Source organism: Hyperoodon ampullatus (genome assembly GCF_949752795.1).
Source record: "Hyperoodon ampullatus genome assembly, chromosome: 3".
NCBI classification, from domain to species: Eukaryota; Metazoa; Chordata; class Mammalia; order Artiodactyla; family Ziphiidae; genus Hyperoodon; species Hyperoodon ampullatus.
This window is the reverse complement of record NC_136916.1, coordinates 49299365-49422083: the sequence shown is the minus strand read 5'-3', so window position 1 is coordinate 49422083 and position 122719 is coordinate 49299365. Positions and strand designations below refer to the sequence as shown.

At 37.3% G+C, this 122719-nt stretch overlaps 1 protein-coding gene and 1 pseudogene across 3 annotated transcripts; one reads left to right on the top strand and one right to left on the bottom strand.

Moving 5' to 3' along the window:
* Positions 1 to 39845: 39845 nt before the first annotated feature.
* On the bottom strand, positions 39846 to 122314 carry MINDY2 (MINDY lysine 48 deubiquitinase 2; the record flags this gene model as incomplete). 2 transcript variants are annotated; one of them, XM_079699893.1, is made up of 9 exons in its annotated part: positions 39846 to 40792; positions 42065 to 42259; positions 44613 to 44786; positions 64365 to 64507; positions 70854 to 70956; positions 85136 to 85294; positions 95194 to 95258; positions 108249 to 108306; positions 121469 to 122314. In XM_079699893.1, 9 exons carry the CDS (start codon positions 122312 to 122314, stop codon positions 40664 to 40666), a joined length of 1872 nt encoding a protein of 623 aa, XP_079556019.1. In that variant the 3' UTR covers positions 39846 to 40663. The 2 variants fall into 2 exon arrangements, with proteins under 2 accessions (XP_079556019.1, XP_079556020.1); XM_079699894.1 differs by having other exon boundaries at positions 39846 to 40783.
* On the top strand, positions 50060 to 50610 carry LOC307050521 (RING finger protein 11-like; annotated as a pseudogene). Its single transcript has one exon. The product of its transcript is annotated as an RING finger protein 11-like (transcript).
* Positions 122315 to 122719: the final 405 nt, after the last annotated feature.

Here is a 122719-nt window from a genome sequence, read left to right as displayed (position 1 = left end):
GTGCATTGCTTGCCTAATACTCAAAAGAATCCTACTAACTGTAAGTAACAATTATTGTCCTACCCGTTTTTCAGATGGGGATCTGAGAAGTAATCTCTTAAAGTATTAGATCTTTGATTTGTTATAATCTCTTCTACACCTACACTGAATGGTACAACAGTCTACAGACTGGTAGGTAGTTATTTTTTCCTCAGTTTGCCATAGTATAGCATTTTCAAGTTGAAAAAAAACAACAAAACCACCTTCTGAAATTTTGGCATTGAATTTGGGAGTAGCCCTTAGGGTTCAGGGGCACCAGTTAGTAGAGATCTGGCTGGCTAAGGATCAGTAGTGAAAACCAGTTTTAGAGATTTTGTAAAGGAAGATGGGTTCCTCAAAACCAAGGAAAAGGAGAAAATTTTGTTACTCTCCTTATACTTGTTGAGCAATCCAAAAATGTTTCAGCAATCCAATAATATAGAAGGTTTCAGTGATTTAGGGAGTAACGGCTTACAGTGGTTCAAGAAAAAGCCAGCACTGAAGTCAGAAACTACACATACCCAAAATAGTTGTAAAAGAAAAAAAAAAAACCTTCAGAGTTGCATAGAAAAATTTAGAAACCCTTCTGCCTATGTTTGTATCCCTTGCTAGATTGTCACTTAACTCAGTTCCTCCATACTTAAGCCTGTTCCAACAGTTAAACATTTACTGAATCCTTACTGTGAAAATGTCAAATGACTTGCATTTTTTCCAACTTCGTCTAATCCAGCTCCTTACCTAAAGATGAATCTTTTCCAGTACCTCCAGGGCTTGATTAGCTTTCCTCTCAGGGCCTCTGATCTAACATGTTCACCTACCACCCCCCCCCCCCACAAACTAGCTAATCCTCACAAACATTTAGTCACTATCTTCAAAGTCCGTAAGGCTGCCATACATAAAATTCTCTTTCCTACATCACTTAAACTGCCTCAGTCAACAAATACTGCCTATTTTTACCTGCAACGAATTGTTTTCTGAAATCCTTAAGTGCTTCCTGCAAAATAAGCTATCTTTCCTTTCTCTGTTATACTTAGCCCTTCTAACCAGGCTTAACGGTCAGGTTCCAAACAGTTAATTTTCACCTATGTATTCTGTGCTAATTACCTTTGTCTTATGTCCACACCACCAAACGGCATATATTTTTCTCTTCTCTGTTTTAAACCTTCAAATTATCACCTCATCTCCCTTGGAATAAATCTAAAGTCTTTGGAGTTGTACTACTTCTCTCACCTCATTTCCTGCTACTCTCCTTGCTCACTTTGTTTCCATCACATTGGCCTCTTATTGTTTCTTGAATACAGCATCCCGTCTCTGGCCTTTTGCATTGATTCCTTGATCTGGAATGCACTTCCCCCACATATCCACATATCTCACTTCAAGTCTTCATGAAAATGTCATGTTCTCAGTGATGCCTTCCCTGGTATTATATTCAAAACTGCCACACTCTTAGCCCACCCTCAGTATTCTCCCTCCCCCTTCCCATCTGACATTTATCATTTGTTTCTTCCAACTGGGCTGTAAGCTCCAGGAGGGCAGCAATTTTTGTTGGTTTTTTGTTTTGTTTTCACTGCCATATTGTGAGCACCTGGCACTTAGTAGCTTCTCAATATAATTGTCAAATATATGGAGAATTCAGAATTTGTATAGAAGGGGCTTAGGGGCTGTAGTCTGGTAGGAATGGGGGTTGGGGTGGGGATCTGGGCTTTATCTTGAAATTGCATTGGTGTAACCAACACACTTTTCTAAGAAACCTTGAGAGTATCTGGTGAAAATTGAGGTAAGGGCTTGAGGACGGCCAAAAGCCTCTCCAAGCCACCCTTCAGAGAAGCCACCAGTAAGAAATGGGACCATTTAGAGACAGGCTGCCCAAACCATCAGATGTAAGCCACAGAGATGCCTGCCTTAGGCATGAATATTAGCCATTAGATCATCTTTGCTCCAGCTCCAAGCTCACCAAATCATATATTTGCTTCCCACTTGGATTTGCCAATGGGGTTAGGAAGCAAGAATATGAAATCTGCTCAATAGTTAAATTTTTATTGGTTTATTAGAGACTGCCTAAGTACATCAAAAGCTCGAGCAGTAACCAGTCATTAGGATAAAGACAGTTTTCCTTCTCTAAAATTTCTAATGACATCCATCAACATATATTAACTCATTAATTTACTCATCATATGCTGCCAGGCATTTGGGAGATGGAGTGGAGCGGAGACAGATCAGATGCCATGACAAGTAAGATATATGGTGCATTCCTTAAGTATACGATAATAAAACAAAATTCTAAAATATTATTCTGTAAAATAAGGAACAATTGAGGTTGAGAATCACTATGGAGATATAGCTCAGAGTAAGAAGGACCAAACGCTCTTTGAAGAGCAGCTGAGAATTTTATGAGTAGTAGAGTTTTCCTCATCACTGCTCCAACACGTCATTTTAGTTTCAGAAACGCTGTCTTTTGCCAGTGGGATGAGATGCTGTGATTAATGTAATTTTCTAGTTAATTGATGATTAATAACTTCATATAGTTGAATCACTTGGGGTAGGGGAAGGGGAACTTCGGCATCAGCTTTAGAAACTTGTGTCCAGGGCTTTTAGAACTGTCTTGGTTGAGCTCTGAAATATTAATACTATGTATTATTTAGATAAGAAGTACTTTGTTTTTATTCTATTAACTGGAGAATCACCTTTAAAAAGGATTATAGATAGATACCAAGATTAAGAGACTAGATCCAGAGTTAGAAGTCTTGGAGTCTGGTTCTGATCCTACTAACTGGAGCATATAATCTAACCTTTATGGTCCCCAATTTCTTTATGCACAGATTTATGGCTTTTATGATTCCTGTCTAACTTAAATTCAAATATAGGCAACTCTGGTCATTCTAACTAATCACAGGAGCCTAAAGGGGAAAAAAGTCTCGTCACATAATAAGGTAACTAATACTTAAAGATTAATGTTTGTCAGGCATGGTAAATATATTATGAGCTTGACTTTCATCACAGAAGTTAGTATTTATTGAGCACTTACCATGTGCTAGGCGTTGTACTAGGTAACTTACATGCATTAACTCATTTAATTTCCACAACAGGCTTATGATTTAGGTATACGTACTGCTATTATTCCCATTTTAATGTGTGAAAATGAAGGAACAATTTGCTGAAGATCATAGAGATAGCAAGTGGTGGAACCAAGATTCAAACATAGGCATGTACTTAGAAGAAGATAACTTCAAGTCATTTCATCCAGTGTAGGGGAGATATGACCAGTGACTTATATGTGATATATTTGACACCACAAAGCAAATAATTTCTAAACATCTCCTCTATATGACAAAATTATTTTCCATAATAAGCATTTCCTGTATTCTTTAGTTTTAAATTAGTGATTAAAAAAGAATTTTCAGTTTAAAAGATATTACTACAGTTCAGTAAAGTATTTTTTGCATTAACTAAAATTTGTACTTACGAAGCAAAAATATTACAGTTTATAATTCTCACTCTTTAACTATTTTAAAAAATGTAAACATAAAATCTCAAGGTGGAAATGGTGAATGACAAATGAGGTAACTCGAGGTCTAGTTTTCAGTGTATAGGTCTCGCACATATTTTGATAAATTTATATTTAGTATGTTTGATGCTATTATAAATAGAATTTTAAATTTCAATTTTCCATGATTTGTTGCTAGTATGTAGAAATACAGTTTTTAAATTTTTGAAGTAAAATTTACAAATAAAATTATGCATACATTTCAAGTGTACAGTTTAATGAGGTTTGATAAGTGTATACACCCAAGTAACCACTACCATGTTCAAGATGCAGAATACTTTCATCACTAAAGGTTTTCCTCGTGCCCTTTCCTGGTTATTACAATTCACATGTTCAGCCCTAGGCAACAATTCATCTGCTTTCTATTACTAGAGATTCTGTTTCCTAGAGTTTCATATAAACAATGATAAAATAATCTCTACTTTTGTATCTGGCTCCTTTTGTTCAGTGTAACATTTTTGCAATTCATCCGTGTTGCTTTGTATATCAGTAGTTCCTTTTTGTTGCTGTATAGTATTGCACTGTATGGGTGTACTACAATTTTTTATGCATTCACCTATTGATTAAAATTTGAGTTGACAGTTTTTGGCCATTATGAATAAAACTGGTATGAATATTTGTGTACAACTCTGTGCACATGTTTTCATTTCTCTTGAGTAAATATGTAGGAGTGGAATTGCTGGGAATATGTGTGTGTGTATATATATATACTATTTATATTTTTTATTATGTAAGGCATACCTCATTTTATCATGCTTCACAGATACTGCTTTTTTACAACTTGAAGGTTTGTGGCAACCCTGCATTGAACAAGGTTATTGGCACCATTTTTCCAACAATATTTGCTCACTTCATGTCTCTGTGTCACATTTTGATAATTCAATATTTCAAACATTTTCATTATTATTATATTTCTTATGGTGGTCTGTGATGAGTGATCCTTGATGTTACTACTACAAACTCGCTGAAGACTCAGATGGTGGTTAGGACTTTTTAACTGTAAAATATTTTAATATTTATTTATTTATTTTATTATTTATTTTTAAAAAGATCAATAGGGATTTAATCATTAAGGAAAAGTTGATATTTACCATGATATAAGGCTTTGAAAAATATGGACTTTGTTTTTTTAGTACATAAGAGGATAAAGTAACGTTTGTTTTTTTTAAATTTATCATTTTATTTTTAACTTTTTATTTTATATTGGGGTATAGTTGATTAATAATGTTGTGAGAGTTTCAGGTGTACAGCAAAGTGATTCAGTTACACATATACATATATCTATTCTTTTTCAAATTCTTTTCCCATTTAGGTTGTAACATAATATTGAGCAGAGTTCCCTGTGTTACAGAGTAGGTCCTTGTTGGTTATCCATTTTAAATATAACAGTGTATACATGTCAATCCCACACTCCCTAACTGTCCCCTTCCCCCCTGGTAACCATTAGTTCGTTCTGTAAGTCTGTGAGTCTGTTTCTGTTTTGTAAATAAGTTCATTTGTTTCATTTCTTTTTAGATTCCACATATACGCGGTATTGTATATTTTTCTTCCTCTAACATACTTCACTCAGTATGACAAATCTCTAGGTCCATCCATGATGCTGCAAATGGCATTAATTTTTTTTTATTTTACTAATCTTTTTATCACAGAATCTAATCCAATATTTGGCATAGAGTAGACGCTCAGAAAATGTTGCTTTGAAATGTTAATTACTTTGACGCCAAAAGAAAAATTAATAAGCCCCTGTCTCATTGCTCCTTTTTTTTTTCTTTATTGGAGTATAATTGCTTAACAATGGTGTGTTAGTTTCTGCTTTATAACAAAATGAATCAGTTATACATATACATATGTTGCCATATCCCCTCCCTCTTGCGTCTCCCTCCCATCCTCCCTATCCCACCCCTCCAGGCGGTCACAAAGCACCGAGCTGATCTCCCTGTGCTATGCGGCTGCTTCCCACTAGCTAGCTACCTTACATTTGGTAGTGTATATATGTCCATGCCTCTCTTTCGCTTTGTCACAGCTTACCCTTCCCCCTCCCCATATCCTCAAGTCCATTCTCTAGTAGGTCTGTGTCTTTATTCCTGTCTTACCCCTAGGTTCTTCATGACATTTTTTTTCTTCTTAAATTCCATATATATGTGTTAGCATACGGTATTTGTCTTTCTCTTTCTGACTTCTTCACTCTGTATGACAGACTCTAGGTCTATCCACCTCATTACAAATAGCTCAATTTCGTTTCTTTTTATGGCTGAGTAATATTCCGTTGTATATATGTGCCACATCTTCTTTATCCATTCATCCGATGATGGACACTTAGGTTGTTTCCATCTCCGGGCTATTGTAAATAGGGCCGCTATGAACATTTTGGTACATGACTCATTTTGAATTATGGTTTTCTCAGGGTATATGCCCAGTAGTGGGATTGCTGGGTCATATGGTAGTTCTATTTGTAGTTTTTTAAGGAACCTCCATACCATTCTCAATAGTGGCTGTACCAATTCACATTTCCACCAGCAGTGCAAGAGTGCTCCCTTTTTTCCACACCCTCTCCAGCATTTATTGTTTCTAGATTTTTTGATTATGGCCATTCTGACTGGTGTGAGATGATATCTCATTGTAGTTTTGACTTGCATTTCTCTAATGATTAAAGATGTTGAGCATCCTTTCATGTGTTTGTTGGCAGTCTGTATATCTTCTGTGGAGAAATGTCTATTTAGGTCTTCTGCCCATTTTTGGATTGGGTTGTTTGTTTTTTTGTTATTGAGCTGCATGAGCTGCTTATAAATTTTGGAGATTAATCCTTTGTCAGTTAATTCATTTGCAAATATTTTCTCCCATTCTGAGGGTTGTCTTTTGGTCTTCTTAATGGTTTCCTTTGCCGTGCAAAAGCTTTTGAGTTTCATTAGGTCCCATGTGTTTATTTTTGTCTTTATTTCCATTTCTCTAGGAGGTGGGTCAAAAAGGATCTTGCTGTGATTTATGTCATAGACTGTTCTGCCTATGTTTTCCTCTAAGAGTTTGATCGTTTCTGGCCTTACATTTAGGTCTTTAATCCATTTTGAGCTTATTTTTGTGTATGGTGTTAGGGAGTGATCTAATCTCATACTTTTACATGTCCCTGTCCAGTTTTCCCAGCACCACTTATTGAAGAGGCTGTCCTTTTTCCACTGTACATTCCTGCCTCCTTTATCAAAGATAAGGTGACCATATGTGCGTGGGTTTATCTCTGGGCTTTCTATCCTGTTCCATTGATCTATCTTTCTGTTTATGTGCCAGTACCATACTGTCTTGATTACTGTAGGTTTGTAGTATAGTCTGAAGTCAGGGAGCCTGATTCCTCCAGCTCCATTTTTTGTTCTCAAGATTGCTCTGGCTATTCGGGGTCTTTTGTGTTTCCATACAAATTGTGAAATTTTTTGTTCTAGTTCTGTGAAAAATGCCAGTGGTAGTTTGATAGGGATTGCATTGAATCTGTAGATTGCTTTGGGTAGTAGAGTCATTTTCACAACGTTGATTCTTCCAATCCAAGAACATGGTACATCTCTCCATCTATTTGTATGATCTTTAATTTCTTTCATCAGTGTCTTATAATTTTCTGCATACAGGTCTTTTGTCTCCTTAGGTAGGTTTATTCCTAGATATTTTATTCTTTTTGTTGCAATGGTAAATGGGAGTGTTTTCTTGATTTCACTTTCAGATTTTTCATCATTAGTATATAGGAATGCCAGAGATTTCTGTGCATTAATTTTGTATCCTGCTACTTTACCAGATTCATTGATCAGCTCTAGTAGTTTTCTGGTAGCATCTTTAGGATTCTCTATGTATAGTATCATGTCATCTGCAAACAGTGACAGCTTTACTTCTTCTTTTCTGATTTGGATTCCTTTTATTTCCTTTTCTTCTCTGATTGCTGTGGCTAAAACTTCCAAAACTATGTTGAATAAGAGTGGTGAGAGTGGGCAACCTTGTCTTGTTCCTGATCTTAGTGGAAATGATTTCAGTTTTTCACCATTGAGGATGATGTTGGCTGTGGGTTTGTCATATATGGCCTTTATTTTGTTAAGGAAAGTTCCTCTGTGCCTACTTTCTGCAGGTTTTTTATCATAAATGGGTGTTGAATTTTGTCGAAAGCTTTCTCTGAATCTATTGAGATGATCATATGGTTTTTCTCCTTCAGTTTGTTAATATGGTGTATCACGTTGATTGATTTGCATATATTGAAGAATCCTTGCATTCCTGGAATAAACCCCACTTGATCATGGTGTATGATCCTTTTAATGTGCTGTTGGATTCTGTTTGCTAGTATTTTGTTGAGGATTTTTGCATCTATGTTCATCTATCACTGATAGATCTATCAGTGATATTGGCCTGTAGTTTTCTTTCTTTGTGACATCCTTGTCTGGTTTTGGTATCAAGGTGATGGTGGCCTCGTAGAATGAGCCTGGGAGTGTTCCTCCCTCTGCTGTATTTTGGAAGAGTTTGAGGATAGGTGTTAGCTCTTCTCTAAATGTTTGATAGAATTTGCCTGTGAAGCCATCTGGTCCTGGGCTTTTGTTTGTTGGAAGATTTTTTTTATCACAGTTTCAATTTCAGTGCTTGTGATTGGTCTGTTCATATTTTCTATTTCTTCCTGATTCAGTCTTGGCGGGTTGTGCATTTCTAAGAATTTGTCCATTTCTTCCAGGTTGTCCATTTTATTGGCATAGAGTTGCTTGTAATAATCTCTCATGATCTTTTGTATTTCTGCAGTGTCAGTTGTTACTTCTCCTTTTTCATTTCTAATTCTATTGATTTGAGTCTTCTCCCTTTTTTTCTTGATGAGTCTGGCTAATGGTTTATCAATTTTGTTTATCTTCTCAAAGAACCAGCTTTTAGTTTTATTGATCTTTGCTATCGTTTCCTTCATTTCTTTTTCATTTATTTCTGATCTGATTTTTATGATTTCTTTCCTTCTGCTAACTTTGAGGTGTTTTTGTTCTTCTTTCTCTAATTGCTTTAGGTGCAAGGTTAGGTTGTTTATTCGAGATATTTCCTGTTTCTTAAGGTAGGATTGTATTGCAATAAACTTCCCTCTTAGAACTGCTTTTGCTGCATCCCATAGGTTTTGGGTCGTCGTGTCTCCATTGTCATTTGTTTCTAGGTATTTTTTAATTTCCTCTTTGATTTCTTCAGTGATCACTTCGTTATTAAGTAGTGTATTGTTTAGCCTCCATGTGTTTGTATTTTTTACAGCTCTTTTCCTGTAATTGATATCTAGTCTCATAGCATTGTGGTCGGAAAAGATACTTGATACAATTTCAATTTTCTTAAATTTACCAAGGCTTGATTTGTGACCCAAGATATGATCTATCCTGGAGAATGTTCCATGAGCACTTGAGAAAAATGTGTATTCTGTTGTTTTTGGATGGAATGTCCTATAAATATCAACTAAGTCCATCTTGTTTAATGTATCATTTAAAGCTTGTGTTTCCTTATTTATTTTCATTTTGGATGATCTGTCCATTGGTGAAAGTGGGGTGTTAAAGTCCCCTACTATGAGTGTGTTACTGTCGATTTCTCCTTTTCTGGCTGTTAGTATTTGCCTTATGTATTGAGGTGCTCCTATGTTGGGTGCATAAATATTTACAATTGTTATATCTTCTTCTTGGATCGATCCCTTGATCATTATGTAGTGTCCTTCTTTGTCTCTTCTAGTAGTCTTTCTTTTAAAGTCTATTTTGTCTGATATGAGAATTGCTACTCCAGCTTTCTTTTGGTTTCCATTTGCATGGAATATCTTTTTCCATCCCCTTACTTTCAGTCTGTATGTGTCTCTAGGTCTGAAGTGGGTCTCTTGTAGACAGCATATATATGGGTCTTGTTTTTGTATCCATTCAGCCAATCTGTGTCTTTTGGTGGGAGCATTTAGTCCATTTACATTTAAGGTAATTATCGATATGTATGTTCCTATTCCCATTTTCTTAATTGTTTTGGGTTCGTTATTGTAGGTCTTTTCACAGGGCTTTTTTCACTTAGCATAATGTTTTTAAGGTTCATTCCTGTTGTGGCGTGTATCAGTAGTTCATTCCTTTTTATGCCTGAAAAATGTTACATGTATGGTTATATCACACATTGTTTATTCATTCAGAGTTGGTTGATGGACATTTCTCTCTTTTTGTTAACTTTTTATTTGGTATTGGAGTATAGTTGATTAACAATGTTGTGATAGTTTCAGGTGTACAGCAATGTGATTCACTTATACATATACATGTATCTGATGCACATTTGGTTTGTTTTCATGTTTTAGGTATTGTGAATAATGCTATTATGAACATTCCTGAACATGTTTTATGTGGGCATATGTTTCCATTTCTCTTGGGTATACACCTAGTAGTGGAATTGCTGGGCCATATGGTAACTCTATGTTGAGGAACTGTCATGCTGTTTTCCAAATTGGCTGCACAATTTTAATTCCCATGAACAGTATATGCAAGTTCTGATTTTTCCTTTTTCTTACAATATTTACTCTCTTTTTATTCTAGCCAATCTAGTGGGTGTGAAATGGTATCTCGTTGTGGTTTTGGTTCGTATTCCTCTGAGTTATAAAACCGAGCGTCTTTTCCAGTGCTTATAGGCTATTTGTACATCTTCCTTGGAGAAATGTCTCTTCAGACCTTTTGTTCATTTTTTATTGTTATTTGCCTTTTTTTTTATTGAGTTGTAAGAATTCTTTATATATTCTAGGTAGAAGTCCTTTATCAGATATATGATTTGTAAATATTTCCTCCATGCTGTGGGTGGTTGTTTCACTTTATTATGGTATCCTTTGAAACACAAAAGTTTTAAATTTTGATGAAGTACAATCTACTTTTTCTTGATGCTTGTGCTTCTGGTGTCATTTCTATGGATTCATTGCCAAACCAGAAGTCATGAAGACTTACCAGTATGTTTTCTCCTAAGAGTTTTACAGTTTTAGCTCTTACATTTAGGTGTATGATCAATTTGGGGTAATGTTTTTTTTCTTCCGGTATGCAGTCCTCTCACTGTTGTGGCCTCTCCCGTTGCGGAGCCCAGGCTCCAGACACACAGGCTCAGCGGCCATGGGTCACTGGCCTAGCCACTCAGCGGCACGTGGGATCTTCCCGGACCCGGGCACGAACCCGTGTCCCCTGCATCGGCAGGCAGACTCCCAACCACTGCGCCACCAGGGAAGCCCTGGGGTTATTTTTTTTAATATGGTATGAGGTAAGGGTCAAATTTCATTCTTTTGCATGTGTATCATCAGTTGTTTCAGCACCATTTGTTGAAAAGATAATCCTTTCCCCGGTGAGTAGTCTTGGCACCTTGTCAAATTCAGCTGACCATAGACATATGGTTCTATTTCTGAACTCTGAATTCTATTTCATTGATCAATATGTCTATCCTTATGACAGTAACATTTATTTTTGTTGCTTTGTAGCAAGGTTTGAAATCAGAAAGTTTGAGTCTTCATTCTTTGTTCATTTGTTGTTATTGTTGCTGTTAAAGATTTTTGTATTGTTTCCATGAGGAATATTAGCCTGTAGTTCTCTTTTCTTGTGATGCTTATGAAGGTAATACTGGCCTCATAAATGTAATAGAGAAATGTTCCCTCCTTTGCCTTTTTCTGAAGGAGTTTGTGTAAGATTGGTATTATTTTGTTCTTAAATGTTTGATAGAATTTACCAGTGATGACATTTGGGCATGGAATTTTCTTTTGAGGAGGTATTAAGTGTACAGACTCAATTTTCTAAATAGACATAAGGCTACTAAGATTTTCTATTTCATCTTGAAACTGATTTTGGTAACTTGTGTCTTTCAAGGAATTTATCCAGTTTATGTAAGTGATCACACTTATTGGGCAGAAAATTAATACATTCCCTATTGTCCTTTTAATGGCTGTAGGATTTCTAGTGATGTCACCTCTTTCATTCTTGGTATTTGTGTCTTTTCTCTTTTTCTCTATGTCAGCCTGGCTAAAGTAATTAAAAATTTTTTCTACCCTCAAGGAACCAGCTTTTTGTTTCATTATTTTCTTTATCATTTGTCTATTTTCTATCCAATTTTTCCTTCTCTTATTCATTATTTCTGTCTGCTTACTTGGGTTTGATTTGCTCTTTCTCTCCTCTTAAGGTGGAAGGTTAGATCATTTTTTATAGGCTGCTTTCTAATTGTTTATAACATTTAAAGATTCTTTTGATGGTGGGATACAGTGATACTGTATTTACAGTATCTGAACAAGAAAAAGCTACCATGCAGTACCACGAGAGATTGCACCCAGGGACAGGGTAACAACAAATTAGAGCTGTAGGGGGCAGCCTATATATGGTAAATGAGGTGTGGTCAGTTAGGTTTCATGACTCTTCTGTGGATTGGCTAATTTGAATGATTTAACTAGGGGCATAGGGACTGTCTTACTTGTCTGGTACCTTGTCCCAGGGCAGTTAGGTTGGGTGCATAGTGGCCTGGAGTGTGAGAGCCCAGTAAGGGAAGTTGTTGGGTGTGGATTTAGCCACTCAAGAAGGGAAACTGACTTGCTACTAGCCAGGGGCTTAAAATTGATCAAGATAGTGTTTTTAACTTCTCGATATATATTTTAAAGAAATGAAGCCCGGATCTTGAGGAGATATCTGCACTCCTATGTTTATTGTAGCTTGGAAACAACCTAAATGTTCACTGATGGGTGAATGGATAAAGAAGACGTGTGTGTGTGTGTGTGTGTGTGTGTGTGTGTGTGTGTACACATATATACAATAAAATAGTATTCAGCCTTATAAAAGGATATCCTGCCATTTGGTACAACATGGATGAGCCTGAAAGACATTATGCTAAGTGAAATAAGCCAGACACTTAAAGACAAATATTGTATGATCTTACTTATATATGGAATCTAAAATAGTCAACTTCATAGAAGCAGAGAATATGATGGTTGCCAGGGACAGAAGGAAGGGGAAAATAGGGAAATGTTGATCAAAGGGGACAAAGTTTCATTTATACACGATGAATGAGTTCTGGAGGTCTCATGTACAGCATGGTGACTATAGTTAACAATACTGTATTGTGTACTTGAAATTTCCTGAGAGAGATGTTAAGTGTTTTCACTACAAAGGAAGGAAAAGAAAAGAAAAATGGTAGCTATGTGAGGTGATGGATATGTTAATTAGTTGGTTGTGGTGATCATTTCACATTGTCAAAACATCAAGCTGTACACCTTAAGTATGTATAGTTCCTATCTGTCAATTGTACCTCAATAAAAAATATCTTAAGATAGCATTTTAAAAAATATTACAATTGACCCCTAATGTCTTATCATCAGTTTCGAGTTCAGTTATTTGGGGTATTTGAGTGGCCTGAATACTAGAGGAGAATTTTAGAGAGTAGAGCATAAGTTGCCCTGAATGGCATAGAAAATATTTTATTATGAGCGTGAAAAGGAAGAAAACAGAAGTACAAGGAGTCCTAATGGGCTGGCCATAACTAAGTTCCCCATTTACATGGCATTAGCCATGAAAACAGATCTGAAATTTCTGAGGTCTCTAACAATATCTTGGAGTTGTCAGGTATGTTAAAAGTCTAAGTTATATTTTTCATGACAATATCTTGGTGTATTTCTTGGGTTATGGTGGTGGGTTCTGCAGTTACATTGTTGGAGAGAATGAACTGAGAGTTCAATAAGGTATATACAAATGTCAGTAGTATTTGTAACCAAGGGGCAAAGGTAGTGTGGTAGCCATGGTCGGACATGCAAGGTGAGAAGTGGCAAGCCAGAGGGGGTAATAGGAGAATGCAGAGGTGAGTGGGCTCATATGAGGTAGTTGCTTCCTGGGGAAAGCAATAATTTTCATTAATTTTTAGAATGACACAGATCGTAGTGCTATCTGGGAAACAGGGTTTCCCATTAGACATGGGAGTATAAAGGTATATATTTTGGCAGAGAGCAAGGAGTATACTAGGATCATGGGCCACATAAACAGCAAGCATAATAGGAAACATAATAGGACCCCTCATAGCAAAAGAGGAAAAGCAATAAGTGACCTGTGTCTAATTTGTCAGTGGCTTAGGAGAGGCCACCCATGGGCGTAGCTTGGGCAGTGGTCTCAGCGTTTGATGTGCAGATCTTGGACAGGAGAGATGGTGTCTGAGGTGATGTCTTCTTGTGGTGAACTCCTGGACCACAGCAATGGCATCTGGGATGTGGGACTGGTGCGTCCTTTGTAAGGTATCCACTCAGATTATAGGGCTCACGTTTTTCTGACTTTATGGTATAAGAAGAATAAGCCGCTTGTGGAATTTGAAGGCAATGTTGGGCCTGGGAGCTTTACTTGCAAGCTTAAGTCAAGAAGCTTTGTGGGTACACAGCTAGCAAAAGGGATGCTGGCATCCATGATACTGCCATAATTGGGCCAAAGTACCAGAACCCAATTGGCACATTTAAACACCCATATAGGGCTGGCCAAATCTAAAAACTCCCAATAGTCCAAGGTTTTCCCCAGATGGGGGATGAAGGGAATTCTGCAACAAATAGGTTTTAAATCTTATGGCCTGATTTAGGTGCATGTTATTAACAGTCAGGTTGTTTGTTATTTAAATATCCATGGCTGAGGTGGTTAGAGATCTAGAATTAAACTGCAGGCAGGTCCTCCAATTAAGCCAATTATTATGGGCCTTTTGCTTTATGAGTTGGTTTGATTGTTGGCAGGCAAGCTGGCAGGACCTTTGGGCTGCAGAGCTTGCATTAGTCACACTTGATGGTATGCAGGCCTCAACATTTGCTGTGTTTGGTTGAAACAGTGACTTACTTGGAGGGTTTGGGCCTCCAGACTGCAAACCAACAAAAGCACACAGACCAAAAGTAACAAAACAAATAGCCAATGGAATGGTGTGCAGCTGCACTTGGCAGGCTTTTGTTGCCTGATATTGATTTTGATTTCATCATTATGGGATATGGTGTTGATTTTATTATTATCTCTGAATGTAATTTTCATTCACTAAGTGGGATTTTCTATTTCCCTTCTTGGTAGTCCACACTGTCTATGGAAATGACCCTGGACAACTAATTTTTATTTCCTTGAGGGGATTGGAGTGAGAGCTCAGAAGAATTACCCACCCCTTTATTATCTGGATATTGAAGATTTCAGGTAATGGAAGTTCGAGCTCAAAAGGGTCCCCTATCCGATGGGCAGGTGCCTAGCCTGACAGATAACCCATAGTTAATGGGTCCAAAAGGACTATGCATCCTTGATCTAGCTTCCTACCCTTACAGAGTGGGGGGCAGGATTGAAAATCCATAAAGATACAGGGAGACATTATTAAAAGGGCCTCATATATAACGAGTCTTCATATACATAGAGGAAAGACATAGCCTCTAAAGATAGGAAAAAGCATTGGAAAGTTGTTTTAAGTTGCTATAAGGTGTAAGTTATCCAAGGAGACTTAAATTAAGAGAGATTAAGCCCTGGGGCAAGATAGAGACCCATTTAGGCGTCTATTTGCAGACAAGTAAAATTACGTTATTTGAAGAGACAATTATGTCTCTTATTAAACTGGCTGTCCAGGACCTTTGGGAAGATAAAAGTGCAGTTGAGGGCCTTTTCCCAGAGCCCAGAAGTATGTATTTTGAGAAGTGAAATGTGTGTCTTGGTGACTATCAGTAATGTCTGGAACTTTGAAGGGGATGACTGTCTGGTGAGGCTCTGTATTATGACCTTAATATATGTAGAGGCATGTGTGACTTTGATTTATATCTTGGATATCTGTAAGGCAAGAGGTTCTGAGTTCTTCACCTCGACAGGAGGGGGCAACTCTTAGGCAATGGCCCAAACGTTTATAAAAATGTGCAGATGGGGCAATTTGCTGACTAGGGCATTTGGTGCTAAGATGACTACCTGCAATTTGGCCAGTTTTGCTGACCCTTGTGTCTCATCCTTCATCGGGACATCTCAGTTAAGAGCTGAAGCAGCAACACTGCACTGAGCTCCCTCACTTATGATGGTGGCAATGCTGTACACTCTGTGAGCTCACCATTGCTGTTCACTCAGTTAATCCCAAGTGGCTCCCCAGGGGGCCAAGCGGTCTGGAGGGGGAGTGACATCTGGTAAGGGACTGAGAGCAAAATGCCATTTCTCTTTCAGGTGGAATATGCCAGGAATAAACCAGTGGGCCCAGGTTTGGCTCCATTCTGCATCACGGAGGCCTCAGTAGCAGTGCCAAGCTTGTGGGGTGCTGCTTCCATGACCCAAGGCATAATGGGCAGTTGGGTACTGAAGGTCACAGGCTCAGGGTCTGACAGCCTGTATTTCCAGGATATCCCAGTATGTGACCAGCAATTTCTGCTCTAATGGTATATATAGCGTGAGGCTGAGAAGGGTAGTTTCTTGCATTAGAAGCCTATGGACAATTTATGGCCGTGATAGGTGGTCCAGAGACTCCAGGAGGAATGTGGGGAGTTGTGAAAGCCTCTACAGCAAAGGAATCTCTAAAGGCACTGAAGGAAGTGCCTGTTGACTTTAGTTTGGACAGATTCTAGAGCCTTTTGTTAAAGGGAACCCCATTTAAAATGGGCTGATTTATAAGTAGTGGCGTCAGTGAGATTAAGTAAAACTTGTAATTGAGTAATATGTTGCCTTCAGAATTCAAAAAGGACTAAAAGATGTTGGACTTGTGTGTCCTTAATAAATATGTCAAATGAATCGCCTGAGAGGAGGATGATTACTTTAACTAGGAGCCTGTGGGGTCTCATTTTGTCATGCCAGTTTGTAAGTGCCAAAGACTTAAAGTGAGTGTCTATGCTCACTTTGGAATATTTTAGGGCAATGCGTGTGCTGGCTATGGGAAATTTAAGCAAGGCTATAGTTTAAGTAAGGCATAACTATTTTCCCTTTTTTATATTTAGTTGTTCTCCTATGATTATTGGGGTACCATGTTCAAATTTAGTGAGATCCCCAGGTATAACTAATTTGAACCCCAGTGCTAAGTCCATGAAGCTGTGAGAATTGGTACGTTTTAGTAAATGTTAAATTCAGAACCTGCACGTTGTAGAGGCACAGGAGCCAATCAGCTCTGTTTTTATCTTTTTGTTATATAAGTTCTTTTAGCAAATTTTGGATTTCCAATTGGCTCAAACTGTGAATCTTTGTTTCAGTTTAATAATGTGTGTGTTTGTGTGTGTTCGTTTATTAGCTTCTCCTGTATCCAGGCTCCTTTCCTTTCCTTTCTCCTTTTCTTTCTTCTTTTTCTTTTCATTTCCTTCCCTCTTTCTTTCTCCCTTTTTCTCTCCCTCCCTCCCCCCTTTCCTCTTCTCTTTCCTTGACTTCCCCTCCCTCCCTCTCTTTCTCCTTTTCACCTCCTTCCCTCCCTTTTCCCCTCCCTTCCTCCCTCCTCTCCTTTCCTTCCTTCCTTTGACACTGGATATACTGGGGGGAGGTCCTTTATTCTCATATTTTTTTCCTCCAGAGAGCCTTAAATCAGTATTGTTAGGGTTAGGGACCTCTCTCGTGGCAATGGTTGTCTGGTTTAAGGACGCTTGGCTTAAGTTAGGTTTGAACTAATCCCTTTGCTGTGCTGCAGAAATACCATGGTATTTCTGAAAGATGGAAACTACTGTGCTACAGATCTGCCTTTTGCTTCATGGGGGAAGCCACAGCTTTCACTTTGTATCTCTGCCTGATGACTCATAGTGCCAACCTTTTAGGTGGTTATGGGAAAAGGAAGGGAAGGGGCATGGTCTACTCCTAGGTGGCTGTCTTTCCTTTCCAAAGGATCTGGGTTGGGACTTAGCACCAAAGGAATCTCTCTCCTTGGTACAACGCAGTGAGCCCTTTGTCCAAAGTATCAGTCCCTTGGCATGTGTTATATGGTGACAGCTACTAAGGCACCAGCACACTGTCTAGGGGTCTTGCATTATTGGATAACTTTAACAAGTATTCTGGGTGGAGAGGTGCAAAGATGAGATATTCCTCCCTCTCTCCTCTCCTGATTGCTTTAAGATTTTCTATTTATCACTGTTTTTTAGCAATTTGATTATGATGTGTGTTGGTGTATTTCCTATTTGTGATTTGTTGAGCTTTGTGGCTCTGTAACTTTTTTTTAAAATCAAATTGGAAAATTTTGGCCATCTTTGTTTTTTCTACACTCCGTACTGTTATTCTAAGACTTCATTTACATGTATTTTCTAAGATGATGTTGCTTCAAGGGTCACTGAACTTCTGTTTATTTTTTTATTCATTTAATCTTTTTGCTTTTCTGTTTACCAGTCTTTTCATCTGCAATGTCTAATCCACTGTTAATGTTATCCTGTGAAAATTTTATTTCACATATTTTTTTAAATCTCTAAATGCTTTATTTGGTTTTTAAAAAATATTTTTGATTTCTCTATTATGTTCATGTTTGCCTTTAAATACATAAATATACAATAGTATTTAAGGTCCTTGTCTGCTAATTTAACATCTCTTACAATCCCTTTCATTTGAGGTTTCTTCCTGGTTAGGGATCACATTTTCTTGGTTTCTGGTAAGTCTAATAATTTTTGACTGGATGCTGAATATTATGAATGCTGTATTGTTGAATGTATGGATTTTGTTGTCTTCCCTCAAGGAATATAAGGCATTTAAGTTATTTGTTGATCAGTTTGATAAATATGAGCTTTGTTTTCAGGATTTGTTCATTCAAGGGATAGTTTAATCATAATATTGTGGGATGGTTTCTTTGTGGTCAACAATGTATGCCCTAGTTGATCACTTAGAACTCTGCTTTGGCTGGTTGAAGCTTGTACTTATTGCCCTGCATACCTCTGGGAACTGTTCAGTTTAAAACTATGTTTGTTTGTTTTTTAACCCAACCTAATGAGTTTCAGTTTTTTACTCAGCCTAATGTCCATTTAGGTCTTCTGCCCATTTTTTGATTGGGTTGTTTTTTTGATATTGAGCTGCATGAGCTGCTTGTATATTTTGGAGATTAATCCTTTGTCAGTTGCTTCATTTGCAAGTATTTTCTCCCATTCTGAGGGTTGTCTTTTCATCTTGTTTGTGGTTTCTTTTGCTGTGAAAAAGCATTTAATTAGGGCCCAATTGTTTATTTTTGTTAATATATCATTATTAGTGCATAGAAACACAACAGATTTCTGTATATTAATCTTGTATCCTGCTACCTTGCTGAAATTATTTATTCTAATAGTTTTTGTGTGGAGACTTCAGGGTTTTCTACATAAAGTATCATGTCATCAGCAAATAGTAATGGTTTTACTTCTTTCCTTCCAATTTGGATACTTCTTATTTCTTTTTATTGTCTGATTTTTGTAGCTAGGACTTCCAATACTATGTTGAATAGAAGTGGTGACAGTGGGCATCCTTGTCTTGTTCCTGAATTTAGTAGGAAGGCTTTCAGCTTTTCACTGTTGAGTATTATGTTGGCTGTGGGTTTGTTGTACGTGGCCTTTATTATGTTGAGATATGTTCCCTCTATACACACTTTGGTGAGAGTTTTTGATCATAAATGGATGTTGAATTTTGTCAAATGCTTTTTCTGCATCTATTGAGATGATCATGCAGATTTGTCTATCTTTTTGTTAATGTGGTGTTAACATTAATGTCAATGAACATTTGTTGATTAATTTACGTATCTTGAACCATTCTTGCGACCCTGGAATGAATCCAACTTGATCATGGGGTATTATCCTTTTTATGTATTGTTGGATTTGGTTTGCTAATATTTCATTGAGAATTTTTGCAACTATATTCATGACAGATATTGGCCTGTAATTTTTTTTGTGGTGTCTTTGTCTGGTTTTGTTATCAGAGTAATGGTGGCCTTGCAGAATGAATTTGGTAGTGTTTCCTCCTCTTCAGGTTTTTGGAATTGTCTGAGAACGACAGGTGTAAGTTCTTCTTTATATGTTTGGTAGAATTCCCCAGGAAAGCCATCTGGTCCTAGACTTTTGTTTGCAGGGAGTTTTAAAATTACAGATTCTATTTCTGTTTTAATTTTTTTTTTTTTTTTTTTGGCTGCATGCGGGCTTTCTCTAGTTGCAGCGAGAGGGGGCTGCTCTGTTGCAGTGCACGGGCTCTAGGCATGTGGGCTTCAGTAGTTGTGGCACACGGGCTCAGTAGTTGTGGCACACGGGCTCAGTAGTTGTGGTGCACGGGCTTAGTTGCTCCGCAGCATGTGGGATCTTCCCGGACCAGGGCTAAACCCATGTCCCCCTGCACTGGCAGGTGGATTCTTAACCACTGTGCCACCAGGGAAGTCCTCGTTTCAGCTTTATAGACACACATAGGGTCAAAGTGAAGGGATGGATGATGATATTCAAGCAAATTGAAATGAAAAGAGGCGGGTTTAGTCATAGTTATATCAGACAAAAGAAGACTGCAAGTCATAAAGGGTAAGAAAAGACAAAGTAATTAAATAATGATAAAGGGGGCCTCCCTGGTGGCGCAGTGGTTGAGAGTCCTCCTGCCAATGCAGGGGACACGGGTTCGTGCCCTGGTCCAGGAAGATCCCACATGCCGCAGAGCGGCTAGGCCCATGAGCCATGGCCGCTGAGCCTGCGTGTCCAGAGCCTGTGCTCCCCAATGGGAGAGGCCACAACAGTGAGAGGCCCGCGTATTGCAAAAAAAATAAATAAAGGGGTCAGTACATTAAGGAGATACAACAACTGTAAATATATACACTCCCAATACCCTAGCACCAAACTATATTAAGCAATTAATAATAGATTTAAGGGAGAAATAGACAACAATACAGTAATTGTTAGGGACTTCAAAACCACACTATCAGCAAGGGATACATTTTCCAGACAGAAAATCCACAAGGAAACATTGGAATTGAACCACATGTTAGAACAAATGAGCTTAACAGACAGAACATTCCACCAAACAGGAGCAGAATACATTCTTCTCAAGTGCACAATGGAACATTCTCCAGGAGAGGTCACATGATTAGCCACAAATCTTAGTAAATTTAAGGAGATTGAAATCATACCAACTATCTTCTCTGAACACTGGTAAAAAAATAGAAATCAACAATAAGAGGAAAGTGAGAAGATGTACAAATATGTAGAAACTAAACAACACACTTCATTTGATCAAAGAAGAAAAAGGGAAGTTAAAATTTATCTCAAAACAAATGAAAATGAAAACAACATATCAAATATTGTGGAATGCAGCAAAAGCAGTTCTGAGAGGAAAGTTTATAGCAATAAACACATTTGTTAAGAAATTAGAAAGATCTCAAATAATATAACTTTACACCTCAAGGAACTAGAAAAAAGAACAAATTAACGGAGGAAGATGGCGGAAGAGTAAGACGCGGAGATCACCTTCCTCCCCACAGATACATCAGAAATTCATCTACACGTGGAACAACTCCAACAGAACACCTACTGAACGCAGACAGAAGACCTCAGACCCCCCAAAAGGCAAGAAACTCCCCACATACCTGGGTAGGTCAAAAGAAAAAAAGAATAAACAGAGACAATAGGATATGGACGGGACCTGCACCAGTGGGAGGGAGCCGTGAAGGAGGGAAGGTTTCTACACACTACAAGCCCCTTCGAGGGCGGAGACTGCAGGTGGCGGAGGGGGAAAGCTTCGGAGTAGCGGAGGAGAGCACAGCAACAGGGGTGTGGAGGGCAAAGCAGAGAGATTTTGGCACAGAGGATCGGTGCCCTCAGGCACACACCAGCCCGAGAGACTTGTCTGCTCGGCCGCCAGGGCGGGCGGGGCTGGGAGCTGAGGCTCGGGTATCGGCTTTCAGTCGGAGCGCAGGGAGAGGACTGGGGCTGGCGGCAGGAAGAGAGCCTGAAGGGGTTAGTGCTAGCCCGGAGGGAGTCCGGGGAAAGGGTCTGGAGCTACCGGAGAGGCAAGAGACTTTTTTCCCTTTTGTTGCCTGGTGCGCGAGGAGAGGGCATTCCCCTCCCTCCCCTCTGCCTGAGTGAGCCAGAGCCCCCGAATCAGCGGCTCCTTTAAACCCGTCCTGTCTGAGCGAAGAACGGACGCCCTCCGGCGACCTACGCGCAGAGGCGGGGCCAGGTCCAAGGCTGAGACCCGGGAGCTGTGAGAGCAGAGACAGGGAAATCTCTCTGTGCAGCCTCCGAGGCAGTGGATTAAAGCTCCACGGTCCATTTGATGTGCCCTGCGTCTGTGGAGTGCATGAATGGACAGCGAATCATCCCAAATTGAGGAAGTGGACCTTGAGGACAAGATTTAAGACTTCCCCCCCTTTTTTTCCCTCTTTTTACAACGAATTATCTCAAATTAAGGAGGTGGACTTAGCAAGATTTCAGACTTTTCGCCCTTTTCCTCTTTTTACAACGAATTATCCCAAATCGAGGAGGTGGACTTGGAGAGCAAGATTTTTGATTTTTCCCCCTGCTCTCTTTTTGTGAATGTGTATGTGTAATCTTCTGTGTAAGATTCTCTCTGTATAGCTTTGCTTCCACCATATGTCCCAGGGTTCTTTCGGTCCGTGTTTTTTTTCAATAATTACTTTTTAATTTTAATAACGCTACTATATTTCATACTTTATTCTATTTTACTTTACCTGCTCTTTCTTTTTTTCCTCCCTTCCCTTCCTCCCTCCCTCCCTCCGCTCCTCCTTTCCTTCTTTCTTTTTCTTTCCTCCATCCCTCCCTCCCACCCTTCTTCTTTCCACTTTCTTTTTCTTTCCTTCCTCCCTCCCTCCCTCCCTCCTGTCTTTCTTTCTTTCTTTCCTTCCTCCCTCCCTCCCTCTCTTCTTCCATTCACTCTTCCTTTTGCTTTCATTCCTCCCTCCCTCCCTCCTTTCTTTCCTTTCTTTCCATCCTTCCTCCCTCCCTCCTTTCTTTCTTTCTTCCTTCCTTCCTTCCTTACTTCCCTTCTTCCTTTCTTTCAATCTCTCTTTCTTTCTTCTACTAATTATTTCTTTCTACTTTTTCTCACTGTTATTCTGAGCCGGGTGGATGAAAGGCTCTTGGTGCTGCAGCCAGGAGTTAGTGCTGTGCCTCTGAAGTGGGAGAGCCAACTTCAGGACACGGGTCCACAAGAGACCTCCCAGCTCCACATAATATCAAGCAGCGAAAATCTCCCAGGGATCTCCATCTCAACACCAGCACCCAGCTTCAGTCAACGACCAGCAAGCTACAGTGCTGGTCACCCTTTGCCAAGCAACTAGCAAGGCAGGAACACAACCCCACCCATTAGCAGAGAGGATACCTAAAAACATAATAAGGCCACAGGCACCCCAAAACACACCACCAGACGTGGACCTGTCCACCAGAAAGACAAGATCGAGCTTCAACCACCAGAACACAGGCATTAGTCCCCCCCACCAGGAAGCCTACACAACCTACTGAAACAACCTTAGCCACGGGGGACAGACACCAAAAACAACGGGAACTACGAATCTGCAGCCTGCAAAAAGGAGACCCCAAACACAGTAACATAAGCAAAATGAGAAAGCAGAAAAACACACAGCAGGTGAAGGAGCAAGATAAAAACCTACCAGACCTAACAAATGAAGAGGTAATAGGCAGTCTACCTGAAAAAGAATTCAGAATAATGATAGTAAAGCTGATCCAAGATTCTATTTCCCAGATCCATAATCTTGGAAATAGAATAGACAATATGCAAGAAACAGTTAACAAGGACCTAGAAGAACTAAAGATGAATCAAGCATCGATTAAAAACACAATAAATGAAATGAAAAATACTCTAGATGGGATCAATAGCAGAATAACTGAGGCAGAAGAACGGATAAGTGAGGTGGAAGATAAAATAGTGGAAATAACTGATGCAGAGAAAAATAAAGAAAAAAGAATGAAAAGAACAGAGGACAGTCTCAGAGACCTCTGGGACAACATTAAACGCACCAACATTCGAATTATAGGGGTTCCAGAAGAAGAAGAGAAAAAGAAAGGGACTGAGAAAATATTTGAAGAGATTATAGTTGAAAACTTCCCTAATATGGGAAAGGAAATAGTTAACCAAGTCCAGGAGGCACAGAGAGTCCCATACAGAATAAATCCAAGGAGAAATACGCCAAGACACATATTAATCAAACTGTCAAAAATTAAACACAAAGAAATCATATTAAAAGCAGCAAGGGAAAAACAACAAATAACACACAAGGGAATCCCCATCAGGTTAACAGCTGATCTCTCAGCAGAAACTCTACAAGCCAGAAGGGAGTGGCAGGACATAATTAAAGTGATGAAGGAGAGAAACCTGCAACCAAGATTACTCTACCCAGCAAGGATCTCATTCAGATTTGATGGAGAAATTAAAACGTTTACAGACAAGCAAAAGCTGAGAGAGTTCAGCACCACCAAACCAGCTTTACAACAAATGCTAAAGGAACTTCTCTAGGCAAGAAACACAACAGAAGGACTATACCTACAATAACGAACCCAAAGCCATTAAGGAAATGGGAATAGGAACATACATATCAATAATTACCTTAAATGTAAATGGACTAAATGCTCCCACCAAAAGACACAGAGTGGCTGAATGGATACAAAAACAAGACCCATATATATGCTGTCTACAAGAGACCCACTTCAGACCTAGAGACACATACAGACTGAAAGTAAGGGGATGGAAAAAGATATTCCATGCAAATGGAAACCAAAAGAAAGCTGGAGTAGCAATTCTCATATCAGACAAAATAGACTTTAAAAGAAAGACTACTAGAAGAGACAAAGAAGGACACTACATAATGATCAAGGGATCGATCCAAGAAGAAGATATAACAATTGTAAATATTTATGCACCCAACATAGGAGCACCTCAATACATAAGGCAAATACTAACAGCCATAAAAGGGGAAATCGACAGTAACACAATCATAGTAGGGGACTTTAACACCCCACTTTCACCAATGGACAGATCATCCAAAATGAAAATAAATAAGGAAACACAAGCTTTAAATGATACATTAAACAAGATGGACTTAATTGATATTTATAGGACATTCCACCCAAAAACAACAGAATACACATTTTTCTCAAGTGCTCATGGAACATTCTCCAGGATAGATCATATCTTGGGTCACATATCAAGCCTTGGTAAATTTAAGAAAATTGAAATTGTATCAAGTATCTTTTCCGACCACAATGCTATGAGACTAGACATCAATTACAGGAAAAGATCTGTAAAAAATACAAACACATGGAGGCTAAACAATACACTACTAAATAATGAAGTGATCACTGAAGAAATCAAAGAGGAAATTAAGAAATACTTAGAAACAAATGACAATGGAGACACGACGACCCAAAACCTATGGGACGCAGCAAAAGCAGTTCTAAGGGGGAAGTTTATAGCAATACAATCCCACCTTAAGAAACAGGAAACATTTCGAGTAAACAACCTGACCCTGCACCTAAAGCAATTAGAGAAAGAAGAACAAAAAACCCCCAAAGTTAGCAGAAGGAAAGAAATCATAAAGATCAGATCAGAAATAAATGAAAAAGAAATGAAGGAAACGATAGCAAAGATCAGCCAAACTAAAAGCTGGTTCTTTGAGAAGATAAACAAAATTGACAAACCATTAGCCAGACTCATCAAGAAAAGAAGGGAGAAGACTCAAATCAGTAGAATTAGAAATGAAAAAGGAGAAGTAACAACTGACACTGCAGAAATACAAAAGATCATGAGAGATTACTATAAGCAACTCTATGCCAATAAAATGGACAACCTGGAAGAAATGGACAAATTCTTAGAAATACACAACCTACCAAGACTGACTCAGGAAGAAATAGAAAATATGAATAGACCAATCACAAGCACTGAAATTGAAACTGTGATTAAAAATCTTCCATCAAACAAAAGCCCAGGACCAGATGGCTTCACAGGCGAATTCTATCAAACATTTAGAGAAGAGCTAACACCCATCCTTCTCAAACTCTTCCAAACAATATCAGAGGAAGGAACACTCCCAAACTCATTCTACGAGGCCACCATCACCTTGATACCAAAACCAGGCAAGGATGTCACAAAGAAAGAAAACTACAGGCCAATATCACTGATGAACATAGATGCAAAAATCCTCAACAAAATACTAGCAAACAGAATCCAAGAGCACATTAAAAGGATCATACACCATGATCAAGTGGGGTTTATTCCAGGAATGCAAGGATTCTTCAATATACGCAAATCAATCAATGTGATACACCATATTAACAAGTTGAAGGAGAAAAACCATATGATCATCTCAATAGATGCAGAGAAAGCTTTCGACAAAATTCAACACCCATTTATGATAAAAACCCTGCAGAAAGTAGGCATAGAGGGAACTTTCCTCAACATAATAAAGGCCATATATGACAAACCCACAGCCAACATTGTCCTCAATGGTGAAAAACTGAAACCATTTCCACTAAGATCAGGAACAAGACAAGGCTGCCCACTCTCACCACTCTTATTCAACATAGTTTTGGAAGTTTTAGCCACAGCAATCAGAGAAGAAAAGGAAATAAAAGGAATCCAAATTGGAAAAGAAGAAGTAAAGCTGTCACTGTTTGCAGATGACATGATACTATACATAGAGAATCCTAAAGATGCTACCGAAAAACTACTAGAGCTAATCAATGAATTTGGTAAAGTAGCAGGATACAAAATTAATGCACAGAAATCTCTGGCATTCCTGTACACTAATGATGAAAAATCAGAAAATGAAATCAAGAAAACACTCCCATTTACCATTGCAACAAAAAGAATAAAATATCTAGGAATAAACCTACCTAAGGAGACAAAAGACCTGTATGCAGAAAATTATAAGACACTGATGAAAGAAATTAAAGATGATATAAATAGATGGAGAGATATACCATGCTCCTGGATTGGAAGAATCAACATTGTGAAAATGACTCTACTACCCAAAGCAATCTACAGATTCAATGCAATACCTATCAAACTACCACTGGCATTTTTCACAGAAGTAGAACAAAAAATTTCAAAATTTGTTTGGAAAAACAAAAGACCCCGAATAGCCAAAGCAATCTTGAGAACGAAAAACGGAGCTGGAGGAATCAGGCTGCCTGACTTCAGACTATACTACAAAGCTACAGTAATTAAGACAGTGTGGTACTGGCATAAAAACAGAAAGATAGATCAGTGGATCAGGATAGAAAGCCCAGAGATAAACCCACGCACATATGGCCAACTTATCTTTGATAAAGGAGGCAGGAATGTACAGTGGAGAAAGGACAGCCTCTTCAATAAGTGGTGCTGGGAAAACTGGACAGGGACATGTAAAAGTATGAGATTAGATCATTCCCTAACACCATACACAAAAATAAGCTCAAAATGGATTAAAGACCTAAATGTAAGGCCAGAAACTATCAAACTCTTAGAGGAAAACATAGGTAGAACACTCTATGACATAAATCACAGCAAGATCCTTTTGGACCCACCTCCTAGAGAAATGGAAATAAAAACAAAGATAAACAAATGGGACCTAATGAAACTTCAAAGCTTTTGCACGGCAAAGGAAACCATAAACAAGACCAAAAGACAACCCTCAGAATGGGAGAAAATATTTGCAAATGAAGCAACTGACAAAGGATTAATCTCCAAAATTTATAAACAGCTCATGCAGCTCAATAACAAAAAAACAAACAACCCAATCCAAAAATGGGCAGAAGACTTAAATAGGCATTTCTCCAAAGAAGATATACAGACTGCCAACAAACACATGAAAGAATGCTCAACATCATTAATCATTAGAGAAATGCAAATCAAAACTACAATGAGATATCATCTCACACCAGTCAGAATGGCCATCATCAAGAAATCTAGAAACAATAAATGCTGGAGAGGGTGTGGAGAAAAGGGAACACTCTTGCACTGCTGGTGGGAATGTGAATTGGTACAGCCACTATGGAGAACAGTATGGAGGTTCCTTAAAAAACTAAAAATAGAACTACCATATGACCCAGCAATCCCACTACTAGGCATATACCCTGAGAAAACCATAATTCAAAAAGAGACATGTACCAAAATGTTCATTGCAGCTCTATTCACAATAGCCCGGAGCTGGAAACAACCTAAGTGTCCATCATCGGATGAATGGATAAAGAAGATGTGGCACATATATACAATGGAATATTACTCAGCCATAAAAAGAAACGAAACTGAGCTATTTGTAATGAGGTGGATAGACCTAGAGTCTGTCATACAGAGTGAAGTAAGTCAGAAAGAGAAAGACAAATACCGTATGCTAACACATATATATGGAATTTAAAAAAAAAAAAAAAAAAGTCATGAAGAACCTAGGGGTAAAACGGGAATAAAGACACAGACCTACTTGAGAATGGACTTGAGGATATGGGGAAGGGGAAGGGGAAGCTGTGACAAAGGGAAAGAGAGGCATGGACATATATACACTACCAAATGTAAGGTAGATAGATAGTGGGAAGCAGCTGCAGAGCACAGGGAGATTAGCTCGGTGCTTTGTGACCGCCTGGAGGGGTGGGATGGGGAGGGTGGGAGGGAGGGAGATGCATGAGGGAGGGGATGTGGGAACAGATGTATATGTATGACTGATTCACTTTGTTATAAAGCAGAAACTAATAAAAAAAAAAAAAAAAGGAAAAAAAAAAAAAAAAGAACAAATTAAGCTCAAAGTCAGCAGAAGGAAGGAAATAGTAAGGGTCAGAGGAGACATAAATGAAATAGAGAACATAAAAACAATAGAAAAATCAACAAAACTAAGAGCTGGTTCTTTGAAAAGGTAAACAAGATTGATGAACATTTACCTAGGCTAAGAAGAAAAGAGATGACTCAAATAAAATTAGAAATGAAATGGTGAGAAATTGAAAATGTTTCTCTTAAGGTCAGGAATAAGGCAAAGATGCCCAGTCTCACCACACCTATTAAATATAGCTCTGGAAGTCCTAGCTAGAGCAATTAGTCAAAGAAATAAAAGGCATCCAAATCAGAAAGAAAGAAGTGAAACTGTCATTATTTGCTGATGATATGATGCTATATATAGAAAATCCCAAAGAATTGGTCAAAAAACTTGGAATTAGTCAACAATTTCAGTAAAGTGGCAGGATACAAAATCAACAGACAGTGTAGCATTGGTGGTACAGTGGTGAGCATAGCTGCCTTCCAAAATCAACATACGAAATCACTGAAGTATCTGAAAAAGAAATGAAACCATCCCATTCACATAGCATCAAAAATAATAAAATACTGAGGAATAAATTTAAGTAAATGAAAGATCTGTATAATGAAAACTACAAAACTTTACTGAAAGAAATTGAAGAATACACAAACAAATGGAATGATATCCCATACTTATGGATTGGAAGAATTAATATTGTTAAAATGGACATACTACCCAAAGCCATTCACAGATTCAATGCATTACCCATCAATATGCTAAAGACATTCTTCACAGAAATAGACGAAACAGGGCTTCCCTGGTGGCGCAGTGGTTGAGAGTCCGCCTGCCGAGGCAGGGGACACGGGTTCGTGCCCCGGTCCGGGAAGATCCCGCATGCCGCGGAGCGGCTGGGCCCGTGAGCCATGGCCGCTGAGCCTGCGCGTCCGGAGTCTGTGCTCCGCAACGGGAGAGGCCACAACAGTGAGAGGCCCGCGTACCGCAAAAAAAAAAAAAAAAGAAATAGACGAAACAATCCTAAATTTGTGTTGAACCATAAAAGACCCTGAATAGTCAAAGCAATCCAGAGACAAAAGAACAAAGTTGGACGTATTACACTTCCAGATTTCAAACTATACTACAAAGCCATAGTAATCAAAACAGTATGGTACTGGCACAAAAATAGACACATCGACCAATGGAACAGAACAGAGAGTCCAGAATTAATCCCCAACATATACAATCAACTAATATCCAACAAGGGAGCCAAGAATACTCAAAGGGAAAGGACAGTCTCTTCCACAAATGGTGCTGGGAAAACTGGAAAAATGCATGCAGAAAAATGAAACTGGACCCCTATATTTCACTCCACTCAGAAAAATTCACTCAAAATGAATTTTTTGAATTTTTAAAACCTGATACCATAAAACTCCTAGAAGAAAACATGTGGAAGAATCTCATCGATATTGATCTTGGCAATAATTTTGGGGGTATGACGCCAAAGCACAAACAAAAAGAGAAAAAAATCAACAAATGGGACTACATCAAACTCAAAAGCTTCTGCACAGCAAAAGAAACAATTAACAAAATGAAAAGACAATGTAAAGAATGGGAGAAAATTTTTGCAAACCATGTATTGGATAAGGGGTTAACATCCAATATATACAAAGAACTTGGTCACTCAGTAACAAGAAAAACAAGCAATCCAAATAAAAAATGGGCTGAACTAGTCATTTATCAAAGAGGACATCAAAATGGCCAACAGACACATGAAGAGGTGTTCAACATCACTAATCATCAGGGAAGTGCAAATCAAAACCACAATGAGATATCATCACACACCTGTTAGAATGGCTATCACCAACAAGACAAGAGACAACAGGTGCTTGTAAGGACGTGATGTAAAGGGTACCCTTATACCTGGGAATGTAAACTGGTCCAACCAATATGGAGGTTCCTAAAAAATTAAGAATAGATCTACCATAGGATCCAGCAATTCTATTTTTGGGTATATACCCCCCAAAAGTGAAAACAGGATTCAGACAAAATATATGTACTCCCAAGTTTATCGTGGCTTTATTCACAATAGCCAAGATATGGAAACGGCCCTAATACCCATCAACCGATAAATGGATAAAAAAGATATGTACATATTAACAACAGAATATAATTCAGCCATGAGAAAGGAAGATATTCTCTCATTTGCAATAACATGGATGGACCTTGAGCAAATTATGCTGAGATAAGTCAGACAGAGAAAGATAAGAACTGTAAAATATCACATGTGGAAGCTAAAAAAGTTAAAACTGTAAAAAACGGTAAAATGGTGGTTACTAGGGGACGGTGATGGGTGGGGAATAAGAGTGATGGTGCTTAATGGTATAAACTTGTAACAAGTAGTAAATAAGCCATAGAGATCTAATGCACAGTGTAATTAATATAGACAATAATATTGCACTATAATTATGTAATATAAGCATATTATGAGCAATCAGCAATCATATTAAATATATAAATGTATCAAAGTAACATGCTGTGCACCATAAACTTACAGTGTTACACATCAAATTTATTCAATTAAAAAGAAAAAAATTAACTTGAAATGGATCATAGACCTAACTGTAAGGACTAAAACAATGACACATCTAGAAGAGGAGCAAACCTTTAGTGATCCCAGGCTTAAAATTTTGATTGGATACCAGGAATGTAGATGAAAAATATCAGAAATATAAGAAGTGGTTTAAAAAGGAAGGAGGTCATTGGAACATATTAGGTATGCAAATTTGTGAATGCTTCCATAATTGTGAAGTAAAGAGAATGGACTATAGAATATTAGACAGGTTCAGTTTTAAATTTCAAGTTGCCACTAAGCACTGACTTTTTGCAAGTTGCTTAATCTTTCAAGTTTCTGTTTCCTTAGCTGTGATAGTATCAATCTCTTAAAATTTTTGTGAGGATTAAGTAAGAATAATATAAACAGTTCAATGTCTGATAAATGATAATATTCCAATAAATAGGGAGTACTGCTGATATAACACTTATTAGTAACCAGTTAGTTCCATATTTTAAGGACTAGGACATTCAGTGGAATGCCAGGGTTCAGAGGCTACTATATTTTATTTAAAGTATCACCACTTCTTTATAGTGATTTATTTAGTAAAGTTGGCAGCCCGAAGAAAAGTCCTCAAAAGGATGAAGAATCCTTTAAATGCTATCACCTTCTGCCTGAGTTGATTGAAGGGTAGCAGAATATGCCACCCCAAAATATGCCTCTTTGCAATAAGAATTATTTGGAGAAATAGCAGATACAGAAGAAGTTCTGAAAACAAAGTTGCTTTTTTGTAATGGAAATTTATACTTATAAAGGAAATCTTCCTTTACCAGAAAGAGGACTAAATCACAAGAGAATCTAATCAATGGAGAAGGCACCAATTTAAAGACTTTAATCTGCATAACAAACCTTGCTCTTGTTTACTGTACTTTTCATGGTTACTTCTGCATAACTGGTCTCCCACACACACTTTCTTTTGTCTTTAACTGAAATGGTATTTAAGCCAGAATTCTAAGCTACCTCTGTGAGTTACTAATTTTTCCCTATCTCCCATGTAAACGTATTATAAATTTGTTTTTCTTTTATTAATCTGTCTTCTGTACAAGGCCCCAGCCAAGAACTTAGAAGGGTAGTAGAAGGAAAATTATTCTTTACTCCCCTACATGACCCTGACATTGTTGAAGGTGCTGACTTCAGCCTGGCTGACTTTCTTGGTCCTATGCTCTTGACTTCTACTGCACTTAATTTTAAAATTTAATGCCATAGCTTTAAATATAGATCATTGACTGTCCAAATATGGTCCTTCCTATTAAGTCTAACTTCCTGAATCTTCCTTGATAAATGAGTAAACTAATGAATCTCCAGGGAGAACATGTCACAATTTCCAAAGTCTTATCTGGAATTTATGATTATATTATTTTATGTATTCTGAAGTTTTGTTTGTTCCATGTTTTTCACTCTGGGCCATTCTGAGTCCAGGTTGATCTCAGTTCTTATGGTAGGATCAGCATTATAAGTGGGAGAGAATCAAAAAATGTTTACTTTTATAAGGATTAAGGGGCCTTCCTAATTTAAAGAGGTGTTTTTTCATGTTTAAAGTTCTTGGCTGGTAAGAAAAAAGTTATCCCTAGTCTGTTATCCACAATCTGTTATAATTTATTGAGTGTTTATTATGTATTTGACAATTTAAGCACATTAATCTTTATAAAAATTTTGCGAGAGAGAAATTGTTTTACAGTTGAGAAAAGAGGCTATGCAGAATTAACTGGCTTTAAGACTAGTGAGTACAAAGGAGGCTAATAGACCTGATTTTGAAGATTTCTGCAGGGTTTGAAACAGATGTGTCTTAAAAAGTCAAGAGTCAGAATTTGAACACAGACCTGACCTAGATTTATCTGTCCCCTTCCAGATATATTTGTGAGCACAGTCTCTGGAGTCAGACTGCTTGGCTTCAAATCTCAGCTCCAACAAATTAATAGGTATGTACTTCATAGGATAATATAAAGTGAGGAAAGAGACCCTGTAAAAAGGGTATGAAATGGGGAAAGAACAAGGCTGCTTACTTTAGTTTTGTTGAGGCTGCTGTTCCCCAAGCAGCCTAGGAGGATACAGGATGATACCCACAGAAAATCAGGGGAGTCAGGTAGTAGGGGGAAACAGATTAAGGATTTTGGTTCCTTCTATCTATATAACTTTTATGCTAAAGGGGAAAACTGATTAAATAACTCAACTTACTTATCTTACTTATTTAAAGGACAGGCAAGCAATATAACTTACCACATAATATAGGTATTTAAAAAAATTCCTCTAAGTAGATATTAGGTTCATTTAAAGTGCCAGTGATCATGTAATATTGCCAAGAAAATCAAGATGAATAAAACATGATCCCTGTTCTTAAAAGGCTCATAGTCTAGCTTAAGTGCTATAAATGAGGAGAAGTCGTCAAAACACTGTGTGGAATGATTAATTCTGCCTAGAAGGCTGGAGAGTCTAAGAAAGCTTTCACAGGCACTTCCCTGGTGGTCCAGTGGGCAGGACTCTGCACTCCCAATGCAGGGGGTCCAGGTTCGATCCCTGGTCGGGGAACTAGATCCCACATGCACGCCGCAACTAAGAAGTCCGCATGCTGCAACTAAGACCTGGTGCAGCCTAAATAATTAATTAATTAATTTAAAAAGAAAGAAAGAAAGAAAGCTTTCACAGAGAAATGCCAGACATCAGCTGACAAAAACTTTGTTGGACAAAAAACTTTATATTAGGATTGGCATGGTGTAAAGAGAAAATATTCCTTCCTCAGTTCTTGCTAACTTAGTCCTCCAAGAGAATAGAAGTATCAGATATAACAAATCTACCATTGGGATCAGGTAGTTAACTATTATATAATTTAGAGTTAATTGTTTCCTTGTTCACTGTCTCTTGAGGGAAAAGCACTGTCTTTATCAAGAGTTGGTCCAAGTATGTTAAGAGTTAATCCTAAGTAAATATGAATTAATGTCAATTCCCCATTTCCCCACTCTTAACATTTGTAAGAAGTAGCTTAATGAGATTAATATATATAGCAGAAAGACTTTTTGGTCTAAATATCAAAGTTTATTGAAATAAAATATAATCTATAATAAAAAATACTAAGGGTGTTACCACTGGTTACAGATTTAAGTATATTAACAAAAATCCAACATTTTAATCCAAGAATGACACTATCCTTGTGGTACAATAACAAACATGAAATTAAACGTTGAATAATACTGAATAATTCTTTCAGAAATATCTTATATTTTCCCATCTGTGTTCAATATGCCTTTTTTAGGAGTATCCTCCAAAAATGAAACTTCTGAAACTTAAGACTTACTTTTTAAAATCAAATGGTTTTAGCATAGTTAGCATATAAAACAATAACTTTCTTTCATAGAAATTCAATTCAACCCTAAGCTGGGTAGATGCTTTTAGGTGTCTTTATTCAAAAAATGTATTTCAGGGCTTCCCTGGTGGCGCAGTGGTTGAGAGTCCGCCTGCCGATGCAGGGGACACGGGTTCGTGCCCCGGTCTGGGAGGATCCCACATGCCGTGGAGCGGCTGGGCCCGTGAGCCATGGCCGCTGGGCCTGTGCGTCCGGAGCCTGTGCTCCTCAACGGGAGAGGCCACAACAGTGAGAGGCCCACGTACCACAAAAAAAAAAAAAAAAAATGTATTTCAATGCTCTTTTCCATCAATCTCTAGGGTTGCTATTATTCTACAACTAGAATTAAAGCTGGTCATAAAGCAAAACAGATGAATTATTTCAGAAGTAGAAAGGGCATTAAGATAGTAAAGGAAAGGAGGAGAAAAAAAAAAAAAGGCACTCGTACACAATCTATATATTTAAACTCTTTGAGAACTCTTATTTCAATTGGCCATTCTTGGCCTGGCATAGAGATCTATCACAGCAACCTCCTGACCCAAATAGCTGGGCAATAAAGTGGAAGAAGAAAATTTGTTTTTTCTTGTTGTATTTCAAGATCACTTTCTCTGCAGCCATTATACCATTTCACTTGCTACTCCTCCAAATATGTGCCACAAGCCAGTTATTCTGCACAATTCAAGGAAAAAAGACTCACATGCACTAACTTTAGGAAATGACTTTCAGGGTACCTCTGAAGTTTCACAAGTGAAGATTATCCCTTTTGCTGATTGTTAGGTAGCAATCATACATCAATCTCTGATCATATTGTCCTACTTGTGATATGTGGATGTGTGAAAACAATAGTTGTCATTTTACTGAGAAGATAGCATTTTAACAAAAACTACTGGAAGCTTTTCAAATCCTCATCTTTAAAAATCTGTAAAGCTTTAGGATATCCTATATACCCTGGAAAAAAATGGTTACTTCATACAACCACGATGTAAAAAACAACAAAAACTGACAAAATTCAGAGACATACAGGACAGATTAAATGCCAATCTTAGTCTTAAAACACATTTCATTAGTTAGAACTGCTCTGCAGGGTATTTCAGTTATAATGCTCATTTGGACAGGTCACTGATTTGGGAACTTAAATGGGTATTTCAGTTTACTGAATTCCTATTAAAGCTGTGACTACTAGAGCCAAATAAGCCAGGATCACCTTCAGAAGAATTTTGCTTTGTCCACGCTCTAATCTAGGAGGCACCCCTGCCTCTCAAGATAGGATATTACAGTGAGGATAGATATAAGGTTTGTAAAGTTAATGGTGACAAATTATTAAGTGATTTGAAGGAATTCTTAGAATTAATATCAGATGAAGTAGAGACATTATAGAATAATACTACAACTTTTTGTTCTTTAAATCTACTGTGGTTTAAAGCTTAGATTTTATATGTTTCTGCCACGGTATTTCAACACCTTATCTGGGATAGTACCATGCCCTAAAAAATATCTTTTATAAGCAGACAAATGTAAATCTTGTCCTTTCTCAGCTCAACAGGATAAAGCTAAACTTGAGGCAATAGCTGAAGACTTTTACCGTTTTTTTTGTTTGTTTTTTTTTTTTTGTGGTACGCGGGCCTCTCACTGTTGTGGCCTCTCCCATTGCGGAGCACAGGCTCCGGACGCGCAGGCTCAGCGGCCATGGCTCATGGGCCCAGCCGCTCTGCGGCATGTGGGATCTTCCCAGACCGGGGCACGAACCCGTGTCCCCTGCATCGGCAGGCGGACTCTCAACCACTGCGCCACCAGGGAAGCCCTAACCTGTTTTTTGAGTTGATTTTTTTTGAGATCAGAAAAGTGAAATTAGAATCCTTCATGGAAAAATATATATGTGTATCGCAATTTATTAAACTCTAATTTCTAATGGCAGAAACAATGGGATTAAGTAAGACATGCGTGAGTTAAAATTTAGACAGATCTTCAAAATTAGTTAAACTTATCAGGGTCCTGCAATTTGTCCCTTAGACTGCATTATCTCTATATTGCAGTATATTTTGTTCAAGAAGACTTCAGTTATAATTTTAGTTTTAAAGTGTCACTAGAGAAGAGTAACCACAATTTTTTATGTTTTCCCAAGAGCTTTAGAAGTGTTGGACATCAGTAAAAAAGGACACTCAATTACTAGAGGACCTAAGAACTCTGGTTCTGGTTAGTTATTTTACTATTTTTGGTCACTTTCTAAAAGAAATTTAATTGTATATTATCAAATAACATTTTACATTTAAAAAACAGAAATAATTTAAATAGCCCTAAAAAGGACAGTACTTAAGAGATCTAAATGAATTCCATCCATGCAAAAATGTTTACATATATGTATTAGTAACCTGATCCCATTGTACTTTGTTCCATGAAGAGGCAAAGAGAATCTAAATATTTAGAAATATGAAAGATATCAGAAAAAATAGATTTTTAATGCTTTTATACTCCCAAAATACTCTTGGTTTTGATCCTATAGCCCACAGAACACAAAAGCAACTGTAAAATACTACATTTGGGGAAGAGGGAATTCCCTGGCAGGGGGCACGGGTTTGATCCCTGGAGAGGGAACTAAGATCCCACATGCTGTGCAGTGTAGCAAAAAAAAAAAAAAAAAAAAAAATTGGGAGAAGAGATGATGCCATGCTCAAAGACAAGATAATTCTACAAACTTTGACAGCATTAAAAAAAAAAAAAAAACTGGCTTTAGAAATATTGTCATTGGGGAAAAAAATCTACACATTCAAGAACAAAAGATGTGTGTAATATTTATGATTATTTCAATAATACCCTGTGCTTATACTATGCCCTTTATTCCAAGGTGCAAAGCACTAAAAATGAGCATCCTTTAGATATTTAGAGTAAATTGAGGCATGGTAAATTTGCCGAAGGCAAGATAAAAGCCAGGTTTTTAGACAAAATGATTCAGAATTTCACATTTCCCATACCTTAAAATACAAATTATATGCCATCTTTAATGCCCCCATCTTATTTTATCAAACATTAGTAAATTTATTATTATAGTTTAAGTTGTATGCCCAAATATTCTGTGATAGGTAAAAGCCATAAGCTTTCCATCATGTTTTACAATATCTCCATTGAAATAGGAAAGTTAAGTGAAATACAATCAATTTGCTTTTTGTTTTTAAAAAAATTTTTAAATAAATGAGATTGTTTTAGGACAGTTCTAGAAATTCTTGCCTTGATTTTTCTCCAGCAGAATTTTACAAATATCTGCTTTATATGCCAACATTAATATGATAGTTCTTTCCTTAAATATATATTTTACTTCTAGTCCTCTTTCCTCTCAAGATCTTCTGTCTCTTAGTGAACTGAGTTGGTGATTCATTAAAAACAAAATGTTAAGGTTTTGTGAAAGTACAAAATGGTTAATGTTGGGTTCAGTCAACTAATCTCTGACAGTAACTTGCTTAAGCTAAGATCAAGAAGTATGAGGAAGAATTCAAAACATAAGTAGTCAAATACTAGAAATTTTAGACAAAAAATATATACATATATTCCAAAGACTAATCCTAACCTTAAATCTATGTCTCAACTACTAACTTGACATCTTGAAACATGAAATAAGTTACTTTAACTATGCACATTGAAACAGCATATTATAGGAAGCAGCCAATTGCAATTTTAGCTGCCTCAAACAGCTTGGTGATGATGATTCTTAAATCTGAGACTCCTTTGAGAATCTATTAGAAGTCATGGATCCTTGCTTCAGAAACACACACACACACACACACACACACACACACGATGTATTTTTTAGTGTTGATAATGTATTATAAATCACAGCGTTGTTGATTCAATGGGATTAACATGAAGAAAATTTTCATACTGTTAACAAAGACTGGTCACTAACCTTAAGGAAAAGTCTTTGAAGTATGAGACAGTTCAATGACCATATCCATTCATTCATCTGCTTCTTTTGCTAGCTCTGGTTGCAGAAGAGGTGACTGGTTGATGCAAATGTGTCTCTAATCTAGCCTATAAATCTTAAAAACAAAAATGTTTAAGTTCTAATTTCTACTAGCAGTGCACATTTAACAGTTTTCAAGCATTACAAAATACTGTGAAGGAAAGACTTTAATATACCACTATCAAATTCCAGTGTACCTAAACCAACAATGAAATGTCTGAATATGTAATTTGTTGACTTGAGCAAAATAAAGACATAATAGCTCTAAATTCTTTATAACTTGCAAGGATGGGAAACCAGTATCTCTCAGAAGTTTTTTTTTTTTTAAATAGAATTGAACATTTAATTTTCCCCCACAGTATTCAAAGTAAACATTTTATCATTATTACTCTTGGTATATCAAACTGAATTCCAGGAATGTAAGAAAGCCTGACTGGGAAATGTTACATAGAAAAAGGTTGAATTAACAAACACATTACATTTCTTAGTTATTTCTTATAAGTATACATTGACATTTACTTATCTGATAGCAGCACTGCTGGTTTTGAGTGAATTTTTTTTTCTTCTAATGGGACTGCAGAATGGCAGTGTTATCTTTGGAACAAATTAAGACAGTAACAATTAACAGAAGAATAGCTTCTACACATATATTTTGCAAGGGCAATAAATAGTTAAGTATATAATTATGGAAAAATATGCCTCAAATATGTTTTTTAAAATTTCTCAGGATTTATTGTTTTGCTTCTTAATAAAATATAATGCACTGTCACTACTATCTGTTCTGGGAAAAACAAACCCTGAGGTTTGAGTTTCCTCCTTTAACCAATAGAGTGATATCAAGAATAAACTTGGCCTAAAAATCAACTTGTTTGAGCCAATAGAGAATTCTGTAGTACATTTGATTACTTTAGCAATATACACATATTCTGGGTTATTATCAAGAGACTAACCAAATATTTTGTATGAAAGTTTTATACCCCAAACAGGTTCTCTGATGACTTATCATGCTAGCATATGAAACTTGAAGGAATAACAAATGGTATAACATAAACAGACATGCAATATAGAAGGATGTAAAAGATACAGCTTGACCCTGGATATTTCCCTTAGAATAATTTCTTCCATAAATAAGACTTTACTTTTTACATATAGATTTATCTTATATCTGGTCCTGGATCACGGAGAATGTTAAGGACATAGCTTAAGAAATCAAGACCACATTTTTTTTGTAGTCTTTTGTCACCCCAGACCACAAAAAGCATTCTCCAAGTGGATGCTCAGGTTAGATTAAGATGCTCTTGAACAAACAAATTTACTGAGGCTTAGAATGTAAATCACGTAACTACTTGCAGCAGCAATAGTCTTTTCAAAAATAACTAAAACAAACTTTTAAATATAAAGCATATAAAAAGGACTATTAAGGATAGTTTTCCAAACTATAGAAATACAGGAAAATATGTGTTGCCTCATAATAAAGTTCAATAAATATTCTTTCTGAATCCTAGAAACACTATAAGATGCTATAGGTTTATTTGGTTCTCATAAGTTAGAATAATCTGATTGCTTCTACATAAATTCCTCCAGATTCTTATCCTCAAACAGATTTTTACTAATGCTTTTCCACTAGACTGAGAGATTATCTAACATCCTTTCAAAAATGTGCTTTTTTGTTGGTTTTAATAAGTATACTTAATTTTCTAGAAAATAAACATGATTTAAAATTTAAGGTTCAAGGTAATTCTAGAAAAAGGTAGACACTGAACTATCTCCTTTTCTATTTCTACATCTCCATATTTACAAGGCCTAGCATCCACATGGTTTCCTCTTTATACTCACTTATCACACTATCAATAAATAGTAACTGTGGTCCAAGTAACCTTTATTAAAGATTTCAAAATTCCTCAAATTTTATAACACTACAAAGTTATTAAGATTTGATTTTGGTGAGTATTGGTGTTATGTAATTTTTTTTAATTGGAAAAGAAATACAAATCTTTTTTTTTTCTATCTAAATTAAATCCAAGCTCCATTATCAGTTCTCAAGATATATCTAAAATGTACATTCCTAAAGAAAGGTAAAGCTGTTCAAGGGCTGAACTAGTCCAATATACAATTGAGGGTTATTTATTCTTGTTATTTTTGTCTTTTCTTTTCTTTTTAAATCTATATTAAACCCCTGGTTTCTCATGGATTAGATCATAATTTAACATTGTAAAAATTAATTTCAGAAATTATTGTGCTAATATTTAGATTTGAGGAAGGAAACAATGAATACTATTCATTGTTAGAACAGAAGATGAAATAGCTTACTAACTGATATGAGTTATGAATGTCACTATGACACAAATTTGCTGTGATTTGCTTATTTGGCTACAAGTGTATTATTTTTCATGAATGACAACACACAGCATTTTCAACTTGTAACATGAAACTCCAGCTCATAAAGAGTGCACTGTGTGACTTGAAAAAGTCTGATTGTAACTAAGTAACAACCTTTCCCCTGAAAAACATGAACAAAATCCATTGGGAAATCAGGCACAGACGGTATTTATCGGTTTTTCTTCCTTTCCTCCTATGGTTTTGTTTCTGAAGACATACAGATGGTTCCAACAAGATCCACACTTGTTACAAAATGACACAGCTATTTTTTTCCTTTTCTTTTTCTTTATCTTTTTCTCGAGGTTCCTTTCGTTTACGTTCACTATTCCCAGATTGTCTGCCACTCGATGGAGAGGCTTGTGCTGGCTGGCTTTGCTTTAAGAAAAATAAACAGGAAAAAATTACCACAATTTTTCCAAGATGCTTAAGCATAATTATCTAGAAAGAAAAACTACAGGAGTGAAAGGAATTATTAATGGAAAAAGGCTATTGGTGTATAGACTTGTTATGTGATATGGTATCTGAATAACTGCCTCTATCATTCAGAATAGATATAATTAATGTATCCATTATTCTAAGTAAATGGAACTTCAAACAATAAATAACATATAGCATTATATTGCCTGAAGACTCAAATTCAAGATAACTTATGTTAAAGTTTAGGAAATGTTAAAGAAAGTGACACCTTTTGGCAAGCTACAATAGTTTTCCAAGATCTCATTAAATACTATAATAAACAGATTTTAAAAGGAGGGGGAAAAAATCCCTGAGGACTCAGAGTGTGAAATGTGTATTCTGTGCAATGAGAGAACTGTTTTAGTGAAAAGCTAATCATAACATGGTAGGTTTTAAATTTTAAGCTTGGAGTAGTCAATATTTCTAGAAATAGAAATGTTATACCTATTTTAATAGAGACCTCTATATTTAAAGTTTCATCAGACCTTAAAGGGCATCAAGTTTTCTTGAATACCCAAATCAAAGGAATAGTTCTAGCATGGTACAAACATAAAAGAAGGGGAATATTTTTTTCATTTAATGAAATGAGATTTAAGAAATAGAAACCCCCTTAGTTACATTTTCAGTGCTTAAAACATTTAGCTGGGGAAAGTGGAAAGGTGCTAACCTTTGTTGAATACTTAGCACATGTCAAACATTGGATTAAATGCTAACATTATTTACTCTTAACCACAAACCTAAGGTTTAAGTATTATCTTCTTTTTTCCAGATAGGGAAAATGAAGCTAAGAGACGTAGAGGACTTTGTCCATGTTGCACCTAGTAAGGGGAGACAGAAGCAGAAAATGCAAATCCACATTTATCTGGCTCCAAAGTCTACATTCTTTCCAGCAGTACCTCATACTGCCTTCTAATTGATAGGAAAGATTTGTTCAAATTGGTTTATATTGTTTGAAGCTATTAAGAACTTAATAAATTTGGAAAATCTTCCCATCAGAACCTCAGAAAAAGTAAATTTAACTAAATTAGAAATATATTAAGATAATCACAAACTTAGGACAATGTCATAAAATCCATGGATGCTAAAAATGCTAACAGAGTCAATACCTAACTTAAAAGTTTTTATCTCAGCACAAATTTCTTTATTGCTAAAGTGATCATTATATTTAAGAATCAGAACACTAGTTTTTACCTGGGCCTGTGTAGAAGCAGAAGCAGCAGCTGCTGCCGCTTGTTCCTGTTCCTGGTAATACTGAGAAGCTCGTCTATCCTCTTCTTCTTGGAGTTTCTTTGCTAGTTCCAAATCACTGATTCCTTCAGGTATTTGTTCCCAATTGATCTCTTGGCTCTGCTGTTCTTGTTGTAGAGATAATGCCATAAGATAGTCCTAAGAAATTAAATGATAACCATTTTTAGCTATGAGATTTTATCCAAGAACTAACGTGTGTGAATATAGGCGTTATATCTACAAACCTATGAGAGTGGCTTTTAAAAAACATACCAGAGGGTAAATGTAAAAATAGAAGTTTTCTATTTATTTCTGTTTGGGAGGTATGAAATTATTTCAGTGATGTTGCCATTGTTATAAGTATTTTAGATATTCATTTGAAATTCTTTCTAGAAGCAGTATATAAGGCATTCAGAAATGCTTAAAAAAAAAAGAAATACATGTCTGTAGAAAATTGTTACAAAGGAAAAAAGCATAAATAAGAAAGTTAAGATTACCATAATATCATTACACAGAGCCAACTACTGTTAACAATTAATATATAATTGTTATATATTAATCATTTTTTTCTATATGCACATACAAACACAAACACATCTCCCAACCCCTGAAACTATCATAATCTGCTTTCTTTTCCATTTAATGTCATAAAAGTCTTCTGTTTAAAAAAAAGTCATAAGAACTTCCCAAGATTATTTATTAATTATTCTTCCAAAAGATGATTTTTAAAGCCAACATAGCTGTCCATCATACAATCATATTCAGTTACTTAACTATGCCTTTCTCTTCCCACACACACACCCAGATTATTTCCTAAGAGATAAAGTGATGCATCTTTGGTCAAAAGTTATATTATCTAACAACATCCACTTTTATTAAGAATTAGTGCTGAATGAAACTTGACTACTCTTGTGCACCTCCCCCAATCTACCCTCAAAATAAGAGAATTTTAAATAACCACAGAGGATATGTAAAAGGTTGTTCCCTGTGAAGCCCTTGTACTATCTAGCATGATTATCTTACTGACATCAATAATTTGTCCTTCAAATTTTTCTCCTCAATTCTTCAAACTCTGCTCTTTGCCAAGTCCCTTCCTTGCTACTTTTAAAGACAGTATCATACATATATTCTCAACACCTTACGACTAGATTACTGTGGCAATCTATTGCTTTACTTCATTCCTGTGCCAATATTTTTTACATACAGTGGTTAGAAAAATCCTGTATATTTCTCTTAAGTAACACTTAAAAAACCATGCCCCTGTATATCTTCTGAAGGAAAATGAGTATGTTGATTATTATGGCTGTTTGTCAAAGGAAAGCCAAGAGTCCTAGAAAGATCAGTATTTGTTTGAATCAAGTATTCTTTCGTCCATTCATAGCTTGCTATTCAAATTACCATTATAGAACTTAACATATAATATTAGTTGGTCAAATACCTGCCTCCCCATCTAGACTGCAGAATCTTTGAGGACAGGACTGAATGATTTATCTTTGTGTCCCCAGGACGTAGTTATAGTGCTCAATACAACTGCTCAATGAATAATGGTTAAATGAACACAGTCTCTATGCACTTAAATTATCAGCGAAACATGTGCCAACTGTTTAACATAAACATATTTCTGCCTCAGTTGAGGAAAATGTCACATCACTGTTATACTTCTAGTAATAGACACACCTGTGGCTCTAAGCCTACCAACCAATAGCAGGCAAAAATCTCATGTCTCAGTTCCAAATAAGAATTCTGCTTAGTAGTGCAGCTCCTGCTGTAAGTGTCTGTTCCTCCTTACCTTGGACTCTAAGGCTTAGAACACCCCCCTACTCTTTATCCAGTGTATGCTATCTTCAAGATTCCCTCTCTTCTACTTTTTCTGACTAACCAAAATAGATCTCAAATATGTACTTGTCTCTTCATCTCTACCACCAAGGCTAAGCCATCATCACCTCTTGCTTGGACTGCTAGTCTGCTTACAACCGTGTCCTTCCTATGCATTTGCCACATAGCAGGTTTTTAAAAAGGTAAAGTAGTGCTCGCTTCAGCAGCATAAATACGAAAATTGGAACAATACAGAGAAGATTAGCACGGCTCCTATGCAAGGATGACACGCGAATTTGTGAAGCATTCCATATTTTTTTACAGAAGTAGAAATATACTGTTATACATATGAAACATATAATGTTATAAACTAATGATTACCTCAATTTAAAAAAAAGGTAAAGTAGATCATGTCACTTCCATGTTTAATACTTGGCATACCTTCCCTACTACAATTAGAATAAAATTTAAACTCTTTACCATGACCTTCACAGTTCAATATAATCTGGCCTTCTGAACCAAAGTGTACAATTAATGTACATGTAGAATAATCACTTACCTATTTAGGAAGTGTCAGGAAAATTTCACAAGTATATTAATGAACAAATCTTTAGTTCAAAAATTTGGATAACTAAATTCACATTTGAAAGGAATGAGCACTTTAAACAATATGAAGAAGATAAAACAACAAATTTACCTGATCTATCTGATCTTGTTGTCCTCTGTATACAGTTTCAGGATCAGAAGGTGGCCGCAGATGAAATTCTGAGTCACAGAAATTTCCATCACCATCGACATTGTGTAGGCTTTCCCAAACAACTTTTTCTTCAGTGAGAAACCCCTGGTCTGTTACCAGCAAATACAGTAGACCCTTAATAAGAAATAAGAAAAAGGACTGTTAAATTGATCAAAGCTAGTTAATATTTAAGAGAAATTGTATAATCTTTTTAAAACATATAATTATTCCTACTAGTTAGACCTGCACAACATACTAAATAGTTGACCAAGTAGATATCTTATTTGCTCACTGAATTATATCCACTTGGCTTTGAATATAATATAAAAGGTACACTACAGTATGATGAGAAATAGGAGTTCTTGGCATGTTCAACTAATTCATAACTTATAAATAGCCCTTGGGGTTTGTTTTTTTTGTGGTACGCGGGCCTCTCACTATTGTGGCCTCTCCCATTGCGGAGCACAGGCTCCGGAAGCGCAGGCTCAGCGGCCATGGCTTACGAGCCCAGCCGCTCCGAGGCATGTGGGATCTTCCCGGACCGGGGCACGAACCCGTGTCCCTTGCATCGGCAGGTGGATTCTCAACCACTGCGCCACCAGGGAAGCCTCCTTGGGGTTTTTTAATCTCATTTCACAAAATAGAAAAATACTATACAAGTTCCTAAAAAATACATCAGATAACAAATAAGACATAGTCACAATAAAATTATATTGCCTGGTTTTTAAAAAAATTAAGCACATATGACTAATCCATTTCATACCAATTTTTCCTTCTCTGCACCATTAGCTGCTCTTAATTTGTAGACCAACAGTACTTTGTACTTTTTCTATAGTAGCATTAAATCACACTGTACAATGATTATGTTTTCTTCCTTGTTCCCCAGACTGTATTTTTTAATCTATCTCTGAGCCTAGTGTAGGCTGTATCATAAAGTTGAAGCCTAATATTTATTGAATTAATCAATGAAGTCATAATGCATTTACAGTCATTACACAGAATTTAGCATTGATCTCTAATTGCTCATATACATTAGTTTTAACTCCAATCATATGTAAAGTGTCCCTAGTATACCATATAACATTTGTAAGCCATTTTTATTTCACATTTGCCAAGGACAAGACTTTCATTTACTTGTTCAGAGTTCCCACTGGTTAATATAGTGTTTATTATTGCACAAGAATCATACTTTTCAAGTTCTCACTTATACACAATCTTAATAATTAATAATAAGAAATTCCTTTAAAGAATTTGGTGGTGAGAGTAGAGAATTACTGAATAAATTCTGAAGCTTTAAAAAAAACTAAGTAGTTGTTATTTTTGAACATTTACTATGTGTCCAGCACTATGGGACACAGCTCCTCCTAAAGTACAAAGTTTTTCCTGTTGTCTAGTAGCAGTTACATTCAAGAATCAGCTGTAGGTACTAATTAATTTACAAGATCACTGAAATTACTATTGCAACATGAAAAGGATTCATAAAGAAACACATTTTGGTATGAAGTTTAAAGACATTGTTTTAAGAAAAAATCAAGTCCAGGCTCATGTTTTGTTTTGTTTTTTAAATCAGGTATGTTCCAATTTATCAAATATTGAATGCCTACCATATGCTTAGCACTACGCTAAGTGCGTGAGGATTCATATCATGGGTAGTAATGATCCCATCTTTCTCTGGTATTAGTGCCCCTTTTATGTGACTTCATAGAATCCTGGACTTAACAGTATTATAGCACTTTATACATTGAATTGCAGTTGTCTGTTTACTTAATCATTTCTCTTAATACATTTTAAGCTCCTTGAGGACCAGAGCCATGTTTTATTCACCCATGCAGTCTCATTACCTAACATATTTTTAATACCCGGTTAGGGTCTACCTTGTTCTGGGATGATTTAAGAGAAAAACTAATTTTCCACTGAATAGATCTGACCCTTCTCTTTATACTTATCACAATGCATTTCAACATATTATATAATATATAAGTTTTACAGTTTATTTTGTATAGATCATATATTAGATTGGCTGTTTGTTGGGAAGGAACTATAATCTTTTCAATAATTTTCCTCCAAATGACACTTTAGGATAGGTAAATTCTGGGAGCATTTCTATTGAAAGCTACTATCACCCATAGCACATGAATATTTAAAAGTTTTAACTAGAAGTATCCATTTCTTGGTATAGGTGACCTGTCTTCTCATGGGCCATCAGCCTCAATTCCTTCCTCTTTTAGATCTTGACATTTATCAAAAAAAGTGTGTAACTGGTCCACTGTCAACAATGCTGGTTATTACTTAAAATAACAAAGCATGTGTCAGTATAGTACTGAATACTTTAGGCCCATTTGTTCCTGAGAGTCTACAATTAAATCACCATCAAGAATATTTCTTGGGGATTCCCTGGAGGTCCAGTGTTCAGGACCTGGCGCTTTCACTGCTGTGGCCCGGGTTCAATCCCTGGTTGGGGAACTAAGATCCCACAAGCCACATGGCGCGGCTAAAAAGGAAAAAAGAAAAGAATATTTCTTGCTTTTGTATCCCAGCACTTCTGTTAATATTATCTAGCCAAAGGTTTCTTTTCTAAGCCTTAAATCTTCTGCCTAATCTCACTCACCAGTCTCTAAAATATTAATTTCACAATACAGAATGCATATATTAAATTAAATTGTTTATTAATGTAAAAAATGTATGTTTATTATTACATAAAAACAAATGACATTAGATAATTTTTATAATTTTTTTTAAAATGAGCAATTAAATCACAAAAGAAGACTGAACGAAAACCTGTTCTATCTAAAATACTCTGATAATTCTATATAGAGTATATACGTTACTTTTATTAACAATATACATAATACTATCACATTTTGTAAATTGGTAAAATAGAAGAAAACCTGATAATGTAATACAAAAATTAAGTAATTCCAGCCTTTAAAATACAGAGGAAAGCACTGCCTGAATATTTCTGGTTAACTAGCTTGGATTTGAATTATTTAAAGTCTTTGGACCTTAGTTTTCTTTTCTTATAAAGTGATATAGAATCAGTGAGACGAGACGATTTCTAAGGAATTTTATAAATTGAAAGATGAACTTTACTTCTACTTAAAAAACATCAATCTCACCTACAAGTAACTTTCTTACCCACCCAGAAAGGCAGAGCTGTTCAGAGTGTGAAGTTAAAAGTCAGACTGGAGCTGTTTACAAGCTGTGTGGTCTTGAGCAAGTTACTCAGGGCTTTAAGCCTGTTCTCGCAGATGTAAAGTGGGAAGTTGTGAAAATTAAATGAGATAATGAACGTAAAATGCTTAGTATAATGCAGGGCACATGAACAGCCCCTAAATCTATCTCGGTTTCTGTATCTATCTCCTTTCCCTGCCTCTTATTTAAAAGGAAAAGATGTATCTCTCTGCCTGTACTGTGGAATCACTTTTCTTACTCTGTTACCACATTTCTTTCCCCTTCCCACTTCTAAAAAAATTTTTTTAAAGAAAGTGACAATTTGGAAATTCCCTGGCGGTCCATTGGTTAGGACTCCACGCTTCCATTGCAAGGGGCACGGGTTTGATCCCTGGTTGGGGAGCTAAGATCCTACAAGGCGCGTGGCACAGCCCCCCCTCACAAAAAGTGACAATTTTTTATGTATCAACTACCTTTTAAAAATATCTAAATTAGGGCTTCCCTGGTGGCGCAGTGGTTGAGAGTCCACATGCCGATGCAAGGGACACGGGTTCGTGTCCCGGTCCGGGAAGATCCCACATGCCGCGGAGCGGCTGGGCCCGTGAGCCATGGCTGCTGAGCCTGCGCGTCTGGAGCCTGTGCTCCACAACAGTGAGAGGCCCGTGTACCGCAAAAAAAAAAAAAAATCTAAATTAGGTAATTTTTACTTAAGTGTAGCCTTCTGTGGAAAAAAAAATTCCCACCATACTCTTAGTTGAAGAGAAAAGTGAATGGACAAACTTACTCTCACTTCTAATCCTTAAATGTAAAGTAAAAAAGCAAACTAATAAAAGCCAACCTTAAAAAACACCTTGGTTTCGAATATACTCCAGAGAGTTGTCAATAATTTAAAACCAAGAGGTAGAGGAAACAGTCAAGACATGGATATAAAAGTTGATATGGGAAAGGGATGATCAGGGGGAGTCACGATGGGGAAAGAACTAGGCAGATGTCGTTATTTAACCAAAGATCTAGAAGCTAGGTGATCTAGACAGAGGCCAAGGAATCAGTAGTTTATTTTACTCAAGAGCAAGCAGGGGGGCTTCCCTGGTGGCGCGGTGGTTGGAAGTCTGCCTGCCAGTGCAGAGAATGAGGGTTCGATCCCTGGTCTGGGAGGATCCCACATGCCATGAAGCGACTGGACTGGACCCGTGTGACACAACTGCTGGGCCTGTGCTCTAGAGCCCTTAGGCCACAATTGCTGAGCCTGTGGGCTACGGCTACTGAGGCTCGCATGCCTGAAGCCTGTGCTCTGCGGTGGGAGAGGCCACCGTGGTGAGGGGCCTGCGTGCCGCAGCAAGGACTGGCCCCCGCTTGCCGCGGCTGTAAAGTGCCCGTGTGCAGCAGCGGGGACCCAACTCAGCCAAAAATAAACAAAAATTTTAAAATTTATTTTAAAAAAAAAGAGCAAGCAGGAAGTATTAGAGAAGTGGAGGAGGATCATTAAAATAAAAAGGAATAACTAGATCTTGGATATAGAGTTATATATATAAGAATCCCGAAGCAGAACAGACCAAAATGGGTCTGTTTCTAGGAAAGTGGGGATTTATTTACAGCCCATTTTTATACTTTCAAATTTCCTGTCTGGTTAAAAAGTCATCTTACTATTTAGAACCACAAGAATGGCCCTGAAAGCATGTGCACTCTCACTAGCATCTCCTCCTGCTACTTTCAGATCCTAATCTTAGTTATGCTGATGAAAAGCACAGGTCTTCGTAGGATCATGTACTCGATGTGGATTTGCCAAAATGATCTGCCCAGTTTAACTGTACGAGATTAGATGGAATTACATGGAGCAAGGTAACATACGAGAAAGAAATTAGGGGTATATGTATTTTTGCCAATGGACAGGTGAGGGAAGAATAGTTTAATCAAGGGTTCATGGAGAGTGCTATTACAACTAATAACTAACAAGAGCTGGACTTGATTGCTTTGCTAGTAATAGAAGAGGTACTTGTCCAGAGTTTAGGAATGGTAAACCACAAAACTAGAAATAAGAGGAGTTTCCAAAAACAGTAAGTCAACTAGTATCTGCTGTCAGAGAAAATGTCATAAGAGGCTGTGCAATCAAAACCATAGATCCATACACAGTTGAGAAGTGTGAAGTTGACTGGCAAATTATTATAAAAATCAAGAATAGGAAAAAAGTATAATAGGGAAAAAATCAATTTAATTCACACATCCTCTGTGACTCTGCGATGACAGAAGGCCTAATTAAAAAGTCTATGGAGGGGAGAAGACTGTCAAAACAGCGCACAGATCACACACCCCAGCCCTGGAAGATGGGGAACTGCCTCAAGTCCCCCACTTTGGATGACATCTCCCTGCTTCACGAGTCTCAGTCCGACCGGGCTAGCTTTCGCGAGGGGACGGAGCAGGATCAGGAGCCACCGCCGCCATACCAGGAACAAGTTCCAGTTCCGGTCTATCATCCAACACCTAGCCAGACTCGCCTAGCAACTCAGCTGACTGAAGAGGAACAAATTAGGATAGCTCAAAGAATAGGCCTTATACAGCATCTGCTGTATAAGGAGTTTATGAACCTGGAAGAGATGGATCAGAAAAAAAGATCTGGGAGTGTGTGATCTGTATGATGGACTTTGTTCATGGGGACCCAATTCGATTTCTCCCGTGCATGCACATCTATCATCTGGACTGTACAGACGACTGGTTGATGAGATCCTTCACATGCCCCTCCTGCATGGAGCCAGTTGATGCAGCACTGCTTTCGTCCTACGAGACTGATTGAGCCAGGGTCTCTCATCTGACTTCAAGTGAACCATCATTTTTGGTGGTTTTGATCTTTTGTCACTGAGCCCAAAGAGCCAGGGATTAGGGATTAAGATCATGCACAAAAGTTTCCTAAATATTCCTGAATGGCTGCAGATGTTGGGGAAAAGTATGTGATATTTTAGAAACTTAGGGGGGAAAGTAGGAAGGTATTTTTATATAAAGCCTTGACCCAGTGTTCAAAAATATAATTGTATTTAGATCTTGTTATTGTTCCAGTACATAGGAATTGTGTAAAGTGTTAAAGCAGCTGTATAAGTTTAAATTGTGTATGTCGAAGATTAGGAAAAAGATAGTGGTTGTTTTTCCTAAATGAAATAACTTTCTTCTTCCCCCCACCCAAATTCTTTTCTCAAGTTGCTGGCATTTGGGTCAAGGTTTTATTAAAAGCTACATTTTACAACACTGGCACAAAAAAAGTAGTTTTAAGCTTGTTTGTACAGTTCTTTTTTTCCATTGGAAATGGAATTCATTGCCTTAGGTCTTTATAAATAGTGTATTATTATCATTGGGGCTGGCTCTATGCTTGAAAACCAGTTTATTTATAACCTGTTATAAGTGCTATATCTGTTTGCAGTTAGGAGATGCAGAATTCAAAGTGATCTCCTAGTGTGTAAGCAAGCTGAGATGCACTATCCCTTTTCTATAAAAAAATGAGTTAATGTGTCAAGAAACCAACTCTAGTATAAAGTGGGATTTAATATTACCCTTTCTTATGTGTTTCACCTAATTATTTTGGTTAATATGGTGATAACTAAAAGTCAAGGTAAATTTTAAACATTAAGAATTCTGATTTATTGAGCTTGAATTATGCCACCATGCTTATGTAAAAATGAAAGTGGCACCATGATTAAACTGAGAAAAGTTTCTCAGTTGTAACAGTTTTGATTTATTCTTTCCTGTGACCTCCTTCCCTGTATTGTAGTGCTGAGGTTACTGAAGTCATGTAAAACACATCTCTGTTTCTGTTTCTTGGAAGAACAGTCCTACTAGTTGACTGACAATTCTAAGCAGGGAGAATTAAGATAAATGTGTTTCATGTTTTGCACACAAATGTAGAATTTGTATAACCACATGACTTCATAGTTGTGATCTCAAAAAAGAAGGAATTTCTCTTTTATCTTTTTCTTGCAGTTAATATAAGAACACTGAATCTCTAAGCTTCTGAAGTGTTAGAAGTAGAGATGGTCTAGATGTAGTTGTAATGCTTTATCCATTTAGCATGCGTTTATTTTTCTTAATGTACTCAAAGGTGACATATTTGTTCAACTCAGTGATATTACAGCTAAAAAAATCATTCATTAGGGCTTCCCTGGTGGCGCAGTGGTTGAGAGTCCGCCTGCCGATGCAGGGGGCGCGGGTTCGTGCCCCGGTCTGGGAGGATCCCATGTGCCGCGGAGCGGCTGGGCCTGTGGGCCATGGCTGCTGGGCCTGCGCGTCCGGAGCCTGTGCTCTGCAGCGGGAGAGGCCACAGCAGTGAGAGGCCCGCATACCGCCAAAAAAAAAAAAAAAAAAAAAATCATTCATTAGCAAAAGGAGAAGCAATCTCAACCCAACAAATCAGAAATGTTTCTTATTTTATATTGAGTTGAATATTTGACTTTAACACTTTTCTACATACAAAACACAAGTCTCTTGAAGGGTTCTTCATAATTGCATTATAGAAGAATTTAGTATGTCATAAGCACTTAAAGATTTGACATTCAACTGTAGCAGTATCTATGTTGGTTAATTTTCTTATAAGCCCCACGATGAGTTTCAGAAAAATTGAAAGAAATTAGATTATCAGGTTCTGTTAAATTGTTACATGTAACTTGCTTAAGTTTTTGTTCATTAATTTATATCCAATTACATAAAGCAAATTTGGAGGAAACACCTGAAGTTGTGCAATATTTTCATAGATATTACTTTTTTTATCTTTGTGTTTTCTACTTAAACATGATGTCTGTCATCAAGTATTATAGTCACTTTCTTTTTTCTAGATTGTTAAATTGATAAATGAACTTTTTAAAAAAAAATCATCTTCTATGTTGCTGTTAGTCTTTATTACAAGGCTTCTTTCACAGAAGTTTGGCAGTAATATTGAAGGAACCAGGATTGAGCTGACTGCTTTTTTTTTAAGGTATTTTATATTCTTTAATTTTGATCTCTACATACCATGTTAAGAACCATCAATTCTGGCTTTTACCAAGTTAAATAAAGTTATAATACAGTTGCAAAAAAAAAAAAAAAAAAAAAAAAGTCGTTGGAGGGCTTCCCTGGTGGCGCAGTGGTTAAGAATCTGCCTGCCAATGCAGGGGACACGGGTTCAAGGCCTTGTCCGGGAAGATCCCACAGGCTGCGAAGCAACTAAGCCCGTGCGCCACAACTACTGAGCCTGTGCTCTACAGCCCACGAGCCACAATCACTGAGCCCGCGTGCCACAACTACTGAAGCCCGTGCACCTAGAGCCCATGCTCCGCAACAAGAGAAGCCACCACAATGAGAAACCCTCACACAGCAAGGAAGAGTAGCTTCTGCTCACCACAACTAGAGAAAGCCTGTGCACAGCAACGATGACTCAACACAAGCAAAAATAAATAAAAATAAAATTAATTTTTAAAAAAGTCTATGGAAATGGAATCATAAAGCTAGTAAACAGAGAATACTTTGTCCAGTTTTAGAAATATGGTTTGAGAGAGTCACCAAAAAGTTTAACTGAACAAGAGAATTTGCCCCTGCCTCTATCCAAAGTCTGGAGACAGGAGTTAGAACAGAGATACAGTACTAAAGAATATTAAAGGAGACACATACCTTCTTCCCTTTGGTCAAACAAAAGTCCATGGCTCATACATCTCTAGAGTTCCAAAAGACTTTAGATGACAAAAATATTTTACACACAAGGTAGAATTTAGTAAATTGCTAAGGAAATTGGTACAACCTATAAAGAAACTAGAGATTCCCTTTCCTAGGTAATCCTTTTTGTCCCAACACAGACTTCTTCCTTGTTGGTCTTGGTCCTGAGATAATAATGGCATATAATACAATATGGGTACCAAAAAGTATAAAGATCCTTTCTGCAAATCACAGTAAAAATAAGCCCCACTAATAGAATAATACACTTATAGATACTTTTGACTGATTGCCAACTTATTATAGATTGGCAGTTTATTATTATTATAGGTCCCTAGTTATAGACACCATTTATCTGTAGTAGAAAATATTCTATCCAGATATTAAATTTATTTTTTGTTGAAAGTATATCTAGAGGGACTTCCCTGGTAGTCCAGTCATAAAGAATCCGCATTCCAATGCAGGGGACGCAGGTTCAATCCCTGGTCAGGGAACTAAGATCTCACGTGCTGCAGGGCAACTAAAGCCCATGCGCCTCAACTAGAGAGCCCACGTACTGAAACTACAGAGCCCACGTGCTCTGGAGCCCGTGCGCCACAACAAAGAGCCCATGTGCTCTAGAGCCTGCGCGCCACTAGAGAAGAGAAAACCCACATGCTACAACTAGAGAGAAGCCCATGCGCCGCAATGAACAGCCCACACGCCACAACTAAAGATCCCGCGGGACTTTGCTGGTGGCACAGTGGTTAAGAATTCGCCTGCCAATGCAAGGCACATGGGTTCAGTCCCTGGTCCAGGAAGATCCCACATGCCTCAGAGCAACTAAGCCTGCGTGCCACAACTACTGAGCCTGCACTCTAGAGCCCGCAAGCCACAACTACTGAGCTCGCATGCCACACTGAAGCCTGTGTACCTAGAGCCCATGCTCCACAACTAGAGAAGCCACCACAATGAGGAGTCCACACACCACAACGAAGAGTAGCCCCCGCTCGCCACAGCTAGAGAAAACCCGAGCACAGCAATGAAGACCCAACACAGCCAAAAATAAATAAATAAATTTATTTTTTAAAAAAAGATCCTGCATGCCTCATCAAAGAGTCCACGTGCCACAAGACCTGACACAGCCATAAAAATAAATAAATAAAATAAATATTTTTTTTAAAAAAGAAAGTATATCTAGAATTCCATGGAATAAACTGTGTTTGTACTCTAGTTGTTCCAAGGAGTTCACAGGGGCAGGAAGATGCAAAATAAAGTGATCATTAAATATGAATGCATAAAATGGCCCTAAAAATCTCAAGGTCCTTCAAAAGTGAAATGTTAGAAGTCCTTATGAAGATCTAATGCAGCAGTAAAAGTAGGCAAAACTTGTTGGAAAAAGCAGCTTTCTAGTTTTTCCTTACTTATATCCTTATAGATTCCCTAGGGCTCAAGTTTATAAAGAACTACAGAAACTCTAACAACCCAGCAATTAGTGGTACAGAATAATAGTTTTAATGCTGAACAGGTTTAATAGAACAAGGGCAAAATCTTCCATCTTATTTCCTTATCAAGCAAATGGAGGAACCCCTTCCTTAAATTTTAGTAAGTATTCCTAAATTTAGGGCTTCTAGTTTTACACCAACAACTGAAGAAGTGCTATAGATTTTGTGGTAAGTCGGTTATCAGTCACTGGGTCAATTAGGAGGGAAAGTGTCTCTGACTCTTACAAAGAATGTACTCATTGGGTACTTTGCCAGAGTAAAGCAGTGTCTAATTTAAAGACCCTCAGAACTGGAAAGAAAGTTCAACAGGAATATAGGAAATAGAACTGAGAGGATTATAATGAGGCAGATACAAATAGCCCAAAGACCCAAAAGATTCCTGGAAAACACAGGATTTATGTCTAAAAAGGACTTACTTCACCAAATGTAACACAAGGTCCTTGATTAGATCCTGGTTTGAACAAACCATCCATAAAACCATTTGGGGGACAAATGGGAAATTTGAATATGGACTGGGTATGAGATGATATTAAAAATTATAGATAACTTTGTTAGATGCAATAATGGTACTTTGAAAGGGTGATTTGAAAGGGAAATGTTCTTGTTTAGAGATACGTACTTAAGTATTAGCAAAAATATAAAAATAGATAAAAAATAATACGTCAAAATTGTTAAAAGTAGGTGATGAGTATAATAGGAACACATTAAATTAGTCTCATCATTTTTCTGTAAGTTTCCAATTTTTCATAATAAAAAGTAAAAAACAGTGCTACTGTTTCAGTTTGGTGGTCACTATAGAAAATAATACCATTTCCCCCTAGTGACTGGCCACCAGGATAGTTGTTTCCATTTATCCCTTCTATAAAAATAGTACTACCAGGAATTCCCTGGCGATCCAGTGGTTAGGACTCATTGATTTCACTACCAAGGGCCCAGGTTCGATCCCTGATTGGGATACTAAGATCCTACAAGCCACGTGGCACGGACAAAAAAACAAACAAACAAAAAAAAACAGGACTACCTTGTAAAGAATGGTGTGTTTTTTTTTTCTAGGAAAATATTTGTAAGTTTGGACAATATCATCTTGTACATAATAACATCACGCCCCTAAATTCCTTTGCTCTTCTATTCTTTGATGCACCCACTTAACGAAGTCCCAAATCTAGGATAACTAACTACCTTCACCAGGCCTACACTCTGATGAATACTCCCGCAGAAAAATGACACAAGTGGTATATTCATGTAATAATTACCATCCTTAACACTGCCTAGTGATTCTTAATTTCTCTAGTTAGTCCTTTCTCCCACATGCTGTAAAGACTACTTCAAATTTTCTTTCTTCAAATCTGGAACCAAACCAAGATCTTACTCCTCCTCAGTCTCAGTAAATGATCTTGCCTTCCACATTACAGAAAATAGAAACATTGAAACAATAACTTTCTCAATTTCCTGCCATCAAATCTATAAACTTACCTGTAGCTCTACTCATAGTCTATTCTTTCCCTCCTTTACAATGGAGAGGTCTCTTTTTAAACCAAAGGTCAATCCCTTTTACCTGTGAAAATGTCTATCCTTTCTCACCTTCTTGGAGGCTTCTAACATTATCTCCTCTCCTGAATTTTCAACATTTCTCTCTATTGAGTCCTTCAATATTTTAACATTGTCAAGTTTCTCATATTAAACAGAAACAACCTTCCCTTGATTCCACACTCTACTATAGCTATGAGCCATTATGTCTGTGCCTCCTCACAGACAAACTGTTGTTTGTCAAAAGTTGCCTATAATCTGTTTCTAGTATCTGAGACCCCAATCATTTCCTAACCAATTCAATGAGGTTTTTTTTTCTGCTTCCACCATTCTCTAAAAGATATCAATGAAATCCATATCCCTAATGAACACTTTCCCCCCGAGTGTTCTTATCTTACTCATTTTTCAATAGCATTTAACAATTGAGATCTCCATTCTTCTTGAAACACTCTCTCCTTGTTGGTTTACATGATACCATATTCTTTAGATTTTCCTTTTGTTCTTTTCTTTCTGTCTTCTTTGCCAGTTTATACTCCACTAGTTGATCCTTAAATGTTGGCACTCCTCAAACCTCTGTCCTAGGCCTTCTCTTTTCTTCCAATTCCACATTTTTCTTGTAAATCTCATATTCTCCCTCTCCCTATTTGTACACAAAACTTATTCCAATCCTGAACCATTTAACCAACATTTCCACTTGGAGGGATGCCTGAGAAGCAGCTCTAACAGTTCTAAAAGTTCACATCTTTTTTCTGTTCCAGTGTTCTGCATTTTGATACAGAGCATCATCATTCATCCAGTTGTCCATGCTTAGAACCCAGATCATTCTTTCTTTTTTTAAATTAAAGAATAATATATTTACAATACTGTATTATTTTCAGGTGTACAGCAAAGTGACTCAGTTACACATATTTTTAAGATTCTTTTCCATTATAGGCTATGATAAGATATTGAATATAGTTCCCTGCTATACAGTAAATCCTTGTTGTTTTTCTATTTTACATATAGTACTGTGTATCTGTTAATCCCATACTCCTAATTTATCCCTCCTCCCCGCTTTCCCCTTTGGTGACCATAAGTTTGTTTTCTATGTCTGTGAGGCTGTTTCTGTTTTGTAAATAAACTCATTTGTGTTATTTTTTAGATTCCACATATAAGTGACATACAGTATTTGTCTTTCTCTGTCTGACTTATTTCACTCAGCATGATAATCTCTAGGTCCATCCATGTTGCTTCAAATGGCAATATTTCATTCTTTTTTATGGTTAACATTCCATTGTTTATATACACCACATCTTCCTTATCCATTCATCTGTTGATGGACACTTAGGCTGCTTCCATGTCTTGGCTATTGTAAACAGTGCTGCTATGAACATAGGGATGCATGGACCTTTTTGAATTAGAGTTTTTGTTTTTTCTGGATATACGCCCAGGAGAGGAATGGCTGGATCATATGGTAGTTCTATTTTTAGTTTTTTAAGGAACCTCCATACTGTTTTCCATAGTGGCTAAACCAATTAACATTCCCACCAACAGTGGGAATATTAATATTCCCACATATTAATATTTCTCCACACCCTCTCCAGCATTTATTATTTGTAGATGTTTTGATGATGATCATTCTGACCAGTGTGAGGTGATATCTCATTGTGGTTTTCATTTGCATTTCTCTAATAATTAGCAGTGTTGAGCATCTTTTCATGTGCCTGCTGGCCAGCTGTATGTCTTTTTGGAGAAATGTTTATTTAGGTCTTCTGTCCATTTTTTGACTCGGTTGTTTGTTTTTTTGATATTAAGTTGTATGAGCTCTTTGTATATTTTGGAAATTAACCCTTTATTCATCGCATCATTTGCAAATATTTTCTTCCATTCGTGGGTTGCCTTTTTGTTGATGATTTCCTACGCTGTGCAAAAGCTTTTAAATTTGTTTAGGTTCCATTTGTTTATTTTTACTTTTATTTATTTTGCCCTGGGAGACTGATCTAAGAAAATATTGCTGTGATTTATGTCAAAGAATGTTTCCCCCTTTGTTTTATTCTATGTAATGGTGGCCTCGTAGAATGAATTTGCTAGTGTTCCCTCCTCTTCAATCTTCTGGAATAGTTTGAGAAGGATGAGTTCTTCTTTGTATGTTTGGTAGAATTCCCCAGTAAAGCCATCTGGTCCTGGACTTTTGTTTTCAGGGAGGTTTTTTTTTGGGGGGGGGTGTTTTTTGTTTTGTTTTGTTTTTCTGTATTTTTTTTTTCTGTATTTTGTGTGTGTGTGTGTGTGGTACGCAGGCCTCTCACTGTTGTGGCCTCTCCCGTTGCGGAGCACAGGCTCCGGACGCACAGGCCCAGTGGCCATGGCTCACGGGCCCAGCCGCTCCGCGGCATGTGGGATCTTCCCGGACCGGGGCACGAACCCGTGTCCCCTGCATCGGCAGGCGGACTCTCAACCACTGCGCCACCAGGGAAGCCCTGTTTTGTTTTTTACAGATTCTATTTCATTTCTAGTGATCAGTCTGTTCAAATTATCTGTTTCTTCTTGATTCAGTTTTGGCAAGCTGTATGTTTATAGAAACTATCCATTTTTTGTAGGTTGTTCCAATTCGTTGGCATAGGAGTTTTATGGTATCATGTCTAATATTAAGTCTTTAAGGCATTTTGAGTTTATTTTTGTGCATGGTGTGAGGGAATGTTCTGACTTCATTGATTTACATGCAGCTGTCCAGCTTTCCCAACACCACTTGCTAAAGAGACTGTCTTTTCTCCACTGTATATTCTTGCCTCCTTTGTCAAAGAGTAATTGACCATAGGTGTGTGGGTTTACTCCAGGGTTCTTTATTCTGGTCCCTTGATCCATATGTGTTTTTGCGCCAATACCATGCTGTTTTGATTACTGTAGCTTTGCAGTATTGTCTGAAGTCTGGGAAGATTATGCCTACAGCTTTGTTCTTTTTCCTCAGGATTGCTTTGGCAATTCGGAGTCTCTTGTGGTTCCTTATAAATTTTAGGATTATTCTAATTCTGTGTAAAATGTCACAGGTAATTTGAAAGGGACTGAATTAAATCTGTAGATTGCTTTGGGTAGTATGGCCATTTTAACAATATTAATTCTTCCAATCCAAGACCACAGGATATCTTTCCATTTCTTTGAATCTTCTTCAGTTTCCCTTATCAATGTTTTATAGTTCTCAGTGTATAGGTCTATCACCTTCTTGGTTAGGTTTATTTCTAGGATTTTTTTTTTTTGGATGCAATTTTAAAGACTTTTTTTTTTTTTTTTTTTTTACTTTCCTTTTCTGATATTTGTTAGTATAAAGAAATGCAACAGGACTTCCCTGGTGGAGCAGTGGTTAAGAATCTCCCTGCCGGTGCAGGGGACATGGGTTCGAGCCCTGGTCCGGGAGGATTCCACATGCTGTGGAGTAACTAGGCCCGTGCACCACAGCTGCTGAGCCTGCGCTCTAGAGCCCGTGCTCCGCAGCAAAAGCCACCGCAATGAGAAGCCCACGCACTGCAACAAAGACCCAATGCAGCCAGAAATTTAAAATACAATAAATTTATTTAAAAAAAAAAAAAAAGAAATGCAACAGATTTTGGTATACTAATCCTGCTATCTTACTGAATTAATTTATTAGTTCTAACAGTTTTTGTGCGGAGGCTTTAGGGTTTTCTGTATAGAGTCTTGCATAGAAAGACAATTTTACCTCTTCCCTTCCAATCTGGACACATTTTATTTATTTTTCTTGTCTGATTACTGTGGCTAGAAATTTCAATACTATGTTGAATAGAAGTGGTGAGAGTGGGCATCCTTGTCTTGTTGCTGAATTTAGCAAGAAGGCTTTCAGCTTTTCACCATTGAGTATTATATTGGCTATGGGTTTGCCATAAATGGCTTTTATTATTTTAAAAAATTATTTATTTATTTATTTGGCTGTGTTGGGTTTTGGTTGTGGCATGTGGGATCTTCGTTGCGGCATGCAGGATCTTTCATTGCAGTGCATGGGCTTCTCTCTAGTTGTGGCATGCGGGCTCTAGAGCACAGGGGCTCAGTAGTTGTGGTGCGCAGGCTTAGTTGCCCTGCAGCATGTGGGATCTTAGTTCCCCGATCAGGGATTGAACCCTGGTTCATCCCCTGCATTGGAAGGCAGATTCTTAACCACTGGACCACCAGGGAAGTCCCATAAATGGCTTTTATTGTTGAGATGTGTTCCCTCTGTACCCATTTTGGTGAGAGTTTTTACCATGAATCGATGTTGAATTTTATCAAATGCTTTTTCTGAATCTATTGAGAAGAGCATTTGGTTTTTGTCTTTTCTTTTGTTGATTTGGTGCATCACATTAATTGATTTGCATGTGTTTGAAACATCCTTGAAACCCTGAAATGAATACAACTTGATCATGGTGTATGATCCTTTTTATGTATTGTTGGATTCAGTTTGCTAATACTTCGTTGAGCATTTTTGCAACTATATTCATCAAAGATATAGGTCTGTAATTCTTGTGGTGTCTTTGTGTGATTTTTGGTATCAGGGTGATGGTGGCTTCATAGAATGACTTCGGTAGTGTTCCCTCCTCTTCAATCTTTTGGAATAGTTGGAGAAGGATAAGTTCTTTGTGTGTTTGGTAGAATTCCCCAGTAAAGCCATCTGGTTCTGGACTTTTGTTTGCAGGGGGTTTTTTGGGTTTTGTTTCTTCAGTTTTTTTTTTTTTTTTTACAGATTCTGTTTCACTTCTAGTGATCAGTCTGTTCAAATTATCTTTTTTTTTAAAATTAATTTATTTTTGGCTGCCTTGGGTCTTCATTGCTATACGCAGGCCTTCTTTAGTTGCGTCAAGCAGGGGCTACTCTTTGTTGTGGTGCATGGGCCTCTCATCGCGGTAGCTTCTCTTGTTGTGGAGCATGGGCTCTAGGCGCATGGGCTTCAGTAGTTGTGGCACACAGGCTATAGAGTGCAGGCTCCTCAGTTGTGGCACACAGGCTTAGTTGCTCTGCGGCATGTGGGATCTTCCCAGACCAGGGCTCGAACCTGTGTCCCCTATATTGGCAGGCAGATTCTTAACCACTGTACCACCAGGGAAGCCCCAAATTATTTTGACTCAGCTTTGGCAAGCTGTATGTTTATACAACTTGGCCATTTTTTTCTAGGTTGTCCCAGTTTGTTGGCATATAACTATTCATAGTATTTCTTATGATTTTTTTGTATTTCTGCAGTATTGGCTATTAATTCTCCTCTTTCATTTCTTATTTTGTTTACTTGGGTCTTCTCTCTTTTCTTCTTGGAGAGCCTGGCTAGAAGTTTGTTGATTTTGTTTATCCTTTCAAAAAACTTGCTCTTGGGGCTTGCCCTGAAGTCCAAAGCACCTTAATGTTATACAAGGGGCAGGGAGACACACACCACTAGTGATACACTGTTTAGCTATAGAATAAGGTTTACTGAGAAAAACTTAGAAGTGAGAAATAGCAGAATGCACACATGCTCTCGGCTATCATCATCTCATGGAAATGCATACTCAGTCCAGAAACAGACCCAATGCAGAAAGTGCTCCAGGAGAGGCGCACACTTCCCAACCACACAGGAAGATTGCGAATACCTAGGTGACTAGTAAAGGACTTCCAGGTCAGGGATATGGCCTTGATAAAAAAAAAAAAAAAAAGGGAACGTCTAAAGCTCAATTTTGGGAAGTTGTAGAACAACCACTCGTGACAGCCAGAGATGTTGTTTTCTCAATTGAACTATCTTACCCCTATGGAGAAAAAAAAAAAGAGAGAGAGAGAGAGAACAAAAAGAACGACTAGGCCATCAGGAGACCAAAGTCTATTTCTCTCATTCATTCATTTATTTAATTTTTGGCCACACAGCATGGCTCGTGGGATCTTAGTTCCCTGACCAGGGACTGAACCCGGGCCCTGGCAGTGAAAGTGCCAAGTCCTAACCACTGGACTGCCAAAGCATTCCCTATTTCTCCTTTTAACTTAGGACTCTACAAGATCTGATATCTATCTCTTGAGCCTTACATCATGCCTCTTGAGCCTTACGTCATGCTTCTTATTTTCTATGCTTCAGTCACATAGCCCTTCTTCGAATTCCTTAAAAAGTTAGGTTATTTCCCTCCTCAGGGCTTTTGCACACATGTTCCATCTGCTTAGTTAACCGCACCACCCCCCTTTTTTTCCTGACATCTTCAAATAGGTTATAAGTCCTAATAAAAGTACTCACAGCATGTTTTATGTACCCTTCACAGAGTGTATCTCAATAGAAATGATACCTACTTGTGTAGTTATTTAACATCTGTACCTTGTCAAACTAGGAGGTCCTTAAATGGCAGGAACTATAGCTGCCTTGCTCAGGCTGCAGTCCTAATACTTAGCTAAGTACCCAGTCATAATCATGCTCAATAAATATCTGTTGAATGAATGAATAAAGGGTGGACTTGAAGAGATCAGGTAAAGCGAGATGACTTAGCAGTATTTATTATGTAGCAATAATTCTGATTTTGTGGTTCTTTGGCCTTAGATTTTTGAGGAGTATGGATAAATCTGGGCCCATACCTAGCACACATCTAGCTTAAATAAGGGAACAATACAAACAAACCCTTGCTATAACTAACAGGGGAGCAGGAGAGCTAGGGCTATAGAGTATTCTTAAATAAGCAAACAAATCATTATTTTACACTACTTTGTGCAATTCACTGATTAAAGTGTTGAAGGAAATACAAAGTCAGATTCCTGACTTCAATAAGCTTAGTTTCATTTAGAAAAATGAGACACATTTACATGGAAAGAAAACTGTTAACTAGGTACTCATCAATAAGGGCAAAGCAAGGACAATGTGGCCCATAACAAGTAAAGGAGGAAGGGTAGAGTAGTGATCCAGAGCCTTAGCTGCATATTTAAGTCACCTGGAAAACATTTTAAAAATACTGTTGCTCAGGTCCCACCTCTACAGATTCTGATTTAATTGAGTTGCTGTTGGGTTCTGCACATTGGTATTTTTTTAATAGCTCTGTAGGCAGCTCTAGCGTACAATCTGGGTTGAGAACCACTGATTTAAGGAGAGAAGAAGTAGCTTTACTGAAGAGTTAGTATTGAAAATGTTTCTTAAAAGATAGGTGAAATTTGGATAGGCAAAAAGGAGTGAGAATATTCACATAGGAGTAAGAAACAAAATGGGAAAGCATAAAGTGTATATGGGGATGGAGGACTATTAATGAGTAGACAGATCATTATGGCTGAAGCAAAGTGTTGACACAAGGGGATAGCAGAAAATACCTTGCATTTTTATCCTCTAGGCACTGGGTGCTACTAACATTTTTGCAATATTATTGACCTGATTAGAGCAGTATTCTGCCACAGAAATCTAGAGATAAACTGATAAACTCCTGTATTAGGTGGCAGCTGTAAAAATGGAAGCACTGAAGAGATAACAAGAGGGATGAATCAGTAAGATTTTTTTGGCAAAGTCATAAATGACATGATAAAAAGAATTTAAAGTCACACTGATAACTTAATAATAGAAACACTATCATAAAGACAAATCTTGATTCTTTCTCTAAACTCCTTTAGCCCTCAAATGTAAACATCCATCATTAGCAGTCATCCTAGTTCTAACTCTAGGGTTTATCTTTTTTTTTCTTAGAAAGAAAATAATAAATACATTTTAATGCAGTAACCTGTGAAAATGGAGTTGAGACCTAAATAAAAACAAAAAAATGATTTTAAGTAACAAATTGCTAATCCATTCCACCCTAAAGAATTAATTATTACCTTTATAATTTGATGGTTAAAGAATATTATGCTAAAATTTTTTATTTGGAAGCAGATCATAAGACATCTCTAAATCAAGCTCCTTTAGTTTAGAATAACAGTAGCTATTTCTATATCATACCTTGTATTTGGTCATGGTGCTAAAATGATTATTCCGAAAGAACACACAAAGTTCTCCTTCCTGAACCGTTGAAGTTAGTTCACATAATCCATGGTATGTCAGTTGAGTGGCTGTGTTATTTAGAAACTGCTCAGCTACAAAGCCTAGGAACCAATGCATAATATTAGATGGAAGAATAATTTCAAAATTTTAAAGTTTTCCTATTTATATTGTGTTCCAAGTATGAAGAAAAGCAAATCAAAATAAAACTCTTCCTACTATAACATGATGGCCCTAAATTGGAGATTTTTTTTCTAATTCTGCGATGGAAGATGTGTCTATAGACATTTCCAGGCTAAAGAAACAGTTACCTGAAATTCTTTTTATCAATAAATGTATTTACTTATACCACACCTGCTTCCACAAAGGATTTCATGCTCCTTGCAATAAAAGAAACACACACAATAAAACTAAAACCCAATAAAACAATAAGAAGGTAAGGGTTAGCAATTTAAAAAGTGGATAGGAGCAAAAGTTAACAACTACTTCCCCAATGGATAGGTGTTTAGAAATTAAAAGTAGCCTCAAGAAATTGAGTTACTTAAGATTTTGACAAAGATCCCAGATAATTTTCAATTCACAAACTGCTCAATTCTTGCCTTAAAACTAAAAGCAGGCATAAGACTGAACAGAAAACAGTGGGGTAACTGATGATATTTTTATCCTAATCTCCTCCAACATATGCTACTCATTATGTAGATATATCAAGTTCAGAAATAGAAATCATCTCTTCTGTTTTCAAACATAATGAAATATAAAGAAACCTTCTGGGGTTTAATTTAAAAGCCATATATACAGTTGATCCTCATTATTCACACGGGTTCGTATATGCTAATTTGCCTACTATCTAAAATTTATAACTCCAAAAATCAATACTTGTTGCACGTTCAAGGTCATTCCTGAATATGTGCAAAGCAGCAAAAAACTTGAGTCACCCAACACACACATTCCCCACTGAAGTCAAAATAGGCAACAGTGTGTCACCTTCTTGTTTCAGCTCTCATACTGTGAACAAATGTCATTTTCACATTCTATTTAATGCCACATTTATCACATTTTGTGAAATCTTTGTGCTTCTTTGGAGTGATTTTTACTGTGTAAAATGGCCCCCAAGCATAATACTGAAGCTAGTGTTCCTAAGCACACAAAGGTTGTGATGTGCCTTATAGAGACAATGCATATTTTTGCAGCTTCAGCCGGGCATGAGTTACAGAGCTGTTGGATAGGAGTTTAATGTTACTGAATCAATATATATTAAACAAGGTGTCTCTAAGTGGCATGGACTTATATATACTACCAAATGTAAAACAGATAGCTAGTGGGAAGCAGCCGCATAGCACAGGGAGATCAACTCCGTGCTTTGTGACCACCTAGAGGGGTGGGACAGGGAGGGTAGGAGGAGATATGTGGATATATGTATATGTATAGCTGACTCATTTTGTTATAAAGCAGAAACTAACACACCATTGTAAAGCAATTATACTCCAATAAAGATGTTAAAAAAAAAAGTGTCTCTCAACAGAAACACACAAAAAACAAAGTTATGTATTGATAAGTTGATGAAAATCTTGTGACCAGAGGCTCACAGGAACCTAATGTTGTGTTTCCCCTATGAGCAGTGGTTTGGTATTCACTAATTCAGTGTTCACAGCAACTTTATGGAACATAACTATCAGTAATAATGAGAATCAGTTGTATAAATATTTTAAAAGCCTATATTTCTCTCTTTCCTTCTTTCTCTTCCTTTACTCTTTTTGCTCCCTTTCTTTAAAAAGGAATAGGGGGGAGGAGAATGCTCTAAAAAGTTTTGTAAGTGAGCAGGGAGGTGCAGATATAGGGAGTAAAGATGAAACTGTGTTAAGAAACTGATGACTCAACGAAAAATTGAAAATAAACTTGGTAGAAACTTGGTTGGGCCAGAGGCAGCTACATAGTATAGATTTATTCCACTTCCTCACTTTTAGTGTCAAGCCATAGCACTTCAAGCTGCAAAGTGGTTGTAAAAAGTTACCAATATATCACACTATTCCATGGAATTGGTAATGTAGGACGGGAAGTACAAAAAGTTATACAGGGGCTTCCCTGGTGGCACAGTGGTTGAGAGTCCGCCTGCCAATGCAAGCAACACAGGTTCGTGCCCCGGTCTGGGAAGATCCCACATGCCGCAGAGCGGCTGGGCCCATGAGCCATGGCTGCTGAGCCTGCGCGTCCGGAGCCTGTGCTCCGCAATGGGAGAGCCACAATAGTGTGAGGCCCACGTACCACAAAAAACAACAACAACAAAAAAAAGTTATACAGAAGGCCACAGCCGAAGGAAATGTATAGCTCATTTGCAACTTCCTGGTTTTATACATTTAGAAATAAGACCCCTCCTCAATTATTATCATTACTTTGCTAAATGCTAAATTATTGAGTAGAATGTATTAGTTATATACTAAAGCATTTTCTATTATATAGCATTTAAAAAGTAAGCATTATGCCTGTGCTGAGAAGTACCACTGCTGTCTATAATATCCATGTAACTAAACACTTCCTTCAGAAAGATGTTTCTAAATGTCCCTCCCACACCTCATTCATACAACATACTCTCTACAAAACCCTTTCAAAAAGATACAAAAATTCAGTGGAGATATAGCACAATGTTACTTTCATGTATGAAATTCAAAAATGTAACACTAGAAAAGTCTTTCTCAGCTGCTTGTTTCTACAGAACATGACATGTATTCAGAGACAACAAGTGACTTGCTCAAGGACAAAAAACTAGTATGGCAAAGTGAAGACTGGAACTTAACTGGTATTAATTTATAAAATGTAGTGCTGATTATTATAAATGCAAACTGAACTTTATTTCTCCCCAAACCATAGAGTGTAGACTAATTTAGACTTAGAGAGAAAAATGTTTCCTAATTCTTCTACCAACTTGTAAACAGTGACACCTGTGTGATTTTAGTGGAATATTCAAAAGCCTAATGTAGTTTCAACTTTTCATAACTAAACAAATTATGGAGTTTCAAAACATAATATCAGAGATTACTTATTAATTACAAATGGCAAAGGGCATCTTTCCAACAACAAAACATCTGGTAAATATCACCTTAATCCTATTTGAACATCACCAACAATGGGATAATCAGACATCGTGTGCCACCTGATTTGATGCACCAGAAAAGACACAGTGTCGCCTATGTAGTATTCCCACGGAAAATATATAACCCAAATCTACTAATGAGGAAACAGTCAGATGAATCCAGATTGAGGACTATTCTATAAAACAACTAGCCTGGACTATAAAGAAAAGTAAATACCACAAAAGACCAAAAAGAAAAAAAAAGAAAAGAAAAAAGGATAGGGATCTTCTGTTCTAGATTACAGGAGACTAAATTGATATGATAATTAAATGATACTTGATTGAAACTTACACTGAAAAAACTTAAAAGCTATAAGGGGCATTACTGGGACAACTGGGGAATTCTGAATATAAACAGTATATTAGGTAATAGTATTGTATCAATGTTAAATTTCCTGAGATAACTGCATTGTGATTACATAGGAAAATTCTTTGTTCTTAGGAGACAAATATTGGAGAGTTAATGGATAAAGTGCTATAATATTTGCAATTAATTGTCACATGATTTAGGAAAAAAATTGTGTGTGTGTGTGAATACAGAAAGTAAAAATTCAATATGCTAATAATTGGTGAATTTAGATGAAACATATATATGTACAAATATGTATATAGGTACATATATTCATTGTGCTATTCCAATTTTATGGGTTTGAGTTTTTCCAAAATAAAGAGAAAAAGGAAATCAATATTATTTAATCAAAAATAATATGAACTCAAACTATAATCTTCAGTGTTTATGGCACATAATAAAAGCTCAATAAGTGAGCTTGAATAAGTGAATATGCTGGAATAATTTCCTTAAGCATATTTTTTTTTTTTACCTAGAAACAATTGTTAAAGAGAAATTATTCCTGAGAGATCTTCTGGAATTAAATGACCAGTTATCGTGAAGTCTGGAAACTGGTACTGTGCTATTTTTTTCCTTGTTGATTTTTGCTGCCATGCCACAACCCATCATTATAACTTGATTCAAAAAAGTATTAATATCCAAAAGAGGTAGCAAGTAATAAATATTCTATGTACATATAAAAGTTCTGTACTTTTATTTACAAGGTATTGCCACCAGAAAAAAAAAATGTTCTCTGAAAGAAGTTGAAAGAATATCTAATTCTATTTGACTATTAACTAAATAATATTTCTTTTTCATCAAAAAAGAATGATAGTAAACATATTTCTTGTATTCTGCACCTTATGGAGATGAAATATTTGAATTTTTAAAAAATCATCTAAGACCAAAGTTTAATAATTTTTAATAAAGAAGGATTAGAAATAAACCACTTTGGGATATTTTATGATTCAGAAGGAAAGTTACAGTTGTAGGCTAAACAGAAAAAGAAAGCAGACTACTTTGGTTGAACAATATACCCAAGAAAATATGATGAAGAAAATGGGAAAAAAGCTAATTGCTATATTATATAAGAAAAAATGTCCATTGTGGCCTTTCATTTCCTTAATGATTTCAAAGTGCCTTATACAAGTAGCCACTGGGATTGAATACTTATTTCAAACAGACTACATATTTGTAATTTCTTATAAACAAAAAACTAGTTTAGCTTTTTAATTGTACTGAATTTCATATATAATTTTTCCTTGACTATGTATGGAAATATGATAAGCAGAATTTCACCATTATGAAATTTATATATCAAGGAATTAATCAGCTCTGATATATATTACCTGAAAGTTCTATACCACTAAAGAGGAAGATTCCTACTTGCTTTTACCAAGATGTTCTTCTCAAGTTATCAATTCTATACAAATTAGCTACAGTTTTTTATTATCCCAGGGATTCAATACCAGAGAAATAATAATAATAGTTGTAAAACCACGCTGAGAAAAAGGAGAAGTGATGAAGGGACTGTTTTTTGGTTGTTGTTCATTCTGCTAGTGTAATAAGTCCTACCCCTGTAACATTGCAGCCTAGCTTGGTGAAAATGCTGTTAACATTAGTGTTTCCCATAGCTTCTTACCTTATAAATATATTCATCCAAATATCACTTATTGGCTATCATTCTATCTGTTAACACTTTCTGGACCCTACTGTTCTCTCAATTACTATTGAATAGCATACTGAAAGTTACTGAGAAAGCAGGAATCCACAGATGGATACTTTCTTTATAGCCTACTTTCTAAGAATATTTACAGTAATGAGAGCTTGGATAAAGAATGGAAAGTTCTAGTGAGTGGAATTTTGTTAACTGAGGGAAAATATTTTTTGTAACAACTTTTGTTGCTCCTCTCTCCCCTAAAATTTAAACTTTGCTGCCTTAGGTTGTAGTGAAAGAGGCGTCACACAAATCAATGATCAATATTGCTGAATATCTGTGTGTTTATTGCAAGCAAAAGACTAGATGAGCCTCAACTAACACACTGTGTATTTTCCTGCTACTGGCCTCTTGCATAAACATGTTAAACTTCTGGATAATTGAGTAGTGTAATTAGTTGGGTTCTTATTAATCAATATAGTGTGAGATTCATGCACACATCTTCTTTTATATGTTCTTAGGTACTCTTGTAGTCATTTGGTTTTAATTTTTTAAAATGTAGTGATGATGATAAATTTTTATTATACCTCATGTGAAAGAACTGTGTGTCTGCTTCTCACGATTTCTCTTTCTTTTGTTAACCCTTCAAACTGAGGAGAATAGCAGTCTTAGTATTTGTGTATATTTATGAAAAAGTGAAGTGGGTGACGGTGAAGTTATACCCAAATGCTATGGTTCCTGACAGCACTCTGGTTTCAAATCTCCTCTTCCCTTCACTGACTGGAACACAGCTTAAAAAACAAACAAACACAAAAAAAATACTTCTATGCTGATGAATTTAGCAATTTTTAATTTTAGCTAAGGATTAGGGAAACTGATGATCAAAGGTGTACTCTGATCCAGAATAGAGCTTTAATATACTATTGTACTGAAATATAAGGTAGAGCTCTACTAAAATGAACACTTGAGTACCATAATACACATCTTAGTCAACAGAAGTGTTCAGGATGAATTATAAAGTTCCCTCAGTACTCCCAAATAGTAGCTCTTTTTTAAAAGAGTAATTATCAGTAACCCCTGAGTAACTGATTATATCAAAGGTAGCAAGTGATTCCAAAGACTTTTATTAGAATCCAGGAGTGATTTTACAAAACAAGTAAAAAGGTTTCTAGGAAAAACCTTTCACTGGTACCTTTATGAATAATTACTTCCTTTAATTCTCATAGGTAGAATCACTTTTATTTTTTAGAAGTTGTATTTAAGACATTTAAAAGACATTAAATTTTAAGACAAGTTACTTTGCCAAGAATAAGTCAGATAATAGCAACACTCACCCACCTTCACTAACCAGCTCACTGTTGTCTGACTGCTTACAAGAGATGATCTTCTCCACTAGCTGGTTGTAGCTGCAGTTACCAACAGCTTTTACAATGTCATCAATCTACAAAACAAACAACAGTCTCACTAATCATGATAAAATTAAAAACAATAACAAAGAAACCCATATAACTCTTGAGGGTTTTATTCTAATATAATACTAAATATAAAAGTATTACTTATGAAAAAAGAAAATCAGCACCAAAATCAACACCCAACAGTTTCCAGTTTTGTTTATGGCTCACAATAACGTATTATGAACAATATTGCTTAGCCATATTTCAATTATGCAAAAACTAATAAAATGGAATTATTATATGCAACTTTATTTCTTAAGATTGTAAAGCAAGGTGGGCTTCCCTGGTGGCGCAGTGGTTAAGAATCCACCTGCCAATGCAGGGAACATGGGTTCGAGCCCTGGTTCAGGAAGATCCCACATGAGGTGGAGCAACTAAGCCCATGCGCCACAACTACTGAGCCTGTGCTCTAGAGCCCTCGAGCCACAACTACTGAGCCCGCTGGCCTAGAGCCCAAGCTCTGCAACAAGAGAAGCCACCGCAACAAAGAGTAGCCCACACTCACCCCAACTAGAGAAAGCCCAACACAGCCATAAATAAATAAATTAATTAATTAAATAAATTTTTAAAAAAATTTTAAAAAAGATTGTAAAGCAAGGCAAATCTAAAAGATGTTAATTTATGGGATAAACAGGGTTTCCCATTTTATTTGTTACTTAGTTCCTAGCATAGTGGAGATATGAGCAGACATAACTAATGTTATTTCCCTAAAGAAAAGTTAATATATATTAATTAGGGAAGATATTTGCCTCATGATTCTTATTTGATCTTTGTTTGTGAAGGTACAGTAGAAAAATAAATTCAAAGTTTTAAGGTATAGGAAAATAAAATTGGGCATCTCTACTCTCCTTCCATATACTTTGCTTTTACTATTGAAGCAAAATAGATATCTGCTGTCTAAACTTACTTTGATTGCCCTCCCATCCCTAAAATATATTTATTTGTAAATTATTTACATGTACTTTATTAATTAATATATTAATTAACACAAATTAATACAATGAAATAAAAAATAAGAGAGGCCATGTTTTTTTTTCCACATCCAAATGATCTTCATGAATACCTATTCTTTGAACACCACAAGAATTGACAGATCTGCACAATAGTAAGGACAGTGGTTTTCAAACTGGGAGCTTTTTTTTTTTTTTTTTTTTTGCTTTATAACAAATTTAATCAGTTATACATATACATATGTTCCCATATCCCCTCCCTTTTGCGTCTCCCTCCCACCCTCCCTATCCCACCCCTCCAGGCGGTCACAAAGCACCGAGCTGTTCTCCCTGTGCTATGCGGCTGCTTCCCACTAGCTATCTACCTTACATTTGGTAGTGTATATATGTCCATGCCGCTCTTTCACTTTGTCACAGCTTACCCTTCCCCCTCCCCATATCCTCAAGTCCATTCTCTAGTAGGTCTGTGTCTTTATTCCTGTCTTACCCCTATGTTCTTCATGACATTTTTTTTTCTTAAATTCCATATATATGTGTCAGCATACAGTATTTGTCTTTCTCTTTCTGACTTACTTCACTCTGTATGACAGACTCTAGGTCCATCCACCTCATTACAAATAGCTCAGTTTCATTTCTTTTTATGGCTGAGTAATATTCCATTGTATATATGTGCCACATCTTCTTTACCCATTCATCCGATGATGGACACTTAGGTTGTTTCCATCTCCGGGCTATTGTAAAGAGGGCTGCTATGAACATTTTGGTACATGTCTCTTTTTGAATTATGGTTTTCTCAGGGTATATGCCCAGTAGTGGGATTGCTGGGTCATATGGTAGTTCTATTTGTAGTTTTTTAAGGAACCTCCATACCGTTCTCCATAGTGGCTGTACCAATTCACATTCCCACCAGCAGTGCAAGAGTGTTCCCTTTTTTCCACACCCTCTCCAGCATTTATTGTTTCTAGATTTTTTGATGATGGCCATTCTGACTGGTGTGAGATGATATCTCATTGTAGTTTTGATTTGCATTTCTCTAATGAGTAAAGATGTTGAGCATCCTTTCATGTGTTTGTTGGCAGTCTGTATATCTTCTGTGGAGAAATGTCTATTTAGGTCTTCTGCCCATTTTTGGATTGGGTTGTTTGTTTTTTTGTTATTGAGCTGCATGAGCTGCTTATAAATTTTGGAGATTAATCCTTTGTCAGTTGCTTCATTTGCAAATATTTTCTCCCATTCTGAGGGTTGTCTTTTGGTCTTGTTTATGGTTTCCTTTGCTGTGCAAAAGCTTTTAAGTTTCATTAGGTCCCATGTGTTTATTTTTGTCTTTACTTCCATTACTCTAGGAGGTGGGTCAAAAAGGATCTTGCTGTGATTTATGTCATAGAGTGTTCTGCCTATGTTTTCCTCTAAGAGTTTGATAGTGTCTGGCCTTACATTTAGGTCTTTAATCCATTTTGAGCTTATTTTTGTGTATGGTGTTAGGGAATGATCTAATCTCATACTTTTACATGTCCCTGTCCAGTTTTCCCAGCACCACTTATTGAAGAGACTGTCCTTTCTCCACTGTACATTCCTGCCTCCTTTATCAAAGATAAGGTGACCATATGTCCGTGGGTTTATCTCTATCCTGTTCTATCCTGTTCCATTGATCTATCTTTCTGTTTTTGTGCCAGTACCATACTGTCTTGATTACTGTAGCTTTGTAGTATAGTCTGAAGTCAGGGAGCCTGATTCCTCCAGATCCATTTTTCGTTCTCAAGATTGCTTTGGCTATTCGGGGTCTTTTGTGTTTCCATACAAATTGTGAATTTTTTTGTTCTAGTTCTGTGAAAAATGCCAGTGGTAGTTTGATAGGGATTGCATTGAATCTGTAGATTGCTTTGGGTAGTAGAGTCATTTTCACAATGTTGATTCTTCCAATCCAAGAACATGGTACATCTCTCCATCTATTTGTATCATCTTTAATTTCTTTCATCAGTGTCTTATAATTTTCTGCATACAGGTCTTTTGTCTCCTTAGGTAGGTTTATTCCTAGATATTTTATTCTTTTTGTTGCAATGGTAAATGGGAGTGTTTCCTTGATTTCACTTTCAGATTTTTCATCATTAGTATATAGGAATGCCAGAGATTTCGGTGCATTAATTTTGTATCCTGCAACTTTACCAAATTCATTGAATAGCTCTAGTAGTTTTCTGGTAGCATCTTTAGGATTCTCTATGTATAGTATCATGTCATCTGCAAACACTGACAGCTTTACTTCTTCTTTTCCGATTTGGATTCCTTTTATTTCCTTTTCTTCTCTGATTGCTGTGGCTAAAACTTCCAAAACTAGGTTGAATAATAGTGGTGAGAGTGGGCAACCTTGTCTTGTTCCTGATCTTAGTGGAAATGGTTTCAGTTTTTCACCATTGAGGACGATGCTGGCTGTGGGTTTGTCATATATGGCCTTTATTATGTTGAGGAAAGTTCCCTCTATGCCTACTTTCTGCAGGGTTTTTATCATAAATGGGTGTTGAATTTTGTCAAAAGCTTTCTCTGCATCTATTGAGATTATCATATGGTTTTTCTCCTTCAATTTGTTAACATGGTGTATCACGTTGATTGATTTGCGTATATTGAAGAATCCTTGCATTCCTGGAATAAACCCCACTTGATCATGGTGTATGATCCTTTTAATGTGCTGTTGGATTCTGTTTGCTAGTATTTTGTTGAGGATTTTTGCATCTATGTTCATCAGTGATATTGGCCTGTAGTTTTCTTTCTTTGTGACATCCTTGTCTGGTTTTGGTATCAAGGTGATGGTGGCCTCGTAGAATGAGTTTGGGAGTGTTCCTCCCTCTGCTATATTTTGGAAGAGTTTGAGAAGGATAGGTGTTAGCTCTTCTCTAAATCCTTGACAGAATTCGCCTGTGAAGCCATCTGGTCCTGGGCTTTTGTTTGTTGGAAGATTTTTTATCACAGTTTCAATTTCAGTGCTTGTGATTGGTCTGTTCATATTTTCTATTTCTTCCTGATTCAGTCTTGGCAGGTTGTGCATTTCTAAGAATTTGTCCATTTCTTCCAGGTTGTCCATTTTATTGGCATAGAGTTGCTTATAGTAATCTCTCACGATCTTTTGTATTTCTGCAGTGTCAGTTGTTACTTCTCCTTTTTCATTTCTAATTCTATTGATTTGAGTCTTCTCCCTTTTTTTCTTGATGAGTCTGGCTAATGGTTTATCAATTTTGTTTATCTTCTCAAAGAACCAGCTTTTAGTTTTATTGATCTTTGCTATCGTTTCCTTCATTTCTTTTTCATTTATTTCTGATCTGATTTTTATGATTTCTTTCCTTCTGCTAACTTTGGGATGTTTTTGTTCTTCTTTCTCTAATTGCTTTAGGTGCAAGGTTAGGTTGTTTATTCGAGATGTTTCCTGTTTCTTAAGGTGGGATTGTATTGCTATAAACTTCCCTCTTAGAACTGCTTTTGCTGCATCCCATAGGTTTTGGGTCGTCGTGTCTCCATTGTCATTTGTTTCTAGGTATTTTTTAATTTCCTCTTTGATTTCTTCAGTGATCACTTCGTTATTAAGTAGTGTATTGTTTAGCCTCCATGTGTTTGTATTTTTTACAGCTCTTTTCCTGTAATTGATATCTAGTCTCATAGCACTGTGGTCGGAAAAGATACTTGATACAATTTCAATTTTCTTAAATTTACCAAGGCTTGATTTGTGACCCAAGATATGATCTATCCTGGAGAATGTTCCATGAGCACTTGAGAAAAATGTGTATTCTGTTGTTTTTGGATGGAATGTCCTATAAATATCAACTAAGTCCATCTTGTTTAATGTATCATTTAAAGCTTGTGTTTCCTTATTTATTTTCATTTTGGATGATCTGTCCATTGGTGATAGTGGGGTGTTAAAGTCCCCTACTATGAATGTGTTACTGTCGATTTCCCCTTTTATGGCTATTAGTATTTGCCTTATGTATTGAGGTGCTCCTATGTTGGGTGCATAAATATTTACAATTGTTATATCTTCTTCTTGGATCGATCCCTTGATCATTATGTAGTGTCCTTCTTTGTCTCTTCTAGTAGTCTTTCTTTTAAAGTCTATTTTGTCTGATATGAGAATTGCTACTCCAGCTTTCTTTTGGTTTCCATTTGCATGGAATATCTTTTTCCATCCCCTTACTTTCAGTCTGTATGTGTCTCTAGGTCTGAAGTGGGTCTCTTGTAGACAGCATATATATGGGTCTTGTTTTTGTATCCATTCAGCCAATCTGTGTCTTTTGGTGGGAGCATTTAGTCCATCTACATTTAAGGTAATTATCGATATGTATGTTCCTATTCCCATTTTCTTAATTGTTTTGGGTTCGTTATTGTAGGTCTTTTCCTTCTGTTGTGTTTCTTGCCTAGAGAAGTTCCTTTAGCATTTGTTGTAAAGCTGGTTTGGTGGTGCTGAACTCTCAGCTTTTGCTTGTCTGTAAACGTTTTAATTTCTCCATCAAATCTGAATGAGATCCTTGCTGGGTAGAGTAATCTTGGTTGCAGGTTTTTCTCCTTCATCACTTTAATTATGTCCTGCCACTCCCTTCTGGCTTGTAGAGTTTCTGCTGAGAGATCAGCTGTTATCCTGATGGGGATTCCCTTGTGTGTTATTTGTTGTTTTTGCCTTGCTGCTTTTAATATGATTTCTTTGTGTTTAATTTTTGACAGTTTGATTAATATGTGTCTTGGCGTATTTCTCCTTGGATTTATTCTGTATGGGACTCTCTGTGCCTCCTGGACTTGATTAACTATTTCCTTTCCCATATTAGGGAAGTTTTCAACTATAATCTCTTCAAATATTTTCTCAGTCCCTTTCTTTTTCTCTTCGTCTTCTGGAACCCCTATAATTCGAATGTTGGTGCGTTTAATATTGTCCCAGAGGTCTCTGAGACTGTCCTCTGTTCTTTTCATTCTTTTTTCTTTATTTTGCTCTGCAGCAGTTATTTCCACTATTTTTTCTTCCACCTCACTTATCCGTTCTTCTGCCTCAGTTATTCTGCTATTGATCCCATCTAGAGTATTTTTTATTTCATTTATTGTGTTTTTAATCGATGCTTATTCATCTTTAGTTCTTCTAGGTCCTTGTTAACTGTTTCTTGCATTTTGTCTATTCTATTTCCAAGATTTTGGATCTTGGAAATAGAATCTTGGATCATCTTTACCATCATTATTCTGAATTCTTTTTCAGGTAGACTGCCTATTACCTCTTCATTTGTTAGGTCTGGTGGGTTTTTATCTTGCTCCTTCTCCTGCTGTGTGTTTTTCTGTCTTCTCAGTTTGCTTATGTTACTGTGTTTGGGGTCTCCTTTTTGCAGGCTGCAGGTTCGTAGTTCCCGTTGTTTTTGGTGTCTGTCCCCAGTGGCTAAGGTTGGTTTAGTGGTTGTGTAGGCTTCCTGGTGGATGGGACTAGTGCCTGTGTTCTGGTCGATGAGGCTGGATCTTGTCTTTCTGGTGGGCTGGTCCACGTCTGGTGGTGTGTTTTGGGGTGTCTGCGGACTTTTTATGATTTTAGGCCACCTCTCTGCTATGGGTGGCGTTGTGTTCCTGTCTTGCTAGTTGTTTGGCATAGGGTGTCCAGCACTGCAGCTTGCTGGTCGTTGAGTGAAGCTGGGTGCTGGTGTTGAGATGGAGATCTCTGGAAGATTTTCGCCGTTTGATATTATGTGGAGCTGGGAGGTCTCTTGTGGACCAGTGTCCTGAAGTTGGCTCTCCCACCTCAGAGGCACAGCACTGACTCCTGGCTCCTCAATTTGGGATGATTTGTTGTCTATTCATGTATTCCACAGATGCAGGCTACATCAAGTTGATTGTGGAGCTTTAATCTGCTGCTTCTGAGGCTGCTGGGAGAGGTTTCCCTTTCTCTTTTTTGTTCTCACAGCTCCTGGGTCTCCCAAACTGGGAGCTTTTAAAAAAGCTAAAAGAATTCAAAACTCAAGTTGTTTCTCAAGTGCCTAAGTTTTCATTCCCCTGCCACCTAGCAAAGTTTGAGAACAACTTCTCTAGATTATAATTTTTCTTTGTTCCTGCAAAATTCAAGGATGGTAAAAGCCTCTTAACCATCCAAGTGGGACTGACAGTTGGCTGAAGGTCAGTTAATTGAATAAATTAAAGCAGGAAACTGTGGAAAATGTTACATACATATCTTAAACAGTTCATGTTAGCTTAAAACACACAAACGTATTCACTCGTCAACCTTCTGATACAGAGCCAAATAAGGCCGTTTCTTTGAAAGTGGATCTTTTGGCTATGATTCTAGGTAAATGACACAAAAGAATATGCCTTTCAGTTTTCATTTATTTAAAATGAAAACTTAGACCCTTAAGAAGCAGTTTGAGAGCACAATCCCTTTAAATTTTCATTATTTTTTGTAACACCTTTACTGATTACAGCAATTTTCTTTAGTGACTCAACTTCACTGTCTTTCCAAAGAACTGAATTTTCAATCCTAAGGAATCCACAAAAATATACCTAGAATAATAAATACATGATCAATATATAAAAATCAGTTGTACTACTATAGACTAGCAATGCAAAATACAAAGATTTCAAATTTCATAAGCAGGATCTCTACATTAATATTTCATTCAATTAATTCATTTGGATGCCTTTTATGCACTACTATGCACCAGGTGCTGTTAGAAAAACTGAAGACTCAGCAGTGAATAAAATAGATGGTCTATGCTTTCATAAAGTTTATATTCTAGAGAAAGGACAAACAATAAACCAAATAAGCAAAAATATAACATACTAGGTAGTTGTATGCAGTGGTATGCAGCTGTTCTTTGCTTCCACTGTACTATAGCATTCCATAGTATGAATATACTATAATACATTTATTCATTCATCTTTTGATGGCTATTCAAGTTGTTTTCAGTTTGGGGCGATGACAAATAATACTGCTATGAACATTCCTGTACATTTATCCTGTTTCACAAATCTAGTTTCTCTAGGGAATTTGCCTTGTCAAATTTTTGAGTCTTATCCTCAACTTTACTAGATAACTCCAAACTGCTTTCCAAAGGAGGTAGTCAATTTACATTATCATTAGCATGGAATGAAAATTCTCTATACTGCATATCTTCTCCAATATTTAGTATTGTCAGATTTCTAAATGTCAGCCATTCTGATGGGTGTGTAGTCATACCTCATTTAGGTTTTAATTCGCATTTCCCTGATGACTAGTTCAAACATTCACTGGTCATTTGGGTATCCATTTTTGTGAAGTGTCTCTTCAAGTCCTTTTTGAAGAATTTTAGCTTTGTTAATCTTCTTTATTATATATTTACTTTCTATTTTAATACTTTTGCTCTTAAGATAGATATAAAGCACATTAATTTTCAGTCTCATTATTCCTTAATATTCCATTTTAGGGCTTTAAAAACCCCTTTAAAAACTGTTTTAGCTAAAAAAAACTGTTTCAGGTAAATCTCACAAGTTTTGATAGAGATTTAGTTGTTGTGTAGTTTAAAATATACCTTAAGTTTCATTATGATTTTTTGATCCAGACAGTCTCTACTGTTTTTTCTGCTGATTTCTAGTTTACTTGCATTGTGGTCAGAGACTATTCTGTACTTCATATATTTTAAATCCTTAAAAATTTGTTGAAACTTGCTTTATGGTCCAGCATTAGGTCAATTTTTGTAAATTTCATGAGTGGATGAAAAGAATATATAGTCAGGTTCATAAAAAACAAGGGAAGACTGAGAAAATGGCAGAGACAAGGGGAGACTAGGAAGATACCGTGATTAAAATGCAATGTGATACCCTGGATTGGATTCTGGAACAACAACAACAAAATTAGTGAAATACAAAGACTAATATAGTTAACAGTAATGTACCAATACTAAATTTGTAAGTTTTGACACATGTACTATGGTCATGTAAGATTAGGGGAAACTGAGAAGCATGTATGGGAATTCTGAATAATATCTTAGCAACTTTCTGTAAATCTGGAATTATTCAAAAACAAAAAGTTCATTAACTTTTTTTAAAGAATGTATGTTCATTAGGTTCTCTTTTCTGCTTCTATCAATTACAGTGAAAGGTATATTAAAATCTCCCAGTATGACAATTTCTTTCTTCTTATAATTCTGTTAAATTTTGCTTTATGTACTTTGAGGTTATGTTATTAGATGCATACAAATTTTGTTTTCCATTGTTAAAAACTGACCTTTATTCTTTGTGGCAATTCCCATGGGTCCAAGGAATAAACAGTCAATCAGGGTATTTACTTTCCAGGTGTCTCCAGGCACATACAAATTTAAAATGATTATATCTTCTTGGCAAATTAAACACTCTATTATTAGTAATGCTTTTTGACGTAAAAGTCTATTCTTTCTGATATTACTATAGATACACCAGCTTTCTTTTGATTAGCAACAGTATGGCATTTCTTTTTTCTCTTTTTATTTGCAATCTTTCTGTTTAACTTCAGACTGTTTTATATATGTCTCTTGTAACAGCAACTATATATATTTTAATCCGGCCTCAGAATCATTGTCTTTTAACTAGAGCATTTAGTCCTATTGACACTTACTATAATTATTCATATATTTGAATTTATTAAATCTACCATTCCTTTACCTCCCTTTCTTCCTTCTTTTAGGATTAATTTCCCCCCTTCTACTAATCTAAAAGTTATCCACTATGTTTTCTATTCTTTTCAGTTACTCCAAAAGACCATTATCCAATAGAGTACACTGTAATAATGGAAATATTCCAAATCTTTGTTGCCCAGTAAGGCATCCACTAGCCACAGGTGGCTACTGAGCAATTGAAATGTGTCTAGTGAAACTTAAGAAGTAAATATTTAATTAAGTTTACATAGCAACAGTTGGCTACCATGTTGGACAGAGAAGCTATAGGAACTATCACATCTACCCCTATCATATCAAATTCAGAAGTTAATTCTCTCTTCTTGAACAATTAATTCTAGGCCCTTAGAATGCTTTACCCTTCTCCCAACTTATGTTATTATTTTTGCATATGGTAATGTTTTTTAAACTCCAAAAGATAATGTTATTATTTAATACAGTCAACAATTGTTTATATTTATCATGTTATTTTCTCTCTATTCACTCTTCCATCTGGGATCACTTTCCTTCTTTACAAAATACTTGCGTAGACTTTCCATTAATGATAGTCTGCTGGCAAGAAACTATCTTAATTAATCTAAAAGTGACTTTATTTCTCTCCATTTTTGAAAGATAATTTTTCTGGGAATAGGAAATAGGTTAGCATTTGTCTTCTTTCAGCACATTGAATGTATGATTTCCACTGTCATCTGACTTCCAATGCTGCTCTTTTTTAAAAAATTAATTAGTTAATTAATTAATTAATTAGTTTTAACTGAGTTGGGTCTTTGTTGCTGCACGTGGGCTTTCTCTAGTTGTGGCGAGTGGGGGTTACTCTTTGTTGTGGTACCCGGGCTTCTGATTTTGGTGGCTTCTCTTGTTGCAGAGCACAGGCTCTAGGCATGTGGGCTTCAGTAGTTGTGGCTTGTGAGCTTAGTTGCTCCGCTGCATGTGGGATCTTCCTGGACCGGGGCTTGAACCCATGTCCCCTGCACTGGCAGGCAGATTCTTAACCACTGCGCCACCAGGGAAGGCCCCAACGCTGCTCTCAAAGAGTTAATTATCAATTAATAATGGAGAAACACCTTCCCGTGGCTGAACTATGGTGCCCGCCCACCATCCAGAGAATGACTTGCAAAATAATTATTTGCAGTACACATAATCATAATACAAAGAACTAGCCAGTTTTGAGATATTTCATAGAGACCTATGGATTTCAAATTTTGCCTTGTTCTTTTTTCTTTCTCAGCATCAGAATCCTTCTGTCACAAAACAAGTAAATAGATAAAAAGCACAGCTCTCAGGCCCAAGAGTTTTAAAACCACTGTGTAGACCAGAAAAGTCTGATGAAAATTTTCTGTCCTATATTGGAGTACCTATTTTTCTTTAAGCATATGAATTCAACTGTTTGCCAGGCAATATGTAGCTACATATACAGTCAGAGGGATGATCTGAGTCCAGTTTTTAAGAACTCAGGCTTAAGTTCCTTAGGTCAAAAGTTCATCCTCCTCAAGAATCTAGGCTACCTGGCATTGCCATCTGCCAGGATCCAACATGACTCACCTTGGAGGTTTCAGATGCTGGACATGTTTAGACTTTTCAGTGATGTTCTCAGAGACAGAGTGCCAAAAAAAAATACAGATGCCCTGCTTATAGTAAGCCACCCTTTCACTGCCCAGAATACCAGTTACCTTTACCAAATGACAGGGATGAAGAAACACTACCAAATCCTTGCTATTATGATCTCTCCTCCCCTATAGGTAATGCATGCATGTTTCATTCCATCAGTTAATATCTATTGAGAACCTACTATGTTCCAGGCACTGTTCTTAACAATGAGAAATAAGAGCCCATCTCTTATAAAACATACACTCAGACTTCCCTGGTGGCGCAGTGGTTAAGAATCCGCCTGCCAGTGCAGGGGACATGGGTTCGATCCCTGGTCCAGGAAGATCCCACATGCTGCAGAGCAACTAAGCCTGTGCACCACAACTACTAAGCCTGTGCTCTAGAGCCCGTGAGCCACAACTACTGAGCCTGCATGCCACAACTACTGAAGCCCGCATGCCTAGAGCCCATGCTCCACAACAAGAGAAGCCACCACAATGAGAAGTCTGCGCACCGCAACAAAGAGTAGCCCCTGCTTGCCGCAACTAGAGAAAGCCCATGCACAGCAATGAAGACCCAACGCAGCCAAAAAAATAATAATAATAAATGAAATAAATAAATTAATCAATTAAAAAAACCCAAAAACATACACTCTACTGGGAGATGAGAGTCAACCAAGTAAATAAATAAATAATAATTCTAGATAATGACTGGGGGAAAAGAGGGTGACTAATTTCAACAAGGGAAGGCCTCTCTAACAAGGTGATATCTGACCTAAGACCTGAATAATGAGGAAGTAGAAATGGGGAGATCTGGGAGAACAATGTGTTAGGGTAGTAAAACAGTGCTCCACAGTGGCCAATCAGCTAGTATAAAAACCCGAGCTAGAAATGAGCTTGGTATGTCTGAAAGACAGAAAGGCAGCTGGTGTTGTTGGAGGGTAGTAAAAAGGTGGGAGAATTATATGAGGTGAAGTTTGACAGGAGGCAGAGTCTAGATCACGCAGTATATCATAAAAACTCTAATACAGGGGCTTCCCTGGTGGCACAGTGGTTGAGAATCTGCCTGCTAATGCAGGGGATATGGGTTCGAGCCCTGGTCTGGGAGGATCCCACATGCCGCAGAGCAACTAGGCCCGTGAGCCACAACTACTGAGCCTGCACATCTGGAGCCTGTGCTCCGCAACAAGAGAGGCCGCGATAGTGAAAGGCCCGCACGCTGCGATGAAGAGTGGCCCCCGCTTGCCACAACTAGAGAAAGCCCTCGCACAGAAACGAAGACCCAACACAGCAAAAATAAATAAATTAATTAATAAACTCCTACCCCCAACATCTTCTTTTAAAAAAAAACAAAAAAAAACTCTAATAAAGATTTTGTATCTTATTTTAAAGAACGAAATAATGCCATTTGCAGCAACATGGATGGACCCAGAGATTGTCATACTGACTGAAGTAAGTCAGATAAAGATATATATCGTATGATGTCGCTTATATGTGGTATCTAAAAAAATGGTACAAATGCACTTATTTACAAAATAGAAATAAAGGACTTCCCTGGTAGTGCAGTGGTTAAGAATTCGCCTGCCAATGCAGGGGACACGGGTTCAAGCCCTGGTCTGGGAAGACCCCACATGCCATGGAGCAACTAAGCCCGTGCACCACAACTACTGAGCCTGTGTTCTGGAGCCTGCAAGCCACAACTACTGAGCCCGTGCGCCACAACTACTGAAGCCTGCGTGCTCTAGGGCCTGCGTGCTACTGAAGCCTGCACACCTACAGCCCGTGCTCCACAACAAGAGAAGCCACTGCAATGAGAAGCCTGTGCATGGGAACAGAGAGTAGCCCCGACTTGCCATAACTAGAGAAAGACCACACACAGCAATGAAGACTCAACACAGCCAAAAATAAATAAATAATAAAATTAAAAATAAACAGAAATAGAGTCACAGATGTAGAAAACAGACTTATGGTTACCAGGGGGCAAAGTGGGGGGAGGGTTAAATTGGGAGGTTGGGATTGACATATACACACTACTATATATAAAATAGATAACTAATAATGACCTACTGTATAGCACAGGGAACTCTACTCAGTACTCTCTAATGGCCTATATGGGAAAAGAATCTAAAAAAGAGTGGATATATGTACATGTATAACTGATTCACTTTGCTTTACACCTGAAACCAACACAACATTGTAACTCAACTATACGCCAATAAAAAGTAAAAAAAAAAAAAAAAAAAAAAAAAGATTGTGTATCTTATTTTAGTTACACTGGAGGCTTTTAAGGAAAAGAGTAGGGCGCAGAGATAAAGGGGAGGGTTAATTTTACAAAGATCACTCTGACTGCCAAGGCAATTCACTGGGGGGAAGAATAACCTTTTCAACAAATGGGGCTGGTACAACTGATTATCCACATGCAGAAGAATAACGTTGGATCCCTTCCCCAAACCATATACACAAATCAACTCAAAATGGATCATACTCCTAAATTAAGCACTAAAACTATATACTCTATACTTACATACTTTATATATTATAAATATACAAAGAACTCTTAGAACCCAGTAACAAAAAGACAAATAGCCCAATTAAAAATGGGCAAGAGATTTGCAGATATTTCTCTAAAGAATATATACAAATGGCTCATAAGCACATGAAAAGATGATCAACATCATTAGTCATTAGAGAAATGCAAACAAATCCACAATGAGATACAACTTTACACCTACTAGGATGGCTGTAATCAAAAAGATAGACAATAACAAGTGTTGGTGAGGATGTGGACTCAGCTTTGTAGTTGGCCTCTAACTCCAAGAAATTATAGTCAGAAGTCTTGGGCAGATTTAGCAGTCTGGAGCACTGTGCTCCTAACCTCACAATGTGGCTAATTTCATGTAAAAGCACAAAAACATAAGTATCAGAAAATATAAATCTAGATTAATTTGCCAAATTAATGGATTTTTACTATATTTGTGTTCATATAATTTAAGATCTTCTACTTACCTGAGGGTCCACTAGCCATCCATGGTACAGAGGAATATCAAGAAGATCAAATACTATGCATTCTGGTGTATATTCAAACACTCGAACACCAGTGAATTTTACATTTACATCCAAGCCTGTCTGTAGTTTGTGCAGTACTGCCATAGCATCACTCATATTCTGAAAATAGAAAGGGGAAGAGAAAAAATGAGGAAAATCAAACAACAACAAAAAAGATATTTAAATGCAGGCACATTTACTACAAATTTTCCATTTTATCCAATTTATTCATCCCTTCCATTTTTATTATTAAGTACCTACTATGTGCCAGGCACTAGTATGAGTTCTAATGATAAAATAGTGGATAAAACAAAGTTCCTAATCTCATGGAACTAACATTCTACTATGAGAGACAAATACATAAATTAAAAAGTCAAGCATTAGTAAGAAAAATTGAACAGGATAAGTATGTACAGAGTGAGAGGGGTGAGGGACCTGTTTTTAGACCAGGAAGTCCAAAGACAAAATTTCTAGTCAAAGAGGAAGGCCTCTCCCACTTCTAGGTATATTCTTAAAAGAATTGAAAGAATTTAAAGCATCATCTTGAAGAGATATGTGTACACCCATATTCACTGCAGCATTATTCACAACAGCCAAGAGGTGGAAGCAGCTCAAATGTCCATTAACAGATAAATGCATAAAGGGAACATAGTGTACATATACAATGGAATATTATTCAGCCTTAAAAAAAAGGAAATACTATTACATGCTACAACATGGATGAAACTTGAGGACATTATGCTGAGTGAAATAAGCTGCTGCAAAAGAACAAATACTGTATGACTCCACTTATGTGAGATATCTAGAGTAGTCAAAATCATGGAAATAGAAAGTAGAATGGTAGTTGTCAGGAGCTGGAGGGAGGGAGATCTGGACAGTTGTTCAACGAGTAAAGAATTTTAGTTTTACAAGATGAAAATGTCCTAGAGATGTTACACAAGAATATAAATACAGTTAACACGACAAAACTATACACTTAAAAATGGTTAAGAGAGTAAATTTTATATTATGTTTTTTAACCACAATTTTAAAAAAAGAAAGAAAGAAAAAGAAATGAGCTATCAAGCCATGAACAGACATGGAGAAAATTTACATGTACATTACTAAGTGAAAGAAGCCAATCTGAAATATATTGTATGATTCCAAATGACACAGTGGGAAAAGGCAAAACGATGGAGACAGTAAAAAAGATCAGTGGTTGCCAGGGGTTAGGAGGAGGGAGGGATGTACTGGCAGAGCACTGAGGATTTTTACAGCAGTGAAAACTATTCTGTAGGATACTATAATGGTGGATACCTGTCATTATACATTTCTCAAAACCCAAAGAATGTATAAACACCAAGAGTGAACCCTAATGTAAACTATGGACTTTGGGTAATAATTATGTATCAATGTAAATGGTAGGAGATGAAGTCTGAGAGAAAGAGGCTGGATCACAAAGACTTGTTGGTCAAATTAAAGAGTCGTTCTGTCCACATCAGTTTTCTCAATAAACATGGTCATGTAAGTGTGTAATGAAGACTATTTTAAAACATGTTTTTCTAAACGTTTTAATATATTAAATATGGACATAATTTAGAGGAACAAATAAAAACCAATATATAAAATTTGATAAAATTTTATTGAATCCCTACTGTTAATCAGACACTGTGCTACATACTAAAGATATAAAACAGGAGTAGACTATACCCTACTTATAGGCTATAGTAGAAAGGGTGAACTATACTCTACTATAACTGTATACTCTACTATAACTCTAACTCTAACTCTACTATACCTTATAGTAGAAAGGGTGAACATGAAATAAATCCTGTTATATTAAAATTAGGGACTCTCACTGAAATCTGAGAAGGACAAATTTAGGTCATAATAACAAAGTTCTGTTTTACCAAATAACTTATAAAATTCCATGCTAAGAGACTATACAGACTGAAAACAAATTATTCAAATGTTTTAAATTTATGAATGAAGAATTTATAACAGGATAACACTGTTATATACTCTTTGGATTTTGTCAGTTTCACCTCTAATAACTATATTCCCCTAAAACAATATATTTTCTCAGTCTTCCTAAAAGTTGAACCCTTGAAAACAATCAGCTCGGGCTTCCCTGGTGGCGCAGTGGTTGAGAGTCCGCCTGCCGATGCAGGGGACATGGGTTCGTGCCCCGGTCCGGGAAGATCCCACATGCCGTGGAGCGGCTGGGCCCGTGAGCCATGGCCGCTGAGCCTGCACGTCCAGAGCCTGTGCTCCACAACGGGAGAGGCCACAACAGTGAGAGGCCCGCGTACCGCAAAAAAAAAAAAAGAAAAAAAAAACAATCAGCTCACATTTTTTTCCTTTCAGTGTTTTAAAACTTTTCCTAAAGCCATAACAATGATGAATGTGAGAAAATAGTAACAATAATGAGCCACTGTAGGATTATAGTTCTACTATTGATACTACTGATTTTTTTCTGCTATCTGTTAAATTCTTAGTTGCCAGTCATCTAGTTTCCTTCAGGGGGAAGTATCATTTCTAACAGCTCCTGGACTCAAGCTTATACCTTTATGTATCTTCTACATTTTTAATAGATTATATAATGTTAAAATAACTAAGTTAATACAATTAATAATCTCCATAAATAAAACTGATAAAAATAAACAAATTTATAAACAAAGAGTTAAAAAGAGTATTTTGCCATCTTGTTCCTGAATCCAAATGGGTGCTTACAAGAAAGGATTACTACTCCTTTAAGCCAGTAGTTCAACTTTTTCTTAAAATTTTTCTTAAAGGTACAGTTAACGTGGTGAAATTTTAAATTTAAATATAAGATATATTTTAAAAATATATTTGCAGTCATATAAAAACCTGTCACAAACACACACACACACACACACACAGTATTTTCTTGTGTTGTCATCATTAAGCAAAACGGAAAAAAATACACTCTTTGTTCATATTATGCTTTCTGGTAAAAGGGTTCTTAATTAGGAAGACTGCAGCTCTGCATTGGTCTTTCTAAAATTTAGGCTTAAACATTTCTGCTCACACAAAACTACACAAAAAGAACCTTGTTACATCACACCTGTGGAACATTAAACACCAGCTTAGACTCAGTCTTATCAGCTTGGTACATACTATTCTCAAAACTAATGGTAGGGGCTTCCCTGGTGGTGCAGTGGTTGAGAATCTGCCTGCCAATGCAGGGGACACGGGTTCGAGCCCTGGTCTGGGAGGATCCCACATGCCGCAGAGCAACTAGGCCCGTGAGCCACAACTACTGAGCCTGCGCGTCTAGAGCCTGTGCTCCACAACAAGAGAGGCTGCGATAGTGAGAGGCCTGCGCACCACGATGAAGAGTAGCCCCCACTTGCTACAACTAGAGAAAGCCCTCACACAGAAACGAAGACCCAACGCAGCCATAAATAAAAATTTAAAAAAAAAAACTAATGGTAATGCAATCACAATACCTTATAAATAGTTTTAGAGCTTATTTTAAATGCAGGGTACTTTCTGTCTGACATGTTTATAAGAAATGCAAGTGGTTGTTAGTGTCTGTTTCAACTTTGAAGCAAAACTTTACTTCCAATCATTTTCCAAGAGTCTAGATAACCTTAATGGAAACATATCCTGAGACTGCAAGACAGACTTGAAACAAAGTGTTGATATCATTTGCAAATACTCATCACTCAAGATTTTCTCAAAAATCAACTACCATATGGTAACACATATATATGGAATAAAAGAATATGGTTCTGATGAACCTAGGAGCAGGACAGGAATAAAGAGGCAGACGTAGAGAATGGACTTGAGGACATGGGGAGGGGGAAGGGTAACCTGGGACGAAGTGAGAGAGTAGCACTGACATATATACACTACCAAATGTAAAATAGATAGCTGGTGGGAAGCAGCTGCATAGCACAGGGAGATCAACTTGGTGCTTTGTGACCACCTAGAAAGGTGGGATAGGGAGGGCGGGAGGGAGACGCAAGAGGGAGGGGATATGGGGATATATGTATACATATAGCTGATTCACTTCGTCATACAGCAGAAACTAAGACAACATTGTAAAGCAATTATACGTCAAATAAAGATGTTAATAAATAAATAAATAAATAAGATTTTCTCAAGACTGTGCAACAGAAGTAAAATGAATTTTGAGGTTAATGTGAAACTGCAACTATGATCCATAATTTCTAATTTCAAGTTTTTGTATTAATCATAATAGCCTTGCTGATTTCAATAAGAAATGATACAAATTTGATAAATAAATTATATAAATTTAACCATAACACTTTATACTTATAAAATATTTACTGGTTTTATATATTGAAGGTTAGCCTAAGATTTCATTTGAAAAGAAGTTTCCATTGTGAAAAATGGAAATCCTTGCTTTAAGCTACAAATTCCAATAGAATTTAAATGATTTAGCATATCTATTTGGCTTTAGCTATGGATATCCTACCTTACACAGGGATGCAATGCAACATACTGGCTTTTCCATTTTATTAGGACTAGGTTATTTGAACATTCAAATTCAAGAAATTTTGCAATACCAAAATGAATTTTGTTTTCTTTTTGCCATTTGGATACTGTTGAAAGTATGTAGTAAGGGTTCCTTTGAAAGTAAACATAAAGGTTCCAATGATGTCTGTTTCTTCCCTGCCTGATACTTCTCCCACTGTAAGAACCTGATTTCTTCTTGCCTTCCATTGTCAAACAAAGGAAGAATACTGAAGAAAATGAAGCTCTGCTTGCTTTCTTAAGCTCCAATAATTTTGAGCCCAGTGGTCACCTCCTATATTACAGAATAGTATCTCTAAAGAACATGCCAAGCAATGTAGACACATTGAAACTATGAAACAGCAGATTTAGTCCTAATGACATACCCCAGACATCATTTGCTGAATTGTTTCCTACATATAATTTAATTATAAAATATATACAAATGAGGAAAGATAAATCAATAACAAATTCACTTGAAAGTCAATTTTTTTCAAGGAAAATACCAAGTTATCATTCTACATAGGCGTGTAGAACGACATCTATGTTTCATTCTACATTGCATATAGATTCACATAAAAGAGAGATCAGCAAAGTATGGCCTGTGGGTCAAATAAGGCTGTGAGCTAAGAATGGTTTTTACATTTTTAAAAGGGTGTAAAAAGAGAAAACAAAGAATATGCCCAAAAAGCCACTGAGACTCCCTCTTGCAAGAGCACCGGAACCACAACCAACTGCTGGACAATCATGGACAGGAAGACACTGGAACTCACCAAAAAAGATACCCCATCTCCAAAGACAAAGGAGAAGCCACAATGAGACGGTAGGAGGGGTACAATCACAATAAAATCAAATCCCATAACTGCTGGGTGGGTGACTCACAAACTGGAGAACACTTATATCACAGAAGTCCACCCAGTGCAGTGAAGGTTCTGAGCCCCACATCAGGCTTCCCAACCTGGGGGTCCAGAAACAGTAGGAGGAATTCCTAGAGAATCAGGCTTTGAAGGCTAGCGGGATTTGATTGCAGGACTTTGACAGGACAGGGGAAAGAGAGACTCCACTCTTGGAGGGCACACACAAAGTAGTGTGCACATCGGGACCCAGGGGAAGGAGCAGTGACCCCACAGGAGACTGAACCAGACCTACCTGCTAGTGTTGGAGGGTCTCCTGCAGAGGCGGGGGGTGGCTGTGGCTTACTGTGGGGACAGGGACACTGGCAGCATAAATTCTGGGAAGTACTCCTTGGCGTGAGCCCTCCCAGAGTCTGCCATTAGCCTCACCAAAGAGCCGGGTAGGCTCCAGTGCTGGGTCGCCTCAGGCCAAACAACCAACATGGAGGGAACCCAGCCTCACCCATCAGCAGACAAGCAGATTAAAGTTTTACTGAGCTCTGCCTACTAGTGCAACAGCCAGCTCTACCCACCACCAGTCCCTCCCATCAGAAAACTTGCACAAGCCTCTTAGATAGCCTCATCCACTAGAGGGCAGACAGCAGAGCAAGAAGAACTACAATTCTGCAGCCTGTGGAAGGAAAACCACATTCACAGAAAGACAGATAAAATGAAAAGGCAGAGGACTTTGTACCAGATGAAGGAACAAGATAAAACCACAGAAAAACAACTAAATGAAGTGGAGACAGGCAACCTTCCAGAAAAAGAATTCAGAATAATGATAGTGAAGATGATCCAGGACCTCGGGAAAAGAATGGAGGCAAAGATCGAGAAGATGCAAGAAATGTTTAACAAAGGCCTAGAAGAATTAAAGAACAAACACCTAGAAAAGTTAAAGAACAAACAAACAGATGAAGAATACAATAACTGAAACAAAAAATACACTAGAAGGAATCAATAGCAGAATAACTGAGGCAGAAGAACGGATAAGTGGGCTGGAAGACAGAATGGTGGAATTCACTGCCGTGGAACAGAATAAAGAAAAAAGAATGAAAAGAAATGAAGACAGCCTAAGGGACCTCTGGGACAACATTGAATGCAACAACATTTGCATTATAGGGGTCCCAGTAGGAGAAGAGAGAGAGAAAGGACGCAAAAAAATATGTGAAGAGATTATAGTCAAAAACTTCCCTAACATGTGAAAGGAAATAGCCACCCAAGTACAGGAAGTGCATTAAGTCCCAGGCAGGATAAACCCAAGGAGAAACACGCTGACACACATAGTAATCAAACTGACAAAAATTAAAGACAAAGAAAAATTATTGAAAGCAACAAGGGAAAAAGGACAAATAACACACAAGGGAACTCCCATAAGGTTAACAGCTGATTTCTCAGCAGAAACTCCACAAGCCAGAAGGGAGTGAAACAATATATTTAAAGTGATGAAAGGGAAGAACATACAACCAACATTACTCTACCTGGCAAGGATCACATCCAGATTCAATGGAGAAATCAAAAGCTTTACAGACAAGCAAAAGCTAGGAGAATTCAGCACCACCAAACCAGCTCTACAACAAATGCTAAAGGAACTTCTCTACGTGGGAAACACAAGAGAAGAAAAGGACCTACAAAAACAAACCCCAAACAATTAAGAAAGTGGTAATAGGAGCATACATATCAATAATTACCTTAAACATGAATGGATTAAATGCTCCAACCAAAAGACACAGGCATGCTGAATGGATACAAAAACAAGACCCACATATATGCTGTCTACAAGAGACCCACTTCAGACCTAGGAACACATACAGACTGAAAGTGAGGGGATGGAAAAAGATATTCCATGCAAATGGAAATCAAAAGAAAGCTGGAGTAGCAATACTTATATCAGATAAAATAGACTTTAAAATAAGAATGTTACAAGAGACAAGGAAGGACACTACATAATGATCAAGGGATCGATCCGAGAAGAAGATATAACAATTGTAAATATATATGCACCCAACACAGGAGCACCTCAGTACATAAGGCAACTGCTAACAGCTATAAAAGAGGAAATCGACAGTAACACAATAATAGTGGGGGACTTTTAACAGCTCACTTACACCAATGGACAGATCATCCCGACAGAAAATTAATAAAGAAACACAAGCTTTAAATGACACAATGGACCAGATAGATTTAATTGATATTTATAGGACATTCCATCCAAAAATAGCAGATTACACTTTCTTCTCAAGTGCACATGGAACATTCTCCAGGATCGATCACATTGTGGGTCACAAATCAAGCCTTGGTACATTTAAGAAAATTGAAATCATATCAAGCATCTTTTCCGACCACAATGCTATGAGATTAGAAATCAATTACAGCAAAAGAAACCATAAAAAACACAAACACATGGAGTAAACGTAAACAATACGTTACTAAATAACTAAGAGATCACTGAAGAAATTAAAGAGGAAATCAAAAAATATCTACAGACAAATTACAATGAAAACATGATGATCCAAAACCTATGGGATGCAGCAAAAGCAGTTGGGATTGACATATATACACTAATATGTATAAAATGGATAACCAATAAGAACCTGATATATAAAAGAAATTTTTTTTAAAAAAGATGACATAAACAGATGGAGAGATATACCATGTTCTTGGACTGGAAGAATCAATATTGTTAAAATGACTATACTACCCAAAGCAATCTACAGATTCAATGCAATCCCTATCAAATCACCAATGGCATTTTTTACAGAACTAGAACAAAAAACTTAAAATTTGTATGGAGACACAAAAGACTCCGAATAGCCAAAGCAGTCTTGAGGGAAAAAAATGGAGCTGGAGGAATCAGACTCCCTGGCTTCAGACTATACTACAAAGCTACAGTAATCAAGACAATATGGTACTGGAACAAAAACAGAAATATAGATCAATGGAACAGGATAGAAAGCCCAAAGATAAACCCACGCACCTATGGTCAACTAATCTATGACACAGCAGGCCAGGATGTACAATGGAGAAAAGACAGTCTCTTCAATAAGTGGTACTGGGAAAACTGGACGGCTACATGTAAAAGAATGAAATTAGAACACTCCCTAACACCATACACAAAAATAAACTCAAAATGGATTAAAGACCTAAATGTAAGGCCAGACACTATAAAAGTCTTAGAGGAAAACATAGGAAGAACACTCTTTGACATAAATCACGGCAAGATCTTTTTTGATCCACCTCCTAGAATAACGGAAATAAAAATAAACAGACTTATAAATAAATAATAAAACAGACTTATAAATAAAAATAATGAGACGTAAGAGCTTTGCAAAGCAAAGCAAACCACAAACAAGACAAAAAACAACCTTCAGAATGGGAGAAAATATTTGCAAACGAATCAACGGACAAAGGATTAATCTCCAAAATATATAAACAGCTCATGTAGATCAATATTAAAAAAACAAACAACCCAATCAAAAAATGGGCAGAAGACCTAAATAGACATTTTTCCAAAGAAGACATACAGATGGCCAAGAAGCACATGAAAAGCTGCTCAACATCACTAATTATTAGAGAAATGCAAATTAAAACTACAATGAGGTATCACCTCACACCAATTAGAATGGGCATCATCAGAAAATCTACAAACAACAGATGCTGGAGAGGGTGTGGAGAAAAGGGAATCCTCTTGTACTGTTGGTGGGAATGTAAATTGATACAGCCACTATGGAGAACATAATGGAGGTTCCTTAAAAAACTAAAAACAGAATTACCATATGACCCAGCAATCCCACTATTGGGCATATACCCAGAGAAAACCATAATTCAAAAGACACATGCACCCCAATGTTCATTGCAGCACTATTTACAATAGCCAGGTCATGGAAGCAACCTAAATGCCCATCGACAGACGAATGGATAAAGAAGATATGGTATGTATATATACAATGGAATATTACTCAGCCATAAAAAGGAACAAAATTGGGTCATTTGTAGAGACGTGGATGGATCTAGAGACTGTCATACAGAGTGAAGTAAGTCGGAAAGAGAAAAAGAAATATCGTATATTAATGCATATATGTGGAACCTATAAGAATGGTACAGGGTTTCCCTGGTGGCGCAGTGGTTGAGAGTCCGCCTGCCGATGCAGGGGACACGGGTTCGTGCCCCAGTCCGGGAAGATCCCACATGCCACGGAGCGGCTGGGCCCGTGAGCCATGGCTGCTGAGCCTGCATGTCCGAAGCCTGTGCTCCGCAACGGGAGAGGCCACAACAGTGAGAGGCCCGCGTACCGCAAAAAAAAAAAAAAAAAAAAAAAAAAAAAAAAAAAAAGAATGGTACAGATGAACTGGTTTCAAAGGCAGAAATAGAGACACAGATGTAGAGAACAAACGTATGGACACCAAGGGGGGAAAGTGGTGGGGGGGTGGTGTGGTGGTGGTGTGATGAATTGGGAGATTGGGATTGACATATATACACTAATATGTATAAAATAGATAACTAATAAGAACCTGCTGTATAAAAAATAAATAAAATTCAAAAATTCAAAAAAAAAAAAAAAAGAAAAGCCACTGATAGAGACCAATGAATATGTCCGTAAGTAAAAATTAACTATCTTAATATAACAAAAATTGTATCTATTACCTGCTCATAGTTTAAACGTTGAATTTCTGAAATTTCTTTTGGCTTTGTATCAAGCATGTAATCTCCTGTAAAAAGAAATTGTAAAGTTGCCTTTTAAAAATGTTACTTTTTTTCTAATTACAAAGGTAATATATTTTAATTATAAATTGTAGCAATAGGTAACATAAAATATTGACCCCCCCCATTCAGAGAAAATCAATGTTAACTGTTAGCTAAGGTCTCACATATTTTTTTCAGTGTACATCCTATGTTTTGAACTTTCTTTTTCTTCCTCTTTATATTTAAGCATCTTTCCATGTCACTACAATAAAGCTCTAAAAGGTTTTTACCAAGTTTCACTGCTATCAGCAAGATAACTATTACCACAATACTGTTCCAAGAATGGGTGTCATCAGTCTTCTAAATGTTTGTCATTCTTAGAAGTAAGCAAACACTTTTTTTTGCATTTAAAAAATTGGTATCTTAGTGGTTACCAGTGAGGAGAGGGGAGAGAGAGAGGCAAGAAAGGGGTATGGAATTGAGATACAAACTACTATGTATAAAATAGATATGCAACAAGAATATATTGTATAGCACAGGGAATTATAGCCATTATTTTGTAATAGCTTTTAATGGAGTATAATCTGTAAAAATACTGAATCACTATGCTGTACAACTGAAACTAATATAATATTGTAAAGCAACTATACTTCCCCCAAATTGATATATTTTTATACATGTATTTTCACTTGGTATCACCTTTTTAATACATAAATGACTTTTTAAAAAATAAATTTATTTACTTATTTATTTTTGGCTGCATTGGGTCTTTGTTGCTGCACGCGGGCTTTCTCTAGTTGCAACGAGCAGGGGCTACTCTTTGTTGCAGTGCACGGCCTTCTTATGGCGGTGGCTTCTCTTGTTGCAGAGCACAGGCTCTAGGCATGCAGGCTTCAGTAGTTGTGGCACACAGGCTCAGTAGTTGTGACTCGCGGCCTCTAGAGTGCAGGCTTAGTTGCTCCATGGCATGTGGGATCTTCCCAGCCCAGGGCTCAAACCCATGTTCCCTGCATTGGCAGGCGGATTCTTAACCACTGTGCTACCAGGGAAGCCCCTATAAATGACTTTTAGTATATGTGATACCTTTTAAATATATGTAGCATCATTTTAATACATGCGGTAACTTTTTATCCATGTTTTGCCTTTTTAACTATGTATTAATTATATATACTTTTCTTTGAATTGCCTGCCTATACAAGTATCATTTGTTTTTTTTACTGAACCATAAAAGCTCTTTTTCAGTTAGAGGAATTAGAACATTTCCTTTTATACATGGTAAATTTTTTTTTTCCCATAATGGCTTCCGACTTTATGGTAATGTTTTTTGCCTACTTTTCACCATACAGAAATATATAATTTCAGTATAGTCAAATTCTTCTATTATAGCTTCTGGGTTTGATGGGTTTGATGTCATGTTAGAAAGATTTTCACCTCTTCAGAGTACACAAACATTCACATATACTTTCTTCATGTAATTTTATGTTTGTCTTTTTTTTTACGTTTAAATCTTTAATTTATCTGGAATTAATTTTGATATAAACGGTGATACATGGAACTAACTTCTCAGCCAGCCTCCCAAATCACTAAGTTGATAAATAGTTTTATTAACTTTTATTTTCAAATTCAAAATAAACTTCTATGTGTATGTATGACTGATTCACTTTGTTATAAAGCAGAAACTAATAAAAAATAAATAAATATTTAAAAAAATAAAAATAAAAAAATAAACTTCTAAAGACTGCATCAAGTATTCTTTTAGGGACTTCCCTGGTGGCACAGTGGTTAAGAATCCGCCTGCCAATGCAGGGGACATGGGTTCGAGCCCTGGTCCGGGAAGATCCCACATGCCAAGGAGCAACTAAGCCTATGCGCCACAACTACTGAGCCTGCACTCTAGAGCCCGTGAGCCAAAACTACTAAGCCAATGAGCCACAACTACTGAAGCCCATGCGCTTAGAGCCTGTGCTCTGCAACAAGAGAAGCCACCACAAATGAGAAGCCCCTGCACTGCAACAAAGATTAGCCCCTGCTTGCTACAACTAGAGAAAGCTGTGCGCAGCAACGAAGACCCAACGCAGCCAAAGATAAATAAATAAATAAATAAGTTTTAAAAAAGTATTCTTTTAGTCTCTCCAACTCTGATAATAAAGGAATTCCTATGAACATCAATATATATTATTATTTTTGCTTTTATTTAGAACTTTAAGATGGCAAAATCTAACTGATAACAATTTTATTCCACCATAGGTACAGGAACTCTAAATCACTAAATTAATTCATTCACAGAAATATATAAGCAAGTGTATTTAACAAATATTTTTGAATCCTTACTATACATGGCACATTGTATATTTACATGTTGAGGTTTTAATATAGCATCTAACTGAAAACTACGCTTTGAGTAAATTTTATACATTATTTATTCAAATAATTGAGAACATATTTGCTATACTTGTATCCTGTATCTCATTTGAGCTCTGTATTTATCCTGATAAAAGACTGTAGTGTATGCTTTCCTACAACTTTAATAGGGTCAGGATGCAGAACATTACATAATTCAATACTAAATGACCCTAGATATGCTATCATAGATTAAAGCTTAGGTGCTAAGAATAGAATAATTATTGGGAAAGACTCAGATAAGCAACTCCTCTTTTCCTGAGGTCAGAAAAGATCCTCAGACAAGAGAAGAATGGCCTGACTAAGGGAGGCAGCCTCTTTGATGGACCTCAATGAGCCCTATAGCCTGGCATTCATATCTTTGTATAATCACCTTCCCTTGAGTGTGGACTGGATTCACTTCTAGTGAATCAAATACAATAGAATTAATGAAATGTCACTTACAAAATTACAAAAGAAAATATTGTGTCGTTTGTCATGGTGCTTTCTCATTTGCTCACTCTGAGGAATGCCACCTGCCATGTTCTGAGCTGCCTGTTGGAGATGCCCATGGCAAGGAATTGAAGGAAGCCTCTAGAGAGAGAGCCACAGAGAGCCACAGTCAATGAGGAACTGAGAACCTCAGTCCAACAACCTGTGAGGAACTGAATCCTGCCAACAACCAAGTGAGTTAGCTTGGAAGCAGATCTTCCTCAGTTGGGCCTGGAGATAAGACTGCAGCCCCAACTGACACATTGACTGCAACCTCATGAGAGACCTTAAGCCAGAGTCACTTAGCCACACCCAGATTCCTGACCTACAGATACTGTGTGATAATAAACGTTCATTGTTCTAAGTGACTAAATTTTGGGGTGATATGAAGCAATAGACATCTGTATTTTTAGGAAAGTTTGTAATAGAGAATTAGATATTTTTAAAAGACTGATTTTGAGTTTTTAAGGGAGCATCTTTCAGTTTTAGATATCTAAATAAATCATCTCTTAAGAATTCTGTCTAGCTTATCTAACCTTTATAACAAAATTGGTCAACAATACTACTTCGATCAAAAATATTTATTGAGGGACTTCCCTGGTGGTCCAGTGGTTAAGAATCTGCCTTCTGTTTGGAAAAACAAAAGACCCCGAATAGCCAAAGCAATCTTGAGAACGAAGAACGGAGCTGGAGGAATCAGGCTCCCTGACTTCAGACTATACTACAAAGCTACAGTAATTAAGACAGTGTGGTACTGGCATAAAAACAGAAAGATAGATCAGTGGATCAGGATAGAAAGCCCAGAGATAAACCCACGCACATATGGCCAACTCATCTTTGATAAAGGAGGCAGGAATGTACAGTGGAGAAAGGACAGCCTCTTCAATAAGTGGTGCTGGGAAAACTGGACAGGGACATGTAAAAGTATGAGATTAGATCATTCCCTAACACCATACACAAAAATAAGCTCAAAATGGATTAAAGACCTAAATGTAAGGCCAGAAACTATCAAACTCTTAGAGGAAAACATAGGTAGAACACTCTATGACATAAATCACAGCAAGATCCTTTTGGACCCACCTCCTAGAGAAATGGAAATAAAAACAAAGATAAACAAATGGGACCTAATGAAACTTCAAAGCTTTTGCACAGCAAAGGAAACCATAAACAAGACCAAAAGACAACCCTCAGAATGGGAGAAAATATTTGCAAATGAAGCAACTGACAAAGGATTAATCTCCAAAATTTATAAACAGCTCATGCAGCTCAATAGCAAAAAAACAAACAACCCAATCCAAAAATGGGCAGAAGACTTAAATAGGCACTTCTCCAAAGAAGATATACAGACTGCCAACAAACACATGAAAGAATGCTCAACATCATTAATCATTAGAGAAATGCAAATCAAAACTACAATGAGATATCATCTCACACCAGTCAGAATGGCCATCATCAAGAAATCTAGAAACAATAAATGCTGGAGAGGGTGTGGAGAAAAGGGAACACTCTTGCACTGCTGGTGGGAATGTGAATTGGTACAGCCACTATGGAGAACAGTATGGAGGTTCCTTAAAAAACTAAAAATAGAACTACCATATGACCCAGCAATCCCACTACTAGGCATATACCCTGAGAAAACCATAATTCAAAAAGAGACATGTACCAAAATGTTCATTGCAGCTCTATTCACAATAGCCCGGAGCTGGAAACAACCTAAGTGTCCATCATCAGATGAATGGATAAAGAAGATGTGGCACATATATACAATGGAATATTACTCAGCCATAAAAAGGAACGAAACTGAGCTATTTGTAATGAGGTGGATAGACCTAGAGTCTGTCATACAGAGTGAAGTAAGTCAGAAAGAGAAAGACAAATACCGTATGCTAACACATATATATGGAATTAAAAAAAAAAAAAAGTCATGAAGAACCTAGGGGTAAAACGGGAATAAAGACACAGACCTACTTGAGAACGGACTTGAGGATATGGGGAGGGTGAAGGGTAAGCTGTGACAAAGCGAAAGAGAGGCATGGACATATATACACTACCAAACGTAAGGTAGATAGATAGTGGGAAGCAGCCGCAGAGCACAGGGAGATCAGCTCGGTGCTTTGTGACCGCCTGGAGGGGTGGGATAGGGAGGGTGGGAGGGAGGGAGGCGCAATAGGGAAGGGATGTGGGAACATCTGTGTATGTATGACTGATTCACTTTGTTATAAAGCAGAAACTAATAAAAAATAAATTAAAAAAAAAAAAAAAAAAAAGAATCTGCCTTCCAGTGAAGGGGATGCAGGTTCAATCCCTGGTCAGCGAACTAAGATCCCACATGCCGTGGGGCAACTAAAACCACACGCCGCGACTGCTGAGCCCGCACACTCTAGAGTCCGCGTGCCACAACTAGAGAGCACACATGCTGCAACTACTGAGCCCATGGGCTCTGGAGCCCGCGGGCCACAACTAGAGAGCTCACACGCTGCCAACTACTGAGCCTGCATGCCCTGGAGCCCGTGCGCCACAGTGAAGAGACCGTGCGCTGCAAAAAAAGATCCCACATGCTGCAACGAAGATCCTGCGTGCTGCAACTAAGACCTGACGCAGCCAAATAAATAAATAAATAAAACATTTTTTAAAAAACAGTATTTATTGAAAGTGTATTCCGTGTTTAGCAACAGGTTAACGTGTTTGGAAATGAGCGTTTCCCTTAAAAAACTAATAATTTGGTTGGGCAAAGAACATACAGGAAACAATAAAATAACAATAAGGTATAATAGAGTGTAAAATGTAATAAAGGCCTTAAGTACCAAGTGATTTTGAAAAGAAATATTGATAAAGCCTGTAGCACTTAGAAATATCCTTTGTAGGGGGTAGTATCTAAAGCAGATTCAGAAAAATTGGCAGAGCTTGCCAAGGCAGTGAGAGGAAAAAGCATTCTTTGAGGGTGAAAGAATGATGGGAAAAGCAAATATAAGAAACATCTTAGGGCTTCCCTGGTGGCGCAGTGGTTGAGAGCCCGCCTGCCGATGCAGGGAACACGGGTTCGTGCCCCGGTCCGGGAAGATCCCACATGCCGCGGAGCGGCTGGGCCCGTGAGCCATGGCCGCTGAGCCTGCGCGTCCGAAGCCTGTGCTCCGCAACGGGAGAGGCCACAACAGCACGAGGCCCACATACCGCAAAAAAAAAAAAAAAAAAAAAAGAAACATCTTGCTATATGGGCAGTTTATAAGGAGGTTTATACATAAGGTTTATGTTGCAGAGTGGTGGGAAATATGGCTGGATGGGTAACCTTGATCAGATTATAGAAAATCATAAATAATACATCAGTAAGTCTGGCTGCTTGTGAAAGATCATAAGGGAACCTTTCTGTTTTTAAGTAGACAAGTGAAGGATGAAATTGGTGCTTTAAGAAGATAACACTGATATGTAGGCTAATTTGGAGAGTAGAGGAAACAAAAGAGCTTGAAATAAATCACATTCCGAAGTACCAGTATACAGAGAGAGGAAAGAATTTCAAAGAAAGAATCCATAAGACTTTGCTATTAATGGGGTATTTCAGACAAACAGAAATTAAGAAACAAAAGCCTGACAGCCACATTAGGCCAAAAAAGGAAGAGAGGGTTTGGCAGTAGGTAGTAGGTAACTTATCCCAGGTGAGCATTTGGAAAAGAAGAGACACAGTCAACTGTGGGCAAAATTGAAATGCTTCAACATTGACCTCCTTTTATAGTATTTATGTTCAAAACATAAAATAAATTAACTTTTAAAAAGTCAGACAGCACCATCATCCTAACAACTATTTTCCTTACTATAATACGATGCTAGTCTCACCATCATACAAACTGTCTTGGATGGTTGAAACCTTAGTGTATATTCTAGTTTGTGTTGTGCTTTTTTACCTCATCTTCCTAACCATTTTCTGCCTTCCACCTACACTTCTTCCCCACTTTATTAGACCTCCTAGCACTTACTAGGAGCTTTCATGTTGCTTTCTTGAGGCCAAAGCCCTGCAACAAGCCATGTCCATGTTTGGCCCTGCTCTAATACTCCAGTAACAGAAATTTCCAAATTAAAATTCCCTCCTCCTCTAAACTTTGACAATCAAAATTCCCATTCCTGTGGCTCCTCAGCTAGGTACTAGGAAAACCTTTAATGGTTTCTTTACAATCTTTCTACTAGTGTTTGCTTATTAATGAAAAAGTATCTCTGGTTCCCCCAGAGAACTGGAGTAATCTCAAGAGAACAAAATCCAAATAGCTTAGAAAATTAAACAATTTGTTTTGGCAGGATTGGCTTTAAATAAAGTTTACTTTTGGTGAGGCAGGGTTTTCAGAATCTCTCTTCTCACATTATTCTTGCTCACTTCTCTCCCACCTCCCATTAGGATCATATTACTTTCATGCTGTCCCTGTAGATGAGTCTCCTCGCCCAGGACTTCCAAACCTCTTTAGCTACCCTAGATCTAAATATTACTTCGTCAGTTTTTCTTTTTCCCTATAATTTAAAAAATTCTCTACTCTATGTCCTGCTTCCTCAGGGATTTTTAAAATCTAACAGTTAGATAAATTTAAGATACCAAGATGCACTAATTATTTTCTTTCCAAGAAAAATACCATGTTAACATTTTCTTAGTACATTTATGCAGCCACGTTGACTGTATTGTTGACACCTCCAAATAACTTGTCCACAGTACATAATCAGTAAATATTTGCTGGATAAGAAAAAGAAAAAAAAAAAAAAAGGAAGAGACAAGTAGTAGGAATTTAAAATACTCAATCAAAAACACGAGTGGTAGAAAGGGAGAAGGGATATACTTTTGAGAATACTAGCCTTTCAGCATTTTAAAAATCATATTAGAAGGTGCCTAGATGGAGAGAACACATAATTTAATCTTTCTGAGCTTTGGTTACTTCATCTGTAAAATGAAGAGGTATTATAATTTATGATGCTTTTATTTCCACTCCAATCTTACCCTTTTATACTATTAGTACCTCCATTCATATGCCCTCTGCCTCTGCTCATGGGTCTCTGCCATTACAAATGCATTCTTTAGCTATGGGAACTAACAGCAAAAGAGCTCATTTTGTCTCAGAAGGTAGAATAGAAAAAGGCAAGTAGAGTGATGGTAATAACTAGCAGGCAAGAGGTTAGGTAAATGGCCTCGGTCTATGATAGCACAGACAGCAGAGCCAGGATGACATAAGAAGCTGTGGAGTGGCAGCACAGTTTAAGGTTAGCACTGTCCAACAGAAATACAATGCAAGCCACAAATGCAAGACCATATGTAACTTTAAATTTTTAGTAGCCACATTAAAAAAAGTAAAAAGAAAGAAGTAAAATTAATTTTAATAATATATTTTATTTAGCCCAGTATATTAAATGTCGCCCCTGCTGAACCCCCCCGCCCCGCCCGCCGTGGAAAAATTGTCTTCTACAAAACCAGTCCCTAGTGCCAAAAAGTTTAGGGACCACTGCTCTAACCCATGCATTTCAGCAGGGGCGATGTTACCACCAAGGGGGCAAAAACTGATTCTTGGAGGGTAGGGACAAAAGTATCTTAGATATTATAATGGTTTGTGGCCTTCAAAGGGCCACAGAACATGAAGAGACATACAGTATATCTGTGGTATTAAAATTTCCTGGAGTGAGTGATTAGGGCAAAGATGTCTACAAAGGCTCCTTAGGGGGGCAATACTGAAAAAAAGGTGGAGAAACACTGCTCTACCCAATCCCTGCATGCTGGGAAACTTTAGGAGATGATCCTGGACCCACGTCTCTTCTCTCTTTATACTTTCTCTCTTAATGATCTCATCAATTTCCACAGATTTAAATACAATTTTTATACTAACGACTCCTAAATTCCTATCTTGAATTTCAGTGTCCTCTGGAACTTATGGTCTCTCAAATCTTTTAAGTATTTTCTTTTCTTAATGTTTCCTTCATCTTCTGCCTAAATGAAATTTGGCTCTGCCTTGATGACACTGCAGCCCTCTCAAGTGATGTCTTTTCTCTCTCATACTTCTTTACCGGTGAGCCTGGAGGTGGATCTACTTGCTCCTTAGGGTCATTCTTTCTCTCCCTCCTCCCTAAAACTCCTCAGTTTTAAAACTCATGCTATCATATAATACTACCCATTATCCACCCACCTGGTTATAGTTCTCTACCAACTTTCAGGTCAATCTGCCTCATTCCTAGCTCACTACCTCTCTATGACACAAATCCTGCCATAATTTTTGATAATTTCAATACTCATAGAGATGACGCATCTAATACCCTGAACTTTCTGTTCCTTGACCTCTTTTCCAACAAAAATCTTATATTCCACCTTATCTCAGAAACTCCTTCCCTATGATCATACAGCTTTGTTATTACCAGGCTCCAAAAATTCTTCAGCTGTATCAGGGCCTACAATCCACTAAATCCCGTCACATTTTTCTTCAACATATTTATATCCTCATTTCCTCGTTATGCAACTTAAATATTATAGCTCATCATTATAACCACTCTCTACACATACCTTCAATTTCCTAGACTCTTTCTTCAACATACTCACTTGGCAAAAACCCAGCTCTGGTTAAATCCTGCTCCTCCACTATTCAGGCCTATACTCATGCAGCTGAGTGTGACTGAAGAAATCATACCGCCAATGTTGGCTGGTCTCACTAACCCCAGTGGTAATGCCCAGGAATCATACTTCATCTCCCCATTCACCTCCAACTTGTCTAGGCAACTATTTTATACCTTCCTTCTCATCTTCAACAACTCCTCCTTCATATTCACTCTCAGCTGATGACCTGGTTTCCCGTTTCACTGAGAAAATAGAAGCATTCAAAAGACCTTCTATAAGTTACCATACCCACATCTGTCCACCTACCTGCATCTATTTTTAATACATTCTATCTTCCCTCCTATTGCTAAGGATAAAGTATCTGTACTGCCTAAGACTAATACTTCTATTTGTCTAAAATACTCTTTTCAATTCCTTTCCTTCAATTTTCTCTTTTTAAAAACAGCTTTATAGAAATGTAATTCACATACCATATAATTAACCCATTTAAAGTGTACAATTCAATGTTTTTAAAGTATATTAATAGGATTGTGAAATTATCATCATGATCTAATTTTAGAACATTTTGGTCTCCCCTTAAAGAAACTCTATACCCATTAGCAGTCAATCTCTATTTCCCCCCTATATTCCCGAGTCCTAAGCAACCACTAATCTACTTTCTGTTTCTAAATTTGCCTATTCTGGACATTTGATATAAATGGAATCATATAATAAATGGTATTTTGTGACTTAGCTTCTCTGACTTAGCATAATGTCTTTAAGGTTTATCCATATTACAGCATGTATCAATACATTCCTTTTTATGGCTGAATAATGTTTCACTATATGGATATACCACAGTTTGTTTATCCAGTCATCAGTTTATGGCTATCTGGGTTGTTTCCACTTTTAGGCTATTATTAATAATGCTGCTATGAACATTCCTGTACAAGTTTTTGTGTGAACATGTATTTTTACTTCTCTTGGGTAAAGTTGTAGGATCATAGGTAATTCTATATTTAGCTTTCTAAGGAGCTAACAAACTGTTTTCCACAGTAGCTTCATTATGTTACATTCCTACTGGCTATGTACAATATATAAGGGCTTCTAATTTTCCCCTGTGCCCACTCCAGTCAGGTTTTTATCCTGTGGACTCGCTGAAGTTACCAATTACCTCCTTATGGCTCAATCAACGGTCAATTTTCAGTCTTCATCCTGCATGGCCTATTAGCAGCATTTGATTCAACTAATCTCTAACTCTTCACTGAAACTCTTCATTTAGATTCTAGGAAATTAGTCTTTGGTTTTTCTTCTACACAGCTGAGCTTCTACCCATTCTTCCTCTTCCTCAGCTTCTAATCACTGGCACGTCCAAGATTCAGTCCACTGATCTCTTCCCTTCTCTATCTACATTCATATTATTTGTGACTCAGTCTAACTGTCATTTATATATGTTGTCTGTTCCCAAATGTGTATTTACAGGCTAGATCTGTGCTGTCCAATACAATAACTAGTAGTGACATGTGGCTATATAAATTTAAATTTAATTAATTAATAAAAATTTAATTTAATTTAAATTTAATTTAATATTCAGTTCCTCAGTCACATCAGCTATATTTTAAGATATCAAGAGCCACATGTGCCTAGTGGCTATGAAACTGGACAGCACAGATATAGAACATTTCCATTGACACAGAAAGTTTTACTGTACAGCACTGATTGAGATCTCCTCTAGACTCTACATTTATATATCCCACTGCCTCCCTGATACCTCCACTTGAATGCCAATAAACATTCCAAAACCAAAATCCTGATATTCCTCCCTAAACATGTTCCTTCCATTTTTTCCTGTTTCAGTTGATATTAACTCTGTCCTTCCAGTTGTTCAAACCAAAAATCATGGGGTAACCCTTGACTTCACTCTCACTCCACATTCAACTGATCGGCAAATTCTGTCAGCTCTATATTCAGAATCTGACCATATTTTATAATCTCCACTTCTACTACCCTGCTTGAAGCCACCACCATCTTTTGCCAGTTTTAACAGCTTGCTAACCAATCTCTCTGCTTCTGTCTTTACACCACTAAGTTCTATTTTCAACATAACAGCCAGAGAATTCTTGTTAAACTCAAAGTCAGATCATCAGTCCTCTGTTCAAAATCCTTTAATGGCTTCCCAATCACCCACAGCAAAAGTCAAAGTTGCTATAATAGCCTAGGGTTCTGTATGATATGATTCCATTACCTCTAATCTCATCTCCTAATACTTCCCCTTTGCACAGTCCTTGGCAGTCATACTGGCTGTTCATCAAAAGCACTAAGCATATTTCAGCCTTTTCCATGAAATACAATTTAGAAATCACAAAGTTTAAGAATCACCAAGCTAGAGTAAAAGAGGTTTAAATAGAAATTCTATTTCCAGACATCTAGATATTGAAAGTAATCTACACTTAACTATGAGGCTCCCTAGCCAGTGAGCAGGATTAAATGACATTAATTACATAAAGAAAAAGGTCTTCCAGGGCTTCCCTGGTGGCGCAGTGGTTGAGAGTCCGCCTGCCGATGCAGGGGAAGCGGGTTCGTGCCCCGGTCCGGGAAGATCCCACATGCCGCGGAGCAGCTGGGCCCGTGAGCCATGGCCGCTGAGCCTGCGCGTCCGGAGCTTGTGCTCCACAACGGGAGAGGCCACAACAGTGAGAGGCCTGCGTACCGCAAAAAAAAAAAAAAAGAAAAAAAAAGAAAAAGGTCTTCCAAAAGCTCTAATCTCAGTTACTTCACTAAACCTATACCTCACACACACACAAAAAAAAAATCAGTTAGCTAGTTGTCTGGAATGGCATAAATAAACTAATCAGCTAATAAGATTTTTTAAAATAAAAATTTAATTACTAAACAGCTGTAAGAATATGGATTAAGATTTCCGATTTGGTAATAGTATAAATATATAAATTCTTATTTGCTAAATTATAAAAGACCGCAGGGTGATATACAACAACCTGCTCTGTAAACAAGTTCTACTCAATGCAACTGGTCTGCAAACTGTGTATTATGGTCTGTTTTGAAATAAGAATCTTGCATAAGAATGCAATTCAGTACACTGCTTCCTTCATCAAGAAAAATTGGCTATCAAAAAATTTCAGATGGACTAAAATGTTTTACACTCTAGTATAAGCCTCTATTTCACTGCAGACTGGTAACTAACATTTTATAGACTGACAGAGGTCCATGAATCATATTTTGGGTAGCACTGCTCTAAATCACCTCCTGGGATTTAATTCAAGTCTACTCAATATTTTAAAACACTACCTACATTCAATGTTAGAGTTTTTGTGCCATTTCCCAATCTGTAGTTTATTGGAATTAATATGTACCTTGTTTTCTAGATGTCACTAGTCTCTTTATTTATATTAAAGAATTTTAATGCTGGTCAGAAAGAAGGCATCCAATAACAGAAACATACTGATAAAATTTTTTAATTAAGAGATTAAAAATTATAACTTAAAAATAGCCTCAAAAAGGTGAAATTTGGTACTATATTAGCTTTGAAAACTTTGGTTTATTTTGAAAGAGATATAAAAATCATTCACTTTTCAACACTAACCTAAATATTCCATCAGCTGTTCAGCAGTTATGATTTCCATCATCGGTGGAAGTTTCACCTGAAAAACAAAGTATTTTTCTATAAAATCAAATGTTTTAGATAATTAAAGTGTTTCTTCAGTCAGAAACACAAGTATGTATGTGTATTATATGTATCCACTATATGTATACAACACTCACATTTAAAAATCTTTGTAACTAATCTTTAATACAACAAAGCCAATCCTATCACCATAAAATTTACAGGGTGATACCAGATCTCAGAGAATCAATGAGAAACCTATTTTCAAAGCCCAGTGCTATGCCTTTTGTCACCCATCCTGATTGTCATTATGCACCTGCAACAGTGTCCTGCGTGATAGAAAATACAGTTTAAGGGCAGGAAGAGGCACCGAACATGTTTTGACAGGTCACCCATGCAGCAGTTTTACTGAAGACAGGCTTAACACAGGTCAATATTCCATTACTTCAGTCTACCTGGGCCATTTTTTTTTGTTGAGTAGCTAAAATGAATACAGTAAAAAGGATGGTCATAAACTGAAGGATTCATACTATATGAGTCAACCTGTAAAATTTAACAACAGGCAAAATTAAACTTTACTGTTTAGAGCTGTACATGTATAAAGAAAAGAAAATGGATACTATAAAAATTAGGAATGTGGTTAACCCTAGGGATAAGAGAAGGAGTTATAGTTGTAACAGGACATGTAAGAGACCTCTGGGGTGCTGGCAATGCTCTATGTCTTGACTTGCATGGTAGTTCCACTGTTTGCTTTATGATAACTTGTTAAACTGGACATCTCTGTTTTATGTACTTTTCTGTATGCGCTATATGTCACAATAAAATGGTTAAAAGTAGATATATATGTTATAGTCATATTTAAGTTTCAAAAGTTATGTCAGCTGCAACACAGTCTAAATGAATTTTTCAAATGAATTATCAGATGAATTACATAGATATTACAGCCAATGATTGAAATATTTTAGCTGACTTATTGAAAAGCATACTCCTTGGTATATTCATGGAAGAAAAATAAGTACTGTAGGATGCAAACTCGAACAAAATAATTAACATAGCAATGACAGAATAGCAGCATAATTAAAAATTCCTCAGGAATTACTATTTCAGGATCATTTAAATGAGCAATTTCTCCAACAAATGTTGAAGAAGGTACTCTGGATCTTTATGTTACCAAATGTAGTAACAGTATGTCACAATTTTTTGTTTGTTTTAATCAATGAATAAAGTAAGTGCTAAAAAAGATCCCTGTAAAACAGAACAGTTTTAGACCCTCTGAAAGCATACATGACAGTTGGTACTTATGAGTTAGTCATCCAGTGGCTTTATCACTCAGTGAAAACCAAGAGTTGCCATGGAAGTTTTGATCATTACTTGTTTCTAAATTATTCTTATTTTCTAGGACACTTCTTAAAATTGTAATAGACTTTTTTTCTTTTTTTTTTTGGCTGCGCTGCATGGCATGCGGGATCTCAGTTCCCCGACCAGGGATCGAATCCACACCCCCTGCAGTGGAAGCACAGAGTCTTAACAACTGGACCACCAGGGAAGTCCCAGAAATTGTAATAGACTTTTTTTTGGAAGCAGTTTTAGGTTTACAGAAAAATTCAGCAGAAAGTACAGAGAGTTCCCATAAAGAGTATATTTTTCAAATTGAAACTCATCGGCAAATTATAGTCCCCTGCTTGTTTTTCTAAATAAAGTTGTATTGGGTGTCATTCTCATTTGTTTATGTACTGTCTTTGGCTGCTTTTGCACTATAATAACAGAGTTGAATCTTTGCAACAGAGACAATATGGCCTACAAAGCCTAAAGTATTTACTATCTGGTCCTTTACAGGAAAAGTATGTTGAACCCTGCTTTAGATGATTTTAACTGCTTTTAGATAATATTTTATCAAGGTGTTTCAATACCACTTTGAAGGTCTGATATTTAAACCAGTAGTTTATATACACTGTGGTATTTACATTCTGAATAACTGTCAGACCACTCTGAAAGTCCAATTTTCACCTAACAAGCTTCTTAAATGAGACCTATATATTCTTTTATTCCAGACAAATTCAGTGCAGAAATATATTCACCAGAAAATCCCATAAACAAATAGCTTATCCTCTTTTGGTCAATGTAGTAATCCCACTATAAAATTGTCAATAAGAAACCAAGGCACTAACAAGTATATGTATTTGGGAAATACATTCTACAATCCTAGATTTCTACAAATAGATGATTTCAGGGTTTAGTCTTGAAATTCCCAAATAATAACAACTGCCTCTCATGTCTTGCTTCAAACATTTGAAATAGGAAATGACAACCTTTATAGAGATTTTAGAAGTGGGACAACAAATACGCAAATATTTTAACTATTCCCAAGCATACTGAGTGGTATATTCATTTCCCGAATCTTAGCCAACAAAATATTCTGGATGCTCACTAAAGCTAGGGACAAAAGAGTATAATAGTGAAGAAATGTCTGCCTCCCTCCCACTAATACTCTGGAGCCATCAACAGATCTTAGTTTTTTTAACCACAAAATGACCTTCCTGAATGCTTGCTTCTCTTTTTGCTTCCCTCTACCACCATCACCACAAAAGCAAATTGCTGAAGATTTTGTTAATGATCCTAAGACTTTCTTTCCTTTGTCTCTTTAGAGTCTGTTAAAGAAAAAACAGGTTATGGGAAAGCTAGCTAACGATACAGAATTTAAAATTGTGGCATTCTGTCTGATTCTCTAAATTTTAAATCTTATGATGAAAAACAGACAAATGAAGTATGACCTAGGTTCTCAGATGGTCCTCTTTTAGTAATAATCTATAACATATTGTTTACAAGTAAACTAATGTATTCAAGGACACCTGGAAGGTACTCTAAGTAGTTTAAATATTCTTCCTAAAATTTGAGCAAAACCTCTTAGTACATATTCACACACAGTTTCAAATTAATAGAGTCCAAATAAAATGAAGCTTTTATCATCTAGGAAAATAAATTATGTCCTATCCTATAAATATTTTATTATTCTAACTAGATTTCTATTAAAATTAATATTTAAATAAAATATTTAATATTAAACATTTAAATTAACAAAAGAATATTTAAGTTAACAAAAGGAAATAGCTACTACAACTCCAAATATTCAACTATAGGATAAAGCATCATTAATTCAGCCCAATTATTCTGTAATTCTTAGTCATTCGAAGAGTGAAGTGTACTTGAGAATAGACTCAAGAGAGACCAAAAATAAAAATAACAAAACCTGCTTAAAAGGTTAATATCCTGAAGAGAAATGTAAAACATCTCAAAAGTGATATGCCAAGATTTTGATACCTATAATTTTGATATAGGAGAGAGGGGGGAGAGAAATGCAGGGGACCCAGTAATAACAAAGAAATAAGGAACAGTTTATATAGCTAATGGTAAGTATGAAAACGACCAGCCAAAGAATATTGTTAAATGTTTAATTAGAATACCAATTAATAAGTACTCAAGAAACACAGTTTGGGGCTTCCCTGGTGGCGCAGTGGTTAAGAATCCACCTGCCAATGCAGGGAACACGGGTTCGAGCCCTGGTCCGGGAAGATCCCACATGCTGCGGAGCAACTAAGCCTGTGCACCAAAACTACTGAGCCTGTGCTCTGGAGCCCGCGTGTCACAACTACTGAAGCCAACACGCCCTAGAGCCTGTGCTCTGCAACAATCAATCAATGTGATACACCACATTAACAAACTGACAAAAAAATCATACGATCATCTCAATAGATGCAAAAAAAGCTTTTGATAAAATTCAACATCGATTTATGATAAAAACTCTCAACGAAGTGGGCATAGAGGAAACATACCTCACCATAATAAAGACCATTTATGACAGGGCCACAGCTAACATCATACTCAATGGTGAAAAGCATTTCACCATTTCCTCTCAGATCAGGAACAAGACAAGGATGCTCAACCACTTTTTTTTTTTTTTTTTTTTTTGGCCACCCAGTGTGGCTTGTAGGATCTTAGTTCCTGGACCAGGGATTGAACCTGTGCCCCCTGCAGTGGAAGTGTGGATTCCTAACCCCTGGATCACCAGGGAATTCCCATTACCACTTTTAATCAACATAGTATTGGAAGTCCTAACCACAGCAACCAGACAAGAAAAAGAAATAAAAGGAATCCAAACTGGAAAAGAAGTAAAACTGTCACTGTTTGCAGATGACATGCTATACATAGAAAATCCTAAAGACACCACCAAAAAGCTACCAGAACTCACCAATGAATTTGGTAAAACTCCAGGATACAAAATTAATATACAGACTTCTAAAAACAGCAACTTTCTTTCAATGAAATCTTATATAAAACATTATCTGAAATATATGTATATATATGTGTGTGCGTGTGTATTTTTTTTTTTTGGCTGTGCCACACAGCATGTGGGATCTTAGTTCCCCAGCCAGGGATCACACCTGTGCCCCCTGCAGTGGAAGCACAGAGTCTTAACCACTGGACCTCCAAGGAAGTCCCGTGAAATATATTTTACATGAAGAACTGACAGAACTTTGTGACCAGTGAAAAGTGGAGGATGATGGGAAAAGAAAAATTGAAGTTGACTCTAAGGCTCAGGGAACTCTAAAACTTAAGATCCATACATTTAATAAAACTAAGACATTTGGTAAGGGAAGGTAAGTTTGTAGAAGAAAATGATGTCTGCTTCATAACTGTGAAATTTAGTTGGACATTCAAACAGAAAGTTGAGTTAGAACTCAGGAGACAAAATTTTTTTTTTAATATTTATTTATTTAGTTAGTTAGTTGCACCAGGCAGGCTCCTTAGTTGCAGCTCACAGGCTCCTTAGTTGTGACATGCATGTGGGATCTAGTTCCCTGACCAGAGATCAAACCTGGGCCTCCTGTATTGGGAGCATGGAGTCTTAACCACTGTGCCACCAGGGAAGTCCCAGGAGACAAATATTTTTAATTTGTTCGTGAATTATTTGATTCCTGTGCTGTAGTCTGTTTTTGCATTACTTATGGTAAAAAGGATCACTAAATAATACAATTTCTTGGGAATTCCCTGGTGGTCCAATGGTTAGGGCTCCGCACTTCCACTGCAGGGGGTGTGGGTTCAGTCCCTGGTTGGGGAACTAAGATCCTGCAAGCAGCACAGCGCACCCAAAAAAAAAAAAAATTTCTTCTCAGTTCAAGTTTCACTGATTGTGAATATGCGGCAAATCATATAGTATGCGTAATTTTTTTAAGTTGAAGTTGTAAAGAAATTATATTATAAGTATTATTAATGGGAATCAAAGAGACGAAATGCAGCTTTTTGCAAAATAAGGGCTAAAAAACTTAAGGATCCTTTCAACATGCCTTTAATTCTGGCTCCAGCAAATAAACATGTATTATAAGCTATTATACATCATGCTTTATATTCTAATTTCTTATAGGTAATATTCATTTATTATTAAGAATAATTACTATAATTAAAAATACTAAAAATATAACTTTCTACATGCCATCAGTATTTCAAATCAGGAAAATTTAATAAGAGACAACTTTCAACTTCGGCCAATCTGAAACACCTTTACCCTCAATGTTTATCAGAACTTAGACCCCATTCTCAGAGTAATATCGAGGCCTATTTAAAACTATGTAAAACCATCAGAAACTGCAGATATATTCACATGTATTAGATTTTCAAGAATGTCCTATTTTATATGCAATTCAAAGGTTTTAGAACAATAAAGAACGTTTTTCCAGTGAAATTTTACCAGTAAAAGATGTATAATAAAAGAAGACATCTTGGGGCTTCCCTGGTGGTGCAGTGGTTAAGAATCCGCCTGCCAATGCAGGGGACACGGGTTCGAGCCCTGGTCCGGGAAGATCCCACATACTGTGGAGCAACTAAGCCCATGCACCACAACTACTAAGCTTGCGATCTAGAGCCAGCGAGTCACAACTACTGAAGTCAGTGCGCCTAGAGCCCGTGCTCCGCAACAAGAGAAGCCACCACAATAAGAAGCCCGTGCACCACAACGAAGAATAGCCCCCGCTCACCACAACTAGAGAAAGCCTGCGTGCAGCAACAAAGACCCAAGGCAGCCAAAAATAAATAAATAAATTTATAAAAAATAAATAAATATAAATAAATACAACTTTTAAAAAAGGCATCTTTAGTTCAAATTTCACTGGACTTATATTTAAGCAGCTCAGCAAGCTTACCATGCTGAAAATATATCCAAAGAAAAAGTGACAGTGAAACATTTATATTAATTGCTTGAAAGACAGATGAGAATAAGATAAGACAAGAGAACAGTTAAAAGGCTACTAAAGTAGTCCAGGAGAGAGATGAAAGTGGCCTGAACTAGGGTAGTGGCAGGAGAGAGAAAACTTAACTACTGAAAATATCAAAGAAAATACTTAATAAACTTTGATGGTAAAGGCAAGCTCGTTCACCACAGAACTCAAGAAAGGCTCTGAAATTGGAAGTGTCAGATAATTGAGAGGACATGGGATAAAACACAGGGGGCTAAAAACAGAAGGAATCTATACAAAGAACAGATCCCCAGGATTTGTTCTAAGGCATCGTGAAGTCTATTTCTGCTTCTCTGACTTTATCACTAGCTCTTCCTCCACCCTGGTTTGTCCCAGGCCTATTGTCCACCAGGCTTACTGTTACCTTGAATTTCAACTTTCCAACCAAATATCTGAAGTAAGAGCTCAGGTTCTGGAGTGGGTATAAACTTACCTTGGGTAAGTTATTTACACTTTATGCACCTCAATTTTCTATGTACGTAAAATAGGAACAATATCTACACAAGGATTTCATGATGTGGTTGAGAAAATTAAAAGAGAAAATGCATATAATACATGTAGAATACTTAGCATAGTATCGACATAAAAATAATTGAGTACTTACTGTTACTATTCAAAGCCCTAGGATTACTGATACCACCTGTGCTCAAATGTTCTTCACCTGGGACTTAACAGAGACAAGGATGGAAGGAGAATGGGAAGGTTTTCCACTGAAGGACTACTCATAGCAAAGGGAGAGGACATCACTAATAGGACAACCACCACAGGGAGTATTCATAATATCATCAGCCCATATCCACTTTATCTGACAAACCCAGAGATATTACACCAATCCTAATTCTTAGGAAAGACTAGAAATGAAAGCCTCGAAGTGTTGCTTGCACCTTTTGTGTGAACAGAACTCTACCACTGTGTGAAGTTTTTAATCTCTTCTTACAGGATTTATATTAAAAAACAAACAGGGTGGGCAGAGGCTAAAATGGAATCTTCAGCTCACCACCTGTTTTTCCATTTTTATAAGTAATACACTTGGAAATCCTCAAAAGAGCTTTGTGCCTACTTTAGGAAAAGGGGAATATGAGAAAATTTGTGCAGTTGCAATATTCCTATGAGTCAGGAGGTGAAAAAAGAAAGTAAAACCTAGTCAAAAGTAAGAAGAGGTATCTGTGAAAAGGTATGAGAAAAGAAAAGTCATCAAGGAGGGAGGGAGAACTAAAGCAAAAGCTTTCTGGTAAGAAGCTCACCCTCTGCAGGTGATAATGAGACAGAGGATATGTCCTCTTGAACTTCACTGAATTTTCTGCTAATGGCCTTTTGCTCATTTTGCTCTTGGGTCACTCATCTTTTTCTTTCTAATTTATAAGGGCTCTCTGTAAATTAAGAAATTAGGCCTTAGACACATACAGTAATCTAGCAGATAATTCCCTTAGTTTGTAGTGTGTGTTTTGACTTGACTTAGTTCCTGGTGAAGTTTTTTTGGGGAAGGGGTATCTTTTTGTCCTTTTTTTTAACCTTAAGTTTTTTGTTTTTTACTGAATCAAATGTATCAATTTTTATTTTATATTGATAGTTTCTAGGTTTAATGTCTGGAACAACAAGCCTAAGGTAAACAAACTTGCTTAAGAATCCTGCTGTTCCTCCCTTGATGTGGAGTAGGAGATCGTCTCAGCATCTGCTAAGCAAACGAAGAAGAGGAAGAATTTCCCACCCAAAGGACTAGGGAGGAGAGGGGATGTGCTTCCAGCATCTTAAATCAGAATAGTGCATTCAGTCTTCCACTAAAATGCTACATAATAATTAGATACATAATGATTAGATATTACAATACTATATGTCTTCTATTACAATGTACAGTATAAGTTATATATATATGTGTATGTGTGTATATATATATATTTTGAGTATGTGGGCTTTAGAACCTATATTCTTTCTATAAGAAAACAAAAGTGTGACAAAGCAGGGACTCCCTCTATTATTAAAGTAATACCTTCATAAACATAAAAATATTAAGGCAGAAGCTTTTAAAAATGTTTCATAATGCAAAATTTGTATCATATGGAAAAGCCAAAAAGTAACAGCATAATGAACTTCCAAGTACCCATCACTTTGCTTCAGTATTTATAACATAGGCCAATAACATCAGAAAGTAAATTTTATATTTTATATATCTTCTGACTTGTTGATTTTTATAAACACAACTGATTAATTGGGTCACAGCCCTCAAATAAACCTATAAATGGCATTGTTTTATGACAGATAAAATGAAAGATTAAAGAAAAACTATTAAAAAAACACCAAAAACAGTCTAAAATAAAGAAGCAAAATGAAAATGTATTCTAAGACTTCAATTTGGGTCAATTTACCTGGTGTCAGCTAAAGAGAATTAGAAAGTTGAGCTTGAATTAAATTTAATAAACAGATTTCCTTCTTTCTTGATTTGTTGGATTATCACAGCTCAACTATTTTACAGATTAGTGATGATCACCTACTTTCCATCAGTCCTAAACCAACACTTTTCATTAAAACTCCAACATTTCCAACTCAGTACTTACCATGTTTGATAATTTTAACTGTCATCTCTCACCCAGAATCATCATGGCACTTACTTCCTTTGAACCACTCAAATCTTCCTAATGTATTCAGTTTATTGATTTTTTTTTTTTTTTTAGTTCCTCAACCAGGGACTGAACCCGTGCCCCCTGCAGTGGAAGCACAGGGCCTTAACCATTGGACCGCTAGGAAATTCCTTACTGATTTTTCTCATTGTTTCATTCTTCCCCAAAAAATATGATCAACTGTTTTACTTTCAATTCTTAATTCCATTGACTCTCCATGAATCAACCCTTGAAAAGCCCAATACATGATAATCCTAACCAGCCATTCTTCCTGCTCCTATTTCCAGGGATGAGAGAACTATCTGGGGTGGGGGGAAGCAAAATTGACATACTAGAAGTTTTAAAAGAATACCCCCAATTTATCCATGGCCACTGACTACTTTCTGCTTATGCCTCAAATTCCTAGGCATAATCTTCAATGAGATGAGAACTTCTTTAAAACACAACATAAATTTCTCACGAAATTCACCCTTAGATGCTTTACAACTTCTCTCCTTAATTACTGGCAAGTTCAATAGCTATTACTGATGAGATCATCTGTTATTCTGCCAAAATGGAGAATGAGGCCTCAATTTTCATGTCTCTCTATCTTAACATGACCTTGTCTTTGTATCTTCCTTCCATTACTTCAGAAAAAAAAGATTGTTGTTGTTTTCCTCTGAAGAGAATTTTACCACCTATTCTGAGGATTCCATGTTATCCTGACTTTTTAGCGACCTTGTTCTCATATCTGTCCTTTTTGGCAAAATCTTTCCTACTCCAACAGTTCCTTGATGCTGCTGCATTTAACAATGATAACTGACCTTTTTTTTTTTTTTTTTTTAAATTAGAGTCTCTCTCCCACACTACTATCATGACTTTGTCCTATCTCTAGTTCTCATTTACATCTCAAATTGTGCCTACACTGATTTCTTTTACACACTCTCATCTTTACCGCTTAGCATTCCCTTCTCCCCAACAACTTTATTCCTCTGTTTTCCTCTTTATTCCTCTGTTTTCTCTATGTCTACTGGAGAACTGGATGGAAGAGGGAGCAAGAAAATAGAGGGAGGATGTTTATAATGGCAATTTGTAGTTCCTCACATATACCGGGATGGCAAATAGTTGAGAACTATTCACCACTCTCTTTGGAGAATTCATTTATTCTCACAGATACCATACTTATATCTATGCAATAATTCTCCAGTTCAATTTTTCTCATAATTTTGACGTCTTTCCTGAGGCCCACTCTATGTTTCTGGAGGCATAATGAACATTTGTATTTTTATGTCCCACTAACAGACAATTCCAACCTGACACAGCCAAACTCTGACATCAACTTTCCCATCTAAAACACATTCTCTACCTTTTGAATGATCCAACCAATCTTTATTACCCGATTAGAAAATGTGTCACATCCTTCATTTCCTATATCCAGATAGCAATCAATTCATCATTTAGGCTGTGACATTATCCTCATCAGAGGGAAGGGGCAGAAAATTTCCCATCCAAAAGAGCTATCCTCATCAATTCTTCCCGCTACACTCACTACAATCTCACCTCCAGTCTAATCTCAAATGAAAAGACCCCTTTCTTTATGTCATTCCTCTATCCAGTAATTTATAGTAGCTTCCTATTATCAGCTGTATATAAAGTCTAAACATGTCTAATGATGGGTCCTCTGAAATCTGACAACTACCTTCATACCCTATTTACTATTTTTCTCTACTACAGCATTTCTCAAACTTTTTGGTCTCAAGACCCTCTTCAGTCCTAAAAATTATTGAGGATCCCAAAGAGCTCTTGTTTAAGTGGATTATATCTCAAGATTTACCATACTAGAAATAAAAATTGAGAGAAATTTTAAACACAAGAATGCACGAGCACAGATTCTGTTAACTGTCAGAGCAATTATGTCATCACACATCATACAGCCTGAAAAACTCTACTGACACTGAGAGAATGAGAGCGAAAAAGGCAAAAAACAACTTAGTACTATTATGAACAGTACTGACCTCAGAAGCCCTGGCTCACTTTGAGAACATTGCTCTATCCAACCTTGCTTCTCTTAATCGCTCCCCCCATCCATCACTGATGATTACTGATGAGTAATTTTTGTGTGCATCAATAGCCTTGAGGCAGAAAAAAGGCTAAGAACCAAAGATTTATAAAACAATCTCGAAGTTCCTTAGCATGCCTGCTCATTCAGAGTCTAACCCACCTGTCAATTTTATTTCCTGCTACTGCCATTTCCTTCTCCTCCTCCACTGCACTCCAAGCAAGGTTGGAGTCTCCAAATAGAACAAACCTTTTTCTGCTTCAGCATCTTTGAACACACTATTCCCTCTGCCTGGAAGGAACTTCTCTTACTCATCCATCAGACCCAGTACACAGGTTACCTCTTCTGTGAGGCTTTCCCTTGACATGTTCCATTCCCAATTACACTTTTCTCTGTAATTCCATAGCATATTTAGAACTTCTACATTGCAATGTGGTTATTGTTTATATGTCTGTCTCCCCATTACTAATGAGCTACATCAGGGCACACATGCATCTTACTCATCTTTGTATTTCTAGTACCTCACATATAGTGGGAACCCAAATGTATGCCGTCTTTCAAAGACCAATTCAATGCTCATCTATCCCCAAATATTTGAGACCACGGTACTTGCTCTTTCCTCTGAACTTCTGCAGTACTGTGTAGAAACTAGGAAGTGAGAAAAGCCTAAAGGAAATTGTTACTCCTTCTGACAGAAAGACTGGGGACTTTGGCTCATAGGATGAAATTTAACTCCTTAGTCTGACATTCAAGGGCTTTCATCAAGGAGCTCTTCACCTTTTCGATCTTATTTTCTATTATCCTGCAATATGAACTTACCACTCCTGTCATCCAAAACATACACACACACACACACATTATCCATTTTATTTTCATCCCTTTTATTTATACCCTTCCCTCTCCCAGGAATTCCATTTTCCTGTTATTTTAAATCCTACTTTTCCTTAAAAGCTTCCTTCAAGATCTAAAAATTCCATGAAGCTCTCTGGAACTATGCCAGACCAAAGGAAAACTTCCCCTTTGGGGATGTCTAATGCATTTCAATCTGCTTCCTATAACCGAGCATTTATAGTGTATTGTCTTGCATTGTTCTTTAGTGATTTCAAGTAAGTCGATGCTGCAACTCCAAATAGCTCAACAGCTCTTCAAGAGCAGGCAGTTTTCTCTCAAAACATTTTAGTGCCATTATGTACTAGATTCTGGTAAGATATAATCTTATTTCTTTTGCATTAGCCCTTGCTAGAAAGGAAGATGAGGGGACTTAATAAACACTATTTCCTTTACTTGATTTTCTTCCTAACTAGTCACACTAATCCAGATTATTTTTTTCTAGGGAACATTTTATCTGTAGATACAATTCTCAATTTAAAAGTAAAATATGTACTCTAAGATGCATCTTCTCAGCACTCTAAAACTGCAAGCTTAAATAAGACACTTCATTTACAGGTCCTCCATATATTGAGTCCTCAATATACTTCCTTTTGAAGGGCGCTTCCCTCTTTTGCTCCTTTAACTTGAATATATCTTTTCTTATTTTAGTTGTTATAATATTAGCTCCCTTAACACATTCTGATGTGTGGTTACTGGTAATAATGCCAGACTATTTAAGTAGAGTCAAAGAAATGAGGCACGTAAAAATCATGCATAAAATAAAAACAATCTTTGAAAACCAAGAAGTTATGGTAATTAGGTCTCAGGCCACTGCTTTTCCTTAAATGGAATTTGTCTAAGGGGCCACATCTTCCCCAGCACCATGTCCTTAAGTATCCACACCCAAATGGAGCAAGCAGGAGTTGGAAAATAGACTAAACGTAACCATCAAAACTTGCACCCTGATATCACGGATTGATGGTAACTTCTGAAGATGACCTTCCCCATTTCTTCACTCTTTTGCATATGTGATAAGGTCAGTAAGAAGGAATAACACAGAAAAATATAGGTTAAAAAAATAAATCAAAGGGTTTAGGATGCTCCTAGTCCCGGTTGTTTCCAAGTATATCAGCCATAGCTGAATGCTGAACGCTCATCACTAAACACTACAAGAGAGACCTGAGGTTGCCGGCAATTCTTTCTGACATACATGTGAAAACACTCTTCCAACAAGAGAGTCTCAGAACGAGTTTCATGAAAGAAGAAAAAGGGATGGATTGATGAATGAGGGAAAAAAAGGAAGAAGCCATCAGCTGACAGGCAGCAGCTCCCTCGCCCCGTGTTCCCCCTCCCCGAAAGCTGTAGGAAATAGAAAGCTGCGGAGTGTACCTTCCAGGCCAGAAGCAAAACATTGAGGATGGCCAGTAAAGGGCAGGGGCCATTCTCATTCTGCGTGATGATGGGTGTGTTCTCTTCCTTCCACTGGATCCACTTGATATGATAAACAGATTGTCCCGGGAAGCGTTCCTTGGAGGCCGCCAGCACCTGGGCTGCCTCCCCCTCCTCCTGCTCCTCCTCTCGGCACAGAGGCACAGCCCGGGGCAACACCGCCGCGCCCTCCTCCTCCTCGGGGACCCTGTTCTCAGCTCCTTCCTCACTATTGAACTCGGAGCTACTTGGGAAAGAATGCAGGTTAGAGAACGACTCCAGGGAGTCCAGGCTCGGCGATTCCCCGGGAGGGCTCGGGTCGCTGCAACTGCTGCTGAGGCCGCCGCCGCTGCTGGGCTCCTCGGAGCCCGCGGCCGCCGACTCTGCCTGGCAGGTGCCGGCGGGATCCGCGAGGGCGCCCGCGTCTCCGGCCGGACCCAACTCATGGTCGGCTCCGGCCTCAGCTGCCTCCGGGGAGGCGGTCACCTTGTGCTGCCCTGTCAGAGGCGCCTTCTGGGCAGCAGGACTCTCCAAATCGCTCCCCTTCAAGTCCAAGCCCGGGAGGGAGCTGCAGGGTACGAGAACCCGAGGCGAGCCGGCGGGAGAAGCCGAGTCCGAGAGGCTCCTCCCGGCGGCTGCCGCCCCCTGCCCCTTCCCGCCGCTGCTCTCCGCCGCCCATACTCCAGGACCATACCCAGCGGCGAGCCTGGTCTCCTGTCGCCCTTCCTGCGGAGAACCTGTCCCTGGCGCCGGGCCGGCGGCCACTCCGTGTTCTAGCGGCTGCAGGCTCTCGGGGCCGCTCTCCATACCCAGCCGCCCGCCCCTCGCTCTAAAGAGACCGCGGCGGGTTCTCCTCAGACAGCGCCTCAGACGCCATGACAGCGGCACTGGCAGCTACAGCGCCCTTGCGCGGCCTGGGCCAGGCACGTCAAGAGGAGGGCACCGGGAGCGCGCGCGCGCGCCGCCGCGCTGTCCGTGGGCCCTGGGCATTCCTGCGCGCCGCTGAGGGAGGTCGAAACTCGCAGCGGCCGCCTACGCGGCCCCGCCCCTCCCGCGCGCCCGCGCGCTCTTGCTCGCGCGGGGCGTGGAGGGCGAGGCTAGGAGGGTGTGGCCAGGAGGAAAACATCCTCTCATTTTGTGGCCGGAAGTTGGACTCTGGGGCGGCTCGACCGCGCGCGGCTTCTTTAAAGGCCAGCTGGGTAGGCGGTCAGC